The 144,179-nt window shown below is 33.9% G+C and overlaps 1 protein-coding gene across 1 annotated transcript; it reads right to left on the minus strand.

The window, feature by feature from the left end:
• Positions 1–3,871: 3,871 nt before the first annotated feature.
• Positions 3,872–115,385, minus strand: HDX (highly divergent homeobox; the record flags this gene model as incomplete). Its single annotated transcript, XM_080718344.1, has 10 exons — positions 115,350–115,385; positions 92,172–92,318; positions 85,325–86,440; positions 72,590–72,643; positions 38,782–38,928; positions 24,587–24,794; positions 17,608–17,687; positions 14,307–14,390; positions 8,288–8,410; positions 3,872–3,997 (listed from the first exon to the last, which is right to left on the minus strand). The coding sequence occupies exons 2-10, from the start codon at positions 92,316–92,318 to the stop codon at positions 3,872–3,874; spliced, it is 2,085 nt and encodes a 694-aa protein (XP_080574470.1). The 5' UTR covers positions 115,350–115,385.
• Positions 115,386–144,179: the final 28,794 nt, after the last annotated feature.

The following is a 144,179-nucleotide window of genomic DNA, read 5'->3' on the forward strand; positions in this document are numbered from 1 at the left end:
CCTCTACAAAATAGACAACAAAGTCAGTTATAGAGCCTGGCATTCCACCATTTAACATTTTCTCCTACAAACATATAATACTGATACATATTGAAGGCCCTCAAAAATAGATATTTTTGTTTTTGGATGTCTTGGTAGTATGCAAAACACAGGATGTGATCAGACCACAGCCTTTTATTTTCCAACAATCACTTTACAAGAAAACATCCCAGGTTCTATGAAGAGGCCGATTTTCTTTTAAGGTTTTTTTTATGTGTTAATTTTCCTATTGTCCGGGACAACTGCAATTCTCATTTTCTTGTGACTAATTTTAGCTTGGCTGAAATAAGAGGGTGTCTTCTTTATATTTTGTTATTTTGTTTGTTTTGTTTTGTTTGTTTGTTTTCTTTTAGTATACATTTTGGGAGGTAAGTGCCCTTAAACATACATTTCTGGCTTAGAAATTGCTTGGTTAGCCTAAGCTTAAGGAAGACATCCAAACGTAGTTAACAGAAAATAATTTTATTATATTTTAACTTGCTTTTTGGCAGTGGTTGTGGTGGTGGTGGTGGGTTGTGGGGTGTGTGTGTGTGTGTGTGTGTGTGTGTGTATTTAGGAGTGTATATGTGCAACACACATTGCAGTGGTGGGGACTGAATCAAGAGTCTCATGTGTGCTAGGCATGAACTCATGACTGAGTTATATTTTCAGTCCTATGGTCTGTTTTATTATTGCCAAAGTTCTAAAGAAAGGAACACTAGTTGATTTTTATCTTCAGCTGTGAAGATTTTTTTTGCAGTACTGGGGAGTGAGCCCAGGGGCATTTTATCTCTGAGATACTCTCATAGTCCTATTTTTTTACTCTTTTTTCTTTTTTGAAACAAGTTCTAAGTTGTGGAGGGCCTCACTAAGTAGCTGAGGCTGGTCTTGAACCTTCCATACTCCTGTTTCAGCCTCACAAGCACTGGGATTATAAAGATGTTCCACCACACCAGGCTATGAAGATGTTTATAAGAGCAGTCATCAGCAGATATCTTTCCTCCTCTAAAGTATCTCAATACCAAATCCACTCAATATATGTGAAAAAATATGTTTTCTTCAAGATATTTTTGGGCACATGCTGAAGCTAGAATGCAGGGCCTCACATATGCTAGGCAAATGCTCTAGGAATGATCTACACCCCCAGCTCCATAATAATTTTTACTACTTGACCATGCCATCTTTTCAAAATATATGGTAGCTGGGTCTGGTGGCACACGCTTGTAATCCCTGCATTCGGGAGGATGAGACCGGAGGATCGTGGTTCGCGAACAGCCTCAGCTACTTAGTGAGACCTCTCACAACTTGGTGAGACACTGTTTCAAAAATAAAGAATAAGAGATAGGGCAGGGGGTGAATCTTGGAGGTCAAATGCCTCTGGATTCCATCCCCAGCCAGCAAAAACAAAACAAAACAAAACAAAACAAAATATATGGATATATGTTGCATAATTTCAAATGGCCAATTATACATTTTTTTTCTGGATATAGTTACTTTCATGGTTCCCGCTATAGTAGAGCCACATTTTATTTTAGAATTGTTTTAATTCCAAGGATAAGATAAATAATTGTAGTGCAGAAAAACAAATGTCAAGATATAAGTAAGCATAAGTGTACTGTTATGATTTATTTAGTTTCATTTTTAATGGAATTTTATACAGGAGCCAGGAATCATCGACACTTCCTCCCCAAATTTTAAGCTAGCATTCCTTCTAGGAATCACAATTAACATAATCCTTAAATTTATTACAATTTTTACTTAAAGAAGTTTTATTAATTGTTGAAAAAGTTAATAAGAAATAGTGTTTTTTTTTAAAATCTTCAGCTTGCTGAGAAATTCAATGTCTCTTGCAGTGCCTTCCAAATAGCAGGAGCTCAATGAATATTTTTGATTCAGTGACTAATTTCTAACATGTAAAAAATACAATCCTCAGTGTTAAAATATGTAGGAAAGACTAACCTATCCTTACTTTCAATTAGAATCAACTAAGGAGAGGCTTATATTGAAGCCGATGAAATTTGAGTTGGAAGATAAACTCAGTAACTAGAAAGGAGATTACGGGAGAGATTTGAAGGTATGGAATTCATTCATACTACTAAAGAAATGGGTTCTATATTTGCAGCATGTAGTGGGGATTCAATCTCATGGAAATCTGTGGGTTCGATGAATTTAATCCTAATATCTCAGGTTCTGTTACTCAGTGTTCTTTTCTGAGTGGAATTTGACTTGTCATTGTTTACAAAGAACCTTAGGGTTTCAGTTAAAACGAAGCATACCTAAGGATTTGAAATGTTTCTGCTAACAAAGAAACCATAGCACTAGTGTGGCAGCAATATCAAATCAGACAAGTAATTGACAAATGAAGGCCCATCAATTAATCTTAACTACTTATGTAGGGGAGAGATATTTCAAGGTTAAAGATATCCATGATTGCTTTCTGTATTCATAAAATAGTCTTCGTGAATTCTGAAATCTGAATTGGCTTTAATTAAAAGTTTCAAAATATGTGAAATAGAAACTTGATGATCAAAACAGTCATTTATCTACTTCATTAGTCTTTTATGGACAGATAATAATTTGGTCATTCAATACAATTCCACACTGCCCACTCACAAATACATGACACTTTGACTGTAAGGAGAAAATGGCAGTTTCCCTTCTATAGGTCTTGATAATACCATCTGGTACCCTGAAAGGGAAGATAGGCAAAGAGCTGACTACAGTGTGTTACCATCTGGTACCTACTAATAGAACAACTGGGTATAAGCCCATGTTAAGTACGTATTCATAGACTAGTATCCAGGAAATTCCAAGAACTGTGATTTACAATAAAAGTACTATAACACTTTTGGGATATTATCCTTGACTGATGGCTCTGTACAGGCCTCACATGAAAATGAGGTAAACTTTGTGGCAAAGTTGAGTGACTAGATTTTTTAAAAAAATCTCAGTGGCTTACCTTGCCTTCCTGTTTCATACAATGTAGGAACTGAAAAATATTGCAAAGATGGTGATAAACTGAAATATTTGTGCAATATTTAATTTAACCCAGTTACACAAATTTACTAATATAATGTGAGATCTTATCAATTTTTGCCATTTGCAGCAATGTAGAATTCCCATTAAAACTAAATTTTTACAACATTTTGTTTCTGTACACTTAATGATTTATTTGACTTTATGTTGGTGAATTAACTTTCCGTGGTGTCTTCCCCTTTGCCACAAATAATTGAGTTAAATAGGAGAAATACCAATAATTTACAATTACGTATTAGTAATCACTTCAAGTTTTAATAATTAGCTTAAGTCAAATTCTCATAGGGTTTGAAAAATAATTCCAGGACTCATCGAGGTAAAATACATTTTAAAGTTTTGTTTTTAAATTTCAGTCCACTCTCCTGAGCAAAAGTGTATACGGAGGATAGTAAAATGAGAGAGGAAGAAAGATGCAATGGCTACAATAACAAGACTAAAAAACTCTGTCAACTTGCTATGTAAATGAAATGTTTCTATTTGTGTGTCTCTGGTTAAAACTGTTACCAAGATTTCTCTATAAAATCAAGGAAAATATTTCAGAAGTTAGACACAATTAACTTCAAATCTGAATTGCTCAGAATTAGTTTTTTTCCTAGAATCCTATCAGCTGGGGAAAAACTCTCAAACAATGCTTTTAAGTAAGTTTCACATGCATGCATTTGTGCATTGTAGCCATTACATCTTGTCTATCCTTCACATAAGGTTTCAACGAAATATTTTTCAAACTGAAGAATATTGGGCAACAGAATACAGTTATCTTGGAATGCACATCTATTAGGCAGTCAAGAGACTGCATTGTATCCCCCCACCCCTCAAATCACAAACTGTCTGAGGCATTTTTCTCTGATAAAGAAGACACACTGAATGAGGTATCATCAGGCTCCGGCGAGGCATCATTGAAATCCATTTCTTCTAATTCAGGAGGTAAATCAGATAGCAGTGCCTGAGTCAGAAAAAAAATCAAGTTTTTGGATTAGTAGGTGGATAGATTTTTTTGTAATTTTATGTTAATCGTTGCTGCCCTCTTGTTTTGATTTGTTCTTGTAGATTTAAAGAAGAAAACATTTATCTTTCAGGATCTTATACAATACCTTTCCTAAAAGAAAAGTTATTCATAGACTTTTAAGGAGGTAACAAAATACTAGATGTTAAGAGTGTGGATTATGTAGCATATAACCTTGTATAAGTGGAAAACCAGGAGGGCAATGAGCAATTATTTTGAAGCAAGTGCTTTGAAGTGTTTGAGGTAAATGATTTTCATACTAGTTTTGAGTGTTCATTGACCACTGCTAAATGGCTTTAGAATTGTATTCTTTATTAAAATATTCATGCCTAGTTATGCTATCCTTTAGAAAGAACCACATTTAACAAAAAGGAGTATTTTATTCTTCACTGGGAGAGTAAACTTAGCAGTTAAGCAAGAAGTTCAGCTATTCTATTTTAGATTAAACTTTAACAACTTGAAAAGACCAAGTGATGTTTTCCCCTTTCTTTAGATTATGCCCATATCTACAGATGGCCAAGCACCCACTAGGGCCAGTTGAACCATTGAATCTAGCTGTTGTAATGATGTATCTGGAGGGCTGCTCATTTCTCTGCTAGAGTAATTAGGATAAACCAAGCACCATGAACCAAGTTTTGCCATGGCCTAATGGTTTCATCTGGAGTTGTAGAACATGCATCTAAACTAGAGAAATAAATGATTAATCAGTTTTATGTGGCTGACAGTGCTGATGCCCACTTGACCATAAGAAATTGGAACTAAATGATTGATTTGCTGCTCCCAATACTAAAAATAATGTCGCATATCTGGCAATTTTTAGACAGCATTACTTGTATTGTGGGCTTTGGGTGCAGTGGTAAACAAGGACCAAGGGAACAGGAAAAAATAAAAGCTTGCCACTATCCAATTAAGGAACAGAGAGACAGGGCACATTAGAGAACATGAAACTCACTGTTGAAATAAGCTAGTGTTTTCCTCTTCTCTTTATTAAAAGAAGTAGCCGCTACAAATCCAATACTTTTTGCCTTATAGCACAGAGGCAAGATTAAATTTTTCCTTCTGTCAAGCTATTAAAAAGGTGTTATTTGTGTTATATTATCAAATTGCCCGTGAGCTTCTTGATGAAACCAAGCTATTTACAGAGTAAAGTCACCAAATTATAAGGTACTGTGTTCCAGTAATAGGACAGAGAGTCATTATTTTTTTCTAGAGTAGTGGGTTACCGCTAACCTAGTCCAGGTGAAAATAAACTTTGCTGACAGTACCTAATCAGAATATGAATAATGTAACACTGGATTTAGTTCACTATGCAATTTTGAAGATGCCGTATTAAAGAAGGAGAAGTGTTCAAATTAACACTCACTGAACATGTGCTTAGAGTCCTGGAAAGTCAAGTGAATGCGGAGATTTAATGATATTTTAAATTCTAGTGGAGAGACCTGCAAATCAGAGAAGCAGTATTATTTATTCCTTTGTCATTGCATTACATGTAGTTGAATGACTAAAATGAATGTAGTAAGAAATATCAAAAAGCTTAATATCTGAGGCAGTATATGCTACAGTCTACTTACAAATTATTTCAATATCTTACTGATCACAACATTGATACAATGAACAAATGTTTGGATTATGCCAATTGTTGGAGCTGTCATTTCCACAGACACTAAAATAAACACAAACAACTTTATTATAGATTTCTTATCAATGGATCAAGTGTCATTCTTCCCAAGAGGTTATTAAATATTTTCCCAAATATATGATCAATATCTGTTACACTGATTCTGGGCTCTACGATGTGAATGCCAAATTCTATAATGTTAATCATTCTTATTCTCCTGGAAATGCGGAAACATTGAAGTTCAAGAAAGACAATTTATCTGGCTAGGAACACCTAGAGAATTATCAGGGGAAGAAAGACCATTAACTAATGACTTAGAACAACTCTGGCAATATAACTTTGATTTTAAAATTGCTATTGATTAAAATAAAACCTGTGGGTTATCTAATGTTTCAAGAGTACTTCTTAAAACCCTGACCTTCTTCATTAGTTCAAAATATTCTATGGACCACTCATGTCACCCAATTTATCCAAATCAAGAATAATTAGAAAACACTTGGGCCTTTTTAAAAGGAAGAAACCAATAACATGATGGCTCTCTTCTATTATGTAAAATAAAACTCCAGAAATAAGTCTGTAAATATTTCAGTATAATAAAAGATCAGTAACTTAAAAAGATCACCTAGATTATTTTTGTATACTACTAGTAGTGTCTTCCAAATTTTGAAAAAATATTTTAGGATCCATTATACTCAATGTCAACAATGAAAATAAGAAAACATCAATAGTTTCTATTTTGAGTGCTGATAATATAGGCTATAATATTTAGTACAAGATTTTTTTTATTTTTTGTTTTTTTGTTTTTTTGTTTTGTTTTTTGGTGGTACTGGGATCCTGGAAACACTTCTACCTCCAAGCTACACTCCCAGAACCATTTTATACTTTTTATTTGGAAACAGGGTTTCTTAAGCCAGGGAGGCTGACCTCGAACCTGCGCGATCCTCCTGTCTCCACCTCCCAAGCTGGGGATTACAAGTGTGTGCTACCATGCCCTGCTTAGTACAAGTTTTGTATCCTTGTTTCTATAAGTCAACTTTTTGTCCATATCTTAGTTCATTAGTCTTCTACTAGAGGAAATGTAGAAGAGACAGAGAAATATAGAATATACATTGGCTTTTCTTATTTGTTAATGGTCTTGAAGAAGGAACTAATTTAAAAATGAGGTTAGTGTTAGAAAATAAAATGAAATTTTTGTGCTATTCCTAGATGTCGAGACATAGGTAACTACTAGTTACTGAATTCAAAACTATGTTATTATTTTTGAGACTAGGACCACACTTCAAGTTATTTCTATAGTTGGACCTAATTTTGTAGAGGTTATTTTACAGTTATTTAAAATTTATAGTACTCTTGGGACTCTGTTCACGACTACTAGTCTTATTCATTTAAAATCTGTGTTTTAGGTTCCTAAAAAACAAACACATTTTCAATATGTCACAGAACATATATAAATCACTTAATAAAGCAATATGCTCAAATAAAGTTGGCAAAGATAACTGAAGATTACTGTCCAGGGATGCTGGTGAATAGACAAGGCTGAGGGAATAAAATTCATGAAACTGGACACATAATATATATGCTGGTTTGAGCCTCAAGAGTAAATTCTTCTAGTTTAAATTTTGTGGTTCAATACATCAGTTAAATACATAAAGACTTTTTTCTTTAAGAAGGGAGAATTATGGCATGTTAAGACGCTAACCTTTTTCCCTGGAGATGTCTGGGATGGGTTATGCATATGCAGTCTTCCTTGGGCATAAGGGATGAATTTTTGTATTCCTGACATTTTTTGCTGAATACAAATTTCTTATATTTCTTCATGCATAATGGTTACCTGTGTCTCACACTACTCATATAGAAATTCCCTGAGAAGGAATCAGCAAAGTACTATCTAATTCAGAGGCAAAGTTGGTGTCATTTAGTATTAAATGCAACGTTTCATATAATTCTATAATTCTTTTTTCAAGATGAATTAATTATACATATTCCACTTGAAATTATACACAAATTAATTATAAGGATTTCAAATGAAAATATGAGACAGAATATATAATTTGGAAGAAATTATAAATAAAAATCCACAGCAGTGAACAAAAGACATTTCATCTTTAGTGTGGACTGGAACACTATACTTAAATTCTGTCTTGAATGAGTTTTTTAGTATTGAGCAGCACATCACAAAACATAAGTTTTCTAAACATTTGTGAACTTTAGTAAGGAGATAGCAGGTAAATAAAATCCAAAGAAGCAGTAAATAAATGCCTCACCTTTTTCATTTATAAAAATATCCCTGAATTGTATCTCTCTAGTTATGGTAACCCCATCACTTCAAACATTTTGAGGTATTACATTAAAATTAAAATTTAAAACTAGTTTTTCCTATTCAATATACAAAATGTATGTTAATCAGTTATTTTGATTTCCCACTACAGCAGTTAAAAAAAATCTTAACATGTATTTTTAAGAAAACCATGTGTAAAAAGATCATAAAGAATCACATCTTCTATACCAACCAGGAAAGAAGTATATAAATAAAAAGATATGAAGAACTCAAGTCTGACATGACATTTTTCAACATGATGCATTGTAGCTTACTGGTCCCTTCTGGGACCTACCTGCTGTTGTTCCTTGTCTTCAGATTTCATAGCTAATATCAAGCTTCGAACAAAAGTCTGAAGTTTAAAGTATTTTTGCTTTTGAATCTCTAGCTCATTTTCAATGAATCTGACTTCTTCATTCTGAAAGATACAACATCAAACAATAAAATCACCCTATGTAAACTTGAGACCATACATACTTAATGTACAATAAAATTCTAAAAAGCAATCAAATTAGGACAATAAAGAAAATAAAATACTAGAATAAAGAAAATATAAAGCACAGAAGGAAATTATGATGATACTCAAAGGCTGCCTTTAAGCAAATCACCAATAAAAAACACAAGGTTAAAAATCCAATCAAACAAATTTCAGTAAGAGAAAAACCAAGAAATAGTTCTCTTCTTGAAAATATCCCTCTTATATCAAACCTAATTAAGCATTTGGATTAGTATTAAGAATAGATAGAGTCCAATTAACCCCAAGAGCACTAACAGATGCAGCAACGCTGAATGTGTCATTAAGAAAGTCAAATGCTGAGAACTAAAATGGTTATTTTGAACTAAGGAGGGACTGGAATCACTAAAACGAAATAGTTTGCTGAGTAGTCTATTATTCAGAAGATATTTCCAAATGTACCACTGTGTACAAATTATGTGCCACTTAGTTTCTTTTAACTGTTTTTGTTAGTTATATAGAAAAAGACATTAGACTAGTAGTTAGAGATATTTTAGTGCTAGGAACAGTGATGACTGTGTAAACACAGGTAGGCCAATTAACTTCTTTGTGACTATGTTTACTCATCAGGAAAATGGATATTATGTTGTAATCCATAGCTTAAGGATCAAATAAGAGAGTGGCCATGAGAATCTAATTAATGGACTTACTGTTTTAAAACAATGACAATCAAATGATATAATATTTACATAAAGGTATATATAAAGATCAATGAAACAGTAAAGAGCCCAGGAATAGGCCCACACACATATGGTTGATTGATCTGCAACAAACAGTGATTGAATAATGTAAATCTGCATGCAAAAAAATTCAATCTTATAAACCTAAGAATGTAAAATGTCTATAGGAAAATGAAAGAAAATATTTGTGACCTTGGATAAGGCAAATTTTTTCTTAAATAGGTCTCAAAAATTATAAAACATAAGAGAGACTTCATGAACATTTCCCTTCAAAAAACCCAATAAAAAAATAAAACCACAAATCACATCTTGGGAGAAAATGTTTGCAATTCATATATATGAAAATGTATTTGTCTCCAGAATACATAAAGAACTTTTGAAACCCTAGTATAGGACCAGCAATACATTACTGAACAGTAGGCAATATGTTTTAACACATACTTCATCAGAGAAGATGTATGAATGACCAATAGCATGTAAAATATCTAATATAACTTTTCATTAAGGATATGCAAATTAAAACCACAATGAGGTAATACTACTAACATACTACAAAGGCTAAATTTAAAGAGATTGACAATACCAAGTACTGGAGAAAATGTGGAGCAGTTAAAAATCTCACACATTGCTGGTGGGAGTGTAAATTGGTATAGCCGCTTTGGAAAACATGTTTGCAGTTTCATATAAAATTCAACACATTCATTCACACCCAGTATTCCTATGTTTAGGTAGTTATCAAATAGAGATACCAAATGTCTACAAATATTTATAAATGCATATTCATAACTACTTTATTATAATATTCCTAAACTGGAAATAGTCCAAGCTTTCATTATTAGTAAGCAGATAAACAAATTGTGGTGGTGTTTATGCAACTATGTTCACTTGTCAAAACTCATCTAATTGAATACTTGAAAAGGTATTTTTTTCCTGTGTGGAAATCTTGTGTCAGTAAACCTGATTAACAATACAAAATATATAACCAAGAATGGTGGCAGGCACATAGTCTTAGCTACATGGGAACTGAAGCAGGAGAACTGAAAGTCTGAGGACAGTTTGGGCCACATAACGACACCTGTATCTTATAAAATAATAATAGATAGGGGTGTGACTCAGTGGTAGAGAACAGGCTAGAGATTCTGAGTTCTACTGCCAGAACCAAATGCACATACAAATCAAGCAAGCAAACAAACAAACAAAAAACAAATAAAAAAGAAAAAAAACTACAAAATATTTCAAAATGATAACAATAGCCACTATTCCTCCTGTATTAAAACTTAAGGCTCAAATACCCTTCGACTGCCAATCTACTCTCCATCCCCTCCCCTCTCAGTCTCTGATAACCACCATTCTATTTTCTGCTTCTTTGGTTCAATTGTTTTAGATTCTATGTATATGCAAGAGCCTGAGGTACTTTTCTTTCTGCACATGGCTTATTTCACTTCACATAATGCCTTCTATTTCTTCCCATGCTTTTGCAAATAAAAAAGTGTTTTTCAAAACTGAATAGTGTAAGTGATAGATATAGTAAATAACCACATATTGCTCATTTCAAAATCACTAAGAACAAATTTCAGATGTTCTTACCACAAAAAAGAATTCTGAGGTGAAGTGTGCTTGAATTAGCTTGCTGTAATTATTTCACATTGTATTCATAATCATGGCATCACTTTCTACCTTATTAATAACTATAAGACAATTTATAATAAAAATACAAATTATTAAAAAAGAATGATGAGACAGCCTCCTTGCCAAAAACCATGAAGGCAAGCTGTGAATATTCTTTTTAGCTAGAAAACTAGTCACAAGGTGTATAGCAGGACATTTAGCAGCATTTTTACAAAAACTGCATAAAAATACATTAAAGTTATTTGATCCTATGGCTATCTTGTTGTTTCAATTGCGAGGATACCATGGTATTAATCACAGTCCATCTATGAACATGTTTATTGCATCATTTATTTTAAAAGCTCAGTTTAGTATTTATTTTATCTAATAAAACTGCTCCCTTTTCAAACCACTTAATATCAAGTAAAACATCTGGACAAACTAAATTTCTATCCAGAGGCACTATACAACAGCCTAAATTACCAGTAAGCATTATAATAAAATTCAACAGACTCCGGTCACAATACATTTTACTAATTCTGAACGTTTGTTTTATTAGTATCCATTGTCAGAGCAGTTGTATTAGTAAAGTGCTGACCAGGAAGTCTTTCTGAATAACAAGAGATAGCTATCATTTCAGTAGTGTCTGATTTGAATGCACAGTCCTTTGGCACTGTACACATAGTCCATCAGAAAACATTTTTAAAACATTAAATCACATTTGCAAAAGTCACGAAGAATCTTCTGGTATGCAGGTCTCTAATTTCTCATGCAAACACATCTCTGTACTTATGAAATGTTTAAAATGTATAAACAGCTTTAAGATGATTTAATAGTGCAGACACTTTCTTCTTGAAGCTGCTTTTTGCAAGCCTATTAAACACTTCCTAGATTACAGGATGTGATTTATATGTACTTTAGAGATTTTCCTAAGTAAATTGAGTACTTGTGAAAGAAACTAGGAAGATAATATCAGTCATTGAATTTCACAAAACAAGAGCTAGCTTATTTTTCTTGTTGAAATCCTCCCTGCATCCCCAGTTAGCTTTGTCAATACTCTAAGTTGATTGCAGGGCGCACACAAGCTTCCATGTAGACCATAGACTTAATCTCTGGAAAGCCTATTAATGAATGCCAAGCCTGACTTGCTAGTTTATGCCTGTTTCTGCTCCAACTCATCAACGTGTCTCATAAGCATTTTGAATTAGGACTCCTAGGAATATGGATTTCTAGTGATGTATCTCAGTGAGAAATTCCACTGCTCAAACTGAGTATTGATAGTTGTATAGTAGTAATTATATATAGTATAGAAAATGGTCTTTTCATTTCGGTGAACTAAATCCCAAGGATAAAAGATTAATTTTGTAATGCTTCAGCTCCTCTTCATAATTGATTTTACATAAAGGAGCATTTGTAACATAGCATTAAAGTTCTTTCCAAAGATGAATTAAGTCAGCAAGTAGTTACTAAACATCTATGTGCCAGGATCTCCAACTAGGTAACACATAGATGAGTAAAATAAGTCTTTGTTTTCAAGAAGCTTGTGGTGAATGCACTTAAGACATCAACAAAGTGTTCTTCATTCACAAATAAGGAACATTAGTACACATATATAAATAGAGTACAGAAATTTTCTCTCAGAGACATTACATTTCTAAATTGGTATGGGTATTTTAAACTAGCATTCAGCTACTATATGAGGTTTCACTTATTCTTATTTTATAATTCAGGTAACAGAGCTCAGAAGAGTTGAAAAATATTTATAAATAATGATTATACAAAGATATATTTTCTACATAGGTGCTAATTTTTGATATAAAGAAAATAATTTTATATACAATGCTGATGAGCTCGGAATAGCTGAAAAATAATTATAATGATTATACAAAGATTTTTTCTACATAGGTCCCAATTTTTGATATAAAGAAAATAATTTTATATACAATGCTGATGAATTATAAAAGGTATTGCTACTAGGATAGTGAAGGACACCCTGTTCCTACAATATTGATCATAATGGAAAACACTGTGTTACTAAGATGTCCTTTGCAGTTCAGTAAAAATGCTAATATTCCCTAACTCAGTATCTGCTCAGCCTGCCTTGGTTTTCAGCTCCACACCTTCTTATGTAGACTACCACCTTAGAGGGAAGAGGTACTGGAAAGAATCCTCTGTATTTTTTAGCCCAACCCTATCTGACCTGTTTCAGAGTGCTAAGTGGAGCACACTTAACAGCTGTTCAATCCACTCTTCTCGTCTGTAGTTTCCACAGTGTGTGCCAAGTATTGGCCTGCAGAATCATTTTAATCCTGAACTGGGAATTTAGAAATAGTATATGACTATGTAGGAGAAATTAGCCCAATCTTTTGTACTTCAGAACCTACAGCTTTATAATGCTGTTAGCTGGAAATACAGTTTAAATACAAGGTTGTATTGTGCTCTTTGACCACTTAGCAAATACATTTCAAAAGACAATTTCCTTCTGTGTTTACAATGTTCAATATTTTAGAGTTTGACATGTTATGAACATTTGGAAAACAGAATCTGTTGAGTGACATAAATTTCAATTATAGTAAAACTGAAAATATTTTTCAGAAAATGACAGCTGTTGTCTTTTCTGATTAAATGCCATTTTTCTGTTAACATCTTGAAATAACTAGACTGTGCTTTGAACACTGATGATATTCCAAAAGAGGAACCTTTTTATTTGGAAAGTACTCTTTGGCCAAAATTTTAGAAGGGTCCAAAGTTACCTAGTAAGAACGAATACTGAATAATGGAGGGACGGCACTTATGCATCGGTAAGTATATCAAGAAAATATATTGACATACAGATTGAAAGATATGTAAAAATTTAATAAAAACTGTATCATGTATGGTATATATGGTCAAAGGAAGCCTTTAGTAACAAGTGACATTAAGAAAAGTTCATCTCCATTCATTCTGTATTTGCTTTGGAAATCTTTTCAAACTTTTCCAACAGGTATATAATTATATTTTAAAATATGGTCTCCAAGAGAAGTTGCATTTAGCAGGAACCACTGGGGAAAAATCCCCCTTTATCACCTTTTTTTTTTAGAAGGAATCTCGCTATATGACATCCAGTGTATGCACTTATGTGATCCTTCCTCTTCAGCCTCCTGAGTAGCTGGGACTACTGGTATGTATCATCACACTCTCCCCTTTACCACTATTTAAAAATGAGCATTGGCTTTAAAAGGTTTTGCCATAAAGTTCATAATAACTATCACTATTCACTATCTTACTGTACATCATCAATATTTACTCCAGTTTAGCAAACTCTTTGCTCAAAATCTTAACCATTTAAACCAGCCAGCAGTAATAAAAAAAAAAAAACACCCAGCACTCTGACCAATATTCATGTTGCCAGAGAGAATACACGCAGAGTCCCAGAATTCGTAATGTTTTACATGGAAGTAACATAGGTACCATAAAAGTCTGCCTCACTTAATACCTTCTCATATAAATTCAGATTCTGAAATTACTTTTACCTTATAATCCAAAAGAGAATTCACTTGTTCTACTTCTGAATTACTTATCATGTCACTTTCTTCATCATCAATAATTTCTATTTTCTGTAACACAAATAGAGAAATTTGTATAAATATATATATATAGATTTCAGATCTTTATCACTACATTTAACAATATTATATATATATATATATATGGGAAAATATATATATATATATATACATATATATATATATATGGGAAAATATATATATGGGAAAATATATATATGGGAAAATATATATATGGGAAAATATATATGGGAATATATATATATATATATATATATATATATATATATATATATACATACATATATACCTTTAAGTTTAATGCTTAAATTATCCAGTCGGGGTTTTCTGGAATAAACTCTGATAACTGAATGGCTCCTCAGTATGTTTTTGTGCTACCTTCTTTAACTTTCTTTAACTGATGGTTTAGAAAATAGGAAATTACTTTAATATTATATAAAATAGAAAATTCTTTTTCACAATCTTTGAAAAATATGAATTCAAACTCTGCTTAAATAGCGCCCTCCAGTGACATGGAACTCACTTCCTGTAAGGGTAACCTATTTTGATGGTAAACATTACTGATAGGAAGGGCTTCCTTTTCTGACTTCACATGACTCTAGTTTTAATGTAAATTATCAATGCATGGTATGTACTCTAAAGACGAACACAACTTTTAAGAATGCATATATTTACCGGACTCCATTAGATAGGCAATCAAAAGCAGATAGCTATGATATCATAAAAACTGCATGGTGATTTGTTTTCTTCACTGGACATTTTTATTTTAGTTTTTATTTTATTTTTTGGTGGTACTGGGGTTCCTGGAAACCCTTTTACCTCCGGGCTACACTCCCATATCTTATACTTTTTTTAAAATTTGGAAACAGGGTCTCTTAAGCCAGCACGGCTGGCTTCAAACCTGTGCGATCCTCCTGTCTCTGCCTCCCAAGCGTGGGGATTACAAGCGTGCGCCACCACGCCTGGCTTCACTGGACATTAACAGAGAGAGTTAGGAGGTAAGAGAGAAAAAGAGAAATACAAACTACTCCTAGTTTTAGAATTAAGGTGCAGAATCGCTTGTATAGTATCTTGTACATGGTAGGCAGTAATTAAATACCTGTCAAAAGAATGAACAAAACAGCTTAGTGCTGATTAAAAAAAAGATCAATAAGCTCCAAACATGAGGGTAAGGCAAGTGTTTTAATCACTTCACCTTTTATTTTCAAAAACAAAAAACAAAAGACAAATGAATTTAGCTTTAAATTTTTATTTTGCAAGTGAGAAACACTGTTAAGAAAAAACACCTTTAAACATTTTAGCTCCTGCAAACTCAAAGGAAAATTTCCAAAAGACACAAACTAAGCTAGATTTAGTCACTAGACAGTCTACTAAGAACAAACACATTAATAGCAGCAGGTTGTAGGCAGAACTTGAAATTAGGCTTCCTACCCAGTAATATATATGTTGATTAAAAATCACAAGCAAACTTGAGCTGATCATATTTGATATATTGCCTAAAAGGATATGATACCATTACAGGGTTTCTGACCTGCAGGTTTCTGAGTCAGAAGGACAGCTGCAATGAAATTGCTTTCTACTGCTGCCCGGAGATGAATCTAATGTTTTGTTTTCTATTATAATCACTATAAACTTGGGGCTTAATCATGCTCGCTCTTTCTAGACCTCAGATATAGTACTTTCTTGATGTTTTTCAGATTCTCTACCTATTTGAATTGGTTCTGGGAAAATGGAGCTAGGCAATTCAGGAAGGAAAGCACCAAAGGCCACTATATAGATTTGTGCATGTAAATAGGTCTTATATGTCTGTGTGATTTGTCATCTATGAATAATTGGGGGCACTCAAAAGTTACAGGCAGAAGAGATCAACCTTTGAAAGTTTGGAGTTTTGTCTCTGAAAATCAATTGTTCTTGAAAAATTAGGTGCCTAAGTGACTGTGAGTCATCCCATGCCATGACTTCATTCATTATCTTCAAATGTCGGCTGCAGGGGAGATTCAATACAGAGAGGAAATTTCAGGCTAAAAATGAGCATGTCTTTAGGAGAAAATAGGCTTCTATTTGTAAACAATTTTATATAACATGCCCAATATAACTCAAATCTATAGCTGAAGATTAATGGTTGGTTGAATTTAAGGATATTAACAAAATTCATAATCATGAATACTATTATTACTAGCCACTGGATGAAAATGTGACTTTGTCACAGAATCAAAGATAGTTTAGGAAAACAACCCGTTGAATTTAGTGTTAGAGGATCAAGTATAGACTTTAACCAGGACTTAACTATAAAGTGCAATCCTAAGTTATATTCAGTATGTGGAAAACAATGCTATATATTGTTGTTATTTAGCAAATGAGAGCTAAACTGCATACTTTATGTTCTCACTTTTAAAAAATAAATGATGCAATATTATATTATAATGTCAAATAAATAAATTAATGGATGTCAAGGTAAATTTTGATTGTCACAGACACTTTGGAATGGAAAAATCCACTGTAGCTGCAATTAAGCACAAACAACTAATTTAAAATAAAAAATAAAAATAAAAAAGCAGGATGCCATTCTTTCTTAATTATGACATTTAAAATACTATCTTGATTTTTGTATTGCTTTATGGTATAAACAGATGCTGCTAAAACAGCTCTTAAGGGAACATCACTATATGTTTACATTTTAGAAAACTGGTTTAATCACACACAGCCTGCCTCTGTCTGCTATTCAAAAACCTTCAATACTTCTATATTCATTTACTGTGATTTTTATGATGGCTAACAGAGTTCAATTTAAGTATAAAAAAGAAAAGGTTCCAAAGAGTGTAGATAGGTATGGTCTGAACAGAGAACTTAAGTCAGAAATCCTGGGATGCAAGCACCAGAACTAACAAAGGCTTCCTTCATGATCTTGGGCTCAACTTCATTTTAATTCTGCCATCTGTCAAATGAGAAAAAAAATCTGCTCTTGGCAAAGTGTGTTGAGGAAAAATAACTTGTTATGTATAAAGTGTCATACTTGTACTAAGTATTAAGCTTTTATTATTTGCATGTCTCCCAAGTGAAAAACATTTGAGGTATTTTAAATATTATTTATTAAGTACTCTAAGATTTATAAGTTCATTGGGAAAAACTCTGTTTTGGTTTGTAAAGCAGAATAAAACTATTTTTATAGAGTTTATACTGTCATCAACTGGAAACATGTCTTTGAAATCCATCACTTAATGAGAAAAGAATTTCAAACTGTACATACCACATTATCTTCGGATACTGCATGGTGGTCCTCCTCCTTATGAGCCCTGGTCTCATTTGAAACACCATCACTGGGCTCTTCTTTAGAAAAAAAAAGTGATGATGATTTTATTTTTCATAGCCCAAACCTTTGAGATTAAGTAATTATTCTATTATAAAAAGACACAAAATGACAAATTCACTTCACACATGCTTTGATGAGCAATTCTATATCTAACAATGTATCTTAAGGAAACAAATGTGGATGAGTGCACATAAAAGACTGGTCTCCATAGTGATATTTTTAATAGAAAAATATGCAAGCAACCTATATCTTTAACAATGGTTGATTGGAGAAACTATTGGGACCTCTTGTTACAATAAATAATCCAAAGGCATTATAAATGAAAATAAAAGACTAGTTAATAACAAGAAAAATATTCATGATCTACTGGAAAATGAAAAAATGAATATTGCAGAACCTACCATGTAGGAACATATATTGTTAATTTTGTAAAGGAAAAAATGAATACATTTTAATGGAGAAAATAAGAGTGTCATTCTTTACACCAAAACATTGCCATTATTTTATCTGGATAGAATTATATGTTTTTTGAAAATAGACTATTCATTGTAAAGATGCAATGGGATAAAAAGAAAACATTCTCCTGTATATACACAAAGAAAACTGGCAAAATATTCACTCCCACATTTTAAGAAGAGTTATCACTAAAGGGTAGAATCACATTTATTTATATCACAAACATTTTCTACAAAGAAGGCACACTCCTTTTATGATCAAATATAGTATTTTAACATAGAGGAAGAAAAATTAAGACAAGTTATTAATTCAGAAAACCGAGTATACTAAAAAATCTCTGTGCTAAGCTATATGTAGTGGCTGGTTCAAGGCAGTGAGTATCTGCATGTTAGTCCCTTTTTCTTAGATTACTCTCGACCCTACCCCTGGAAAACCAAAATTGTAATGTTTCTATTTTTTTTCTTACAGAGCTATGCCATGGAGACTCTTTGGATAAATACTAGTAGAATTTCTTATTTCCTTAGTAAGTGACTTTTATTTTACCATATAAAACAGAACAAAAATATTTATCAGCCCTCCCAAGATTTTTCTGTGTCTATTACTTCCCATGTAAAGATATAAAAGAGTACTTTGTATCAGCATGGGGAATGATTAGAAGAAAAACAGGGCTTATCTAACAACTCACGTATTCAATTTCTATATGAGAATCAAGTTGAAGATATCCAGGAAAACCTTAGCAAAGTTTCAATGCAATTTTCTGTATAAATACAATTTCTATTTTATCTTTCACTAGATTTTTAAAAATCAATTTTATTTTATATATTTATAGTATGTAATACTAAGTTATATTACACATGAATATAGTAGTTACTATAGTGAAATAAATTAGCATATCTATCATCTGACATCATTAACCTCCCCCATCCCAGGCAATAGCAGCTATAATAATTTAGCAGAAATCCTGAGTACTGTACTCTATCCATTAATCATAGTCCTCATGTTCTCCATTAGATTTTCCCACTGATTTATTCTACATACTTGCTGCTTTTCATCCTTTGACTGAAGCCTTCCTATTTTCTTCTTCCTATTTTTGATAACCACAGTTTTATTCTCTACCTCTGTATATTTGACCTTTTCTCCTGCCACTTGCTACAACACGAATGGACCTGGAGGATGTTATGCTGTGTGAAATCAGCCAGACAGAAAGGAAAAATATTGCAAGATCTCATTTATATGTGGAATAAAAAAAGCCAATTTATTTTTTAAAGGATGGTTTCTAGACAGAGGAACATTTACCTATTCATTATTCAGACATTTCAAATCACAGACCTTTCAAGTCCTACATAATCAGAGACTAAATGAAACGAAGGGAAGGAAAATTGCCATGAGCTTTAGCTGCAGAGTTGGTATTAGCACTGGTGGCCCGAGAAGAGGGGTTATATTGCTCATCAACAAGATCATTTATGGTACTATTCCTTATGGGTTTGCCTTATATTCCCGTTCTCATTTACTCATAATTTTGCTCTTTCCTGGCAACATATTTATGTATGATTTGATTATCTTAGAAGATTTAAATAAAAACTATTCTAAGGATTTAAATAAAATAAAAAAATGGGTGAAGTGATATGTTGAATAAAGAAGGGTTTCCTTTTATACACTGTGTCTCTATTACTGAAAGTTTAAAAGATAAACACCGTGAATGTATCTGGTAATTACTCAAGAAAAACAGCTCTGTTAATTGAAAAATAAGTAAAATTATTAATCATTTAAAACTCTAGAGGGCACTCTATATGATTTCTTATCCTAACACTAAGTAGCTGTATGTAGAATTATATCAGTGTGCATGCCCCCATAATAAATATATGTATAGCTGAAAAAGAGGCTTTGCTGTAAAATTTAATGCTATAGATGTTAATTGTTCCCATACCTTAAGCAACTTGCTTTTCAGGATAGTAAAATTCTTTATAATTGCTCAAATATCAATATATTTTGGTAGACACAGAACTTGAAATTAAGGAAGTCAGCCATCCAATTATTATTTTTTCTGCAGTCTGAAGTTGTGGAAGGGGCAAAAAAATCACCAGCAACCATACCTCCTTTCCCTTCACTCCAATCCTATAGGGACAAGGAAAGGCAATGGAAGAAGAGAAGGTAGGAGGTGAAAAATGCAAGTTAGAAATAAGTCAGAAGCTCTCCTTCAGAGAGGAATCTGCCCTCTCAGAAACAAAGGAATGGATTTGAAACTGCTAAAAGATCAGCAGCACTTTTTTGTGGACTCTGATAAAGACTGCTTTATACAACCTGCAATTAATCCCACACAATGGCACATGCCTGTAATTCTATCACGTGGGCAGCTAGGACAGGAGGATTGCAAAGGGTAACTCAGCGATACCTTGTTTCAAAAAAATTTTTAAAAGTGTTTGGGGTGTATTTCAGTGACAGAACACTCTTGGGTTCAATTCCCAGTAAAACACACACACACACACACACACACACACACACACACACACACATACACACACACACACACACACTGTATTTAGAAAATCCTTATTTTTGCTTATCTAGATGTATGTATAAACTTTTCTGATTTTTAAATAAACTTTTAACATTTAATATGTAAACACTAATTTGAAGATATTTCCTCTTTTGAGACATTGAGAAGATTTTTATATTATTGAATCAACAGCTGTGTTATAAGGACTCTGAATTTCAGTTGCTGGGTTTTTTAAGTAGTATAACCTACTGATTATTCTGTCTTTGTATATTTAAGATATATAATTGAGCTGGGTGTGGTGACACACACTTGTAATCCCAGTGCTTGGGAGGCTTAGACAGGAGGATTGCACAGGTTCAAAGTCAGTCTCAGCTATTTAAGTGAGGCTTTCAGCACCGTACTGATACCCTGTTTCCAAATAAAGTATAAAATAGGACTGGAAGTGTAGCCTGGAGGTAAAAAGCCCCTGGGTTGCACCCCCAGTGCCACAGGAAAAAAAGATACATAATTAATGGAAATCTCAAAGTACACATGCATCTAACCATATATTCATAAAGTAGAGGAGAATATGGTTGACATATTTTAAAGATTTGTTATCAGTATTACAATCAACTTAACCATTATAAAAATGATCACACAATGAAACAAATCAGATTAGTATTCTCCATTAGCAAAATGAGGAAGAGAACAAGATAAAGCTAGTAGGAAACCGCACAAAAAAGGACTCTTTTCAGTATTTGAAAATGCTTTTCTCTTGCAATTTTTGATGAGAATGAGAAGGTTGTTATGCAGCATTGAAAAATAAGCCTCGGAGAGAAATTCTAGGCAATCGTACTTCTCATCAAGCGTTTTTTGATTCGTACATTAAATTCTCTCTTTTTTTTCTCATTAGGTCTTGATTACTATGCCAGCTGTCTAGAGAACATGCTATTATATGACAAAGGACACCAGTGTAGGAGCAGTGGTTTATTAAAACTCGACCATTAAAGCAGACTTTAAAATTAACTTTCACTTTTTTTCCATTGACTACTTATTTTCTAAAATTCTCTTTTAAGTGGAGAAGTGGCAGTTCGGGGATGAAACTCCATTTAGGGGCCCTGCACTTTCCATTATCAGAATATTTCCGCACAGCTCTCTCACCCACTCTCAGAAACACACAAATTCCTACTTACCCCACTCCCTCTCAACTAGCTGCCAGACATCACACTCTAAAGATCCTGTCATGTATTGCTGGGAATTTCCAAGTATCTTCAGGCATGTACAATTTAGTGAGATTGACAGAAGACAAAAATGTGTTTAATGGACCTATCTATATTAGAAATAAGGGAATTGGAAATGATGAAGTGCTTCTTTTTTTCTAGATGACTTTTAAATGTCTCAGTTTTTCTGTATATTAAATTATGTTGTCATCCTCATCAATATCAATAACACTTGGGGGGAAGGCTTGAATATTTATACTGAGAAATTGATAACACTCAAATATCTGTCTGTCTGTCTGTCTGTCTGTCTGTCTGTCTGTCTCTCTCTCTCTCTCTCTCTCTCTCTCTCTCTCTCTCTCTCTCTCTGTGTGTGTGTGTGTGTGTGTGTGTGTGATACTTAGGTTTAAACCCAGGAGTGTTCGGGTATCAGCTACACTCCCAGTTTTATTTTATTTTTTGTTTTGCAACAGGGTTTCTCTACTTTTCTTAGGGTCTCACTAAGTTGCTGAGAATCTTAAACCTGAGATTCTCATGTCTCAGCCTCCCAAGTACTGGAGTTACAGGCATGCACAACCACACCCAACTTAAATATCTGGTCTTAAATAATCCTCTCAATAGGGAAAGTTTTTATTTCTCTTTTATGACTTAACCTACTGCAATCTGCTTTCCTCCTCACCACTCACCATGCACACAATTAAATGGTTTTTCAAAGAACTCGTAAAATATTGGATTCACTAGCCTCTCCTTCTTGCTACTCAACCTCTATAAGATCATTGAGATAATGACCCTTTTTATTTCTAAGATCTTTCTCCTTCCTTGGTCTTAGTAATAGCATGCCATCCTGGTTGCGAATTTTTTTGGTTCATCATGGTTGTTCATCCTGATTGTGAATGGCTTCTATTTTTCCTCCTCTGGTCCCAGAATCTCCATGTTTCTCAATGCACAGCCCTTGTCAATTGTCTGTTTTTTTTTTTTAAACTTTCTCTTAGTTACATTTTCTATTTCTATGGCTAGGTATTTTGGGACTTAGTGTGGGTGTCTCCCACATGTTTTATTTCTTTTCATTTCTTAAGTTCACTTCTGAGTTCCAGATGCATAGTATAAAGCGCCTTCTAGACAGCTCTACATGAATGTTCTGTTATCACCTAAAACTCAATACATGTCAAATTGGATTCATTTTCATAATGTAGCTTATCTATCTAATGCAATGCCAGTAAATACACATTGAGGAAGAAATTAGGAAAATGTATAACTAAACAATTCTAAGTTCATCTAGATGAATCAATGTACTACAAGAGCCAAGAATAACAAGAGTCCTATGACATATTAAGACATTTTATAAAAACAGAAGTATAAACAGTCATATCCATGCAATGTAATAGTAACTCTAGAATTTTACCTTCACACATGTGTATGTATGCATATGTGAGGAAAAGCTACACTTAAACTCACTGGGAAAATGATGTATTGCTTACCAAATAGTATAAAGACAATCAGTTAACTATGTGGAAAATAAATTTAGGCTTTTTCCTCATATACATTAAGGAAAAAGAAATTCTAGTGAAATAAATATCAAAGTGCAAAAAATAAGATCACAAGAATAGCAGAGGCAAATAGGGTTCATAGTTATATAACTGTGATACAAGAAGATACTTTGTCATCATAACACCAAAGTAAAAAAAAATCTATAAAGAAAATATTGGTAAATTAGGCAACATAAAAATTTTAAACAAAAATTAAGACATCATAAGGCATCATAAGCAAAATTAAAAGGCAATCAAAAACTATTAACAATAAAATAATGTGTCAATATCCTGAACAAGGCTCAATGAAATAACAAAAAATGAGCAAATGCATGCTTCTGTTTCTCAATCACATAAACAAAATAATTACATAATGTATGAATTTATTTTTATGAAATATTTAGAAAAGATGCATTTTCATAGTAAAAGAGCTGAGTATTGGTTGACTAGACCTGAGGGTGGGAGGGGTCCCTGACTTAAAATGGGCTATATAAGTTTTTTAGCATGATGAAGATGATGTAAAATCATATTTTAGCAATAGTGATGACTGTACACCTCTATAAAATTTGTTAAAGTAATTGAAGTATGCAATTATAATGGATGAATTTCATATTTAAATTTAGCATTAATGAAAATGTTAGTAAAATGGTATCAGATGTGTTTCTATGCTTGAATTCAAAAGAAATATGCTTCTCATGGAAAAATGGTGCAATTCCATGCTATTATTTGCAATTTTATTTAAAGAATCATTATTAAGATGATCCAGTCTAATTCTTTTTGCAAGTAAGGTAACTAAAGCCCAATAAGTTAAATGATTTGTCTGAAGTCCAATAAAGAGAGGAAAAGCTAAAACTTGCATGCACCCAGTTTGTTGAACTAGAGGCCAGTTTATTACATACCATATTCTCTTTTATTACAGTGTTTATAAAACTCTAACCTAAATTGACAAGAATTCTAATAAAACAATTATTATTGTTTTTCTTAATCATATTGTATAGATTTTTGGTATAAATAACATTTTAAAGTGTGAGAGATTATTTTTGAAGGAGATGACCGTTCCTTATGATGAGTTGGTATGGGGGTATGCTTAGGTACAGCATTAAAAAATAAGTCTGTTTCCTCTCAAGTATTTGGTCAAATGTTTTGAAACCTCTAGATTGGAAGTGCAGTGAGCTGAAAAGCAAGTAAAAATGCATCGAATTCACAGAGGCTGTTATTAGGAAGTGCAGCACATAAAGTACCTTGAGAGCTTCCTTCGGACAAACAGATGGATACTTCATCATTTCTGTCGTTATCCTCTCCTACTTCAGGCCCAGCTTCCTCTCCTGGTGTGAGTGCAGACAAAGAACCAGACTCGGGTTGTTCAGAGAAATCAGCAGGGCCTCCTCTCGGAGGTGGAACTTCAATTCCCATTAAACGGTATTTTCTTCTTCGATTCCCAATCCAAGTCTTTATAAGAGAAATACAAAACAAAGTTTTGTAAATACAGAAAGCTTAACAGTTTTAGCATTTCAAACAATGGATGGATGCTGCATAAAATGAAATTAAAAAGAATAAATAAGTAGAGAGATGAATAGATTTTATGTCAATAAGCTAAAATAAAAATAATTGTGTTTATTTAAAAATAATTTATTGCAGAAAAATAATATTTATATAAATATTACAGATCAATTTGTTTCTGTATTTGCATCATTTCTGAGAAAAACAGTTCAAGTTTCTCAAAGGAAAAACCAGTTGGTTACTTTTCCAAATAAATCAGGCATACAGCTATAACTACAGTTCATATGCCACTTCCAATCTTATTTTCCAGGTGAAAATGTGCCATCTAACTAATTTGTTTGGCTCTATAACTGTTACCTTGGTTTTTAAAGAATTACAAATTTTCATTTTATTGGTTTAAGGACCAACATTTTTTTAAAAGTTTATATTGGAAACTTTTTGTCACAGAAAATTTCAAAAATTGGCCTTGTGAATTTTTAACTCCAATTTCTCCAAGTTATGCCTTATAATATTATAACACAATATCAAAACCAGAAAAATCAATACTATTGAATCTGTATGTATAGTTCTATTTCCTTTCTATTACATCATATCTTTCCCCTATCCCACTATTCTTAATTCCTGTCAACCACTAATCTGTTTTCCACTTCAATATATAGTTCAAGAATATTATACAAATGGAATCATATAGCATGACAGCTTTGGAAATTAGTCTTTTTTTCATTCAGTATAATTCCCTTTATAATCATTACAGTTGTGTGTTTAGGTAGTCTATTCTTTTTCATCAACACATAGTATTTTACGATATGTATGCTCAAGTTTGTTTAATATTTAACCTGTTAAAGGATGCATATTGTTTTTAGTTTGTACCTATTATATATTATGATCAGCTGGGAATAGATTTTTTAAATGCATACATTTTAATTTTTTAAGATAAATGAACAAGAGTGTGATTTCTGAGTAATATGATTACTTGTTAAATTTTATGAGAAAGTGCCAAATTGTTTCCTAGAGGACATCTTATCAGCAGTGTGTGAGAGATCTAGTTTCTCAGCATTCTTGCCAGTATTTAGTATTGTCATTAACTTTTTAATTAGCTGTTTTTATATATGTGCATAGCGATGGCTCAACAAGTCCTTTGTGTATATGTATGTGTAGGTGTGAGGGGTGCTCTGTGTGTGTGTTACTGGAGATTGAAACTAGGAGCATTCTACTTCCAAGCTACTCCTCCAGTCCTATTTTTATTTTGGAACAGGGTCTCACTAAGTTACTGAGGTTGGTCTTGAACCTGTAATTCTCCTGTGTCAACCTCCCAAGTACTGGGATTACTAGGCATGCACCATTATATACAGCTCAGCATGTTCTTTTAAATTTTTTCTTCTTTTGTTTTTGATGTTTAGGATTGAACCCGGGGCCTCATGCATGCTAAACAGGCACTCTACCACTGAGATTCATCGAGTTCTTAATTTGGTTTTCCTAATTGCTAGTGATGTTGAGCATCATTCCATGTGCTTATTTGCCATCTGTATATCCTCTTCAGTGAAATCTCTCTTCACTGTCTAATTGAAGTAGTTAACTGAACAAACAAGATACTGTATTTTAGAGTTATTTATATATTCTACATGTGAGTTTCTTTTTTTGGTCACATATGTGGTGGGAAAATATTTTATTCCAGTCAGTAGTTCAAGTATCTATCCCCTTGGCCTCTCACAACATAAAAACTAAAACTGCTTAAAAATTAAGTATATTAAAAATAGGAAAACATGAACAAATATCTAGCAAGACTAGCAAAACAATAAATAAGACACAAAATATTAATATCAGGAATAAACCAAAGTATATCACTGTAGACTTTGCAAACATAAAAGTGATAAATGACTAATATAAACAACTTTACCAACACAAATTTGATAATTTGGATGAAATGAATCAATTTCTTGAAAATTACAAATTATCACAATATAAAATAGATTGCTTGCATAGCATTCTACCTACTAAGAACACTTATCATTAACCTCACTCCCAAATCTTCAAGTCCCCAAAGCCTACAGCTAAAATTATGCTTAATGGCAAAAAAGTGTTTTCCTTCTAAGAACAGGAGAAAAAAAATCTCTTCTGACAACTCATATTCAACTGGAGATTCTAACCAGTAGCAATTTAAGAAAAGGAAATAAAAGATATACAGATCAGAAAGGAAGACATAAATGGTAGTTAAGGCAGATAATCCCAAGAAATATGTTTATAATTATTAAGTATATTTAGTAAGGTTTTAGGATACAATATGAGCATACAAAAATCAATTGTGTTTCTATGCAGTAAAAACACATTCAAATTGAAATAAAAATATACTATTTTTTTTTTTTTTGGCGGGTCTGGGGATGGAACCCAGGGGCATTTGACCTCTGCGTTATACACCCTGCCCTATTTTTTTATTTTTTAATTTGAAAGAGGGCCTCACTAAATTGTGGAGGGCCTCACTAAGTAGCTGAGGCTGTCCACAAACAGCGATCCTCCTGTCTCAGCCTTCTGAATGCTGGGATTACAAGTGTGTGCCACCACGCCCAACTTACTATTTTCAATCAAGAAAAAAGTAAAGTATAACCTTAGGTGTAAACTTAACAAAACATGTAATGGATTTGTATTCCAAAAATAAATACACTGATGAAAGAAATAAAATATTTTATAAATGCATCTAGAAACATTCTATGTTCACAAGATGCAATAGACTAAAGATTTAAATTTCTCCAGATTTGATTAGTAGAATTAACCAAATTCCTATCAAAATCCAAGATGTGTGCATGTATGTCTCGACCATCTTGTATCCCATTAAGATGTATGATTACAATGCACCAATAAAAAATTAAAATACATATAGAAGATATGAAATTGACATGAAAAAGAATAGATTACTATACTTAAAACAATGTTGAAAAATAAAGTGGAAGTAATTCACATATGTAACACCAAGACTTATTAAATTAGAAATGTTAAAAATCAGCCTAGAAGAGTATGTTCAGCTCAGCTGACTTGTGATAAAGATGCAAAGGCTATTCAATAGGGTATGAGTAATTTGTTCAAGAATAATACTGAAGTGATTGAATATACATAGAAAAAATGGACCTCAGCCAAAATGTCATACATTATACAAAGCTTAATCGAATAAATTGAATTATTATGATACCATTATTTGTATGCCAAGTAGAATTTCTTCTGTACAAATGGGCCTAGATAAATACAAAGTCACAGTAGGTACTTTCTAATGTAAATAAAAATATGAATTAAGTAAATTTTATATTCACCAATATAAAAATAATTGGGAGAAAAAAGAACTATTAAGTCAGTACAAAAAGAGTAATTCTATGTTTTTGTTGGGGAGCATTTAGTCTTCAGATTTAGAAAATTTAGTGTTTTTGATGTACTTAGTACATAAAACTAAATGCTAAGTCTGAAACAAAGATTCACAAATAAAAGCATCCAATACAAAATTAAAATATACTTAACAGCTGGGCATGGTAGCGCACTCTTGTAATCCCTGTGCTTGGGAGGCGGAGACAGGAGGATCGTGCAGGGACAAAGCCAGCCACGCTGGCTTAAGAGACCCTGTTTTCAAACAGAAAAACCTAAAATAGGTCTGGGAGTGTAGCCCAGAGGTAGAAGGGCTTCCAGGAACCCTAGTGCCATATATATATATATATATATATATATATATATATATATATATATATATATATTCCTATCTTTATTAACTACTCATTTAAAAATAGAGTTCCATTATAATTTCCAATTTCATTGCTGCATTGAAAATGGACTAAGTAGACTTCAGAAAGAGCAAAGAACTACAATTTCTTACTAAAGCACATTGAAATTGACATGTGTTTCCCCATTTTATATCTGTGAATACCAACACTTATCGAATTGTAATGAAAAAGATAATTTTTACAATGATCCTAGCCACTGATGTTGTGAACATGATGCTGCATGCAAAAAGAGGAAGATGTCAGTCTCCTAAGGATGCTTCTTGATTAATTTGGGTGATAAAAGCTGTAGAAAAGAGAAGAAAATGAAAAGTGAAAATCAAATTTCTATTTATCTTCAACTTCTTTTGCAATCTCCTTTTTTTGATGGTGGTACTGGGGTTCCTGGAAGCCCTTCTACCTGCAGGCTACACTCCCACACCTATTTTATACTTTTGAAAAACTTTTTGGAAACAGGGTCTCTTGTGCGATCCTCCTGTCTCTGCCTCCCAAGCGCGGGGATTAGAAGTGTGTGCCACCAAGTCCGGCTTTGCAACCTTCTTGAGAGAGAAGGTTGATTATGAAACATACAATGATGAAGGTAAAATATGTAATGCAAATAATGGAACTACGTGAGATTTTATTGCCTACTGAAGCTAAAGTACTTCCTGTTTTGATATTTCTCAAAATTGAAAGGAAACTCTCCAAAGCACATGATGTACTTAAACAAACATATCAAATCAATCACTAAGCCAAGCATGGGAAGGAGGGTTGTGGAGGGAATAGGGTGAGGATCCGGTATGGGCTAATTGGATGATGTGTGCATGTGTGTCTCCACAAGTCTTTTATCTCATTAAGATGTATGACTACAGTGCACCAATAAAAATTAAAAATATAAAAATAAAAATAAAAGGCAGTGGGAAGTTATTCAATATATAAACACATTGTTAATGGGTTTATCACATTTTTATAGAATCATAGAAAATGGAAGTAATCTTACAAACTGCTATTGTCTGAATATTTATATTTCCTTTCCTCAGTTAAAATATTGAATTCCTGACCCCCAAGGTGACAGTATTAGAAGGTAGAGCCTTTGAGAACTAAAAAGTCCATGAAAGCAATCTCTTATGAGTGGCATACATGCATTTTCAAATGAGACCTCAGAGAGGACCCTCAACCCTTCCACCATGTGAAGTAACAGTGAAGGACTAGGGAAGTTGAGAAACTTAGTCCTCACCAGACACTGAGTCTCCCAGTACCTTTTCCTTGGATTTCTGAGCTTCCACGACTGTGAGAAAGAAAATGTATGTTTTTTTATAAGGTATTTAATCTATCATAGCAGTGTGTGATGGTTATTTTATGTGTCTAACTGATTGTGCTAATGAATGCTCAGATAGGTCATAAAACAGTCATGCATGCATGTTTATTAGAGTGTTTCTGGAAGAGATTACCATCTGAATAAGTGGAGTAAGAGGATAACTGTTATCAATGTGGATGGGCATCATCCAATCCTTTAAGGTCTTTAAGTTTTCGTGTAGTATCTTCATGAAAACTTCAAGAATATGGAAAATAAAACTTTTCAAGTTTTCCTGTTCCAGTGTTTGAACAGGTTTCTTTTCCTATTCCAGTGTTTGAACAGGTTGTTCAAATTAAAATTTTACTAACCCATGTCTGTATCCATTGTCCTTTTTCATGTAGGCATTGTTTCTAATTTTATGCTTCAGATGAATTACAGTTAGAATGACAATAATCAATAATACAAACAAAAATAAAGGCTAGAGAGGATGTGAAGAAAAGAAATGCTTATACACTCTCGTGGAGGCTGTAAATTAGAACAGCTATTATGGAGATCAACATGGAGATTCTGCAGATCTAGGGATTTAATCACCATATGACCAGGTATACTACTCCTTAGTAAATTTCCAAAGTAATTCAAGTTAGAATAATATAGTGATATATGCATAACCATGTACAGAGCAGCTCAATTCATAATAGCCAAATTATTGAACCAACCTAGTTGTCCATTAACAGATTAATGGGTAATGAAAATATGGTATATTCACAGTATGAAGTTTTACTCAACTATAATTATATTGTACCAATAAAATTCTAAAACAATAAAAATAGTTGGGCATGGTAGCACATACTTATAATCCCAGTGCTTGGGATGTTGAGATCACAGGTTCATGACCAGCTTCAATAACACGGGACCCTCCACAACTTAGTGAGACTCCGTTTCTGAATAAAGAAAAAAAAATACAGCTAGGGGTATAGCTTGGAAGTAGAATGCCCCTGTGTTAAATCCCCAGTATTATGAATAAATAAATAGACACGGTGGGTTTGCAAATGCAGCTGGTAATTTTTGTTAGCCATTACCAAGTAAGTGGGAGTGGTATGTAGTCTGAGCCCTGTATTTCTTGCTGAACCACTTAAGGCAGAATGTTGACAGTACCAGGAATATAATCATTCTGGAAGATTTTAGTCTATCCAATGACATGGTCAATATCAGAGCCCCAAAGAGCCCTTTCACCCACCAACACTTATAGGAGTGTGGATAATGCAGGGTGTTTATTTGTACTGGAGGTCTTTAGTTTATGTACCTGAAGACATGATGATTGTTAAAACCATGATAGATACTTAGAATGCCTCCAAGGTAGAAGGGAGTAATTGAACCATTGAGTTCTGTGATGGAGGAAGGATGTACAGATTAAGTAATTGTCCTGGTGCTTTTAGAAGTGCCCTCCCCCAATCAAAAAATGGGCATGTGAATTAAATAGACACTTCATAAAGGAAGAAATTCTTCATAAAGGAAGAAATTGGCTATTGCAAATAGCCAATAAATGCATGAAAAAATGCTCAACATCATTGGCAATCAGAGAGATGCAAATCAAAACTACCCTGAGATTTCACCTAACTCCAACTAGAATGGCAATAATTCAAAACACAACAACAACAAATGCTGGCAAGGATGAGGAGAAGTGGGAACTCTAATGCATTGCTGGTGGAACTGCAAATTAGTACAACCACTTTGGAAAACAGTATGGAGGATCCTCAGAAGAATGGGAACAAATCTACCATTTGATCCAGCAATACCACTTCTGAGTATCTACCCAAAAGAATAGAAACCAAACTACCCAATTAATGCATGCGTATCTATGTTCATAGCTGCTCAAGTCACCATAGCCAAACTGGAACCAGCCAAGATGTCCATCAACAGATGAATGGATTACAAAACTGTGGAATATGTACACAATGGAATTTTACTCAGCCATAAAAAGTACAATTGTGGTATTTTCAGGGGAATAGATGGATCTTGAGGACATTATGCTAAATGAGATTAGCCAGTCACAAACAAAGAAGAAATTGGATGCTTTCCCTAATATGCAGAAGCTAGGGAGAAATGGGTAACAGGAGGAACTCTAGATGAAGAAGGAGATCCTGCAGAGGAGTAAATAAGGTGACCTAACTGAGGGGATGGGAGGGGGGAAGAGGGAAACTCTCTAAAGCACATGATGTACTTAAACATATCAAAGTCAATCACTAAGCCAAGCATGGGCAGGAGGGAGGGGGAGGTAATAGGATGGGAAGTGGGTAAGGGCTAATTGGGTGGTGTGTGCATGTATGTCTCCACCATCTTGCATCCCATTAAGATGTATGACTACAATGCATCAATAAAAAATAAAAATAAAATAAAAAAGAAGTGCCCTTCCCCTATGAATCCATGCAGGTACAGGATTGGCAAACTGCTGTGCCTTCCACTCCCCTCCCTGTCACAGCCTGCAGTCCAGGCAGCATAAAACTGTCAGCAGGTTTGTTTCAGAGACACTCCCCCAGGCATGGTTGTCTTTTGTGTGACTACCTGCCTAGTCAATGCAGCTGGGTGCTGGGGACCCTGAAGTGTGATTATGCTGAGTTTTCTTACTCCTTGAGCAGTTTAGTCTCTGATAATAGGATTCTTCTCAAGATGACTCCTGGCTATAACACTCTGAGAGTTTGCTGAAAGACGCAGTAAATTTGTTTTCTAAAGCTGGCTTGTGAAGACTCCATGTCACCTATTTAAGCTGCTGCTCTACAGTGTGCAGCCTTCTGTAACACATCATGTCTCTCCTTTTCATCTTAACTCTCTTAGAGGGAAGAATTCCCTTCTCCTAACATAACTAACAAGTGCCTGGTACTGGGGTATTTTGTTCCCTTGCTTTGCTATTCTTCCTAGTCCTAGTCGGTGCATTTGCCAAGTTTTATTTTGTCAGCTGTGAATTTCTATTGGTTATCCAAAGCCACTTACCTCCACAAGCAGTTACACACCTGTTTCTTTATTTTCATTCTGTGGTGGGGCACACTAGGGCTGGGTATCACTATTCTGCTATCCTGACCCCTGCCTGTGCCTAATTTTAAAATTCAAATTTATCACAGGTATGTATGTGTATGAAAAATATAGCATATATGTGCATACATTGTGCTATCATGTCAAAGATCCCTTTTTAGCACCCTATATGTATACATGTGCATATATATGTAAACATATACATAGATACTTATATAGACACATATATTATACATATTATATATATATATATATATATACATACATACACACATCCATAGTGTTATCATGGCAACAATTCCTTAGTAGCACCTCATATGCATACATACATAGATATACATATGTATATATACACACATATATGTATATATATGAATTTATATGATTTGGTACTATAACATTTTCATACATCCACTGGAGGTCTCATAATGTATTTCCCCTGGATAAGGGGGGACTATAAGACCTAACAAGGAAAAACAGATCTAAAATTTTCTGATTATATGATAAGCAAGCACTAGTAGACTAGACATTCTGAGGCAAAGTTAAAACTGATGATCAGTAACTAGAAGGTGTATTACATTTAAAAACATATAAGTACTTTCCTAAAATTTCAAGGACATATTTTTTGTGGCGAATGTACTTCTTTAGAGTAAGTTACCAAATATTACCAAAGAAATGCTCTTAAAACACATCACCTCTTCAAATGTTCTTTCTATCACAAGCATGCTGCCAAACTGGAAAATTATTAGACAAAAGAAGAGTATAAAGCAAGAGGAAAATGTTATAATTTCTTCCTCCTTTTTTGCATATTAGGACTTTCTATATGAAGAGTAGTCTGCACTTAATAATGAAGGTCTTTATGTACCTGAAGGCATGGTGCTTGTTAAAACCATGGATGATATCTAGAATGCCTCCAAGGGAGAAGGGGGCAATATAGGGACCATATATCAATGGCTTCAGTCATTTTTTATTATAAGTGTGCCTAAAATCCATTGATAAAGAGAACACTAACCAGGAACTCTGTGGATATATCTTTCATTTGGGAAGTACATATTTTTAAATAGACCCTGTTCTTGTCTCTTCTTTCTTGCAATATAAAAGTCCCAAGCCCTAGGGCAAAAAAAGCAGCTATCATGGCACATGTTCCTTTTTAATATCAGTGAACAATTAGATATAAAATTTTGCAAAAATGAAAAAGTCAGAAGGAAAGTTGTCAGATAATTGAAAGATACATTATTGAATATATAGTAAAAGGACAGAGACTCTCAGGTTACCATTTATATTCCAGGTACAGGGAGTAACCAATTCAGATTGAAGCAGATCAGATTTCAAGAAATATATCTTTAACATGATGAAATTGTTTAATTACCCATTGTTTATGAATGAATGGAGAGGAGATATATTCAACTGGGAATGGGCTTGAAGGTACATTAGTATTAAGTTAGATAGAAAAGTAAATGAGGAAATATATAAACATAAAAAATGAAAACTAAGTAAATTATGAACTCCAGAGGAGCAAAATAATATTATACAGAAGAAGGCAAAAATAGCTGGTAAATATCTTCCTCTTTTCTGTAGTCTCATTCTTTAGACTCTTGATTTTCTTTAATGAACATAAACTTTTTTAAATGCGATCCCATTTTAATTTCTGCTTTAATTTCCTGAGGTTTGAGAATGAATCTACCGTATGATACAGCTATTTCACTCCTAGCTATCTTTCCAAAGGGACTGGAATCAAAATGCTTTAGTAATACATACATACCCATGTTCATAGCAGCACAATTTGCAATAGGCAAATTATGGAATCAACCTAGGTGTCCATCAACAGATGAATGGATCAAAAATTATGGGATAAACTCAGTGGAATTCTACTCAGAAATCAAAAAGAACAAAATAATGCCATTTGCAAGAAAAAGATGGACCTGGAGAATATTATGTTAAATGAAATTAGTAGGTCACAGAAAGTGAAGGAAACAATTTGTTATAAGAGGGATTTTAGATAATTCAGTGGAATCAGGGAGATGGTCTAGAGGAGGGTGTTGTGGAGGATAGGGAGGATCAGTTAAGGAAAAACTTCTACTGTATTATGTACATACATGAGCATACCAATGCCAATCTCAATATGTTGTATGGGGAAGAGAGTGAGGGGAGGAAGCTGAGGGAACACTCAGCTATAAGTGGTGTGTGCGTGGACGTCGCTATCACTATGAACTACATTATGATGCGAGACTACAATGCACCAATAAAAGTATTTTTAAGAAAAGCAAAATGGTCAGGAGTGGTGTCACATGCCTGTAATCCCAGTACTTGGGAGGCAAAAACAAGAGGATTGCAGGTTTGAGATAAGCCTCAAAATTTTAGCAACACATTATTTCAAAATGTCAACCACTAAGCCAAGAACAGGAGGGTGGGAAGTAGAGGGAATGGGTTGGGGAGGGGATAGGTTTCAATAGAGTGATGTGTGCATGTAGATCTACACAAACTTTTTATCCCATTAAGATGTGTGAATTCTATGCACCAATAAAAAAATAAATTTCTCAGCATACATTTAAGACAACTCATACTCTGCAGTATATGCAATATAGTTTACATTAAAATGTTCTACTAATCTGAAAAAAGAGTGTTTCAATATCTTTAACATATACACAAACCACTATGGACTCAAAATCAAGAAATTTTATATTAAATAACTGCCTTTTCTCTTTCTGAAATTATTTTATAGACTATTAATAAAATGGACTAGTACTCCATAAGAATGTGTTTAATAACTATATATACTATAATAAAAGAGAAAAAATATTCTGAGATTGTATGTATTAAAATATATGTTGATAATTACAAAAAAAAAAAACAAAAGAAAAAAGGTTGGGGTTGTAGCTTGGAGGTAGAATGCCCCTGAGTTCAATCCCCAGTACCAAAATAAAAAGAAAGAATGAAGAAAATGATATTGTACTACTTAATTCAAGGATGTGGAGTTTTTACATAGTCATAATAATATTTATATTCAATATCAAATTATCCAATATTAAGGGAGGACAAAGAGAAAGGAAGTATCCACGTAAGTGAAATGATCAATGAAACAAACTTAAAAGATTTTTAAAAAGCCTTGCATGTGCCATAGTGAAAATCAATAAACATTATTTAACATTGAAAAAAATCAAGTTTAACATTGAAAAAATCAAGCAACAGCAAGATAAACAGATATGAGAGAGATACCTGGCTATTCTCTGTATTTATTCTCACCTCTCAGTGAGACCCTGTTTCAAAATAACGAATAAAAAATAGGGCTGGGGTTGTAGCTCACAGGTAGAATGCCCCTGGGTTCCATCCCCAGTAACACACACAATAATAATTTTGTTAGAAAGTTTTCCAGTACTTGACCTAAGCTATGCATGTGTATAACTTTGATTTTAAAAATAAAAATGGCAATGACAACACATGCTCTATATTTTGCTATTCTTGGCTTTTGCGTAGTCTCTGCATACTAGGATCTCACATCAATGCGGTCTTTAGTCATTTGTATTCTTGTATCATCCCTCTTGCTGGACTCTAAGCTTCTTAAAAATAGGAAGTTTCTAATGCATTTCTCTCTGCTTGTTAGTGTACACCAACACATAATAGCATGCTCAGTAAATACAGGATTGAAATTGATTTCCCATCCGGATTCTAACAAGAGAGAGCAAGGCTTTGAATAGAACGGTATTTATTTTTGGAACAGTATTCATTTTGACAAGTCTATGCTCCACAACTTATCTCTGTATTGGTTTTTCATGTGTATATGAAAAAAATTATTCCTTCTACAAGAGTGTTGTTTTGTCACTTTTTGTGGTACTGGTGATTGAACCTAGGTACTTTCCACTTATGAAGTGCCCACCTGGTCTTTAATTTATGAATATATCTATTTTTGAAACAGGAGTTCAGGAAGTTGCTGAGGGTCTCACTAATTGCATGAGCCTGGAATTGAACTTGTGTTCCTGTCTCAGCCTCCTAAGTACTAGTATTACAGGTGTGTACCATAGCTCCTGACTGGCTTGCCACTTGTTTTTAATAGTACTTCCCTCTTGATCTTCTGGTATGATCTTCCAGCTTATGCTGAAGGCCACTCATACTTGCTCATAGGAGCTAAGTTAGTATCTCTTCTCATCTCTGAGTTGTACAACACATCTAGTTAGCTATGGCAGATGCTGCTGCTGCTGCTGCTGATGATGATGATGATGATAATGATGATGATTTGCAGTGCTAGGGACTGAACCCAGAGCCTCAAACAATATAGCCAAGTGCTCTATCACTAAACTACAACCCCTGTCCATTTTCTAAATTTCATTTTGAGACAGGGTCTCACTAAGTTGTCCAGACTAGCCTAAAACTTTGAATTCTCCTGCTTCCAGTCTCCTGACTAGCTGAGAATTAAGGTGTGTGTCATCATGCCTTTTCTTTCATGTGGCTCTTTATAGCATGGAAATCAGCAAGTGGTAAAACTAGGGATTTACTTTTCCTAAAAGGCTGATTGATAAATATTTACAAGCACCTCCACTATCTAAACCTTGCATCAATGTCTTTCAGATAGGATAAAAACTATTCCCACAACAAATCAGTGTATTTCTCTCTATCATATATTACATGAATATATGAAATGAATTTTAGATCATATGATTTTTAAACAACATTCATGAGATATATTTGGCATGTTATACAATTCACTCATTTAATGCATAAAATTAAACTGTTTAAATATACTCGAAGATATACAACAAATACAATTAATTCCAGAATTACTTCATGATACCTAAAAAACCCATATCTATCAGCAGTCATTTCTTAATACTCCCTAACCTCATTGCTCAGCAATTACTAATCTACTTTCTGTCTCCGTAGTTTGCCTATTATATACCTTCCACATAGAATCATAAAATATGAAATCTTTATGACTAGCCTTCTTCCTTTCTCTAATGTTTTCAAGGCTTATCTAATTTGTAGTATCATCAATATTTCATTCCTTTATATGCCTCTATAATATTCATCTATATACATATATCACATTTTGTAAATCTATTCACTTGAACATTTGGGCTGTCTCTACTTTGGGGTTACTATGGATAATGCTGTTATGAGTATCTGTGTGTAACTTTATGAGTGAATATCTGTTTCTCATTCTTTTGACTCTATATACAGAAGTAGAATTGTTGAGTCATAAAATGATTCTATGTAAACTTTTTCAGATATGTTTTCCAAAGTGGCTAAAACATTTCACATTCTCACTAGCAGTGTATAGATGTTCCAATTTATCCGGTTGTGGTGGTATATACCTGTAATCCCAGTATTTGGAATGCAGAGATAGAAGGATCGCAGGTTTGAGGCTAGCCTCAGTAACGTAGTGAAGCCCTCGTCAACTAAGTAAGGCCTTGTTTCAAAAGAAAAATAAAATAGGCCTGGAGATGGAGCTTAGAGGTAAAAGGCTTCTTGTTTCAATTCCCAGTATCAAAAAGGGGGAAGGGTCATAATGTTTTTACATCCTCACACTTGTTATTAGGTCCTTTTTTATTACCATCATGTTGAGTATTAGGTGATATCTCATTGTAGTTTTGATTTCCATTTCCATAATGACAATGATGTTAATCATTATTTTCATCTCATTATTGGCCTTTTCTATACTTTTTTTGAGAAATGTCTGCACAGATATTTGGCCTGTCTTCCTACAAAGTTTTCTTTATGTATTTGCAATACAAGATTCTTATTAGATATGTAATTTGAAATAAAAATCCCATTCTAGGGGTTGTCATCTTACTCATGGTATTGCTTGCAGTACTTAATGTAGATTTTAAAGCTTTAATTTATTTCACTCATCAACTATAGCGTGAAAATATTGAAAATGGCTTACCCGAACTATTTCACAGTCAACATTCAATTCAGTTGCAACGGCTTCAATCTTCTCTCTGCAAACAGAGCCCAGGCTAGTCATGCCATTGTCCCAGTATTTCTTAAGGGTGGCTAAGTCTTGGTCACTGAACTGAGTACGGTCCTGTAGCTGAAAAATTTATTTTTAAAAATTAGAGTACTCAAAGGAAGCAATGTTATAGAGAGAATAATCGGCGTGAGATGTGCTAAATGACTTTCATCATACAATAGCAGATAAATACATTTCACAGTTCTTACTCTGTGTTCCCTCATTTTGAAAGTGAGCATTTCCATTATTCTTGTTTCCAAAATACAATAGTGAGTGCTGCAATGAAATGAGTTGAATTTTATAACTGGTAGCAATTTTAAAGTGTTGATTGATTTTAAGTGATTTTAATTATATTAATGATACATGTTTGTTGTAGAAAATATAGATAAATAAATAAGAGAATTTAAAACACTGCAAACTTGGAATGAATATTCAACACTTTAATTCATATTCTTTCAATTTTTTTTAGAATGCACAAATTCACATTCACATATTACACACAATTAAACAAAACAAAGGACACATTACATTATTGTGTTGTATTTTGCTATGTTAATCTATACTTGCCATACAAACCCAGACATTGACTTCCTCCTTAATATGATGATAATTAACTGAAAAGGTAAATATGTGAGCCAGGCATGGTGGTACAGGCTTGTAATCCCAGCATTTGGGAGACTGAGATGGGAGAATCGTGGTTCGCAGACAGCCTCAGCTACTTAGTGAGGCCCTTTGCAACTCAGTGAGATCCTGTTTCAAAAAAAAAAAATAGGGCTAGCAGTTTTGTAGCTAAAATGTAGAATACCCCTGGATTCCACCCCCAGTACAAAATAAAAGGTAAATATATAAATTTGAGGATAATGCAGCTATAAAATTGTATTTATAGCTTCAGAAAGTTTAATAATAAGCCTAACTTTTTAGTTCTTGGGCTTTTATATCCAGTAAACTCTGGGATTTATACATACACTATTTTAAGTCAGTGAATCCTAGAAGCACCTGTAAGAAGTAAATTAGAAACATGGTAGGTTTTGATTTTGCTGATAAGGCTTCTGGAAAAGAAAGGTCAAAGGATTCATTCAATAGATACATGGCAGAGTTACATATATAAATATATACAGTTTTTCCAGAAATCTTATCCCTATGATGTCCCCAATTATCTCAAAAAGTGTCAGAAAAATCTGAAAATGGTCTTTAATTGAAAGTATATATCTTGAAAAGTCCTGTGTGTATGTATATATTTGTAATGAGAGAAAGAGACAGAAAGGGTGACAGGCATGGGGGAAAGAAAGTAGGAGTTGGGGGTGAAGAGAGAGAGGGGATTAAAGAGAGAAGTGAGGGAGAGAGAACTGAGACTATGAATGAGTTAAATATAAATGTTGTGTGAAATATGAAGTTCTGCTTTTGCTTTCTGCCTATGAAGATACAGTCTGGTTCCACACAGAGGATAGTCCTCAAGTATTTTCTAGACTATACACTGCTTTTAACACTTTCTTTCTGATTTAAACTTAAAAAACACCTCCCATCAGATTCAGGTAACAGTGGAGAATAATATATACAATATATAAAACATAACTTTAAAACATAAAAAAGGATTGCCCTAGATAAAATCTAATGTGCTACTAAGCAATGCAAATAAATTTGTTTTAACGCTACAACTTTTTGAAAAGTAATTTTAGCCACTAAGGAGAAAAGCAATATATGGATTCTCAGTTTAGTACCAACAACGTTGTATATATGTTAATAAATTTGATTATTAGCTAAATCTGTATTCTCTACTTTAAAACACCCTCAGTAACGTTCATTATAAGTACAGATATTATATTAAATTACACACTCTCAATAAATGAATCAAAACATGCTATCAAGTTTTTTTTTTAATCAAGAGGAACACCACTTTTTTTACAACAAAAAATTCAAATCAGGGTTTTGTCCTACCTTGACTATACAATAGTTGTGGGGTTAAGTTCTCAAAACAGAGCAAAATAAATTTTATAAGATTTTAGGAAGAATCAAATGATTCATTAAAATATCCAACATAAATATTCCCATAATTTTCCATTGCACCAAATTCTCCAGTGCAAGTAAAGCTACATTACTGTCAGAAAGGAAGAAATAATGAAGAGAACACTAAACACACTCAGCCAATTAATTTGTAATTCATTTAGAGGACATGTAAAGCTGATTCATCCCCTAAATTGAACTAAATAAAACTTGATTTGATTTGCTAAAAATGTGCTGGGGTCTTAGCATTAGCAATGCTAGAAGCAACCTATTATGACAATGTCTATTAAGTGGAAGCTTATGGGGAAAAGCAGTTATTTTTAAAGTTTTAAGAGCATATTTTAACTAAGAAAAATAAGTTAGGTAATAAAAATCAATTAGCACTAAAACTGTGAATACCCATTTAGAAAAGGAAAAAAAAAAACGTGGACATTTAAAGGAGAAGGTGAATTCTTCCCTAAGTCAGCCTAAAGTTGGAAGTCAGTTTTATGCCCTTTTTGGACTCTGAAACCACCTTTACTTTATGAGACCTCCTGGAGTCAAAGCTTCTGGCTTAGCTTAAAGGAGACAGACAGTTATTTTGTTAATTCTGGAAAAAGAGTAGCATCCCAGTAACCCAAGCAATCTAGGTGAAATCTGAGGTTTGGCTCAAGTAACCAGGTAAGAGTGTTGACTTCACTTTGCTTTATTGAAAGGCAATAGACAAAATCTTCTGGCGTTTTTCACTCATCTCAAGTCAACTTCTAGGAATTTGAATCTTTGGTTTTCTTTTAAAAATAGCACTAGGTGATAAAACTCTGATACAGAGGTACAGAGTTTTCTGTTCTAAATATGGATTTTAGTTAAGTATGGAACCAAGCTATATATTTGTATTTAGGTAAAACCCCTGGGAAATGCAGCACTTAAAGTTTTTTTTTTAACTCAACTAACATGTCCCTCAGTTTCTCTGCTCATTTTTCCAGGGGTATTCACAGCCCTGCCCTATCCAGAACCACCATTAGAAAATAGCTTGTGCTTTTGGGATGTTAAAACTGTTTTGTGAAAGTTCCTTCCTCATTCTACTAAATTATAAGCTCCTTGATTATCAGAGATCACATTTTTTTTTTACATTTTATTTATTTACTTATTTGCAGTGCTGGAAATTGAATTCAGGGCTTTGTGCATGCTAGGTAAGCATTCTACCTCATTGCTATACCCTGAGCCCTTGATAGGAAACAAAATAAAATGATCAGAAAGGCATAAAATTGGCTATACTCTTTCTTCCTTACTTGCAAATGTGCAATTCTGACACCAAAGATAACTACTGGCAGTAGTTTCCTTAGTAGGATTTCAAAATAAAAATGCCTATGTCCTTGAAAAAAACAAATGGCATGATACTACAAACTCTACCTATTCCATTTAATAGTGTGCCTCAGATATCTTTCTACATCAACATAGACATATCTCAATTTTGTGTGTATTAAAAATTTTAAATGAGATCAAACTTCTTTACAAAATTTTAAGTCTGTAATATGGTACAACTAATTAACAATCACAATGTTGTACAGAAAATCTCTAGAACTTATTTATTTTGTGTAATCAAAGCTTTATACCCATTGAACATCAGTTTTTTTTTTAATTTCCTCCTCTCCCCTGCTCTTGGCAACCACTTTTCCAGTCTCTGCTTATATTCATTTTACTATTTTAAAAGATAGCTTATGTAAATGAAATCATGTAGTATTTGTCATTCTGTGACTAGCTCACTCTACTTAGCATAATGTCCTCCAGGGTCATCCATGTTGTGCTAAATGGCAAGATTTTCTTCTTTGTAAAGAGTAAAATTATATATAATGCCTTTATAACATGGAATATTATTCACACATACACTTACACACCACATTTTCTTCATGTATTCATACCTCAGGCATTCAGGTTTTCCCATGTTTTGGCTATGTGAATAATGGGAGGGTAGGGAACCCTTGGACCTCTTGCTTCCAAATTTTTGTATATATATACACTGCAATATATATGTATGTATGTATGTATATATATATATATATATATATATATATATATATATATATCTGAACTAGATTCCTGGATCATATGGTATTTCTATTTTTAATGTTTTATATATTTCAGACTTCTTTAGCTATCACAATGTGCTACATTATATGGATATTCCATAAAAGTTATCTACTGGTGATCATTTAGGTAGTTTTCGTGCTAATAGCATTGAAAAACAAAGCTAAATTAGATATCCATACTCATATTTATCTTATTTGTAGTAATATGTGATGAAAATTTTCTACGAGCAATTTTATTTTTCATTTTTGTGGTACTGTGGATTGAACTTAGGGACTTTCTACCTCTGAGCCACTCCCCCAGCCCTACTTTACTTTTCTTTTGAAACAGGGTCTTGCTAGGTAGATGAGAGTCTCACTATTTGCTCAGTATGTCCTCAAACCTGCATTGATCCTCCAGTGTCAGCCTCCTAAGTACTGGAAGTACTTATTACAAGTGTGTTCCACTACGCTTGACGTAAAAGTGTATTTTGGTTGCTAATTCTTCTTCCCATTAAAAAGGAAGGGATTCCTACTACCAGAGTTATAAGGATTTCTGAAATCATACCTTCCAATATAGGACAGATGAGATCAACAGTAGTGTATCAGACGTATGTACTCACAGTCCAAGAATACTATATGCTATGCAGGGCCACGTGAGGTTGTAATCGAGAACAATGTGAAAAAGCAGGGGTAGAGGGAAGCAAACTTTGTAATAAGGCAGTAGTATCACATCTGATTCTTACTGGAGGCTGTAATTGAATTCTTTAAATAATTCTGTGGGTTAGCAAAAACCAGAGCCCTGCTACTCAGGGATACACGGGTATTATGTCACATGCCTGTGATAAAGAAGGTTGTTTGAATTGCTGTATTTTAACTGCAGGAACACAATGTGAAGGTATGTGGAGCTCCCTTGGTTTTCTCAAAATATCAAGACACATAATATATGATCTTAATTTTAGAGTGCATTAGCCAAAGTGAAATTAGTGAACAAAGGATATGTGGATTTATTTATTTATTTATTTATTTATTTATTTATTTATTTATTTATTTTTGCGGTACTGGGGATGGAACCCAGAGGTATTCTACCTCTAAGCTACATACAGCCCCAGCATTATTTTTTATTCTTTTATTTTGAAACAGGGTCTCACTGAGTTGCAAAGGGCCTCACTAAGTAGCTGAGGCTGTCTTCAAACTGTGATCCTCCTGTCTCAGCCTCCCAAATGCTGGGATTACAAGCATGTGCCACCACGCCCGGCTTGCATTTAATGTTTTTAACATGGTGCTGGAGACCAAATCCAAGGCCTTGGACATGCTAAACAAGTACTTTACTACTAAGCAACATTCCCAGTCACATTATTTTTATAAATAAGTATGGGCCTCTGTCTCTGTGGGTTTTGCATGCATGGATATGACCAACTATGGATTGAAAGTATTTGTAAAAAATTTCTGATAATTTAAGAAAAGCAAAACTTTAAATTGTCAGCACTGAGTATTATGTTGAATTCACATGAGTGAAGTAATGTGTAGCCATACTCTGCTGTAATCTCTGGCTATTTCACAGATACTCAGTCTCTCTCCAGAATTTGTTTGGACATTGATCAACTTGCATCTTAGGTACTGTGTAGTTAGGCTTATTGTTATTTTGTCTATACTGAATATGAACACAATTTTTCTTGTAATTATTCCCTGAACAATACAAAATAGTACCTATTTATATAGCACCTATATTTTATTAAGTATTATATATAATTTAGAGGTAAAGCATACAGGAGGATGCTCATAGTTTATATACATAGATTATGCAATTTATTTTTATTTTTTTATTTTTTTGGTGGTACTGGGGTGGAACCCAGGTGCTTTCTACCTCCGGGCTATACTCCCAGACCTATTTTATACTTTATTTGGAAACAGGGTCTCACTAAGTTGCCGAGAGCCTCACTAAGTAGCTGAGGCTGGCTTCGAACCCATGTGATCCTCCTGTCTCAGCCTCCCAAGCACTGGGATTACAAGTGTGCGCCACCACGCCTGGCATTAGATTATGCAATTTATATAAGAGACTTGAGCATCCATGGATTTTGGTATCTATAATATGCCATAGAACCAAAGCCCTGCAGATACCAAGGGACTATATTTTTAATACCTAGGAATGAGGTAAAAAATGCATAATAGTTTCTGTTCTCCCCTATCTTAACAACTCACAGCGTTTGCTATCACCAGAACTACACAGGTCCTCCAAGTCATTCACTGTCACATTGCTGACAAAACTGACTGTGAGTCCCATAGCAGGGGTGGTGTGATTCCTTCTCCCATCTCTCCCTATAAAGTATCATGATTTGCACTATGTCAGATCAGAGGAGAAATGCTTGTAGACCCTCACCACTACTAAAGCAGCAAGGACCAGTGACCCCTTCAAGTAACAAAGCCAATATGGATAGTCTTTTTTAATTCAGTACAGTATACACTGTGCCAATACTCACTGATCATAATCAAAGAAGCTACAGAGTACCTTTAAATAGTACCTCACTGGAAATAAACTCAACATGGAAGTAGAAACAAGTACCCCAAGAAGTATTTTTTAGTAGAAAGCCACTCATTAAGAAGGCCATCTAATGAAAATAGTAGAGATTTCCATTGCACCAGATGCACAAACTTTAATAAGGAAACACAACAAATATGAAAAAGCAATATAATACAACACCTAAACATCCTACCTCTAGAACAACAAATTCTTAAGGTATACAAGTAGATGAAATGCCAAATGAGGAATAAAATGAAAATTTCAAAAAGCACAATAGGATGAAAGATAATATAGATGAACAAATAAATTCAAAATGAGAATGAAAGATATGAATCATAAATTCATTAATATATATAAATTCAGTAATATATTTTTAATTTTAAAATATTTATTTTACATATTAAATTAATTTTTTGTGGTACCAGGGATTGAAACCAGTGGTACTCTATCTCTGAGCTAAACCCCCAGTACTTTTTAGTTTTTGTTTCTAAACAGAGTCTCTTTAAGTTGATGAGAGTCTTGCTAAATTGCAAAGACTGGTCTCAAAACTGTGGTCCTCTTGTCTCCATCTCCCAAGTACCAGGATTTTAGGCCACCTCTTTAATGCCCAGCTTAAAGAGATATTTGGATAAAGTGCCAATCAGAAGTTTAGGAAGTGAATAGTTCAATAAACCATATTAAAACTTAGTTGAAAATCTTAACAACATATTAGACCGAATAGAGTAAATAATATAAGAGCCAGAGGACTTTTGAAAAAGCACAGTCAGAAATAAAGAAAATAAGCCGGGCGTGGTGGCGCATGCTTGTAATCCCCGCGCTTGGGAGGCAGAGACAGGAGGATCGCCCAGGTTCAAAGCCAGCCACGCGCGCTGGCTTAGGAGACCCTGTTTCCAAATAAAAGTGTAAAAATAGGTCTGGGAGTGTAGCCCGGAGGTAGAAGGGCTTCCAGGAACCCCAGTACCACCAAAAAAAAAAAAAAAAGAAATAAAGAAAATAATTAAGAATGAAAAATATACTATATCTTTGAGACACCATTCGAATATCAAACATCTGAATCACAGGCGAAATTAAATTGGAAGAAGTAAAAGTTAAGGGCATACAAGCCTATTCAATCAAATAATAGCAGAAAACCAATTTGGAGAAAGACATGGGCATGTACAACCAGGTACAAGAGACCTACAGAACTCCAAATAAACATGAACAGAGACATGGAGATATATTATAGTTAAACTGCTCAATGTGCCGGACAAAGATTTATAAAATCTGCAATAGAAAAGCGCTAAGACATAAATAAGGGCAGCCCCATTAGACTAACAGCAGATTTCCCAGCAGAAACGTTTAGATGCCAAGAGGTCATGGAACAATGTATTATAAATCCTGAAAGCAAATAATTGTCAACCAAAATTACTATCACCAGTAGGGCTATTCTTCAGAATGAGAGGAAAAATAAAATCCTTCTAAGCTAAGCTAAAACTGAGGAAAATCATGATCACCCAGCCAGCCTTATAAAGTAGGTTCAAAAGAGTCCTGCATCCAGATGTGAAATAGATAGATATCATCATGATGGCATGTGAAAGGATAAATCCCACTAGAATAATAGATACACAAAGCGAAATAATAAAGAAACAAACATTATCAAAACAGTAAACCATAAAACCAGAGAGATAAGAGAGGAAAAAATAATGTTGTAGTTTGATGGTTCACTGTATTGATAATCTTTGAATTTTTATTTGTGTAGTATTTAAAACACAAGCAAATAAAAGGTTCACAAATCATCATAATTCATATTATTAAAATGGACACAAAACCAAAAGTTACCTTCAGATTTCATACACGGTTCATCAAAATATCAATGACGTTCTTTATAGAACAAGACAAAAATCCTGAATTTCATAGGAACACAAATATCCAGAAGAGCCAATGCAATCCTGATCAAAAAGAACAAAGCTAGAGGTATATTTAAGGACATACAATAGAGCCCAATGTCATGATATTGGCAAAAAAGTAGACACATAGATCATTGGGACAAAATAAAGAATCAAAAACTAAAACTACATATCTACCACTGGCTGATGTACAACAAAGGGCTAAAAGCAAACTCTGAACAAAAGAAATAGACTTTAACAAATGGTGCTGGGAAAAGTGGATAGACACATGCAGAAGATAGAAACTTGAGCACATGTATCGTTCTGTATAAAAATAAACTCAAAATGACTTCCAGACCTAACATAAGGCCTGAACCTCTGAAACAAATAGAGTAAAATATAAGCAAAATACTTGAAGATATTGATACAAGCAATGATTTTTGGGGATAATACTCTAATAGACTAGGAAAGCAAATCAAAAATTGATAAATGGAATTAAATCAAGTTAACAAACTCCTGTACAGCAAAGAAAACAGAGTACTTAGAGAACATACAGAATAGGAGAAAATATTTGCTATATACTTACATGACAGAGGTTTAATATTCAGAATATAAATGGATCTCAAAAAGCTTCACAACAGAAAAACAAGTAATCTAATTTAAAAATGGATCAATGATCTGAGTAGACATTATTCAAAAGAAATGCAAATGGCCCATAAATAAATATATATGTAATATATATATATATATATATATATTATTATTAGCTATCAGAAAAATACAAATCAAAATTTCAAGAACATCCTTTCAATTCTTTTGAATGCATACTCAGAAGTAGAACTAATGGATCATATGGTTAATTCTATTTTTAAATTTTTGAAGAACCTTTGTTTTGTTTTTGCATAGGAGCAGACCATTTTATATTTCTGTCAGGAAGTACACAAAGGTTATAATCTCTCCGTTTCCTCACCAACACTCATTATTTTCTGTCTTTTGTGTGTGTTTTATAGTAGATGTCCTCATTGGTGTGAGGTGATATCACACTCTGGTGTTAACTTCCAATTCCCTAGTGCTAGTGCTTTTGAGCATTCTTTCATATACTTATTGGCCATTTGTATATCTTCTTGGGAGAAATGTCTATTTAGATCCTTTGTCCATTGTTCATTTGGGTTGCTTAAGACTTTAATATATATAATATTCTGATATTAATACCTTTTAATAAGAGAATTATTTTTACATTCTGATAATTTCTAGTCCTCAACATTTTGAATTATATTCCTTCAATTATGTATCTGTCGATTTGACTGGGTGTCCTTCAAAATTTTCCTAAGTGTGCCTTATTGGAATGATATTAACATTCAAGTGAGTAGATCAAGTTAAGTAGATTGCCCTCCCCAAATATGGGTGGGCCTCAGTCATTCAGATGAAGATCTGAGTGGAACAAATAGCACGAGCATGACAAAATTTCTCCTATCTGATTGTTGAGGTGAGGATCATCTTGTCTAGCCTTTAAATTCAGACTGAAAAATAAGTTATCATTAGGTCTTTAGCCTGTTGTCTTTGAGTCTGGAACTTATACCATTGACTGTCCTAGCTTTTAGGCCTTTAGGCCCCAACTGAAATTACACATCAGCTTTCATGTGTTTCTGCCTTATAGACTTCAAATCATGGAATTCTTCTGCCTCCATAAATGTGTATGACAATTATTTGTCTTTATTTATCCTACTTGTTCTATTTCTATAGAGAACTCTGGCTAATACTGCTTATCTCTCCATGGAAGATTATAAAGTATTCTTCAGAACTTCTCTCAGTTTACAGCACAGGCCTCTGGGTAAGGGGTATCTGATTTTTTACTCTGAAATACAAATACTTCTTGATTTATCACGGGGTTGCATGCCAATCAACATATCATAAGTTAAAATACTCTAAGATATAAACATATTTGATATCTTAACCTATTAAATACCATATCAATAAGTACACTATAGAGTACTGACAGGTATCCCTTATAATAGCACTGGGAACTGTGGCTTGCTACTATTTCCCAGCATATATACTTTGTATATATGGAGTACTTTGTCATATATGGATATGGGGAAATTTTCAAAATTCAGAATTTCAAGTACATTTTTTTTCTGAATGTGTATTTATTTATTTTTTTGTGAGTGTGGGAATGGAACCCAGGGTCATTTGATCTCTGAGCTATGCCTCCTGCCCTATTTTGCATTTTTATTTTGAAACAGAGTCGCACTAAGTTGCAGGGGGCCTCTCTAAGTAGCTGAGGCTGTACAATAACTGTGATCCTTTGGTCTCAGCCTCCCCAGTGCTGGGATTACAAGCATGCACCACCATACCTGGCTTGAATGTCTATTCTGTACCATCACAAGGTGAAAAAAATCACAAGTTGTACTACCATAAATTAGGGAATATCTGTGCTGTCATTTTATACCCCTGGCCCAAATCCCTTCTTATGGCTCCATACATGAGAACTAGCTATACTTTCTCTCCCTACCCCCCACCCCCAATGTGGGGATCTGAATTCAGGGACCCTGAACATGTAAGGCAATAGCTTAAGCACTGAGCTACATCCCAACCATATATGTGTAATTTTGTTTTAACATTTCTTAAAAAGACCAACAGCGAACTCTAGCTCTTCTACTGATGTTACCTAACTAACATTTTTCTCATCTCAAGAATTTTCAGTCACAATTCCCTGCTAGTAGAATGTAAGAGAAATAGAAAACATATTTCCACTGACAAGCAGAGTGGAGCTAAAATTCCCATTATCAAAACTAAGCTTAAAAGCACTGAATTCAGATAACAAGGCTTCTTAAGAAATTTCCCGGAGAAACTGATTCATCCTCTTTGGACAGAATTGAATAAATATGTTTTTTTCTCTAAACTTAGAAGAGAATGTTAAAAAAAATGAGAAATTGCTGGTAATATTCTGTGTGTAAGAGAAAACTAGAAAATACAAAACAAAACATCCCACAGTGAGGCCAATTGCTTTATCATACAAAATTTGTATTTTCCAGCAAAATAACCCTTGAAAGCCATAGGCTGCTCAGATTATGATTATGATGGGCACATGGTAAGGATTAAGAGTTGATTATGGAAAGTGAGTTTCAATTTTTCCCCTAAGTGTAAAATAATGGATCCAGAAAATCTTAAAATAGATTAGAATATTCCTAGTTATAGGCAAATTACTTAATCTCTGATGCTTAGTTTTTTATTTTAAAATAGCTACTACCTTCCTCTTAGGATTTATAGAAGGATTAAATGAGAAAACTCAAGCAAAATAATCAGACTCAGAGACCTAATAAACATTAGTCACTTCTGATACCTACCCACTACACACACTCACCTCTATCCTAAGTAAGACAAAATTATAAGGTGCTATTAGGGGAAGATTAATAAACAAAGAAAAGTCACACACACACACACACACACACACACACACACACACACACACGAAGGAATATATTATTATCTTAGGGAAAAAAACAGTAGTAGTTGAGCATGCTGGGAATTTTCCCAGCCTCTTTGGGGAAGGCATTTCACCCTACCTATAATTGCATCTTTTAGAAATAATACACTTGCATGTATTCAAAACGGGGGTGTAGATTAGAGTTTCTCCATTTGCATTTAAATAACAGCCTCTGTGGAGCATAGATGTCACTTGGATGATAGATAGCTGTCTGGTTTCCTGCGTTGTCACCATTCATAAGAGTACTGACATAGCTTCATTAGCTTTTATAGAGATACTTAAGTGACGGCATCTACATTCACTTTGGTACTGCCTCTATGTGCCCTATAAAGAACCATATTTGTTGACTAAATTAAATGTTGGGGACCATTTCCTTACAGCAGTTTTTGAGCTGAAGGTGAATCTGTTATCAGCTACTAAAATATGGCATCCAGTCAGGTCTATATTTCTACCACATCTACTGCTAATTCCTTACAGCTCTTAGATACTGGTTATAAGCATCCATTTTCACTCCGTGATGAAAAAAAAATCAGAAAGAGATTAATTAAAATGAATCAATATAGAAAACCAACAGTAAAAAGTAATTTCACTTTAAAAATGTTTTCCAAATAAAAGGACCACATAGTTTCAGTGTAAATGCAACATTATCTCATTGATACAAGGGAATGAACATGTACATGTCTTGGAATGTGCAGATATAATAAGGCAGCAATTGCTGGGATAGAAAATAATAAGGATATCAAAATAGTATAGAACAAGGAGATAAGCCAGACTCAGAAAGATGAGTCTTATACATTTTCTCTCATGTGTGGAAGCCAGAGAGAAAAGGAAAATTTGAGCATTCTCATAAAAATAGAAGGGAGACCACCAGAAAAGAAAAACAGATCAGAAGGATGACAGGATGGCAAGGGGAAGTATTGGAGAATAATACTTAAAAATGTTATGTGCATATGTGAATATGTCATAATGAAACAGACTATTCTGTATAATTAATATGTTACAACAAAGTTTTTATAAGGAGGCAAAAATATAGCTGGATGAGAGAGTGCACACCTGTAATCCTAGTATTTGGGAGGCTGAAACAGGGTAATTGCAGGTTTGAAGCAATTTAGCAAAACACTGTTTCAAAGGAAAAAAAATAAAAGGGGTTTGGTGTATAGTTTGGAGGTAGAAAGAGCCTGGGTTCAATCTCCAGTATAAAAAAAGCATTTTAGAATAGTAGCCAATTAAGTAGTTAAACATTAAGGGACCGTAAATAATTGCACACGTCTTTCACAATTAAACAACATAAAATGTTGTTACATTTTTAAGCATTATGTACATTTTAGGCATAGTGATCAAGTAATTCATATCTAGGTATAATACACAATTATGATATACTTAATGAAATGAACTTTTCCATTGTCTTAAATGAGAGAAATTGATGTTAAATTTTTCACAAGATAACATCTTCTGTTAGCCAGTCAATAACAATTTTGTGTGTATTCTATATATGTGGTACATTCATCAGTACTGGTTATAAGTTTGCACATGTGTTCACTGAAAACTTGTATATAGTGAAGGGTTCTGTAATATAAATTTGAACTTCAGTAGACTTTGCCTTTCAAATTATTCATCGTATTTTATAGATTCTTTTTTATCCTCACATTTAATCACGACTAGGACTCCCTATTATCATCACTTCTATTCAACTTTGTACTAAAAGTTCAAGCCAGTAAAACTAGGGAAGGGAAAGCAATAAAAAGCACCTAAATGAGAAAGAAGTAAAATTACATTTATTGGCAGGTGGCATGGTCCTATGTGTAAATAGTTTCCAAAAAATCAACAAACATGGCCCATAGAGCTAATGAACAAATTCAGATATTGTTATAAAATACAAGATTAATACCCCAGATCCACTCTATTTTTATACCAGCAATAAAACCAGAAGAGAAAATTTTAAAAATGATTCCACTTAAATAGTATCAACAATAATATAACATTTATGAATAAATGTAACTAGGAGGCTCAAAACTCAATTTTTTTCTAAAGCACTGTTAAAATAATTAAACACCTGAAAAAAATCAATAGACACCCCATGTTCACAGATTGGAAAACTTGATATTGTTAAGATGGTAGTTTTGTTTCTGAAGCAACACACAGATTCATTGCAGTTCCTATAAAAATATAAACTACCACTTCTTTTTGCAGAAGTAGAAAAACTAAATCCCAAATTCACATGGAATAGCAATCAACGGTTAATAACCAAGACAATCATAAAGAAGAAAAATAATGTTGGAGAACTCACATTCATTGATTTGAAGATTTATTACAAAGGAATAGTACTGAAGTAGTCCACAGCAGCATTGGTAGAAAGACAGTGAATACATTTGAGAGTCCAGAAATAAATTCACGGATTTATGATTAATTGATTTCTGACAATTATGTTAAGACTGTTGAATACCGAATGTTGGAACAACTAAATAGCCATATTCAAAGAATGACGCTAGGCTCCTATTTCATACCACACACAAAAATTACTTCAAAAGAGATCTAAGAACTAAATACAGCAGCTAAAACTATAAAACTCTCATAACTAAGTACATACGGAACTATTCATGGTATTGCATTTGGCAAAGTAATTCTTAAATATGACATTGAAATAGGGAGGAAATAAAAACAAAATAAATTAAATTTTATTAAAATTTTTATAAGTTATCCTATCAAAAAAGTTGAAGAAATATCATAAAATGGACAAAATCTTCTGCAAATAATTTGATCAGAGTAGAGTATTCAGAACATATAAAGAAAACATAGACAGATGTGGTGGCATGTGCCTGTGATGCTGAGATACGAAGATCAAAGATTTGCTCCATGCAGGGTGTGGTGGCGCACCCTTGTAATCCCCATGCTTGGGAGGCAGAAACAGGAGGATCGCGCAGGTTCGAAGCCAACCTCACTGGCTTAAAAGACCCTGTTTCCAAATAAAATATAAAAATATAGGTCTGGGAGTGTAGCCTGGAGGTAGAATGGTTCCATTCCCCCAGTACCACCCCTGAAAAAAAATTGCTCCAATCTTGCAATCTTGGCAACATAGACTTTTAAGAGCTTAGTGAGACCCTGTTAAAAAAATTATATATATATATATATATATATATATATATATATATATATATATATATATATATATATATCTCAATCAGCTGGGCGTGGTGGCGCATGCTTGTAATCCCAGCATTTGGGAGGCTGAGAACAGAGGATCACGGTTCACGGACAGCCTCAGCTACTTAGTGAGGCTTTCCACAACTCAGTGAGACCTTGTTTCAAAATAAAGAATAAAAAGAATGGGCAGGGGGTGTAGCTCAGAGGTCATTGGAAGTAGTTTCTGGGTTACCATTACAACAAAAATAAACATTACACTTAACACAAATGCAAATATCCCAACTTTTAAAAGTATACTTTAAAGTGGGCAGTGACTTGCTCAGACATTTTTCCAAAGATACACAAATGGTTAGCAAGTGCACAAATGATGCTCGATGTTTTTCTCATTAGGGAAAATAAACCACAATAAGACATGATTTCACACCTACTGAGATGTCTATAATCAAAACTGGAAATTAGCAAAAGTTGATGAGGATGTGGAGAAATTGGATTCTGCCTACACACTGGTAGAAATGTAAATAGTGCAACCTTTGTGGAAATTAGTTTGGAGTTTCCAAACCAGAATGGCACGTAAATGAAATCATACAGCTTGTAGCCTGTAGAACTGGGTTCTTATATTAGAATTATGTATTTATGATTCATTAATACACTTGCATGCATGTTTGCATCACTTGATAGCTTAATCCTTGTTATCAGTGAATAGTATTCCATTATATGGATGTGCCACAATTTGTTCATCTAGTCCTCTACTGAAGAACATCTTGGTTGTTTCCACTTTTTGATAATTATAAATAAAGATGCTATTAGTATTTGTAGGAAGGGTTTCAATATAAATACATTTTCAAGTCTGTTAAGTAAATACCTAAGAATACGATCGCTGGGTCATATGATAATACTGTATTCAATCTTGTAAGAAACTGCCAGCCATCATCTTTTAAAGTGGCTGTAACATTTTGCATTCTCACTAACACTAACTGTGAATTACTACTGCACCTCATCAGTGTTCTCAGTGTTTTAGATTTAACCATTCTAATGGGCATATAGCACTTTATAACATATAAAGCTAGAAGGCACATGGAGTTTTCATACTAAGGACACTATAACATTACCTTCGTATGAAGCTTTCTTTTTCAGAGTAATCTTAAAAAATAGTACTTTTATTTTTAAGCTTAAAATGCATTTATGATGCAATTTATACTTGCAGAGGAATTATTTTTAAAAGTCCAGAGCTATTTGTTCCATTAAGACTTGGGAAATTGGTCACAGTAACATATTCACTTTTATCAATCATCTTAGACTATTGTACATACTAGTAGCATATAGAAAATGCAAGATTCGAGCCAGGCATGGTGGAACACACCTATAATCACAGGATTTTGGAGGCTGAGGCAGAAGAGATCATAGGTTTATATCAAGACCCAGAAGTTTAGATCCTGTTTCAAAATAATAATTAAAAAAAGGCTCGGATATAGCTTGGAAGAAGTAGAATGCCCCTGGTTTAATCCCCAGTATAAAATTAAGAGAGAGAGAGAGAGAGAGAGAGAGAGAGAGAGAGAGAGAGAGAGAGAGAGAGAGAGAGAGAGAGAGAGGACTAAAACAGAAATAAAGGAAAGAAAGAAGGGAAAGAAAGGGAGGAAAAGAAAAAAACATGCTAGATTCTAGATTCTGGTCAAACTTTTAGTAACCTTAGTAACTTCGACTTTGAAGCATCCTGTAATACAGTTGTAAAATAAGGGAATTCTAAAATACAGATACATAAAAATAAGAGTGAAATGGAATGTCCTTTGTACTTTATGTGACACTTTAAGAAAGGTCACAGCTGAGGACATAGCTCAGTTGGTAGAATGGTTAACATGCGCAAGGCCCTTGTTTCAATTCTCAATCCTCAGCATGGGCAAGAAAAAAATGAAGAAAGAAAAAAAAAGCTCAAAAACTTTTTTGAAATGAGGTTTTTCTATATTGCCCATGCTGGTCTCAAATTCAGGGGCTCATGCAATCATCCCACTTTAGCTTGGATAGTTCAGGCTTGACCTAGTAGCTTAGACTAAATGCTCTTACCATTCACTGATCATGGCTGAGACTGTCAATTCTTAAAAAAAAATACAATGTATTAGTCAGGCGTGGTGGCGCACGCTTGTAATCCCCACGCTTGGGAGGCAGAGACAGGAAGATCGCGCAGGTTCGAAGCCAGCCGCACATGCTGGCTTAGGAGACCCTGTTTCCAAATAAAAATGTAAAAATAGGTCTGGGAGTGTAGCCCGGAGGTAGAAGGGCTTCCAGGAACTCCAGTACCACCAAAAACAACAACAACAACAACAACAACAACAACAACAACAACAAAAATACAATGTATTATAACATTATCATTCAGGAGCTATATCACTACAAGAACATCAAGGTCCACATCTCTACTTCATATTTTACAAATTACAAGGAATCAGTACCTAAAAGAAATTTTGAGGTTTTTTTATTGAGATTTTGAGTTTTAAATACAAGAAAATCAATGTAGTGATTCTAGTTTTTACTCATTTAAATATACTGCAATGGAGTGGACACCAAGCACCTTAATACACAAGTTTGAGTTGTTCAATAGCTCAATGTTAAATGATAAAGCAGAGACTTGGTAACCAGCCTAGGCAACATTCTGTTGTAATATACAGCCAGGTACTCAGTCTCCATCAACAGATACACAATGTTATTTAAACCTAGTTCTTAAACTTAATTTAAGCTCCTTTAACCTTAAAACAAAGTATTTGTGTAGGCAAACAGTTCAAAATGTTTATCATGAAAATGTGATTTATGAGACTTTTATAGGAATTTAATATGACACCCAAGCAATTGAAGATGGATGTGTTTTACCAGCTACATAGTTATTAATACTAAGTCAGAAATAAAGCACATTAATTTGGAATGGGAGTGACAGAAGGAAAATGGTGTGCTTCTTTAAAGCACCTCTAAATATACTACAATGGTAATATCATTAACAAATTATAATTCTTAGTTTTTGATTACCCCTTTGAAAAAGAGAGCCTTTATTACTTGACAGTGAATTTTTCTAACCATCTTATTCAGTAAAAAATAAAGAATTGATCATGTTAGCTTCTTAGATTATAAAAATTTATAAATTATAGAAATACTTTTTTGTTTTGTTTTGTTTTGTTTTGGTGGTACCGGGGTCCTGGAAGCCCTTCTGCCTCTGGGCTACACTCCCAGACCTATTTTATATTTATTTATTTGGAAACAGGGTCTCTTAAGCCAGCAAGGCTGACTATGAACCTGCGCGATCCTCCTGTCTCCGCCTCCCAAGCTCAGGGATTACAAGCGTGCGCCACCACGCCCAGCTAGAAATACTTTAAAACATATTATGTTGTTATAATATGTACATCATCGTGATTGCTATATCACTCACCTCCCACTGTTTTCCTGATGACATAACTGCATTATATTTACAGGACATTAAAACAATTGTATGATTAAACAAACTTGGAAAAGTTAGAACAGTTTTTGAAAAATCACCAAATTGTTTTTGTCCAATAATTGATCAAGAAATAAAAAGAGCTAATAGAAGGTTCTAAAACATAAAATACTGTAACATAACAAAGTATTAATTCAATTCAACATGTTTATAGGAAAAGGCTCCAAATTTTATTAAGTATCAGAGGTGACAGGAGAGGCTTGCTGTGGAGACAGGATATACAAACAAAAAATGGATGCTAAATGAAACTAGATGCAACATATGACAAAAACAGTAAATGTTATGGAGTTTCAGAAAGGTAGAGTGCAATGGCAATATTTTGAGCCCAAAGATAATAAGAAAGGAAGTGAGAACAGTGAAAGTGTAGGTGAGAAATCTGGAGAATGTGCTAATGACAAAAGGAAGCACAGCCTCCATGACAAAATTCATTTAAACAAGCAAGAGTAGAACCAGGCAATAGCATGCTCTAATGTCAGAAGAAATTGGATTCGATTTCATAAGCACCAGAAAAGAAACAAGAAAAGAAAAACAGAAATTACATAGATACTAAACACAGTACAGAAATGAAACCGAAGCCCCTATACTGCAGATATTACAGTAGAAGGTTTCTATGGATTTCTATTATGAAAGCACATCCTCGTGTAAAAGGATTAAATATGGACAAATAATTCATATATAAGAAATATTTAACCCTCACGGATTTCCTAAGAGTAAATGCTAAAGGAATTGCATATTACTTTGCCAAAATTGCAAAGGCAAAGTCTTTTGAGTAATGAAATCGTCAACTATCAACATGTACAGTAAATATTCTTTCTCTGCAATGAAGCCTATTTAATACTTCAATCTCCCATCCCTTAGCACTTGTGATCCCTCTTACCCTGTGTTCATTTTCTCTCCGGCACTTATAACTATCTAATACATAATTCATTTGATTATTGTATTTAATTGCTTACTGTTTATTTCCCCTGACTATGAAATGAGTTCCGCAAGGGCAGGGATCTTTGTCTGTGTGCTTCCTAATACATGCCAAGTGCCTAGGGATGAATGTCTGGAACATAGTAGGCACTCCTCATATATATTTTTGAAAGGATAATTGAATGGATGGATATATTTTGAGATTGTCATTAATATGAATTAAAATATTATTCATCTGTTTATAGAAGTGAGGTACAAATGGTACAAATAAGTGAAAAGGAAAAAGCAGGAGTGGTAATGTAAATATTATACTTTTAACTCTGTTACTCTCCAAGTTTCCTTAGTTAAGTACTTTGATTTGAGCAGGAGCTTTAAAATGCTGGGTGAGTGAAGTAGAGAAAATAAAGGGAATTAAGTATTATTTCACGGCAAGGGACACTTATAATATTATTTACCCTCTTATGTAAAATGCATACCATCACTCATTTTCTTTGTATATATGGTTAATTAAATAGCCAGAGAATGAAGATTACATTTATTCCATTGGGTATTCTGATGTAGTCTGATGTTTTCTCAATAAACAAAAAATAGAAATACCATAAAATTCAGCAATCTTCCTACTGGGCATATGCCCAAAGGAAAAAGAAATCAGTATTTTCAAGAGATAGCTACACTCTCATGTTGACTACAGCTCTATTCACAATAGCCAACTTACATAGTAAACCTAGGTGCCCATCAATCCATGAAGAGATAAAGTAAATATGGTAACAATATGATAACATTTTGTTTAGCCATTAAGAGCATGAAATCCTATCATTTGCAGCAGCATAGATAGATGGCCCTGGGTGACATTATGTTAAGTAAAATAAGCTAGTCATAGAAAGATAAATATTGCATTATTCTTACTAATATGTGGAAATTAAAAAAAAGTTGATCTGATAGAAGTAGAGGATAGAACAATGGTTACTAGAAGCTAGGAATAGGAAGGCAAAATAAAGAAATACTGAGAGGTTTATTAACAGTAACAAAATTATATTTAAATGTGAGGAATAATTCCTAGGATTCTCTAATATTTTTCAAAATATTAACAATGGTTAATAATTTACTAAGAGAGAATTTTGAATATTCTCAACACATAAATGACAATGTTTAGGAGGAAAGACCAAAATCATTAGAAATTTTACAGATTTTCAAAATAGAAAATTTTACTCCAGAAATATAAAAATTAAGATGTATCAATTAAAAATAGAAAAACTAATGTAATCTATAAATATCTTTAAACTATAAAATACTATAAATATACTATCTTTACTATTGAATTACAGTAAAATTAATCATATACAAACATAAAATAGTGTAATAAAAAACAATCACATCCTGTACCTCATAATGTGTGATAACAATGCACCAATAAATAAATAAATAGGGTGATTTCGTTCGAAGTACCCCCTCGTGTTACCCTAACATGAGGCTGTAACTGTCTTCTGTATTTCTACCTTTTAATAAACTTCTTTAAATGTTCAAAATAAATATTAAAAAGAGTCAGAAAAACTACTATTCTGTGGTCAGAATTTTAGGCAACATCAAGACTCAATAAATTCTATTGGAGTCTTTACTAGATCCATTCAACGGATGACACCGTCTTTTCATGCTTCTTGATTAATACAAGAAATTAAGCCAAGCGTGGTGGCGCACACTTGTAATCCCAGCATTCGGGAGGCAGAGATGGGATTGCAGTTCGTGGACAGCCTCAGCTAATTAGCAAAGCCCTTCACGACTCAGTGAGATCCTGTTTCAAAAAATAAAAGACTAAAAAACAGGGCTGGGGATGTACCTTGGAGGTACAATGCCCCTGGCTTCCATCCCCAGTACCGAAAAAAAAAAAAAAAAAAAAAGAAAAGAAGCAAAAGAAAAATCCTACATTTATTGTGTATCGATGGCTAAAGCTATTTCATAAGTTGCAAACAGTCTTCATCTTTCTGAAGCTCAGTTTGGAGACTCCACAAACCACATTTCTACTTTTACTAACTGCATTTGCATGATAGTCTTCCAAAGGTAAATCATAGGGAGGACTGGAAGGCTGGAAGGTGGAAAAGACAGTTGTTTCTTTCTGTTTGGCATCTACTTCTCATCATTTTTTTCTCAAGGGATTGCCATTTATCTGGACACTCGTCATTGGTAATGCTACAAATGGGTTCCTGTTTTTCAACAACCCCAGAACCAGCTTACTTCTGGTCCCAAAGTTACCAGCATTATCTGGTAGTAGATCCAAAGTTATGAGTTCGCTATATCCCATTCTATAAGTTTGAAGGTTCTGAAAATACAAATTTCTTCTTTTTATATCCCTAAGCAACAGCTTTCTGAATTTGTATTTTTTCTGCTACTGTTTATTTTCTTTGCTAAAACCTGTCTAAACAATTTATTATAGTAAATTATCTCTAGTGCCTTTTCTGTTTTCCTACATGGACCCTTACTATTATGGACCATCATTTTAACTGTCAATCAATTTCACAAAGATGATCTTTCAACATGATCAATAAGGATAGTAACATTTATGTAAATAGAATGTTAAGTACAGCGTTCATAATGAAGTCATGATATATAATGGTGAGAAAGAATAAAGCAGTCACTGATGACCCAAACAGATATGATGTTCATGGCTTATTACAAGCTTGCCTGACACTCGTAGGCTAGTAATTATTCATATATATATATATATATATATATATATATATATATATATATCCCACAAGAGTAAAAACACACTCTGTGTTCATGAGTTGGAAGAATCAACATTGTTAAAATGTCTATGCTACCTAAAGTGGCATATAGATTCATTGCAGTACCTACCAATGTTCCAAAGATATTCTTAAGAGACCTAGAAAAAATCCTAAAATTTATATAAAATCACAAAAATTTCTGGATAGCCAAAGCTCTGCTGAGCGACAGAAGACTACCTAATTTCAAAGTATATTACAAAGAAAATATCATGATGCTGGCATAAATACAGACACATAGGCCAATTTAAAAGAATAGGATATCTAGAAGTAAGCCCATGCATCTAGAGGCAAGTAATTAAAAAAATGGTGCACTGTAATTGTACCAGAGTTGGATTCATAATGATAGTTTCTTAGTGAGAATAACATTATTTGGTCTGATTCCTCCCCTATATGTCCCTTTCTCCCTTTCACTACTCCCTTGGTGTCTCCCCTCATTTTCATGAGGTCCCTTTTCTTTCTTATTTTATCTCTAGCTTCTGCATATGTGAGAAAATATGTGGCCCTTGTTTTCTGGAGTGTGATTGATTTACTTTGCATGATATTCTCCAGTTCTGTCCATTTTCTTGCAAAATACATGTTTTTATTCTTTGTGACTGAATAAAATTCCATTATGTGTATTATTTCACATTTTATTTTTCAATTCAATTGCTGATGGACACCTAGGTTGCTTCTATCACTTGAACCAACTGATTTCTTGCCAGATGTGCTAAGAACATTTAGTGGAGAAAGGGAAATCTTTTCAATAAATGGTGATGGCAAAATTGGATTCCCATACGAAGAAGGACCCCTATCTGTCACCAGTTACAAAAGTCAATTAGATATAGATTAAATACTTAAATGTGATACCTGTAACTGACTTTACTAGAAGAAAACATAGGGAAATGTTTAACAATATTGGAACGGGCAAGAACATTTGGACAAGACTCCAAAAACACAGGAAGCAAAAGTAAAAAATGATTAAATGGTATTCCATCAAACTAAACGTTTCTTCACAGGAAAGGAAATAACTTTTCTCATGAATTTTCCCAGTAGATTTCAGAGACAACCTACAGAAGTGAACATGATATTTGTAACTATCTATCTGACAAGAAGTTATTGTCCAGAACATATAAGAAACTTGAAATTCTCAATAGAAAACATCTAATTTAAAATGTATAATATTCCTAACCAAATATTTTCAAAAGAAAATACACAAATTAATGGCAGAAATATAAAAAATGTTTGGTATATTTAGTTATTAGAAAAATATAATTAAAAACTGCAATGAGATATTGCCTCACCCCATTGAATGATTATCATCAAACAGCCTGAAATATCAGGGTCTGGTGAGAATGTAGAGAAAAGAGAAACTTTGTACACTGTTGATGAGAATTGAAATTGATAGTCATTGTGCAAAACTATAAATAGAGCTACCGTGTGATCCAGTAAACCCATTTCTGACTATGTATCATAATAAAATCAAATATGTCAAAGAGATATCTACACTCCCTGCTCATTTGCAGCACCATTCCAATAGCAAGGAAACGGAAACAACCTAAATGTTAATCAGTAATTGAATAGATAAAGAAAATGTAGTTCATATATACAATGGAATACATTTCAGTGCAAAAAGAATGAAATCCTGTAATTTGTGCCTACAAAGATGAAACTGGAGATCATTATTTTAACTGAAATAAGCCAGACAAAGGAAAACAAATACTACCTGATCTTACTTATATATGAAATATAAAACAATTGTTTTCTTAATAGTTGAAAATTGTATGGTAGTTACCACATGCTAGGGAGTATAAGGGGGAAGGTGAGATGGGGCACAGTTGCTCATTGGATATTAGGTTACAATTAGATAGAAGGAAGAAGTTATAGTACCAATGGTGATTACAGATGACAAAAATGAACTTTATATTCATTATTAGAATATAAAGTTCCATTCTAATAAGGAAGCTCAAAAAAAGTATATGGAAAGCACTTTGAAATTTCTTAACCATAATTAAATGATAAATATTTGAGGAAATACATATGTTTAATTTATTTAAACATAATAAAATATTTACATGTATTAAAATATGCTGCTGCTCTACACTCATGAACACTTTTTTATATACTAATTACAGTACATTTAATTTAAATATAAATAAAACCATATTACTCTGAGACTCTGTAAAACAGGCTACTTCTTAATTTTTTTCTAATCACTGATGAAGCTAAGATTGCAATGCTACCCACAAAATGCCCGGTGATTAAATAAGAAATAAACTCCAACTTCATGGTACCCTCCTCCAAATAACCCAAACAATACCCAAATCCTCTAAAATGTTATTTCTACCATCCTCTTACAGCGAAATGTCATGGTTTTCCATAATTGTTCTTTTCTGTTGCTATGATAGGTGATTAAGTTGAACTTGCTTAACCAATCTTGGGTGTTCTTGGTAGGATTCAGCTGAGGGATGTTGACATTAGTAAGATTTATTTTTTGGGATGTAGATGTGGAGGAATTTTTCGGGTTAGTGATTCTATTTTATTGTGTAGCTAAAGTGTGCTTTTAGAAGAACCTAGAAACTGAGCCACACACTCATTTGTCATAATTGCCATGTATATTTAATTATATGATTATTTCATTACTAATTATCTTCCTATTAGATCTAGATCATTAATTCCATGAAAGTAGGTAATATATCTGGTTTTTCTAATTATGCATCCATAAGATCAAGGACAATGCCTGGTACATTGAGTCCCAGTGTAGTACAACAGAAACACAATATAAAATATATACATAGATTAATTTTTCTGGTAGCAAACTTAAAAAGTAAAAAAAACTATAGATAAAATTAATTTAATAATATATATTTTAAATTTGCCCACATTTTTATTTTATCATACAATTAACATTCAAATTAATAATAAATCCCTTTCAGATGTCAGTATGATTACAGAATAGGAAGTCCCTTCTCTTATTTCCCCATGTAAACAGATTTAACAATGATACAAGTAAAAAATATATATCCTTATGAGAGGCCTAAAATTCAGTTAAAAATTTACAGTGCTGCCGGGCATGGTGGTGCACGCTTGTAATCCCAGCATTCGGGAGGCTGAGACCGGAGGATCGAGGTTCGCGGACAGCCTCAGCTACTTAGTGAGGCCCTCTGCAACTCAGTGAGACCCGGTTTCAAAATAAAGAATAAAAAATAGGACAGGAGGTATAGCTCGGATGGCGAATGTCCCTGGGTTCCATCCCCAGCCCCCCCCCACACAAAAAAATTTACAATGCTCCCAGAGAACAAAACCACTACCAGCTACACCAAACTGGATAAGAAGAACAATTACATTTTTGCCTGCATTGACCCCTCCCTCAAATTCACACAGCTCTGTGTCAAAATAAATTGTGATTGTTCCTTGGCAGAGGGCAAACATCTAATGTCCTTGACCTTTCAGTACACACCAATGGGTCAGATTCTATTTTGTCTCAAAGAAAAGGCTAAAAGAACTAACAGAACTCAGATTCCTGAGACAGATAGAGAGGGAACAGGCATTTTCCCAAAGCTAGTACAGCTCTTCAAGGTTTAGAGAAGGTGTAGAATTGAGGTCTCTGTTGTAAAATTGAGAGGAGCGGAGCTTGGCTCCATTGTTCCTGTCATGTTAGTGTGCTTCCTGATGAGCCGAATTAAGCTCTGCCTCAATAGAACATTAAAAAAAAAAGAGATAGTCTCTATATTTGGGGCAACTGTGCCCAGTAAGGCTATGCAAGGTTTAGAGAAAGTACAGAATTAACTCCCTTCTCTGATTGGGAGGGAGAAGTGGGCATTCTAAATATCCAGGTCTTTCAACATACTATCTAAGTTCTAGTCTGTATCTTGTCTAAAATGAGATATTGATGAAACTGAAAGTCAAACAGAAGATGAAGAAAGAGATTATGAGCCTCTGAAGGAAAAATAAAACAGTACTAGATAAATGGGGCACTTAGGAAAACAAACCATCTGTCCCTAGCCAGAGTGAAAAGTGAAGGATTTCCTCATTCAAAATAAGTGAGTAAAGGGGAGAAAGGGCCTTTTTAAAACAAAGAGCAGACACTAAGTGAATGTTATAAGGAATATTAAGAAACAGGAAGGAAAATGCAATAAAATTGATAAAAAATAAATCTCTACTAACTAACCCTAAAGATATTGATACCTATGGAATTGTCTAACAAAATCTGAAATATTTTAAAGAAGCTCAGTAAGTTACAGAGGAACACAGAAATACTATTAAAATAAACCATGAAAAATGATGCATGAGCGAAAGGAGGATAGTAATAATGAGATAGAAATGACAAGAAAGAACCAAGTTGAAATTATATAGCTAAATAATATAATAATAGAACTAAAATGAACCACAGCATTTTGGCGGTACACTTGATCAAGCAGAAGAATCAGCGAACTCAAAGACATGTCACTTATAATTGTGAGGTCAGAGGATCAAAAAAAAGTAATAATGGCAAAGAGTGAAGAATGCGAAGAGAAGTATGGCATACCATCCAGTGAACCAAAATACATATGGTAAGAGTCTCAAAAGAGGAAGAGTGAGATAAGACAAATATTACCCAAATAAAGATGTAAACTACCAGCCAGGCATGGTGGTGCATGCCTGCAATTCCAGCACTTGGGAAGCTGAGCCAGGAGGATCACAGGTTTGTGGCCAGCCTCAGCTACCTATTGAGGGCCTTCGCAACTTAGTGAGGCCTTGTTTCAAAATAGAGAATAAAAACAAGGACTGGGGGTGTAGCTTGGAGTTAAAAATGCACCTTAGTTAAATCTCCAGTACTGCAATAAATAAGTAAGTAAATAAACTCCTGAAGTCTAAGGAGACAGATGAACATTCAAATTAATAAAGCTCAAGAAATACTAAATAGGATGAACCCTAAGAAGTCAATACCAAGAGACATTAAAATTAACTTCCTAAAAGTCAAGGATAAAGACAATTTTGAAAGCAGCAGTAGAAAATCCATGTGCCATATACAAGAGAGCTCCTATAGATAATCAGTACATTCCACACCATAAACTTTGAAGACCAAAATGGAATGGGATGATCTATTTGAAGTGCTAAAATTTAAGTGAAATGTTAACCTTGAATACCCAGAAAATGTCTTTTTTAAAGAAGAACAAATAAGTTCTTTCCAATATAAATAAGAACTGAGAAAGTTCATAACCATTAGCTCCGCTTTAGAAGAAATAATGAAAAGTGTCCTTCAATTTAAAATTGATAGGCATTAAACAACAAATGAAAACATATGAAAACATAAAACCTATTGGTAAAGTTATATATCTAGGCAAATGTAGATACCGTAATAATTTAGCTCTCATATAAAAGTTCAAAGTATTGTAAATAACTACAAACAATTCATTAATATATACACAAAATATAAAAAGGTATAAAGCATAATATTGATAAGATAAAGAGGGAAGGTATAAGTGTAAATTTTTTGCACATTATTAAAGTTGAGTTGCTATCAGCTTCAAATTAACTATTAAAATTGTAAGATGTGATCTGGGTGTGGTGGTGCACGCTTTGTAATCCCCGCGCTTGGGAGACAGAGACAGGAGGATTGCGCAGGGTTGAAGCCAGCCGCACTGGCTTAAGAGACCCTATTTCCAAATAAAAATAGGTCTGGGAGTGTAGCCCGGAGGTAGAAGGGTTTACAGGAACCCCAGTACCATCAAAAGAAAGAATGAAAAAAAATTATAAGATGTAAGCTGGGTGTGGTGGCACACACCTGTAATCTCAGTACTTGGGAGGCTAAGACAGAAGGATCACAGGTTTAAGGCCAGCCTTAGAAATTTAAGGAGATCCTCAGAAACTTTGTGAGACTGTTTCAAAACAAACAATAAAATAGGGCTAAATGTATGGCTCAGATGTTTCATGCTCCTGTGTTTAAATCCCTGTACACACACACACACACACACACACACACACACACACACACACACATTTTGTGAAATCTTATGGTAACCATAAAAAATACCTATGGATACACAAAGAAAAAATAAAAAAGAATGAAGACATAACACAATAAGAATGTAATGAATCTCAAGAGAAGGCAAAGAAAACAGGGATGAATGAAGTACAAAACAGAAAATAGTGGAACATATGACATTAGTAAGCTCTCACCTATTAATTACTTTAGACATAAATGGATTACACTGTCCAATGAAAAGTTTAAGTGTCCCTGGGCGTGGTGGCACGTGCCTGTAAACCCAGTACTTTGGAGGATGAGACAGGAGAATCACAGGTTAGAAGCCAGCCTCAGCAACTTAGCAAGGCTTCCAGTAACTTATCAAGACCCTGTTTACAAAACAAAACAAAATGTGTCTGGGGGTAGAGCTTGGAGGTAGAATGCCCCTGAATTCAATCCCAAGCACCAGATACACACACACACACACACACACACACACACACACACACACACACACCCTCACAGAGTCTAAGGGTACCTGAATGGATTAAAAACATGACTATATCTACAGGGCGACTCACTTTAGCATCAAAGACACATGAACTGAAGGTAAATAGATGGAAAATTATATTCCATGCAAATTAGAATATTAAGATATAGATAAGCCAGGCTTGGTGGCACACTTTTGTAATCTGAGCATTTGGGAGGCTGACAGAAGGATCGCAGTTGGCAGCCAGCCTTAGCTACTTAATGACACCCTTTGCAACTCAGTGAGACTCTGATTCAAAATAAAGAATAAAAAATAGGGCTGGGGTATAGCTTGGAGGTAGAATGCCCCTGAGTTCTATCCCCAGTACCACAAAAATGATTATATATATAATATTCTAAGATATATATATATATATATACACACACACACACACACACACACACACACACACACACACATTTTGTGAAATCTTATGGTAACCACAAAAAATACCTATGGATACACAAAGAAAAAAAAAAGAATGAAGACATAACACAATAAGAATGTAATGAATCTCAAGAGAAGGCAAAGAAAACAGGGATGAATGAAGTACAAAAAATTGTACATATTATAAAACCAAATATGAAATAAAAACTGTATAAATACATAAGATATAATGATAAAAAAGACACTTTACCATTAAAGAGTTAACAATTAGGCCTCTTTGTCGAAGATCAATTAACTTTTTTTCCATTGGTCTGTATCCCTGTTGTTATGCAATATCATGCTGTATTAGTTACTTATTGTAACTAAAGCTCTGTAGTATAATTTGAAGTTAGGAATTGCGATGCCTCCTTATTGCTGAGAATTACTTTAGGTATTTTGGGTCTTTTGTTTCTTCATATGAAATTTATGACTGATTTTTTCTAGATCTATGAAGTATGACGTTGATGTTTTGATAGGAATTGCATTGATTCTATAGATCACTTTTGGTAGAATGGCCAGATCTTTCTATCTTCCAAGGTCTTCTTCAATTTATTTAATGTTTAATATTTTTCACTGTAGATATTTTTTACTTCTTTGGTTAGGTTTATTCCTAGGTATTTTATTGGTTTTGAGGTTATTGTAAATGACATTGTTTTCTGTATTTCTTTCTCCATGGATTCATGGTTGACAAATAGGAAAGCTACTAATTTTTACAGGTTTATATCGTATCCTACTACTTTGCAGAATTAATCAGCTCTAGTAGTCTTTTGGTTGAGTTTTGTAGTTCTTCTAGATATAGGATCATGCCATCTGCAAAGATAATTTTGATTCTTCTTTTCCTATTTGAATTTCTTTGATATTCTTCATTATGTTAAGTGAAATTAGCCAAACACAGAAAGTGAAGGGTCATAGGTTTTCTCTAATATGTGCAGAATAGGGAGTAATTTTAATACAAGAGGGATTCCAGATAATGGAGGAAAAACCTCAGTGGCGCCAGGGAGAAGATCTACGGGTAGAGGAGGAGCAAGACTGAGGTTTATTAATGGAAATACTACCATCAACTGTGTGTATACATGTGAATATACTCTATATTGGGAGATAGGGAATTGAGAGGCCAGCAGGGGGCCCACCAAGTGCTGTGTGCATATATGTCATTGTCAACGTGATTTACACTATGATGTGACTCTATAATGCAACAATAAAAGCACAAAAAGATAACAATTATATATGTATGTAAAAATCACATTAAAATTTAAAATATATGCAATTTTCATTTTTAAAACAAAAATATAACATTGAGAATGTAGAATGTTCTATAGGTGTACTGAACAATATTGTATCTATAATTAACAATATTTGATTGTTTAACTTTTAAGACAGTAGATATTGTGTTAAGCATTCTTACCATAATTTATAAAAATATTAACATATTTATTTATTTATTTATTTATTTATTTATTTATTGGTGGTACTGGGGTTCCTGGAAGCCCTTCTACCTCCGGGCTACACTCCCAGACCCATTTTTTTATATTTCTTTTATTTGGAAACAGGGACTCTTAAGCGCTGGCCCCGAACCAGCATGATCCTCCTGTCTCCGCCTCCCAAGTGCGGGATTACAAGCCTGCGCCACCACACCCGGCATTAACATATTTTATATCATCCTGTTTAGCATACGATCTTTGAAATCCTGTGTGCAACATACACTTACAGCACAGGTTGTTTTGGGCTTTAAATTTTCATCCCACACAATACATCTAAATTTAAATTCTCTAAGATTTACCGCATAAAAAGCATATTCAAATACCTAGATTTTCCAATGGTTAAATTGAGTATTTGTTTTTCAAGCCTTCTTGAGGTATAATTACCATACAACATATTGAACCCACTATTTTTACTCCAAATCGACTGAAAATACTCTTATTATATTTGTTTAAATTTTATTAATCTCTCCTCAAGTTTACACATTCTGTCCTCTTTTATTTCCAGTCTAACTTTGAGCCATATAGAAAGTTTTTTTATATTAGCTGTTTGTCAGTTCTAAATTTGTAATTGGTCCTTTTCGATAATTTCTGCTTTTGTGATGTTTTCTATTTTTCTATGTTTCACATAATTTGTAATTGCTTGTTGAAATATTTTTGCAATTGATGATCTAAAATATGTCAGACCATTACCTTATTTGATTCAACTCAGGGTTTGTGTCAGTTGATTTGCTTTTATCATTCATGCTATTATTTTCCTATTTTTGTATGATATATGATTTTCAGTTATTTTCTAGACATTTTGGTCATTACCTTAGGGAAATTTTTAGTCTTATTTAACCCTTTTATTTTAGCAGGACATCACCCCATAATGTTTTGCACACAGGTCCTGGGCTACTTTTATGGATTATGGTTTCAATTATATTTAAATTTTCCAAATCTCTGCAGTATTATTTAATACCATATATGTATCTGATGTTGTTGTCTCTTCCATTGATCTTGCTATAGTGCCACCTAATGCAACAGAAGGGCCTTAAACTTTGCACTTGAAATGAGACTCTCCTGCTCTTGCTACTCAACAAACCATTGTCCCAAAGTCAGAAAATGGATTCATCATTTTTTAGGGTTGCATAGAGCACTTCTAGGGCTTGGCTGGTTTTTGTTGTGGCTTTCTTTACCCATCTTGCTGGCACTGACCAGCCACCACATTTCCACTTTGTGAAGGAAAAAAATTATCTAGCTTCTAGGGACAAAGAGGAGCCCATATCAGTTTGCTCTTTGTTGCTGCAGCCCCCTTGGCATTGAGCCTGATGTGTCCTCCAGGTGAGGCACGAGAAGTCTAGGCCATTGGGAAGAAAAGTACTTTCCCTGCCTACTCGATAAGATGGGGACTTTAAACTGTTCTCCCTTGCCAAAATTACCAGTCTTACTTCATATTGTTTATGGAACTCCTGCTCCATCTTGAGGAAGAATGAACTTAACTAAGATAGTTTCTGCTGATTGGTAGTCATGAGTTGCCTTGCTTAGATAGTTGATCTGCTATCAACTGGGAGGACAAAATAACATGATTATTTCAAATCTGGGAGTCCCTAACCAGTCTCCTTTTTCTTTCCACCTTTCAGAGTTCTCTATTTTTGGTCTCTTGTATTATTTCTAGAGTTATCCAGTTCTACTTTGGGGACAAGAGAAGAGGGAGAGGAATATAAACAATATTGTTAAATATAAAAGTCCTCGCTACAAATTTATCTCAATTCCATCCATCATATGGTAACCAGAATTATCTTTTAAAAATCCTATATGTCTCTTTTATAGCTAAACCCTTTTAATAGTTTCCTATCTATGTACCAGTTACATCAAAATATCTGGTGAAGGCCGGGCATGGTGGCACATGCTTGTAATCCCTGAGTTTGGGAGGCTGAGACAGGAGGATTGCACGGGTTCATCTAATAAGAGAGGCTTTCAGCAACTGAGACCCTGTTTCCAAATAAAATATATATTAAAAAAAGGTCTGGGAGTATAGCCCAGAGGTAGAAAGCCTCTGGGTTTCACCCCTAGTACCACCAAAAAAAAAAAAAAAAAAAAAAAAAAATATATATATATATATATATATATATATATATATATATATATATATGTGTGTGTGTGTGTGTGTGTGTGTGTGTGTGTGTGTGTGTGTATCTGGCAAAGCCAGGCATGGTTGTGCATACTTGTAGTCCCAGTATTTGGAAGGCTAAGGCATGAAGATCACAGGTTCAAGGACAGCCTCAGCAACTTGTGTGAGGCACCCTACAACTTACTGAGACGCTGTTTCAAAACAAAGACTAAAATATACTGGGAGTGTAGCTCGGAAGCTGAAAGACCCTGGGTTCAATCTCCATCATCACTTACACACACAAAAAAATTCCCAAGATATTTGTTAAAATGTATATCTATGAGTCCTAAGCAGACTAACTGAATTAGATTCTTTAAAAAAACAGAATTTTACTGAAGTTCTGTTATATGCACATTATAAACAGTAGAACAGTTGCAGCAGAATGCCAAAGAAAAAAAATAAGACTGTTAAAATATCACCTAGCACTTTTTTGCTGTACTGGGGATGGAACCCAGGGGCATTCTACATCTGAGTTTCACCCCTAGCCCTAATTTTTCATTCTTTATTTTGAAACAAAGTCTCACCAAATTACAAAGGGCCTCACTAAGTAGTAGCTGAGGCTGTTCTCAAACCACGATCCTCCTATTTTAGCCTCCCAAATGCTGGTATTACAAGTGTGCACCACCACGTCCAGCTTACTTATCACTTCTAAATACTAAATTGCACTAAAACTGGTATGGTAAATTATTTAATATTGATTTATATGTTCTGTATTAATCATGATTCAATTATATAATCAAATTAACTGGACTAATTAAATGTGAGATTCGTTTTGAATGTTTTTAAATACAGAAAAATGTAAATAGATTATTTAGTGTTCATTACTATATTTAAGGTTATCCTTGTAGGATACATAAATATGAACTCAAAATATGTCCTTTGGGACAATTCAGTCTTGCCAAGGTTTTCTGCCAATTTTAGAAAAATCATGACAATTTCCTCAATGGCATTTCTACTAAAAGCATGAAAGGAAATCCATATGTTGTTTTAAATAAAAGATTACTTACTGCTCTTTTTCTAGAACACCCTGTAATCCAAGGCACAGTAAGGTTTCCTGAAATCTGTGAAAACAACAAATGGAATCTCAGTAACATATATACTGACACTACTTGGCATGTTGATCAACACCGAAAACTTCATACATACAGTCAAGATGAATCTGCATTAAGAGCATATTTCTCAAGTAGACAATGTCATTTTTTTATTTAACTCAGATTTAAAGGGCCTTGATTTATGGAAAAAATGTATAAATGTTGCAACATTCTAAAAATTCTATAAAAGTTCTAGAATATTGTGGAACTCTAGAATTGTTGGTACTCTGTTGGGAATTTAGAAAACTACAGACAATACAATTATTAAAATAAAAATGCAATGCTCAGTAGAATAAGTGAAACTGTTGCAACACTATAAAGTTGTAGAATTCTTCTGGAACATTCTGTAATTTTTTTAAATCAGGCATCATCAAAGAGATCTTTTGAATGAAAGGTGTATGCTATAAAACTAAACACTTTACCTGTATTAACTTTGCAAAATCTACACTGGCTAATATGATTATTACTTTATGTGCTTTCTTAATACAAACCTTAGGTGTATAATGTGAATGAATATTGTTTCTCCATTCTGTGGTCTCATTAGAATCTATTCACATTGCATTCCACCTTTCCTTAGGAAGTGGTGAATTGTGAATTTTTGAATTTTTTATTGGTGCATTGTAGTCACACTTCTTAATGGGGCACACGATGGTAGAGGCATACACGCACACATCTCTCATTTAGCCCTTCCCCAATTCCCTTCCTATTCCCTCTCCCCCTCTCTCCTTCCCATGTTTGGCTTCGTAATCGATTGACTTTGATATGTTTGTAAATGTACATTATGTATATTAGGGAATTTACCTAATCTCCTCTCCCATCCACCTCAGTTACATTGCCTTATTTATTCATCTATGAATTGTAGATTATAACAGATCATTGATTTAAGGAAATATTCTTTTGTATGAATAATGCATAATTGCAAATATAAGAAAATGTGAAGCTTTAGGCATTATCATCTATACATCAACTCTCTCTTGATAAAAAATGTGTTCAATAAATTCTGTTATTTTTGAGTTATAGCCAAGCATTTTTTTTTTTTGGCGGGTCTGGGAATGGAACCCAGAGTCATTTGACCTCCCAGCTACATCCCCTGCCCTATTTGTTCTTTATTTTGAAACAGGGTCTCACTAAGTTGTGGAGGGCTTCACTAAGTAGCAGAGGCTGTCCTCGAACCATGATCCTCTGATCTCAGCTTCCCAAATGCTGGGATTACAAGCATGTGCCACCACGCCCGGTTTTAGGGCTTACTTTGAGATTTAACTTTTATCATTTATTTTTCAGTACTGGGAATGGAACCCAGGATAGCCAAGCATTTAATGCTGGTAGTGAAGTTTAGCAATGTTGCAACCTCAAGCAGGTATTGCAGTAAAACACATGCATTGCATATTTGAGCAAGTACTATTTAGTAATTTTTCAGAAATGTTGGAACATTTTGACCTTAATAAATGGAGCAAAATATTATGCTAGCCAAGGATACATTCATTCCAATACTCTATTGTCTACCTATTCACTTACCCCCAAACTGGAAACAATGCTTTTACAAAATTCTATTTAACCATATTATTGTGCCTTTTAAAATAAAATATACCGCCGGGTGTGGTGGCGTACGCTTGTAATCCCCGCACTTGGGAGGCAGAGACAGGAGGATCGCACTGGTTTGGAGCCGGCCTTGCTGGCTTAAGAGACCCTGTTTCCAAATGTAAAATAGGTCTGGGAGTGTAGCCCGGAGGTAGAAGGGCTTCCACGAACCCCAGTACCACCAAAATAAAATAAAATAAGGCAAATAATCAGAAACATCTTATTACCTAAGCATTGCCATGAAAAGAGATTGATGCTACTCCACTGGAATTCTAGGGAGTCTTTACAAAGACCAATGTGGTCTTGTGAACTGTGGCTTGGGATGTCATGGACTTAACCATGCTTTTCCATGGGACACACATGTATTGGATAGTATGCCATACTCTGAACTTGCTCTCTTTTCCCCTCTCAAACACGTATCTCCTGAGAAAATGACAAGTCAAATCACCCTTCATAGCTGGTAGTGTTAGTAATATGTTATTCAATCAAACATCGATGTCTTTGGTAACCTGAATTCAGTGATAGGTATATAGCATTATGCCTACAGGCAAGGAGTAATAAGTTTATGTAAATATTTAAGTATTCAGGTAAATTATCACTATCCTTGGCCACTAAACTTATCATTTTACTTTAAGCTCCAAACATATGCAAGGAATAGGATAAAATGATATAAACTCCAAATAATATTTAAGAATAGTATTTTACTTTTATTTTTACTCAGGGAGAAAAATCTGATTACATCAAAATAACAAATGCTGGGGTCATGGCAAGGAACAAATAACTGATCTTTTTAAATGATGAATTGAGGGTGCTAAAGAGACTTCTGAAAAAAAATTTAAAATGTATATATCCTTTTCTTACTACCAATACTTACATGGGTTTGTAAAGTCAATTGATTGCTAGCATCAATGAGAAATGTAAAACTGCTAAACTAATTCACGTAATATACTCTAGAAAAATAGAGATATCCAATTTGCTTTGGATTATCTGTTCATACAGTCTGGTCCCTTAACAAGGATAATTTCAAAACTGGTTACATGGACCTTCTGGAAAAAAATATGTTGATCCCTGTGAATTCCAAATAAAACAGAACCTCAAAACATTAACTGCTAAAAAGTTAAATGATAGCCAAATATTTTATTTAACTAACCTCTACTATATAAGTCTATTTTCTCCAGTACCTTACATTTCTATCAAAACTTAGGGAGAGTTAGGCAGAGTAGTTTAATTTATATGCTTTTCTGAACTAGAGTACAGATAAATGTACTGGTGTAATATCGATGACACATTTCTCACTTACTCAAAGCTACAAAATATAGTATTCAACTGGAAAGGGCAATATACTTCTTGTTTAAATGATATTTCAATTCTAAAGTACCTTCAACAGCCTGGTTTTGAAAAATGCAAAATGAATCTACAAAGAGACAAGGCTGATTTAACAAATATTTTAGCACTTTCACATAGAAATAAATGCTCAAGGTTTCAAAGTAGAGAATTTAGTATATTATAAACTTATGATAATGATGTTGCCATTGCTTAAAGCATTTTGGGAACTTTTAGAATTGTCAGTTCATGACTCACCAGAAAGATTGCCTCATTACTTCACACTTCTTTTATTTTAACTGAAAATATACAGCCCAGATTGAACATTCATACTATTCACAAATGCAGCTCAGAATGAATTCTATTTTCCAAAATCAAATTTTTTCCTCAAATGATGATGATTTGTCACCACTGAGAGCATTTAGAAGAATCCCACAGGCTCTTAAAGCAATTGTAAAAGAACTTTTAAAAAGTTTCTGGCAAAATTGAACATTATTAAAATAAGTATATATAGGAAACTTTCCAAGGTAACACTAATTTGAATTCTGTTCAAATGTCTATCAGATATCTCTTCTGTACATGGTGCTACTTTTGTGCTACAGGAAATGAAAAAGATGAAACAAAATTTCGTGGAGGGCAAGAACAATGATTTGATATTAAGAGATAAGACAAGTATAAGGATGACTTTAATACAAGGAAAACTAAGAAAGTCAGGTGTGGTGGCACACACCTGTAGTCCCGGCTATTTAGAAAGCTGAGGCAGGAGGATTGCTCATTGGAGCCCAGCCGGGGCAACACAGTGAGACCCCTGCTCAAACAATGAACAACAAAAAGAAAGCTATGATAAATGGCATAATGAGGTATAAAAATGAAATGTAAAAGTTCAAAATATGATAAAATTATACCTACTTGTGGGTGGGAAACTTAAAAGATGGGAAGGATTTTGATGGAAAAATAAAAAGACTGCATTATAAGAGAAAAATATGAGGACACTGGAATAAAAGGATACGGTGTGTTTGGTAAACAGTCAGTTCAACTAGAACTGTAAAGGGAGATGGGGATAACTTCGTGGAGGTCATGAATATCAGGTACCTTTATAACTAATTTGATCAAAGTTGGGGTGACATTGATGGTTCTCAAGCAGATGTCTGATATTGTCAGAATTGTATTTTTATATACTAGTGAACTCAGTTTATCTATGTGTACCTAGAGTGAATTGAGGAATTACAGCAACTCTTATAATAGTTTGGGCACAAGGTAATCCATGCCTGAAACTAGGTTAGTGGAGGTAGGTATTGAGAAAATAAATATATAAAACATACTTCTAAAGAAAGGTTTTATGCATGAGATAGAAAAGAACTAGATGGTGCAGAGATAATGGCGATATTCATTTTATGGCCGTCATAAAACTACCTTTCAAAGTGGTTGACCTCCTCAACCTAATGGAGGATCACAACTTTAAATGCAAATGCAAGTGCTTGCTGTTGGAAATCTGTGTCTTAATGCTAAGAATGGAAACACTAAAAGAAGTAACACACTTATTTGGATGTAAATTAGAGTCACAATGTATGCATAGTTAAGGTTTCTGAATCCAACTGTAGCCCACTTATGTAAAACCATGCACTGTATATCAGAATATTAATTATACATTACATACACTCATTAGCTTATATGATGGCAAATACACAAGAAGGCACACATATAGTTAACTATCACAAATCATTTAGACCTTGCGTATGACTATTAATAGTCATACAGGAATTATATATAAAAAAGCATTCACTTGATGTAAAAAATCTTGTTTATAAGGACAATTATGCAGATATGCTGAGTAACCTATTTTTAAAATTTCAGATCAATCTATGTATTGCTACTAATGGAAACATACTGCAATTTATGTGAGCTAGGAAAATCGAGAATTTTATTAATTAGCATCTTATTAAATGGAATTCAATTAACTGAAACCAGGCAATAACTGGGTATCTCAGCAAAGATCATCTGTAAAAGATTCATAAATCAATGTTTTAGCTCTCCATCAGTTGTTTTGATGTTAGCTGAGCATCACAAGCTATCAATCATTCCACTTAATTGGCAGGGTTTCCTAGGTGCTTTTCAATTATGAACTGTACAGCACAGAGCACACTGCTGGGCATGTGATAGCCACCCGATAAATATTTGCTGATTGATTGAATTAATTTGGCCTTCATTATTCACGAGGTATGACTCTGAAATTCAACAAAAGGCCAAATGCGGCAATATCCAAGAGATGGTTACATGGGGTAAGTAAGAAGCTGGAGGGAGGGGATAAACTGCTTCTTGTTGAGAACAATGTTTTGTGGAACAAAGAAAAAACAATGACCCCGCATATATAAAGAATCATTTCCCCTCTTCTCTCCACTAATTCTCTGGCAAAGCTTTAAGAAATTATATTATTTATACAAAGTACTTTGAATACTACCACTTTGGAATAAGCAAGTAACATTTTTAAGTACATTTTCTTTTCTTTCTTTCTTTTTTTTTTTTGCAGTAATGGGGAACCCAGGGGCATTCTACTTCTGAACTACACCCCTAGTCCTATTTTTAGTCTTTTTTATTTTTGAAACAGGGTCTCTCTGGGTTGCGAAGGACCTCGCTAAGTAGCTGAGGCTGTCCTTGAACCACGATCCATTCTGTTCCTCCAGAATGCTGGGATTACAAGCGTGTGCCACCATGCCAGGCTTTTTTTTTTTTTTTCTTCTATTAAGCAATAGGCAACAAAGTGTTTAGAAATTTTTTTTTTAGCCTAAACAATTCTTGGAATTGACAACCAAAATATTTGGGGGATTATTTTCTACATATTCCTAGTAGTTAAATTTTACAAACCAGTAGAATTTAAGATCAAGGAAGCTGCTAGATATGGTAGCTCATGCCCATAATCCTAGTGATTCTGGAACCTGAGGCAGAAGACTCACAGGTCTGAGGCCAGCGTAGGGAATTTAGTGAAGTCCTTCCTCAAAATAAATAAAAAAAACCAAAGTTTGGAGGCTGTAGCTCAGTGGTAGAGTACCCCAATATTCAACGCCCAGTTTAAAAAAAAACAGGGAAACTGAATATTCAAGATTTTTACCATGAAATTATAAAATAATCAAACCTGGTGTGGTGGTTCAGGCCTGTAATCTCAGTACTTGGGAGGCTGAGACAGGGAGATAGAAGATTTGACTAGCCTCAGCAACTTTGTGAGACTCTCAGAAACCTAGAGAGATACTGATTCAAAAAAAATTGAGAAGGGCTGGGGGTGTAGTTTGGAAATAGATTACATCTGGGTTCAATCCCCAGGACTACACACACACAAAAGGAATCAGCAAAATTGTGAGATTCCTGACTCCTGAAATACTGGCTGTTAAAAGTGGTGGTATAAGTAAAATAAAATAATAAGTGTAATGATTATCTTCTGATTGAAAAGCACTGGGGGTGTACAACTTTAAATTTGAATTTTATGAAATTATACTTATACTCTAGAATATTTCAAAACATGATCTAATTTGATTCATGTAAAAAGATAGACATTTGAAAAACTATGGGAGTTCTTTATTAATTTCAGAAGACAAATTGTCAGTTGTTAGCTTTAGGTTCTAAATATAATTTTATAACTGAAATGAAGTAGTTTTTTTTTTTACATGTATAGAGATCACCTCTCCAAACCATAGCAAAAGATTTATTGCTCTTATCGAGCTACCATCTTTGCTGGACTGAACTACTGTTCTTACCATGAATAAGTCTACTTTGCAGACAGCTCCCTGTTGAACCTAAAGATATGCTTTTAAAAGAAATCAAACACCCTGGCCATTTATTACACTAATTCTATTTTTCAGTTCACTCCATAATTTAAAAAACAAGCTACAGAAAGAAGTCAGTAAGATGAATGAAAAGAAATTCTAGACCCTTGTCTCCACATAGAGACATTAAGTAAATAACTAGTGACTGAATAAAATAATTTTATGGTAGTTAGAAAAATCATTTAAGACTTAGATCAATTAAGCAAGTACCCAATCAATAAAATACCATATTCATAATTGTAGGGAATTTGTTTAGGTAGTTAACATTTTATTAGGAAGCTAAAATGATAGTTATTTCCAAGAAAAATTAATAGTAAGGTAGTGAGAATAAAACTGTTTAATTTGGCACTGGGTATTGAACCAAAAGGCAATGATTGTCACCTGATATATATTTGCTGATTGAATTAATCTTTTTATATTTTCTATTGGTGCACTGTAGTCATACATATTAATGGGGGCACAGGATGGTGGAGGCATACTTGCACACATCACTCATTTAGCCCTTCCCCAATTCCTACCCCATTCCCTCCCCCTCCCTCCTCATGTTTGGCTCAGTGATTGATATGTTCATGAATGTACATCATGGACATTAGGAAATTTCATGGTATTTTTACTTGCCTCTGTCACACATCCTTGTATGGCATAACAAATTTTTTTTTAGAAAATATTGGCCTAATCCCCAGTCTCTTTTGTGAACAAGAACCAGACGGAATTTCACTTATTTGCAATGTTCTAACTTGTCTGGAAGGACTGACCTCCATCCTTAATTTGGAGTTCAGATAGCAAAAGTGGCACAGCTCAGATTTCAGGTTATGGGAAGGTATGAGAAGCCATGGGTAAGGTATATAATTTTCTTAAGGATGCAGCCAACCAACAGAAACATGGACAAAGAAGATCCTTATTGAGAAATAGAATGTAACAGGGAAGACATAAAAATCCAAGAGACCTTTTAACTTTATGCCAAGCTAATTAGTGAATGTCTCAAATTGTATGGCACCTGAATACAAAGACTGGGAGTGTTTATTTTGTTCCAAATAGCCAATATAAAAATTCACAATGTATGCAGCAAAATAGATAAATGGAAAATATTACCTATTCAAAGAAACAAACAAATCTCAAGAAAATACCCCTGAAGAAGTGCATGTTATTAGGCTCACTAGAAAAATGCTCTAAGACAACGTTTTATATTTTATGCAAGCCTCATGCTAAACAAAGGAGAAAACTAGTATATAAAGAAAAGATGAACAAAAAGGAATCAAAGCATACTGCAACAAAACCATCAAGTCACAAAGGAAGACAGCAAGAGAAGAAATAAACTCCAAAATAATCAGTTAGAAAAAAGCCTAAGAAATTGTAATATTATAAATTAATTGAATTCTGTATTCAAAAGACACAGTGTTTGAATGGATTTAGAAAACTGCAAGATCCAACAGTAGGTCGCCTGGAAGAGATTCACTTGGACATACATAGGCTGGATTTAAGGGATGTAAACTCATATTACATATAACCAAAAGAAAAGAGGGGTGGCTTTAATTTTATCAGTCTTTCATTAAAAATCTGCCCAAAGCCATAACAAGTTCACCATATAATGATATATAGATCAATTCATCAACAAGTTGTAATGGCCAGACACAATGGTACATGTCTATAATCCAAGCTACTAGGAACGTTAAGGCCAGAGGGTCACAAATTTGAGATCAGCCTGGGCAAGACCTGTCTCAGAATAAAATAGGTGCTGAGGGTGTAGCTCAGAGGTAGAGGAGGTAGAGCACTTGCCTAGCATTTGTGAAGCCTGAGGTTTACTCCTCAGTATTACATATATACATATATATGTGTGAATCATAGTATACATTATAAGTGTATATATTATTATAAAACTAATATATAAATAAATGTACCATTAATATATAATTAATACATTGATATATAATTATATAATATACTAATTAATGTATCATTTTATATACCATTAATATATATATGTGATTATAAATATGCAAGTATAAATGTATACTTTCCAAAGTGCAATGTAAAGCAAATATTAAAAGACATGAAGGGAAAAATAAATAGCAGTATAAAAATAGATCATCTTTCCACTGAAAGATAATCAAAGTACAAAATCATTAAGAAAAGTACATACTTGAAGAGCATCATAGACCTAATGAACCAAACAGGCATATACAGAACATTCCTTCCAACAGTAGACAGAATGTACTATTTTCATGCATGTGTGATGCTGGAAATTGAACCCAGGGTCATTCCACCTCAAAGCTCCAACTTGTTTTGTTTTGAAACAGGGTCTGTCTACATTACTGAGAATCTCAACATTGCTGAGACTGTCCTTGAATCTGCGATCTTTCTGTATCCTCCTCCCAAGTACTGATATTTCAGGCGTATGCTATCACCCTCAGCTCTCTTTTCAAGAAAACACAGGTTATGCTTTAATATAGATCATATATTAGGCCACAAAACCAGTCAATATAAGAAGATTGAAATGATATCATGTGTGCATGCATGCCTATACCATTTTGTTCTCCACTAAGATGTTTGACTACAATGCACCACTAAAAATAAAAAAAGAAATGGTATCAAGTATCTGTTCCAACTATAATGGTATGAAATTAGAAAAATTCACAATTATGCAAAATTTAAAATAACATGCTCCTGATAAAACAATGGATCCAAGAAAAATCAAGGAAATAAAATATACAGATAATAAATGAAACTATAGTATAATAAAACTTACGGAGTATAGTAGTAGCAGTTCTGCTTTGTTTTGAAAGTGTCCACCCCAAAGCTTACATGTTGAAAACTTAATCTTCTAATTTATGTGTTAGTAATATTTAATAGTATTTGGAGGTGGGGCATTTGGGAGGTAACTAGTATTAAGTGGGATCTTGAAGGTGAGACCTTCATGACATGTATTGTCTCAGTTCAAGTGTGTTTGAGGTATAATAAAAATAGGAATACATTGGTTTTTAATAGTTATGGTAAGGATAATAGCTGATCTCCAGTTTTAGCCATTGTTTAATGCTGTTTCTTCAATTACCCTATGATAATTGTGGGGTCTGCAATATTTATTTATTTTTTAACAATTTTTTATTGAACATAAATAGCATACATTTAAACTATATTTGGTGCCCTCTGCCCCCGCCCCCGTTTTCCCTTCCCCCTCCCACCAATGGTTGTCCAGGTTAACCATGTCTTATTCATAATTTTACACATGTCCAGATGTAGACCCTCAAGATGACATGGAATGTAAAGGAGACCTGGAGTGATAGAGTTTCATTACTTTTCCATGTACCAGGGAAGGTGTGGAGAGACTTTCACAGATTGTATCATTTCATGCTACAGAATTCTTGTGAAGCAGGCTTTGTGAATTACACCATAGGAATGAAGAAACCGTAAAACACTGGGTTAAGTCATTTTCATAAAGTCACCCAGGTAGAAAGTGGCGGTACCTGGATTTGAAACTAGGTTTATTCAAGGTCGTATGATTATGCTCATATGATCATATTATAATCATATTATGAGCATATGATTATGTTAAGCATCCCTCCAATGAGCTACATCCCTCAGATATTTTTTTTAATTAGGATCTCTCCTATGTTTGGGACTCAAACCTGCAATCTTCCTGCCTCAATCTCCTAAGTACTGGGATTACAGGACTGGACCGCAGCACCCAGCAGGCAACTTTTCTTTTAAAAAGATTACTACTCAAAAAGTGGTTGCTAAATTTTATTGCCCTAAAATATAAATAAAATACGCATAACTATAATTCTAGCCCTTGGGAGGCTGAGACAGGAAGATTGCAGGTTGAGGCCAGCCTCAACATCTTACCAAACCCTTTGCAACTTATTGAGAGCCTATTTCACAATAAAAAGGAAGGGCTGGGGATGTGACTGGAAGGTAGAATGTCCCTGAGTTCAATCCCTATACATATACACTTATTAGAAACATGTGGCTTCTTAAAAGTTCTGCCAGAAAAAAAAAAAAAAAGCAAGGAGACTAAAACGGTAAAACCAGAGGTGAAATTATCTGTAAGGTACTGGTAGGCCTATGGAAAAAATAAAAATTGAACTCTGCATTCTCAGGCTTTCTGTGAATTCAAACACGGTTGAAATAGTTTTGCTGTATGGTAAAGCAGACACAACAATATACGAATAATGTATTCTTGAATTGGAATCCTGGTTCTGTCCTTTACTAGCTGTGTAATTCTGAGGAAGTAGTTAAGGAATAACTGATTATTTGTGTATATCATCATGAAGATAAAATGAGATGGGGTATATCAAATAATACTGAAGCCTAGCATTTGATAGGCCCTCAACAAATGGTAAATATTATTATTATTATTATTATTATTATTATTATTTTGCAGTACTTGGGATGGAACCCAGAGACATTCTACCTCTGAGCCACACCCCAGCCCTATTTTTTATTTTTTATTTTGAAACAGGGTCTCACAGAGTTGCAAAGGGCCTCATTAAGTAGCTGAGGCTGTCCGCGAACCACGATCCTCCCATTTCAGCCTCCCAAATGCTGAGATAGATTACAAGCATGTTGCCACCATGCCTGGCTATTACTGTTATGATTAAGAATAACATTAAAGACATTAATGAGGTGCAAGAAAGTGTGAACTTAGTGAGGGCTTCAGAAACCTAGTGAGACTCTGTTTCAAAATAAAGAAAAATAAAGTAGGGCTGGGAGTGTAGCTCAGATGAGTTTAACCTGTAGTCACACACACACACACACACACACACACACACACACACACACACACACACAGCACAAATGAAAGCAGGACCATTGGAGAGGATATTCATGGTATGATTAACTTTAAACATGATTTAGTAAAGAGTATACACAGAAAAATGAGTCAATTCTCAATAAGAAATGACTATTAATCACAATGATCAAATTCTTCTGTTAGAGCCAGGTGCCTGAAGGGTACTTCTTATAGTATGTTATTGCTTTTCATTTTGAATCAGGAAGCTGTAAAATGGAGGGAATTAAGAGAAGATGGTTCTTTAAATTAGTTGAGAATAGCCTGGAAGCACCTTAAATCCTGATAAACCTTAAGTATTGTGGTTGAACAGATAAGGTCTAGCCAGGAGCAAGGAAAAATGGCAAACATCCATGCCCTGTTATTCAAATCCTCTAAAACAGATTTTTTCAGAGGGAAGATCTGTGGTCTTAAGAGATATTCTGAGGAAGGCTTATACCTTACTGTGAAAGGATTATTCAGAGCCTATCTAAACAATTGGATATGTGAAATAGTAAAGAAATAACTCCTATTTTGTTCACACGTGTAAAATCCTTTAATACGTATTCTCAATATGTCATTTCTCTATAAACATTTTTATAAATGGCTATTTGATTAATGCTGCACTTAAAATTTATTGAAGCATTTATTTTCAGGGGAAAAGAAACCCAATTGTGTGAGTTACCACAGGCTCTGACTTCTCAGCCATTAGCACCTAGGGAAATGATTGACTTGCCTGGCTATGGACCCAGGGAAGGAACCACTCGTTTAGAGACATATCCCCAGACTGCAAGTAAAAACCATTACAAGAATAATCTATATTCAAGAGGATGAGCCTAGCCAATTTAATCCTATTTTAGATATGGGAAATGCCATGCTTCCCATAAAGCTACCATTTCCTGAACAAAATCATTTTAAATGTCAGGGAAAAGCTGCCATGTTATAAAAATGACTACATTCCATTTTAAAGAAAAAAACCTCATCATTTTTAAACATGACAAAGAAAGCACAAAACTCTTCAAGGAGTTGACCCCAAACCATCACTGTGAGGAGAAAAAAACTCAAATTATTTCAAAATATGAGTTAATTGACACAGGCCCCAAGTGTACAAAAACAGTCCTTAAAACCAAACACAGCTTTCAATAACCTCTATTAAATAAGTTCATACATTACCTGGTAATTGTTTTGGTTCTGTGATAATCTCAATTGGTTTGATGATGGAAAATGTGGAGAAAAGTTGCTCCGTGACGGATTTGTGTTACTGTACATTGTACTAGGGGCTGTATGTAATGAGGTCCGTGGTGTCAAGTGGAAATCTCTGTTTTGATACAGTACATTGTCTGACAAATCTCTCATGTTCACCATCTGTGAATTTGGCAAATTTTTTCCTGGTCCAGGCATAGTTGCACTTTGGTTCTCAGCTCGAAGGGAACTGCCACTCTCATAAAATCTTGAGTAGCTTGGAATCTGTGCTCCCATCGAAGCCAACTCTTCCTCTCTGGCATACTCATCTTCAGCATCTCCAGTTTCCATTGCAATGGACAAACAAGATCCTTCTGCTAAGCTAGACTTTTGTGTGGCATTTCCTCCCAGAATTCTCTGGGGATAATCACTGACTGCCAGTGAAAACACTTCACGGATTTCCAAGTTTTGCGTTCTACAGTAAGGGTCTCTAATAGTTGGCTTTTGTCCACATAAGTTATGTGTTGCCAGGCCTGTATGTTCAGGTTTATATGACCTTTGAATCCCAACAGGTTCAATTTTGCAAGGTCTGTGGCACACAGATGGCTTTTGAGGTACTGTCATTTCAGAGGCTTGCACTGAAGAGCTTCCGTGGTTTTTCTTTGTGTGATTGTATACTGAGTTTCCAGCATTTAGCACACTTGTCTGTCTTGACAAAATAATTGTTTTTTCACCTAAGAGCAGAGAAGCATTTTTACAGTGTGCTACTTGTCTTTGAACAGGAATGTGCAACTGAAACTCGGTATCATTTTTACTGGCTGTTTTCTGAATAGGAATTTTATGGGCTTCTGTAATTTGTGTACTTGTATGTTTGGTCATCGTCCCTTGCCTACTTGATGAACTGGCTGGACTGTATATACCAGTTACAATGACATCATTATTGGCAGAGGTCCAAGAAGACTGTTGACTTGAGGGTCGAGGAATATTAACCACATTTCTGACTGTAATGTCTGGAGAAACCAAAGAGGTACCAGAAACAGTTCCTGTAGTTGTTCCTGACTCAGAATTCTTACTACTCATTTTTCTTCGCTTATTGCCAACCCACGTCTGAAAAGATAAAAAAAAGGGTATTACCAAAAAAAAAAAAAGAAAGAAAAAAAAGAAAAACCAATTTCTAAAATAAGTGTCAAAATAGTTTTAGGCAGAAAAGTCCTGAAATTTTTCTATATTTTATATTGCATTAAAGATTATAAAATCTCAGAAAATTTTAAAATTTTACTTAGAAATATAAGTAACTAATAAAATCCTTTATTAATGTATCTATATCTTAAAATGTAATAAATATTTAATAAGAATATATGATAAATTGTAGTCTTATCTTTCCTAAAATCAAGGCCTATCCAAAGGTAAAAGGAAAAGTAACAATAAATGAAAAGTAACTGAAGTATATAAGCAAAGTTGATTAAGGTTTCATCCAATAAATATCTAGAAACTTTGAAAATAAAATGTAAATGTATTACAAAACATATGATTAGTATGTATCAAAAATTCTAAAAATTCTTCTGTGCTTTGACTTAGTAAATAATTTTCTAGGAATTTATCCTAAAAGTAATCACAGATATAGACTAATCATATGTAATGATGTTCATCACATATTTACTTATAAAAGCAAAATATTGGAAGAATATAAAAGATAGGCTCTTTAATGTCATTAGAAAATTGTCATTGCTTTACTAAACAAATATACATTTGCAACCTTCAGGCTTCAAAACTTAGCGTGTGTGGCTATATCATAACTTGTTTAATTACATACTTCTATCTATAGAAATATTATTATAAACCATATTGCAGTATACCTCACTGTACATGCCTTATGCTGTGGGTTCATTAGAATGCAATCATAAGATCTCATATTTTCCAAATGCCCTCCAACATATGAGAGTTCTGTTTTTCTCACACACTCACCAATAGTTTGCATATTTTGTAGTCTCCACTAATCTGGGAGTTAATAAAAGGTTATTAATTGCTGTTTTGATTCGAATTTCTATGGTTACCATATTTCCTTGATAGAATTTCTCATCCATTACCTTTACCTATTTTTATATTGGGGTGTTTGTCTTTTTAAACTGATTTGTAAGAGCAATTTTCTACTGAAGCTAATAACACTTTGTCATACATTGCAGTTTTTTGTTTGTCATTAATTTATGGTAGTTATTTTCTCTCTTATACTTTTCTGTACTTACCAAATTTTGTATAATGAATATGTATTACTTTCTTTAAGCACAAAAATGTTATTAATAAAAAAACAATACCAGTGGTTGGCACTTAGGATTTGATTACAAAATATATACTTTTATATAAGTAATGTATTATAATTATCTTAGTATTATTGTGCTGAATCATGGTTCCTCTTAAAATATGCAATAAGAAATAATACAGTGTATGATGTAATTACCAAACTTTGTAATTATTCCAAAATGCTCACACTATGATAAACTTCCAAAACACATTAATCTACAAAGTATTAAAATAAATGAATGAATAGAAACATTAAATAAACTAGTATTGCACAAATGAGGTGAAGAATGTATTTGTCTAACATTTTTTGGATATATCTTTGATAGCCCCATAAATTATCAACTTTTCAATGTTTATTTTGACAATGTTTATGTATACATAATAATGTCATTCTAATACTTTATATAATGGCTAACATATATTGAATCTTCTTGTATGTGTTTTATGCAACACATGTATATGTATGTAAATAGGCATGTATAAATTAATAAACTGAGGTTCATAAATAATGTGTAAATGGTAGAAGGAGATACTGTTAGAAAGTAGTAAAGATTCAAAGTCATTTTTACTTGACTTCAGAGCATATTCTTCTTCCTTTACCCCAGATATCATGGCTAGAAACTCCAGAAACTCATGTCTGTTGGACATTTTACTTTTGTAATCATTTCTTCCACAAAGAAAAATTTCTCCCACAAATAAACTGTGATGCTCCCTTTTACTTCACATGAGGTAGTGATCACTTTATACTTACTCTGATTTACAATCATGAAAACGCAGGAGATAAAATTCAGGCCACAGAACATATAATTGTTACAGGAGACAAAAGAGAAAAATAAATTTCTAAAGTATATACTCAAAAGAGATATTTTTCAAAAAAGGTCTGTAAATAAAATGTCCATAAGGGTGAATTTTATAAATATTCAAACTAAGTTTCCATGCTATGGCTTTTCAAGTAAAAACAAAAATATGTGAAGGAAGCATGATGTGCTTGTACAGAACTTTTTCAAAAATATGTGAGCATTATAGCAAAACACTTCAATAGGAAAGCAATAATAAATTGGTAGAATGTTAATTCCAGAATTGTTATATCTGGAGGACAGTTTCTGGGCCACCTTGCAATAAAATCCACTACCTACTGTGTTCTCATTACATATTACCTCCTGCCTTAACTCAGGAAGTTTGTGATCTGACTACATTGCTAAGTCATGGCTTACATATATAGTTCTATATAGTTTGGATTATGTTTTTATAGTTTATATCAGTAGATGTATATTATGGATAGTTGCTTATATTGATTATGAGCTATTTATATTCCATACTCATCAAAAAGTAAAGTGCACTAGAATAATATCATCCTCCTAGCAACTCAGCTACCTGGCAGCATAAGGACCTCACTTTGCAGAATACACACCACACGGATGTGACAGGATCCATGTACTTCACTAATAGGACAACCCCTAACCTTAAAACCCACTTTCTCCAATATTATAAATAATTTAACCAAATTCAGTATGCTACAATAAATTACAAACAACAAATAAAAGGGGCATTGGCAATAGAGGTTGCAGATGGCAGGCACCCTGACAGTGCTGAAACTAGAAATGTTCACTAAACATTGCTCATTAAATAGGAAAAATAAAAAAATAAATGAAACATAAATCAATGCAAAAAATCACTAAATAGATATTTGAGGTTCTTTAATGAAGTTGGAAAATCCGACGTGCCTTATCAAGTTGTGAGAATTATTTTATAACACAGTATAATAATTGCCATAATGAAAACCCTGAGTCAAAATTTAGGATTCAATTATTTTCCATATTCTCTATAGAAGAAAAATATAAAATCACATACTAAGAAACATTCCCAACTTAAAATGATGAAAAAGAAAATTCATTGTCTGAGGGTTTGAATAATTCAATTATATTTTACAAAAAGTTGTTCAGTTATAAGATCCAAAATTTATCAATACTTATTAGATGTAAATGATTCCCATTGTAAATTCCTCATTGGTGAGAAGAGAAAAAAAACAATTCAAATAAATCAATATGATAAGAATTGGAGGTGAGAAATTAGCAAAATAACACCACATAGGAAAAAAGAAAAGGTATTTGAGTTATCAACACTTGGTGTCCTCTTTAAGTTCTCTCTTAGAAATACACTCTTTCTAAATCTCTTTTCCTTTTTTGTTGGTTTATATTCTTATTTGTTTTAAAATTAATTTTTGATATATTGTAATTGTACATGACTGTAAGTTTTGTGGTTATACATTCCTACAGGCACACAACATCACTTGGTCTGTTTTCCTCCCCACCCCCTTTACACAATAAATGAATGTATACTAAGAATGTTTTTATTTTGCTATGCCTCATTCTTTGTTATTCTGCTTCTTTATCCTATTACTCTTACTTTTACTTGAATGTTTTAATATTTTAAGTTATGTTTATATTTTAATTCATTCTTTTTGTGTGTGTGGGCTTGGGGATGGAACCCAGGGGCATTCGACCTCCGAGCTACACCCCCTGCCCTGTTTTTTATCCTTTATTTTGATACTGGGTCTCACTGAGTTGCAAAGGGCCTCACTAAGTAGCTGAGGCTGTCTGTGAACCGTGATCCTCCTGTCTCAGCCTCCCAAGTACTGGGATTACAAGTGTGTGCCACCAACGCCCGGCTGGATTAATTCTTTTTTTTTTTTTTTTTGGAGGCACTGGGGTGGAACCCAGAGGCTTTCTACCTCCGGGCTATACTCCCAGACCTATTTTATATTTTATTAGGAAACAAGGTCTCACTAAGTTGCTGAGAGCCTCACTAAGTAGCTGAGGCTGGCTTCGAACCTATGCGATCCTCCTGTCTCAGCCTCCCAAGCGTGGGGATTACAAGCGTGAGCCACCAGGCCTGGTTGGATTAATTCTTAATACAGTGGAAATGGAATTCTTTCTAAAAAATACAACAACTAATAATAATAATAATAATAATAATAATAATAATAAAGAAAGGTGTCTGTCAAGTTAAACATAGAAGCCTAGCAAAATATGGTTGTGCAATTGTGAGTCTACAAATAACTCTCTTTTCTTCAGAATGGAAAATCCATCAAAACTGTGTTGAGATTTACATTAGGAAGACTGAATTCTGTACAATTTATACTGTCCTGGAATAAAGATAATGAATCTATTTTATACAGTTTCTTATTTAATAGTATACTTATAATTGTACTTCTAAGAATTTACATATTTCATTATCATTGTTTTAGATTTCCACATCATTTGGAATACAAATTAAATACTTGTGTTTTAACAAACTCAATATTCATGCACAATCTTGTAGTTTATGAGGGCAACACTGTAATCATACATTGTAAATATGAAAACCCAAAATACAGCTACATGGGAATACTTTTCACTTTAAAGTAATGGTAAGATAAAAGGGAAAAAAACAAGATAATTACTTGAAGGAAAAGTTTTACTTCAATGCAATCTCATTAACTTGAAATATTTTATATTGATTTTCTAAGGCAAGTAAACATTTTTCTCTGATATTTAGTAAAGGTAATCCAAAACATTGCCTTTGGAGCTACCAATAGGAGACATTTCTAGTTCTTACACAATTCTATATATAATGGTGATCTCAAAAAAAAAGAAACAGATAACCTGGATATTTTCTCTTAGAATTGGTGGCAAAATTTCCTATATGAAGATGAATAAAACTCTTAGTTTTCAGAAATATTTCCTAAATAATTCTGTTTATCAAAAGTTTTTCTTTAATATCCAGTGCCTTGGAAAGTACGTGAAACAGTAAAATAAACTTCAGAACAGAAATCCTTTCTCTTTACCAAATTGCCCTAATGAATGCCAAGGATGGGGAAGTTGCTCATGTTTGAATCAGTAAGTTTTCAAGCTATGATGATTTGTAGCATGTGTAAACAAACATGAAAAGCCTATGCATTCAAAAACATTAGTGACTAGCTCTGTTCGATTTATTTCTTGCCTCCTATCACCTTCTCATTGCCTTTCACGAATGTATAGCAGCTCTGATTTTTTACATCTGAACAAGTACAGTTATGATAATTTCTACCCTTGGGATTTCCTGTCTCTTACTTACTAACCATTAAAATGCACGCATTTTACTTAGAAGGAGAAGGTATTCATAAAACAGACTAGGTTTTCCTGAAAAGACAAAAATACTACAGTCATAAATGCCTGAGGCAAAATTCAACTATAACAAAAACAAAAAAGCGAAATACACAGAATTCCCTAAGAAAATGGCTATTTTGCTATCATTTAGGATATTGAATCTTGATTCGTTTGGGATTTAAAGAAAACAGAGGATCAACAAGCAATCTTAAAAATATTTATTAATTCAAAGAATTGGGATACTTAAAAGATATGTTTCAACTGCAAAGCTTATTAAAATTATTGTTGTTATAACAGGGAGATGAAGGTGTTTATAAAACTAGTACTTCATAAGCTGAATAGTTTTCTCATATTAAGCAAATATCACTTGCAATAAAAGGCTATAAATTCGAGTGCAAGACCTCAGTACTTACCCTGACTACACTGAAGTCCAGCTTAGTCTCCTGTGCACACTGTAATATGAGCTGAAAGCAATTTTTACTTTGATTTGTCATTCCATTTTCATAATAACGCTGTAAAATCCTTTGTTGTTCTACAGTAAATACAGAACGTAGATTCATCTAAAAATAAAAGAAGATACTCTGAAAATTGGAATAAAAATTGGTATGTGTATAATTTGTACACTTTGTTTTTAGATACAATTGATCTGCTTCCAAGCTGCAAATTTCTTTAAATGAATTAATTGCCAATAATGGGCAAAAATTTGTGTGCTAAAGGGAGACAGCTTCTCACTAGAAATATATATATGTGATGTAAACACTTATTGAATTTGTTCAGAAAAAGTACAAACTTTGAAGACCAAAAAAGATAGGAAACAAAAAAATTTAAAAAAATAAAGTCTTTATCTGGTTAGTCTCAGTGTATGGACAAAAAGGTTCTTTCACTGAAATAAATATTTATGGCTAGTAAAAGCAGAGATGGTGGTAGCCATACGTGGTCAATTATCAACAGGGACACCCACTGTTCTTTGTCAAGCAAGGCATCTGGCATATGTCTTACAGTCAGAAGCTGTGCCCTGGAACAAAAGGGTGCTTATATTTTTCCTCTTTCCAGGATAAAGGGGTTCTTTTATATATTAAAACAACACTTCTCTTTAAAATTTAAAAATAAACAGGAAGGGATACTGACTGTGAAAGTTTCTTTGCTGTGGTAATACTAAACAAAATAATTATTTTAATAACTACAGTATATAAATGCAAATTCAAAATCATATACACTTCACAAAATATGAGCCTTTTAGTTTAAATTGACAGCATCGTAATTAGACAAGATTAATAAGAATATATTTTTTTCCTGCCAGTACATGAGGTATTTAATATCAAGGCAAGAAACTCTGTGAATCTAATAAAGGCAAGTCAAACTCTATTTTAGAAAGTTGAACAATAGCGCAATTTTACACAGAACTCTTGGAATTCATTAAAGGAATTTAAGCTTGTTTAAAACTGTTATTTTGAAAATGTTATTCCTAAAAGTTGATAAACAGAAAACCTTTCCCAAAAATGTCTCTACAAAATTAAGAAAATAACAACGAAAACACTGTAAGACAAACCAGATTTTTTCTAATACACTGTGTATGCAAACAAACAATACATTGGTATGGAAATAAAATAATTTTCATTACCCTAAATGCTTTGAACAATGAAGCCATCTAATAAGGAAATCAGAGTCATACAGCCATACATTGTAATTTGTACACCTGACTTTCTATCTTGCTCACATTAGCACTTTGCTGACTAATGTTCAGATGGATTAGAGTAGTCAGGCGTGAGAGAGGACAAAGAAAAGATGCATATAGAGTATCTCCCTGAAATATTCATAAACAAAGTACTCAACTAAGTTTATTAAGAGAATGGTTCAATGCCGTACAGTAATGTGGAAATATAAGCCTTTTACCTGCGATCTGAAAAAATATTCAAGGAAGTTTAGACCAGTGAGTAGGGACAGTATCCAACAAAGAATCTTTTTACTATCATGGCTGCTAGCTTTCAGAGCAATTTGGTGTTCCTTTGTCCAAATGGTTCAGCTACTATCAGAAGAAAATTAAACGTCTGAAATACCTCCTCTAATGTAGATTTAGAAACAAGATTTTTTGGAATAGATTCTTTGGAATCCTCTGAGGAGGATGACAAACTTCAATTTACGAATTGGGGTAATGGCTCTGATCTTCCTCTGCAGGGGTATACCTACTTCAAAAATCCTGGAGTGCAGAAAACATGGTTGATCCAAAAGTGTGATGATACTTGTCCTAATAATGCAGACATTTTTTTCTGTTGCTGTCTGTGACTGTTATACTTACTCAAGTATGATATAAACTTTAAAAAACAAAATGTGTTCTTCCCCACGGATAACCAATAGCAAAATATAGGTGACTGAGTACTAAACAGATTTCTGGAGTCTACAATTCTCACAGTAGGCAATGCTTTAACCTTGTGAGTTTTCCCTTTAAAATTGGTAGCAACAGCAACATGAAACTTTGCTCAGGAGAGCTATTGTTTTTATTTCAAATTATATGAAATCCATCCTTTTTACAAAAATCATTATTTTTTCTTGAGGCACTGGGGATGGAACCCAGGGGCATTCTACTTCCGTGTTACACCCCCAGCCCTATTTTTGTATTCTTTATTTTGAAACAAGTTCTCGCTGAGTTGCAGAAGGCATCATTAAGTAGCTGAGGCTGTCTGTGAATCGATCCTCCTGTCTCAGCCTCCCAAATGCTGGGATTACAAGCATGTGTCACCATGCCCAGCTGAAGTTCATTCTTTAACACAACTACATAACCCCATTTGAGCAAGATAGCTTTGTCCTTATCTCCATCCACCCTAGTTAACTTAGTCTATGAAGTGACAAGATATTAAATGCCTGCACATATGCACATCCAAAGTTCTTAATAATTTGCAAAAATTAATCATAAAACAGTTTTTAAAATATTCACTTTTAAAGTTGGGTTCTTAACTATATAGAAGATACAATGACAAGCCATTGGTACCATGAAAATTGAGGCTATTGAGTTGGAGTGGGAGGAGGGCTGAATTAGGTGATTAGATGCTAAAGAAACGAGCCATTTAGTCTTATGCCAAGATTTTCTAGTCTAACATTCAATACATCATACCACCCACTTGGCACATGCCAGCCCATAGAAATAGGTCAACCTTTTTGCTATGCTTGGCTCCACTGCTATTTGTTAAATATCTTAATTTTCTTAAGCATGCATTTTCTGGTCTTTAAAATGCTGTGCTATTCAATTTGTGTTGCCTACCAATCTGAATTGCTACCAATAAGAATATGTACACTCATTTTTTTTAACTTGTAAAGCATGTGACACCACGCCCGGCTTATACTCTCCTTTTATCCATTATTATTTACTCACTTTTAAGTTTATATACACTTGAAACACATGCTTTTTGCTGTCTATTTTTGTTGCTGTTGTACTGCAGATTAAACCCAGAGGAATTCTACCTTCAAGCCACACCCCATTCCATTATTATTATTATTATTATTTTGAAAAATGTCTCTCTAAGTTGCTGACAGATTTGCTAAATTGCTGAAGCTGAGCTTGAACCTGCAATCCTCCTATCTCAGCTTCTTCAAGTACTGGTATGACAGGTATGCACCACCACACCAATTTGGTGTACAGTTTTACGATTAAGACAAATAATGTTATGTGAGATTACCATTTTTAATTTTGGATAAATTGCTATAATACTAGATGCTAACCACTAAGCCAAGCATGGGAAGGAGGGATGGGGAGAGAATGGGGTGGGGATCGAGTGGGGGCTGACTGGGCGATGTGTGCATGTATGTCTACAAAAGTTTGTATCCCACTATGATGTATGAATACAGTGCATCAATAAAAAATTAAAAAAGACAAATATGTATAACTATAATCCTACCACCAAAATCAAAATACAGAATAATTTTGTTACTCCAGAAAATTTTTCTATATTGTTTCTTTGTAATCAACCCCTCCAGCCTTCTCAAGTCCTGGCAATTCCTGGTCTATTCCTATAATTATGACTTTTATAGGATAACATCTAAGTGGAATCCTACATTAGGTAGACACCTGAGCCTACCTTCTTTTACTCAACAGAATGCATCAGAGATCCAGATATGTTGTTATGTGTTATCAATATTTTGTGTTTTTTTCCCCTATAGGGTAGTATTTCATTATATGACTGTTCCTCATTAATCTGTCTGTCCACTGAGGGACATTTGGACTCTTTCAAGTTTTTGACAATCATAGCTTATGGTTCACAGAATGTTTGTATACAGTTTTCTGTGTATAAGTAAGGGTTGATTTCTCTTGAATAAATACCCAGGGAAAGTACTGCCAAGTAACATGATAAGTTCATATTGAACTTTATGAGAAGGTGATAAATGTTTCCAAAAGTTACTGTGTATATCAGTCTGAATGTATGCTAATTTCCATATGATCCACATAAAAATAAATAAATAAACAAACAAAAGTGACTATGCATATTAACCTACTCACCTATATTTGATGAAAATTTCAGTTTCTTTATTCCCTCATCAGCAATTGTTACTTTCAGATTTTTTAAAATGTCATTATAATAGAAGTATACTTGTATATCATTATTGTGGTTTTTATTTCCATTTTCCTAGTGACTAATGATGTTAAGCATCTTTTAATATACTTGTGTGCATTACATATGTCTTTTTTGGAAGAAGTCAAATGTTTCTCTTTTTTTACTGAGTTGTTTGCTTATTGAGTTTTGAGGGTTCATTATATCTTATAGATACAGATTTAAAAAGGGGGTTCCTTCTAGAGTTTATGCTCTTATTAACAATGTATTTCACAGAACAGATGTTTTTAATTTTTACAAAATACCTTTATCTTTTTATGCATTGTTTTATTTTATGGATTGTGTTCAAATTTGACTATCTGATGTTTTCTTATTCTCATATAAATTTGTAGGTAGAAAACTACAAAAAAACCCTGCTGCTTTAGATTGAGATTATATGGACTCTATGGACCAGATTATGGAGAACTGGCATATTAACAATATTAAGTATTATAATTTTAATACAACTGTATAATTATTTATATGTTTGATTTTTTCTAGAAATTTATAGCTATTAAGCACAGAGATCCAATGCATTTTCTGCTACACTTATGCATATATATTTTTCGTCTTTTAGGAGCACTGTTTCAGTCAGAATTGGTAATATTGTGACCCAAAATACCCAAAATTCTGGAGATTTCAGAGGTTACATTCCATGTTAGGATGGGTGACATCTTTGGAGCTCAGGGCATGTTGGCGAGAACACACAGGTGGAGGGACCTTCCTGTTACATGATGGAAACAGAAGGAGAGAAAAAGAGAGTGCTCAGGAGGGAGAGACTCTGCTCCCCTGTCATGGAGGATGAAAACAGAGAACACAATAAGAGGAACTCAGCCCTCACATTATGGAGAGCATTAACAAGCAGGGAAAGAACAAGGGAGGTGGGACTATATATATACTTTCCAAGGCCACACCCCCAGGGGCCACTTCTTAGGAACCAAAACCAACCTCCAACATGGCAGGTTGCCATGACGACAGCATGAGGTCTAGAGGACATTCTAAATCCAAACCATCACAGGTACTAGTCATTGCGCTATTTTTAACTTTATAGTTGTTCATTTCTAACTTATTGATATACAATTTATTTTGGTATAATGACCTTTTAGTCTGCAACTTTTCAAAACTTATATTGTTTTCAGAGGCCTTTTGGTTACTTGTTTGGTATTCTTCTACACGATCATGTTATTCATACACATAGGCTTATTTTTTCTTTTCCAATACCCATGACTTTATCCATCTGGCCTCAATACACTATGATCTAGAACATAAACATTTTTTTGGTTTGTGGTACTGGGGTTGAAACCCAGGGGCTTTTCTACCTTTGGGCTACACTCCCAGACCTATTTTTTATGTTTTGTTTGGAAACAGGGTCTCACTAAGTTGCTGAGAGCCTCATTAAGTAGCTGAGGCTGGCTTCGAACCTGCACAATCTTCCTGTCTCAGCCTCCCAAGTGCTGCAATTACAGAATATGTTTTAATAAAGTGACATTCTTATTTTCTCTTGTTTTTGAAAGGAAGGATTTAGTCTCTCACTATTAATTATGATGTTACCTATAGGTCATTTAGAACTTCCCTTTACCAGGTTAAATACCCTTTTATTCTTATTCGTCCAAAAGTGTTTTATTACTAATATTATAGTCATTAGTACAAATTGATGTTAAATTTTGTTAAATCATTTTTACTATTTCTATGGAGAAAATTGTAGAGTTTTTTTTTAACATTTTTGAGGTACTGGAGATGGAACCCAGGGGCATTCTACCTCTGAGCAACACCCCAAGCCCTATTTTTTATTCTTTATTTTGAAACAGGGTCTCACTGAGTTGCAAAGGGCCTCACTAAATAGCTGAGGCTGTCCACGAACCGTGTTCCTCCTGTCTCAGCTGTGATTACAAGTGTGTGCCACCACACCTGGCTTTTTTTTAAACATTTTTATATGGTATATTATGCTGATAGATTTTTAGATGTTGAAACAATCTTCCATTTTTGCAATAAACCTCACATGGTGTTGCTTCATTTACATATATATTAAGTTGATTTGTAAATATTTTGTTCTGCATTTGAGTCAATATTTATTAGAGTGTTTGTGACTTTCATTTCTTGTACTACATTTGGTTTTGGTACTGGGATAATGAACTGGGAAATAGATACTCTATATGTTCTGGAAGAGACTACACAGGATTTCTGCAATGTTTTCCTTAATTTTTGTTAGAAACCATTAATAAAGCCATCTGGGCATGAGTATTTCTTTGTTCAAAAATTATACACTACACATCACATTTCTACATTTTTCATATTTTTTCATCTTGTGTGAATTTTGTTAGTTTGCATCTTTCAACGAATTGGCCAATTTTATCTAAACTGCCTTATTCAAAAATGTGAAACTGCTTACTATCCTTTTGTAATTCTTTTAATGTTTGTAGGGTCTGTGGTGACATGTATATTTCCCTTTTGATATTGGTAACTAATTTCTTTTTGTTTGTCAACTTAGGGAGACATTCATCACTCGCATTGACTTTCTGAAAGAACTAGATCTAATCAGCATCATTAGTTTTTGTCTCAATATTTTTGTCTTTTCATTTTCATTATCTCTTGCTCCAATATTCCCTTCATTCAACTTTGTTTGGATTTAAGTTTCTTTTCCATTTTCATAAGAAGGAAGCTTATTCTGATGATCTAAAACCCGTATACTATTTCAAAAGGAATTAATTTTATAACCTTATTTCTAAGAAGTGCTTTGGCTTCACTCTATGAATTTTGATAGATTACTTGGTTATCATTCAGCTAAAACATTTGCTAATTTCCATTATATATTGTTTAATTAAAATAGTCAGGGTCTTTTTCAGATATCTCATTGATTTTTAGTTTGGTTATGGTCAGAGAATGTACTTGGTGTGGTTTTAATATTTTAAATTTTTAAAGGTTTTATAGCCCAGCCCAGAATATGTTTGTTATTGGTGTATGTTTCATGCAAATTTTAAAGGATTGAAAACTCTGGTGGTTGGCTGGGCAGTTCTAAAAAATGTCAATTAAGTTATGTTGGCTCATAGTGTTGTTTGGATCTCCTACATCCTTATTGATTTCTATGAACTGCTGAAAGAGCAATGTTGAAGTGTCCAAGTATAACTGTGAATTTGTTATTTATATTAATTCATCATAAAGTTCACTGAGGCTTCACAGTCATCACCATTATGTTATTCTGCCCATACCAAAGTTTTAAAAATTTCAGATATTGAATTGTTTAGCTCTATAATTTTCATATTGTGCTATGTTATAGTTTCTATTACTCTTTTGATAACCTCTAATATTTTAGTGTTTTCCAGAGTGGTTTATTTTCATGTAAGGGTGCATAGTTATGATATCAGCTTCAATATAATTTGAATATCTGAGTTATATTGGTGTGGGCACTTCTTATTGTTAAATTTAGATTGTATCTTGGTACTTTGGTATATTATTTTTTAGAATCTTTTGAATAAAGTTGAATTGGGGAGATACAGTTAGCAGAATGTCAGCTCAGGTTCAGGTTGTTATTTCTGTTTGGCCTTCTGTGGGGAGCACGGTTCAGTTTTTAAATCCTTTGCTATGTTGCTTTAATTTTTACCCATACTACTGCCACTAGAGTGATTATTTCAATGTCATTTCCATCTCCAAAGCCTTTGCTATGCTGCTTTAGATGTATTCAACTGATGGGCATCTTAAGTGCAATCTTGAGCTTTATACATGCTTATATCAAGTATTTAAAGATTTGTTCTATAGCTCTCTCCTCCATGGCATTCCTCACATATTTTCTAATATTAGGGCTCACATTTTCTGGTAATCTAGCAAAAACATAGGGGTTTCTGTTAATTTATTTAGTAGTTCCACTGTCAATGAAGCACAGATCTGCAAATGGAACAATTGATGAGGTGAAAGTGGAAGAATAAAAAGAGAGGGACAGAAAGACAGAAATTAATTTCCTATATCCCCACACTGTTGTTATACATGCATACTATTGTAGTTTTAGTCAACAATGTACCACTCCAGAGTTCCATGATTAGGATCCAACCTTGGTTAAAGGTAGGAGGAAAACACAGGAGAGCTCCCCTATGTAATGTCACTTTTCTAAATTCTGACACCCATTATGCTTCCTTTTGTTTAGTTTTCAGGTTCCCCATGCAGTTACTTTTACATTTTCCTGTAAAGATCTATGCTTTAGTCACCAGGAGAGAAGGTTGTATTGGGTTTACTCTATCCTAGTCAAAATTAGAAATCTACCACTGTATTTAAAAAGTTTAAATCATACGCCAGACGTGGTGGCGCACGCTTGTAATCCCCGCGCTTGGGAGGTGGAGACAGGAGGATCGTGCTGGTTCGGAGCCAGCCTCGCTGGCTTACGAGACCTTGTTTCCAAATAGAAATAGAAAATAGGACTGGAAGTGTAGCCTATAGGTAGAATGGCTTCCAGGAACCCCAGTACCACCAAAAATAAAAAATAAGAAATAAAATGTTTAAATCATATAAAATCTAAGGAACTTTATTTCTTGTCACATTCAACCTATACATATCAAGCTTTCACTAAAAACTAATACTTTGGGGCTGATATTATGGTTAAGAATCTCAATAACAGACAGACATGGTTGTGGTTGCCTATAATCCCAGTACTTGGGGCTTAGACAGAAGGAGTGCAGGTTTGAGGCCAGCCTCAGCAACTTAGCAAGTTGATCCTATTTTAAAATAAAAAGTAGGGCTACATGTGTATCTCAGAAGTAGAATGCTCCCGGGTTTAATCCCTTGTACCACATACAAAAAAATGAAATCTAAATAAAAATACAAAACATGCACAGAACCACTTTTATTTCTCAGGTTTTTATAAATAAAAATATGAACAATTATGCTTTTGTGTAGATTGTTAAAATTTGGCACAAATGAAATATATTAATAATAATAATATATTTTCAGGCATTTTCTTTTGGCATATACATTTTCTTGACCATGAAAATGCATGTGTCATGTGTAATTATGTACTGTTTAGTCCTGAATAATTTGGTTTGAAGATCATTGAAGTTTCTCAAGTTACCACTACATTACTATTTCTAAGATATCTTGGGCAATGTGTCACCCTGGGAATCTAAAGTATCTATCTCTTCAAGCAATAGTAAATATTTATTTTCATAACTATTTTATGAAACTATATTTATTTGACACTTCATAACTATATCCAATAGAAATATTTCAGTGCTACATACAGTATACACTATATTTTTTAAATGCAAGAATGCTAAACCATTTTTTATAAAATTGGGACATTATTATAAACATGATTCATTAAATTATGTTCTAATAATCATGCAAAGGTATTTGTCCCCTCCTTAAGAGTTTTCATTCTTGCATCTGCTTTTTGCAGTTTATCTCTCTCTTCAAATCTTATAAAGACAAGAGATTTCAGGAAATACTTAATTTTTATTTTTTATTTTTATTTATTTCTCTTTTTGTGGTACTGGAGATAGAACCCAGGGATATTCTACCTCTGAGCTACACTCCAGCCCTATTTTTTATTCTTTATTTTGAAACAGGGTCTCAATGAGTTGCAAAAGGCCTCACTAAGTAGTAGCTGAGGCTGTCCTCAAACCGCGATCCTCATGTCTCAGCCTCCCAAATGCTGGGATTACAAGAATGTGCCACCACGGCCAGCTTGGGAAGACTTAAGAATCTCACCTATATCTCTATCATTTTGACCTCAACTTATAGAATTTGTGACACTTATTTTCTGATTATGCTGGAGGAATTCCATAAAAGTTGGGAATCAATACCATGTTCCTTTACTCTAGTGAAAGTCTATAGTAACTAAATTACTATATTATTTTCTTCAGTATTGGGGATTGAATTGAGTGGAGTTTAACTACTGAGCAACACACTCAGCCATTTCTATTTTTATTTTATTTTATATTTTGAAACAGGGTCAACGAAATGGGAGAATATATTTTCCAGCTGTTCCTCTGATAGAGGACTAACATCTAGAATATACAAAGAACTTAAGAAACTCACAAACAAAAAAACAAATAACCCAATAAAAATGTGGAAGTGAACTAAATAGACATTTCACAAAAGGACAAATACATGAAAAAATGCACAACAGCATTAGCAGTGAGATAGATGCAAATCAAAACTTTCCTGAGATTCTACTTAACCACCATTAGAATGGCAACTATTAAAATCACAAACAACAATAAATGCTGGTGAGGATGTGGAGAAGTAAAAACTCTGATACACTTTTGGTGGGATTCCAAATTAGTACAACCACATTGGAAATTAGTGTGGAGGATCCTCAGAAAAATCAGAAAGATCTTACCATATGACCAGCTATACCACTTCTGGGTATCTACCCAAAATAATCAAATCAGATTACCATAGTAATGCATGAAGTAATGCATGAGAATTTTATCTCTAAAGCACATGATATACTTAAACATATCAAAGTCAATCACTAAGCAAAGCATGGGAAGGAGGAAGGGGGAGGGATGGGGCAGGAATTGGTAAGGGCTAATTGGGACATATGTGCATGTATATCTCCACCATCTTTTATCCCATTAAGATGTATGACTACAATGCACCAATAAAAAATTAAAAAGTAAAAGCTTAAGAATGCAAAAATTAAGCCGGGCGTGGTGGCACATGCTTGTAATCCCAGCATTTGGGAGGCTGAGACCTGGAGGATCGCAGTTTGTGGACAGCCTCAGCTACTTAGTGAGGCCCTCTGCAACTCAGTGAGACCCGGTTTCAAAATAAAGAATAAAAAATAGGGCAGGGGGTATAGCCCGGAGGTCAAAAGCCCCTGGGTTCCACCCCCAGATCCGCAAAAAAAAAAAAAGAATGCAAAAATTAAGCACAAATCTAATGGTAATGGTGTTCACATATGTGAATAAATGCCTCTGCAGAATTTGCTGTCAACTTATATTGAAAAACAAAAGGATATTATATTAAACTAGGTGAATTCTTATATTAAAATCAAGCTATTAAATGATGTTTTATGTTGTGAAAGATTTATTCAATATACAGTTATAAACAGATACTTCAATCTTAATGAAATTTGAAGATGTACAAAATAATTTCTTTTGTAAATCTGTGCTCAGAAACTTTCACTTTAATCTATCATTTACATCAAATAATTCTTACCTTTATGAAAGTGGTTCTATTTACCTTATTTTACAATTAACTTGCCTGATGTTGCACAAAAAAATTCCAGCATCTAAGCATAATGTCTATTAGCAGACATTCTGTCCATTCCAGTGCTATTACAGGTTATTTATTATCTGCTTATTGAGCTATACTTTACTGAAGTACATTCCATACATCTCATCTTTTTTCTCAGAGACTCAATTGCCATCTATCATTTACATAAAAATATGAAACAACAGATATTTATATGACTTTGTCAGGTCACAAAGAAATTGTTCATTGACTTTATTTTTATAAACACAAATATTCTGTGTAATTAGTATTCATGGTTGCTGGCTACATGAAAGATAAATATATATTCATAGTTACATGTTCATAAATTATAAGACAATATTATGTGCAAGATCTACACATAAATATATACAAATATATACATTTACAGAGATATGACATAGAAATACACACTTTTATCCTGTATCACTAGTGTATAAATTTTAAGGAAGGTTAATGTTTTTCTTAAAAGAAGGAAATATATTAGTAAGTGAATATCCTAAATCTTAGGGTGTTTCATCAATGATGAGTTCATTATCTTTTAATGACACTTACTTTTATCCCATGTTAATGTTAAAATTAAGAATACCCATAGACTCTAAGAACCTAGTCATACCCTTGGGTATCATAATTTATATTATTATAAAAGAAGAAGATTAATCTCAAAACAGATAATCAGAAACATAAATGGGGCCTCAACAGGATAGCTGATTTATGTCTTTAGCTCTATTTTCATACAATGCTATACAAAATACATATGAGCACCACTGACCAGTGAAATATAGCGTCTTCTGATGAACTAAATAAATACCTCAATTCATATGATTTATTGATTAAATTGTGTATTTTTTACATGCACAAAGTGTGCAATTCAATCACTTCTACATTTCACTAGTCAAAGTACACTGCTACAAGCATTGACTCCTAGTATTTCACAATTTGAAACTCACAGTCTAAGTTAATGCCTTTAAAATGTAGGCTGAATTTTATTTACTGTTGAAGGAAGATCTATATAATTTGCCATAGTCACACATTGGAAAGATGATTATAAAGTATTCATTATGTCAAAATAATCACTTGTATTTCACCATATTGAGAATTTATCCTTATTAGCATCCTTTCAAACTTTTTGCATCATTCACATAATTTTATTTTATCACTCTCTCACTACACTTCCAAAGGAATTTTTATTGGTGGTTATATTTGTTTCAAAAGGTTAAAGTTATATTTCTTCACCTACATTCTACATTCTCTTAGTATTTCTGGAATCAGATTTTGCACAGTATATATGAAGAAGAATTTAGGGTAGCTTTGCTTATAAGCAAAGAGATAAGCAATTCAGATTGTAATATTTCTTATTTCTGATTTTATATCTGCCTACAAAACTCTTAACCAAAAAATGATTAAGTACACATCATACTCTTCAGGGGTTAGAGGTAGATTCCCTCAAACACACCATCTAGTGGTAAGTAGGTAACATTATAGTGTAGAACAATATACAACCAGGCACATGTATTTAATTAATCAAATAGGGGAAGCATAAATTTAATCCTACAAAATAAAGAGAATTTATGTAAACTATTGGTAGGAATGTAACTCATATGGCCATTATATAAAACAGTATGAAAGTTCCTTGAAAAATTAAAAATACAATTACACTACTGGTTATATACTCAAAATAAATGAAATTAGTATGTTGAGGAGATATCTGTAATTATGTGTTCACTGAAGCATTATTCACACTAGCCAATATATTAGGGAATCAACCTAAGTGTCCACTGAGAGTGGATATTTATCATTGGAATATTTAGCTTTAACATAGACAAAAATCTTCTCATTTGCAACAATATGGATGAAACTGGAGGGCATTATGCTAAGTGAAATAAGCCAAACACAGGAAGAGAAATAAAAAATCTGAACTCATTGAACTAGAAAGTAGAATGGTGGTTACCAGGAGCTGGGATTGAGTAGGTATGAAGTGTTGGTTAGAAAGAAGAAATAAATTCAAGGGATATATCGTGCAAAGAAGTGACTATAGTTAACAATGTATTACATACTTGAAAAGAGTGGAATTTATATGTTAATTAATATACACATATTAGCCAGGCGTGGTGGTGCACGCTTATAATCCCCGCGCTTGGGAGGCAGAGACAGGAGGATCGCGCAGGTTGGAAGCCAGCCGTCCTGGCTTAAGAGACCCTATTTCCAAGTAAAAAAGTATAAAAATAGGTCTGGGAGTGTAGCCCGGAGGTAGAAGGGTTTCCAAGAACCCCAGTACCACCAAATATATATATTTAATAAAGTTAATTGGTTAATTATCAGCAATTCCACATTGTTTACATTTAATACAACATGTTGCCAATTAAAAATAAAAATAATACTTTTAATAGAATAAGAAACTGCTAAGTTACTTAAATTCCTTGTAGAATAAAACCCTAAATCTGATAATCATCAGGAAATTCCCTTCTTTATTCTTCCCTTGGAAAAGGTACACAAACACAAAAACTTTAATATATTCGATTCTTATTCAGATGTCTTTCAATTGTTATGACTAAAACTGAAAAATTTCTACCTAGTGAAAAGGCTCTGTCTGTGCTGCGTGTGAGTGTCTATCTGGATATTGTAGGGAATTTTTTAAGATTAGCAGTTAAGTAAAATTAAAAATTAAAAAATTGTCATAAAAGTTGCAGAACTCTGAATACATGTCCTTGGACTCCTAAATATGTACAGACCTCATTCATGATATACTTCCCTATGTGAGGCATGCATTAAGATAGAAAACTTATGTGTAGTACACGTCTGTAATCCCAGTACTTAGGGGTCTGAGACGGGAATATCGCAGGTTTGAAGGCCAGTGTGCACTTCAGTACTTCAGTGATACCATGCTTCAAGATGAAAAATAGCCAGGCATGGTAGTGCATGCTTGTAATCTCAGCATTCAGGAGGCTGAGACAGGAGAATCACAGTTCAAGGACAGCCTCAGCTACTTAGTGAGGCCCTTTGCAACTCAGTGATACCCTGTTTCAAACTAAAGAATAAAAAATAGGGCTGGGGTGTCACTCAGAGTTAGAATGCCCCTGAGTTCCATCCCAGTACCACAAAAAGTAAAAAATAAATAAAAAATAAAATAGGGCTAGGATATAGCTCAGAGGTAGAATGCTTCTAGGTTAAATCCCCAGCACAACAAAATAGATAGTTTATGTTATTGTCAAATCATAGGCAGATATGTGTTTGAAGAATAGAACTAGAATTAGTTCCTAATGGTTTCAACTGGCTAGACCTGAGACAGAGAGGGAGAGATTGTTGTAAAATTAACATATTTCTGGGTCTTTCATTACCATTTATTCCTTGGTGATAACTAGGCCAAATCTGAATGTATAGAATATATTATACATTGTCTGATGTTAACCATATTCAGCAGTTGTTATTTTACCAGTGTTATTTAATTCAGATAATGCAATAACCATTTTCAAAAGGATAATTAGAGCTATTTATAAACCACAGCTCCACCTCTTGTAATGGTTCAAATTTAAAATGTCACCCTAGCCCTAACAAAAATAAAGTAGCAATGTTGGAAACAGGCCTTAGTTGCTAAAGAGGGGTTCCTGGGAGACTTGGAAACTATACATAGTTCTCTCTTCCACTTACTCTCCTGCTTCTGCTCCCCATGATGATGTGAGAGCAGAGGCTTGTGCTCTCCCTCTTTCTGCTTCCTGCCACCATACCCTGAGCTCTGCCCACCCTCCTGACATGGAATGAACTTCTAAATCTCCAAAAAACTGTAGGCAAATAAATCTTCCTTCCTTTAAGTTGTGCGAGCAGTTGTCTTGTATTATATCAATGAGAATTTTGACTGAGGCATCTGTGAATTGTGAAGACATGCATTACTTCAATATACTTTGTATATTTGTAGTACTGAAAAAGCAGGACAGATCTTCTTTAAAAGAACACTTTCCGGCTGGGCGTGGTGGCACATGCTTATAATCCCAGAGCTTGGGAGGCTGAGACAGGAGAATCGCACAGGTTCAAAGCCAGCCTCAGCTACTTAGTGAGTCTCTAAGCAACTTAGTGAGACCCTGTTTCTAAATAAAATATAAATTAGGTCTTGGAGTATAGCCTGGAGGTAGAAAAGCCCCTGGGTTCCATGCACAGTGCCACAAAAAAAAAAAGAAAAAGAAAACACTTTTCTCTTCAAGTCACTGCTCTTAAAAGTAGTTGATACATAAGCATGTCATCATCACAGATATTTAACACTTGACTCACTTATTTATTGTGCATTTTATACATAGCACCATTAATGTACCATGTTTTGAACATAAGTCTTAAACCAATTTTAAAGGGGTCAATAGAGTCAGAAGAACATGGTCTCTCTATAATGATTTTACTTCTATTTAAAGTAAAAGGTCAAAAAGTGGGAAATAAATATCTGATATGGTAGTAGTTCAGAGAGTTTCCTGAAGAAATACTTAACACAATTTCAAGGACTTAACCTGCACTTAAAACTTTTTCTTAGCCAGGCGTGGTGGTGCACGCTTGTAATCCCTGTGCTTGGGAGGCTGAGACAGGAGGATCGCACGGGTTCGAGGCCTGCCTTAGCTACTTAGTGAGACCCTGTTTCCAAATAAAATATATTTTAAAAAAGGTCTGGAAGTATATCCAGGAGGTAGAAAGCCTCTGGGTTCCAGCCCCAGTACCACCCCCCAAAGAAAACTTTTTCTTAATGTATAGAGTTAATAACTCATTAAATAACAGAGGCATAAACTTTAAAGTTAGGAATATCCTCAGATATAATAAAGGTAATACTATCATTTTACCATTGAAAAAAACCAAGGGCCAGAGAAATGAAATACTGTATATATTAACTTGTTTTTTTACTAAACAAATGTATATCATAAAGTTCTTTAATGTCTAAGTCACTTTGTTTGATACCTAGCATACTATAGAACACATGTTTATTAAATAGGTGCTTTTGAGGATTATGAAACTTAAGTATCTTAAGGAACAATCCTGGCTATGCTAATTTTCTAGGAGTGCCAAAATAACAATATCAAGAACGGGAGGCTTGCTTTAACAGCAGAAGTGCATTGCCTCACAATTATGAAAGCTAAGTTTGAACTCACTATGCTTACAAGGTTGACTCCTTTTGAGAGCTGTCAGGATCTATTTCATGCCTCTCTTCTGGCTTTGTAGATGGTTATCCAAATGTTCATATGACATTCCCCCAGTATGTGTGTTTATATTCAATTGTCCCCCTTTTATAAAATACTACCTACATGGATAAGGGACCCACTTTTGACCAGTATGACGTCATCTTAATTTTTAGCTAATTACATCTACAATGACCTTTTCACAAGTAAGATACATTGTCAGATGCTTAGGGTTAGGATTATAGCATGAATGAGGATGGCTATAATTCAACACATAATACTAACTAATGAACTCTTTTAATACCCCGATAACAAGATTAGATATTGTCTTTCTTTATCAGCCAAAAGAATCAATTTTTTATAATAGGTAGAACAATGTTCCCCCAAAATATTTATATCCCAATTCATGTAAACTGAATATGTAGTTTACATGGAAAAAGTGAATTAAAATGGAGGATGAGATTATGTTTATTAATCAGATGACCACAAAATAAGGAGAGTATCTTAGATTATCTGTGTGATCAATGCAATCACAAGTGCTTTTAAATGCAGAAGATGGAAGCAGAATTGTTAGAATAGGTGAGGCAATATGAGAGACTTTATCAGCTATTGCCACCTTTGTACATGGAAGGCAGCCATGAGCCAAGGAATGTGGGTAGCCACTAAAAGTTGGAAAAGGCAAGGAAATGGATTCTTCCCTAGAGCTACCAGAAAGAAAATCCCTGTTGACACTGATTTTTAACACATTGATCTCCTTATTTTACTTTTGACTTCTAAAAGCATAGGATAATAAACACATATTGTTTTCATCCACTAATTGTGTGGTAATTGGTTATAGCAACAAAGAAAATAAACAGTTCCCCTAAAAGATATTGGTGACGGTACTCCCAACATGTCTATATTCTCCTGTGATGCTCTTTAATAGGTCAAGTAATTAAGATAAATATCATTTCAGTGATGAGGTCATTGTTATCACCAAAATCAGTGGATTTACCAAAAATGTAATAATTTTCCCTACCACATAGGTAAAGCTATTCTCACAATGAGATAGTATTAAGTCCAGAATGAAGCAAAGCTGATCTATATAGTTAGATAATATACAATGGAAAAACATTTGATTACATATTTATTTACACGTGCTAAAATGGACGAAATAAAATTCAGTTTGTTTTTTATGACCACCAGCTTTTTAAAGTTGAGGTCGTGCAGCAAGTTAGATTACACGTTGCATCAGTTCCTCTCACACATCAATAGGCATATTAACCACCTAGCAGATTCTAATTCAGTTGTCTTGAGTAGGACCACGGAGTTTTCAGCTTATAATAAACAATTTCAAAGTGATGCCCATATTGCTACTCTATGGAACACATTTTGAATAGCGAGGATTTAAAAGATACAGATGTGCCAAACCCAACCCAAAATTAAATTGGTTCCATATCATAGTCAATACTAAAATTTTATAAAATTTCCTTTTGAGTTAACTATTACTATCTTAAGGGAGAAACTTCAAACTAATAATCAATATTTTTACCATTTATTGATGACAAAAGTAAGCCCAGTGTTTCTAAATAAAATGCCTGAGAGATTACTTTAATAAATAGCATGTATCTTCAAAAATAACTGTGTGGGTATATTATTATCTTAGAAGAGTGGAAATGAGTCAAGGCTGAGAATGCTAATACCTAATGTAACACTTCCTACTAATGGAGAATATATTTCTTCTTCCACATTTTACAATGCCCCAGGTCTCTTCCAATTGTTGGTCTGTCAAAGAGATTTCAACACAACAAATTGTTGGTCTATGAAAGGGCAAAGCTATTTAGAAAATGGGTCTCAGATAATTACTTTCTCAAATGGCATAGCTATTCTATCCATAAAACACACAATAGGTAGATCAAGCTAACCAAATAAGCAAGTATTAAAGCAATAAATTAGTGCAGTATAAAACACATAATCTTATAATCTGTTTCATAAAACTCAGTGAAGAAATGCTTTCACCATCAGTTGGTTTGACAATAGGAGAAAATATGGGTATATGTATCTTAAGCGCTGAAGCTGTTGAAGGCTGACATGATGATCTCTTTTTCTAAATATCATCCATGCATATACATATGAAAATGTCAAAGAACGAGAGGTTATGGAGCAGATACACATGAACACATTTTAAAAAAAAATACAGTAGAGATATGCCCCATTCTAACTCGCTGTCTCCCAGTCAGTTGCATAGCCTCTAGAATGACACTTGCGTTTAGGTTCTGGTTCTGCCCCTTGCTAATTATAAGATCTTTCACAAGCACCATGCACAGATGTTTGCATCCATGAGAAGAATGTCTGTGGAGGGAATGTAAGTCGCATGTTTTCATAGCTGTTTTAAGGACTTTTAAAATGTCCCTGATTCCATAGGAAGAGAAGCTAAGAAGGTAGTTTTTTGAATCTTTGAAACTCTTGATTAAAAAATAGGTTAATGATTCTAAGCATTAATCCAATTAAACATTAAGTCTAGCTGTAGAAAAAAAGCAGACCAAAAACGTAAACAGTTTATTGCTATAGATGTTGTTATAAATCACAGATATAAAATATAGTGTTTAATTGAGTGGCATGGCACAATCTCATGTATCCAGTTAAAGTGTACCTAGATTTCATGTTTAATCCAGGCAATTTTGCTACTAGTTGGCACAGGATGACTTTTATTGCACAGACAAGTTTCAACTTATTTTCTTGAAATGTTTGCTACTGGAATGGCTTCAGAGTGTCAATGACAGTTTCTGAATATACTAGACTCTTCAGTTCCTTTTACTTGTGTGGTGCTAGGTATTGAACCCAGGTACTGGCCTTCCTAGGCAAGTGGTCTACCACTGAGTGACATTCCCAGCCCTTCTAGTTCCTTTCTTATACAGAATTTATATCACTTTTCTCTTCCAAACCAGTATATCTAGATATAGTGCATGCAATGCAAGTATATGACACCACCAATTTCAGTTTTAGCTAACTCCACAATTAAAACAGAATCAATAATTCAAAAACTTTATTGTATTGTGGATTATTCTGTATAAAAACAAAATATCCTCTGTACAGTTTTTAAGAATGTATTTTATACAAAATACATATTTGAAGACTTAACATACTTCAATAAAATACTTAAAATATACATAAGTATATACCATTTGGTCTAGCTATGAAATCACTGACTTCTTAAAAGTGTCAGAAGTCGTACTGTGCTCATGAAAAACATAGCACACACAACACAGCCCCTTGAGCTTGGACTCTAGTGACTTAGTTCCTAGCTAAATATCTGACAAAAATAATTATTTTAATTTACTCAACCATAGCTTGTTCATCATGAGTCAAACACACCTCTATCTGATTCTTGGGTGTGACATTTTAAAGCTGTATGGTTCTAGGTAAGTCAATTGCTTTGAGAATTTGAATTATCATTTGTCAAATGGGAAATAATACTAGAAACCATGTGACAGTGATGTTTTGAAGTTTAAATGCAATAACACTTATAAAGTTGTTAACAAAATGTCCAGGAGTAATGCTGGTAAGGTACTTCATACTTTTCTGAATTTCTGAATCCTAATATGTAAAATGAAAAGACTGGCTTATTGTGAGAACATCTCTTCCAACTCAGTCTCTACCACTTAAATGAAAAAATTAAATGCCATCCTCACATTCCAGAGGGAATTGTAATATAAAATTTCAAACACAAACAGCACACTCTCATTTTTATTTTAGTTTTATTTTAAGCTCTCTAAAATCAACAGCATATTCTTAAGCATAATTTTTATACATAGTTACCTAACTGAACAATATTGTCTACTTGTCTATAGGTAAATGGCTAGCAAAGTCTTATTAATTATTATATAATCTGGCTACAAGGTAAAACAGTTTTGAGGGAATTAACATAATGTACATTATGTGAGAAAAGGTCAAGGAGAGAGGATTTTCCCATCATAAAAATTAACATTTATAGTTCACATACCATAATCTATGAGAATGATTTTCAAATTTATATATTACAACACCCTTCTGGTCTGCATTTTATTCTTATACCTAAAGCACAAAACTTTATGTGATATGGGGATGATGCCTCAAAGTGAAACAGCAGCTGAAATAAAATCTGCAAAACGCCTCTCTATAAAAACCATGATTACACTATCATTCAAGTAAAACTGGAGTTTTTTCAAACAATAAAGTTTGAAGCCCAAAGGATAGGAAAGTTACAGTCAACATATTTTATAATAGCAATTGTGGTAACCATCACAGTGATCAGCTATAATTCAAGGGATGTAAAAATGAGAATTATCAGGTATAATTAAGGTTAAACAAAAACTGAAGGTTATCATGAAATACAATTGAGTAAATAGTACATTTCAAGAGAATATACATGACACAATACCATAAATGAGAAGTATGGAGAAATGAAATGTTTCTAAAATTATATTTTTCAAACTGAAAAAATTACAGACAAAACTATTTCTGGGGTAACATTTCCTTGGTCTGCTTTATGAGAGCATGATATATGTGAAGGCCACTCACTATACAGAGATCTCTATAATGCCTTTTCCCTGACTTATATTTAGGGTTATTTAGTCACTGGAGAATCCCTCGCCTGACCAATGATGGATATGTTTCCACATTTATACAGCTCTTTATAACAATATTACTTTGCTAGAAATTGTTTTCTAGGGGGAAAAATAACTCAGATGGCTATAGATCTTGTGATTAGTCATCCAGAAGCTGTGGGCAGATGATAAAGAAGTAGATGGAATGGTTCCAATTGTTAGGGAACAGTATAAAATTCAGTTGAGGAGTCCAGTCTAATACACACACACAACTCCAAACAAATATGAAGACAATAAAAAGGGTTATAAGAAACAGGTTATACAATAATTAATGTAGGAATGCTAGGAAAAGTGATCTCACTCAACTTTCAAAGAAATCAATCTCAAATGAAAGGTTGGGCTAGACTTGTAGGTACTCATGGAGAGGTCTCATGGAGAGGTAAAACTTGAGCTTCCAATGGGGGCAAGACTGGAATTATGTAAATTTAAGAGAAGGCATCACAAGTGAAGGGGATGATAGTGGCATAATTATCAATATCATGGAGGTAGATGGTTTGGGAAACATTAAGGAGAGCTGGGCACTGAAGTATAAAATAAAATAATGTTCCTGTGATTCAGTGAGGCTAAATTATGAGGGTCTTTGAAATTCAGGTGGAATTTGGATTGGAACAATAAAAAACAGAGAGCCAAGAATATATTGATTGGAAAAAATCATGATGAAGTGGTCACAGACTATTAATCTGGTGGAATGAGTTAAGAATTCGGGGCCTAGTTGATGACTTGAGGGGTAATGATGAGTGCTTATATTGTAATGTCAGGGCATAATGATGCAAGAAGATTTTCAAAGGGAAGTTTGTCCAGATTTGATAATGTCTTAACTATGAGAAGTGAAGAAAAACCCAGATTCCTTTGAAAAGGAATCCATGATCAGATCTTGGAAGGGAATCTATAAATCTACTGCACAATTTCTCCACCAAGAACAGATGAGCAGGCTGTTCCTCATAATGGCTGAGCAGCATACCCCTCTCAGTGAAGGTGGGTTGGACGAGATCCTTCAAAATAGGGTTTGACTTCTTGATTCTACAAGAGTCAGAGAAAGAAGAAAGAAGAACAATATGAAACCTGAGAGAGGACCTAATGATTTATGAGAGGAATCAAGAAGAAGAAAAGACAAGAGAGTAAAATATTTCTTTCTCTGGGTCTCCACAATATCACTTTGAGTTTTTCTAAAGAGTTTTAAATTTAAACCCATGGATGTCACCCCAAACCCGAGCTCCTTGAAGACTCAAAGTTGGATTCATTTGAATAATTAGTGGCTTTAATTTTTTTCTGCAAACACGTTTTTCATTTCAGAACTTTCTATTCCTCAAATTCTTATCCGAGGTCTTTTCATTATTTCAATCCTAATATCTGTAGATTAAGAATGTGCCTTAAGTTTATGAGATTCATTTCAGGACTGAGTATACTCAGTAGGCCAGCTTCAAAGTAAATGACAAATCCCTCCACAAAAACTGGCACTTGAAACTTTTATCTCAAGGCCTATCTCCTAACCCTTCCCACTCTCAGCCAAGACAGGGCTCAGCCCCACCCCCTTCGGCGAAACGGAAAAAGCGCCTGCGCAAACTCCTAGCCCATTCTCCTCGCTGTAAACTCCCCCCACCCCATTAACACACAGACACACACACACCAAAAAGCGCACGCGCAATGCCCTCAGTACATCAGAGTAGGGCTGTGAGAAATCTGCTGTCCAGTGAAATCTAGAAGTGGTGGAGTCCAAACCCCTCCTTTCTTCAGAGCAGAAGCGCCACTTCCTCCTTCTACTGGGCCAGCTGTGCATCCCAAACGTTGCTCTTTCTCAGAGTCCTTTGCTCTCTGGCAATGACCACTGTATCCCTAGCCTCAGCTCCTTGTTAACCTCACGCTGCTGCCAGCCTTTGATCTGAGGATAGAAGCATTTGGCTCCCCAGAAGCCGCACCAGTTTGTTGGCTGCCTCTTTAGGCCACAGTACCTACGGGCCCCCCACTGGGCACAGCATTATCCCAGTGTCTTGCCCGCCCGCTTTCGCCCTTCACACTCACCCAGGTTAGGTGCTTACCTCGGGCGTGGTGCTGTCACGAAAGGGATCAGAGGATCCCAGATCAGGTCAGTGCTGGGACAGGCGGATTCAGCGGGACTTTTCCTGGGTCTCCACTGCCGCCTCAGACAATGAAATCAGCGTGTCCGATCATCAATTCTCATCATGATCGTGACGTCACAAAAGACAGCGGCCAATGGGAGCCCGAGATCAGCTCCGGACAGTCCCTGGCCTCAGCCCAGAACCCAAGAATGGGGAGGGGGAAGAGAGATGGCTCCCTGCAGTGGGGCTGCCTCTTCCCAGCAAGTATCAGCTAGATTTATGGCCAGGCCTCTCGGTACCTCTCTCTCCCTGAATAGCTGTGAACATCCAGCATCCCTGTGACTAGTACTAACATGACAGCCATTTATACAGGTGCTGCCTGGTCTGCAACTTGAGATTCCCCCTCAACAAAACTGTTTGACATTGCCAAAAGCAAGGGCTACCAAAAAGAAAAACAGTCAACATTCAACGGACAGGTATAAATTCAATTTTATTAAAATCAAGAAGGTGCCCATGGAGTCTTTGGAATTTTCCAATAAGTGAGTGTCCTATTGTATGTGACTAGCTCACTGTGGTGACTGAGGCAAGAAAGTATATGTTCCCTTCACCTAACCTCAATCACTGTTTTGCCAGAAGTTACTTTTTGCATGAAGTCACCATTACAGAAAAAAAGTCAAGCCACATCGGTCAACAGTTGATACACTCCCCAAATTTGCTGGATGCCAAGAAAGAAGTAGAATTTATTTGTTCTCTGCTATTATAAAAGTCAACATCATTTGGAATGTAATATTAAGCACAAAATAAACATCAACACAAAAAAGGGCATGATTCTATGCTTGGTAATGAACTACAAACAAGGGCTATCTTGTTTTATGACTAGAGATATCAGTAAGATGGGAAAGTTGGGAAACATTCTATATTTGAAATGTGACTATTGAATGAGAGGACAGAAGCCACTCTCTTAAAGATAGGCAATAGATGAAGGGAGAGAATATAAATATATATGATGTGAGTAAGTCCATAATGAAAACAGCTTGACAAATAGAGGGCATATGGTGTAGGTTAGTGGGAGATGAGATATGCTGATAATAAAAGCCTTTGAGAATAAACAGAAAACTTTAATTGGATTAGAAACCACCAAAGGCCCCAGGGAAAGGGACCTCAATCATCTACATTCAAGGATCAGCAAAGCAACTTAAGTGATTTTTTTTCCAAACAAACTCAAATCAGTCTCGGTTTGATTGTCCAATTTTTTCATATTGATGTACTCTGAAATGCAAATTTCGAACCAAATCTACAAGGTCCTGAAAGATCTGGCCCTGCCATCTGTCTGATCTCACCTCCTGCCACTAACTAACCAATTACTATAGCCTTCTTTCCAATTTTCAAAGTAAAGTTCTTGTCCATATCAGAGAACTCGTACTATAGTGTCCTTTGATATCTGTATAATTTAACCTTTCATTTGATTTAAATATTTGTTCAAATGTAATGTTTTAGAAGAGATGTTGCCTATCTAAATTAAAATTTAGATATTATTAATATTCCCAATACCAGGTTGTGTTGTTTTCTCTTTTCTTAATCACAGCGATTATCAAGTATACTACGTATTTTTAGTTATTACAAATTTAAGCTCCTTGAAGATAGGGTGTGTTTTTTTTATCCCTTTTGTTTATTATCTGGCATCTAGAAAAGTCCTGGGTACAATGTAGACAAGCCAGTAAGTACTTCTTGAATGAATCACTGAAAGCAAACTTTTGAGTCATTAATTTATATTTTGAATCAGATTGGGATAGGCTGTAGTTAGAATTATCAACAGTTACAGACCTAATCCCACTTCTACATGATTTCAGTCTTGAGCAGTCTGTTAAGGGCGGGAATGAATAGAAATGATAGAATCTGAGTCATTTCAAAGAAGAAACGATGAAACTGGAGGATTAGAAGTTGACCTACTGATGCTGAATTACCACATTTATTAAGTATCTACGGTGTACTTGTAACTAAGGTGATATGAGAGAAAAAGAAGAGCAGTCCCTATCCTCGAAGAGCACAGTCCCAAGTGACAGGAGAAGACCTATACGAAGTCAGATTACAAAAATTAGAATTTAAGTTCCTGAATTTATTCATTAATTTTTTGCACTTGCATCCTATATCCAAGCCCTCATTAAATTTGAAAGCTGTGCCTTTAAAACACATCCCAAATCTGAGACCTCTTTCTCCTTATTATGTCAAAGTCACTATCATTACTAGTTTGAATTACTGTAAAAGTATATTATATGCTTTCCTACTTTCCACTCTTGTCCTTCAAAGCTTTGTCTTACCATCAGTCAAAATACTCTTTGTAAAGTTTGAATCAGATTAAATCGCTCCCAGGTTGAAACTTCTCCAAATGCTCCCAATTAGGTTTACAAAAGACTTGCAGAAGTACAAGATGAAAAATAAATATATAAGCTGGAAAATTTTATTTTTTATTGAAAACAGGGGGAAATTATGAAAATAGAAGATATATCCATAAAGTAGAGGATGAGATTAGGGAAAAGAGAAGAGGAAAGGAATATGTGAGATACCGAGGAATGAAATTGACCAAATTATTTTATGTGCATGTACAAATACACGTACAGAAAAAAATCATGCATGAAAAATTGATGAAAAAATTAAAATCGGTTATTGTCCTTTTCAATTAACGTCCTCAATCAAAGGATGAAAGAAAAAATTTAAAAATAAAAATACAATGTCAAGTTTACAGGTTTGTAATGATCTTCAATTTTCCATGATAGTAACTATTTTCTTAGTATTTTAGTACTTAAAGAGATGCCTTTTCTGGTATTTGGTATATTCTTTATTTTTCTTTTCATTAAGCAGGGAAAAGAGATGCCTTTTGAAGGAATTTTACTCATTTTACCGTGTCCAGGTCAAAGTAAACCTGTCACAGAAAAATTCCCCTGAATAATTAGTACTTCCTGTCCTACACTAATAAATCTGTAAATAGCCTCTGCAAAACACTAATTTTTTATTTTACATTTGACAAATAAAAGTAACTCATTTACAGAAAATATAGTAATGAAATTTGTCAACTAGAACATTTCTAAAATGAAACTTATTTCTGAGCTTCACTGTGGTTTTTGAGATGTGTTATTACCATTTCTGTTTGTTTCTGCTTAACCTAAGACAATGCTTCTTAGCATATTTTCCCCTGGCCAGCAGTATCAATATAACCTGAGAAACTGTTGGAAACACACAATTGTGAGTTCCACCTAGAGACTCAGAAACTCTGAGGAAGAGGCCCAACAATTTCTTTTTTGGCAAACCTCCCAAGGAATTATTATTTAAGATAAATGTTGAGAATTATATTATTAAGCTGAAATTATAAGAGGGGAATAATGAAGGTAATTTCATCCCAGAAATATTTTGCTCTTCATGTGCCTTCCACATAGAGTTTATTAGAACATGATTTTTTGCCTTAAAATCTTCATAATCTAGTAGAGCAAAGACTTCAAGAAAAATGCAGAATTGTACAATAGTCCTTGGATGAGGTGGGGGTGGCAACTGAGTAGGTGTAGAAAAAATGACAGCTATAAATGTGATCAGTTTTTGAAGAGAAGGGTTTTATTTTTGACATGTCAATAGTTATATTCCTGATATGGCTCTTAATGTTTTCTTCTCTTGTTATGCTATTGTTACCAGTATAAAGTAAAATACTGAATCTTCAGTTATTCTCAGTTAATTATGCAATAGCAAATACCCACCTCAACATGTTTGTATACATCCAGGAAGATGTCTATTTATATGTGTCACTCGAGTTAATTATAAAGATTAGTCTTGTTTCTCAATTTCCATATTAAATTTATTTGTAACATTTTACCAAATATCTAGGGAACCTGTATATTTATATTGACTGACTTCTGAAAGCATCTGGAATCCTATTGCTATTGGAAAGGAAGTTTTCTATTTGGTAAGGTTTAATTGCCTTCTTTAAATTCTAATGTGGTTTTCAACCAGATGGGAGATTGTGGATAGGGAAATTGTTGAAAACACAAATAACCTCTGCAGAACACTGTAGATTAATTCCCAGTGTTCTGGGGATTGCATGAAATATGGATCATATAAAATATGGATAAAGAAAATGTACAAATGCATATTTTAATAATATGACAAAGCCTTGGATAATTTCTTGTATAAATGAATATTACTTATGAATATATATAAATATTATATGGCTTATATATTTCTCATATATATGAATATATTGAATATATATTAATATATAGTGTTTTTTGGTGTGTGTGTGTGTGTGTGTGTGTGTGTTACTGAGGAATGAACCCAGGGGCATTCATTCTGAGAGCTATACTCTCAGCTCTTTTTAATTTTTGTTTGAAACAGGTTCTTTCTAGGTTTCTGGAGTTTTGCTACATTCCTGAGTCTATCCTCAAAACTGTGATCTTTTTCTCAGCCTCCCAAGAACTGGGATTACAGGCACACATCATTACACTTAGTTTGAATCTTATTTCTTACAGTTGGGAGTACTTATGGAGTTTCTGAAGATCTGTGGACTCGCTGGAGTCTGTAGATTCTAGGTTAATAACTCTCCTGTTCAATGATTGGAGATGACATGCACCATGAATTATTTGGTTGTAAGAATGGTAGCAGTCCAGAGAAGTTGTCTACAAAGGCCTTAGTTAGTTTTTAGCACTATGAAGTTTGCGCCATTCCAGAATCTCTTAAGTCAAGATTGTCTTTAATTCACACACATATATCACATGGGTACTAATAATTTAAAAGCATATTTATCCCTAAAAGAACTAGAATATCTGAGGAGTTGAGAGAGGACAAGTTATCCTCAATTAAAATTAAGGGATATGTCGAGACTATCTTTGACCAAAAAATCAGATGTTTTTTAAGCATTCAAATACATACTTTGTTCTCCATGTAATTACCAAAGAAGATAGAAAAGAAGTAAGTATGCTAAAACCAAAATTTTGGGTTCAGGCACAGTTGTGGAAAAAAGGCAAAGAAAGTACAACTCTTAAAAGTTCAGAGTCAGCTGTGTGTGGTGTGATGGAGCATGCCTGTAATCCCAGTACTTAGGAGGCTGAACCAGGAGGATTGCATGTTTGAGACCCTTCTCAGCATTTTAGGGAGACTCTCAGCAGTGTAAGGAGATCTGTTTCAAAATAAACTATAAACAAACTAGGCCATAGCTTGGGGTTAGAATACTCCTGGGTTAAATCCCCAGTGCAAAAAAAAAAAAAAAAAAAAAAAGTTCAGAGTCATTAGATAAGTTTAAAAATCACTCATTTAGTTGGTAAAGATCTCCCATTCTGTGGGTTTTCTCTTTAGATTCATGATGGTTTCCTTTGATGAGCAGAAACTTTTGAGTTTGATGTCATCCCACTTGTTAATTCTTGTTTAATTTCCTTCCCTTTGGAGGTCTTGTTGAGAAAGTTACTACCTGTGCTAGTAACTAGCACAGTTGGAGTGCTGAACCTCTGCCCTTCTCTAATAGCTTCACAGTCTCTGGTTTGATTTCCAGGTCTTTGATCCATCTCGAGTCGATTCCTGTGCACGGTGAGAGGTAAGGATTTAGTTCCATCTTTCTACAAATGGATAGCCAGTTCTCCCAGCACCATTTGTTGAAAAGTCTGTCTTTTCTCCAGCATATGAATATGGCCCCTTTTTCAACGACCAATTGACTATAAGTGTGTGGGTTTGTTTCTGTACCTTCTATTCGGTTCCATTGGTTTGTGCCTGTTATTGTACCAATACCATGCTGTTTCAATTACTATTGTAATTTGAAGTCAGGGATTGTGTCGCCTCCTGTATATTTCTTATTGCTGAGAATTGCTTTGGCTATTCTGGATCTTTTCTTTCTCCATGTGAAATTCATTCCTGATAGAGGGCTAATATCCAGAATATACAAAGAGCTCAAAAGACTCGACACTAGCAAAAACAAATAATCCAATTAATAAATGGGCGGCTGAATTGAACAGACACTTCACGAAAGAAGAGATAAAAATGGCCAATAGATACATGAAAAACTGTTCAACATCATTAGCCATCAGGGAGATGCAAATCAAAACTACACTGAGATTCCATCTAACACCAATCAGAGAAGTAAACATAAAGAAGTCAAATAACAACAAATGCTGGCGAAGATGTAGGGAAATAGGAACTCTTTTACACTGTTGGTGGGAGGGCAAACTACTTATGCCACTATGGAGATCAGTGTGAAGATTCTTTAGAAAACTAGGAATGGATCCACCATATGATCTGGTTATACCACTACTGGATATCTTTCCAAAGGGGTTGAAATCAGAACTACAGTAACATATGCATACCCATGTTCATAGCAGCACAATTCACAATAGCCAAAATAGGAGTTCATCAACAGATGAATAAAGTGCAATATTATGGGAAATACAATGGAATTCTACTCAACAAAAAAGAAGAACAAAATCATGTTATTCACAAAAACATGGGCAGACCTGGAGAACACTATGTTAAGTGAGATTAGTCAAGCACAGAAAGAGAAGGGACATATGTTTTTCTAATATGCTCAAGGTATGGAGTATTAGGGATACTAGAGAGACTCCAGATAATGGATGGGAAACCTCAGCAAAGCCAGAAAGGAAGGATTAGGGGAGGAAGAAGGCTGAGATTAATCAATGAAAAAGCTACATTCAAATATGTGTATTCATATGAATATAACATTCTTAACCTGGACATTCAGTATTGGGAGGGAGGGAAAAGGGGAAGCAGGGGGGAACCAAGTACTGTGTGAATGTATGCCATTTTCAACATGGTCCACGTTATGATGTGAGAATATAGTGCACCCACAGAATAAAATTTAAAAAAATCATATAAAAAGATAACATTGTTATCTCAAGCCTAAATGTGAATCATTGTTTCTATTAAGGTAAATTTTCTAAGTGACATATAGCTAATGTTCTTGGTAATGAAATTTTCATGAATCCTTTTCACAACTTTATACTATATTATACTGTAGCTTAAAACTTTTCTATCATCATTTATAATAATTTTGTACAAAAGTTTAAGTCTTGTTATTTTTCCTTCAATAAAAGTCTCCAAGCTTGACATAATGGTGCATGCCTATAATTCCCATTATTTGGGAGGCTGAGACAGGATAACCACAGTAGTAGCTGGGAGGCTAGATTTACCAACTTAATTAGACCTTCAGTAGTTTGAGACCAGTCTCAGATACTTAGTGAAACTTTCACCAACATATCAAGACCCGAATAGGGCTGGGGTTATAGTGTAGAGGTAGAATGCCCCTATGGATTCGATCACCAATACCCAAAACAACAACAATAACAACAACAAAATCTCAGTTTCAGAATAAGAATCGATGTAGTGTTATCTTGATATATATCCCTTTGTTGAGCACTATAATTGAGTTCCATCTCATCATCCCAAATGTATTTGGTGTTACCAATGAGAAGAAATAAAAAAACAAAACTTTAATGATCTGGTTCGAGCTGTGAGGCAATATAACTTATTCTAAAAATCTAAATATACAGTGTTACCCTATTACCCATTTAGATTTCTAATTAGGATTCGGCAATTATCATGTCAAGAGCCATTTATTTAACATTTAACATATTCATCTGACAATTTGGCCTATGCACAGCTGTTGCTTATGGTAACCTGCTACTGATTTTGTCCTTTACATAATGTTTTAATTTTAAAATTCTGTGAAGAAATTTCAAAAGCAGTTTTTACATCTTTAAAACCTAGAAAATCTGATACACTGAATAAATTGACCTGCCATTTTAATTGCTTTAAGTTTTAAGTACTAATGTAGTCTTTTATCTCCCTTACTAACTATAGCACTTCTTTTATTCCTAAAAACACTATATCCAAAGAGATCTGACAATTTTAAGCGCTTTAAATATCATTTTTCCTTGCCTTCCTTGCAATAATGATTTGGGGATAGAAATAGGTGAATAGTGGCAGTGATGTGATGGAGCATGCAAGTACTTGCTCAAGAAGGTTGATTATATGTTCATCTTTATGTTGAACTTTCTTTATGTTCAACTTTATGTTCATCAACCTTACAGCAGTAATTTAAAGTCAACTATGGTTGGGATAGTAGCATGATAATCAGCAAATAGTACAAATCATGATTTTTCTTCACCAGAGAGCTAGTTGTAAAACATTTACCAGAACAACACTGAGATTATGAGAAAATTATATGAGGACAGAGTATAAAGGACTACTTTGCAATTAACTGGGAAAAATTGGTTAAATTTTAGTTACTATTAAAATATGAGGTATATATGAAAAAATAAGTTTGTATTTGGAAGCAGTAAAAAATTTCACTGTATTTGTACCTTACAAATTCACTTTTAAAGTTGAAAATATAGCCCACTGTGGTGGTAAATACCTTTCTTCCCAGTATTTGGGAGGCTGAGATTGGAAAATCACAGGTTTGAGAACAGCCTCAGAAACTTAGAGAAGCCACCAGCAACTTAGCAATACCCTATTCCAAATAAAAAAACAAAAAGCCTTAATAAAGTGCTGGATGTGTAGCTCAGAGATATAATGCCCCCGAGTTCAATACCCAGAACACAAACAAAATAAAATAAAATAATATAAAATAGGGCTTGGTATTAGCTCAGTGGTAGACCCAACCTGAGTTCAATCCCCAGTACCACAATAATATTTTAAGTAGAATCAATTACTTAGCAAGTATATTGAATACAATGTACTCTTACATAATGAGAAGCTGGGACTAGCTGGTATATCTTCAAAAAAATCAATTTGAGGTATGTAACGTGAAAGGATATTGGGAAAGAGAGTTTTTAGTCCAAGCTGGGCCTGGCAGGGACAGCATAAAATGAGTCAGAGTTCTGATTGAAAGTTTAAAGTAATACTTGGAACTTGGTTATCAGATATAGAGGCAGGATCTGCAGAAATGAAAGTGCATGAAAAAAATGTGTGAAATATTATAGAACTGAAATTAATGATTGGCCAAAATGGGCATTAAGTTGGACATGGTGATACATGCCTATAATTCTAGTACTTAGGATGCTGTGACAGGAGAATATCAGGTTTAAAACTAGTCTCAGTAGTGTTGTGAGGCTCTCAGCAACCTAGCGAGGTCCTGTTTCAAAACAAAAAATCAAAGGTCTGGGATATAGTCCATGGCAGCTCAGAGGTAGAATCTCCCTGGGTTCAATTCTTAGTACCACAATAACGAAGAAGCAAAAAGGGGGTATTAAATCTATAAAAGACCATGGGAGCTGGACATGGTGGCCCACACTTGTAATCCCAGGATTCAGGAGACTGAGACAGGAGGTTCATGGTTTGAGGACAGCCTCAGCTACTTAGTGAGGCCCTTTGCAACTCAGTGAGACCCTGTTTCAAATAAAGAATAAAAATAGGACTAGGTTTATAACTCACAAATTAAATGCCACTCGGTTCCATCCCCAGTACCGCAAGAAAAAAGAAGAGCACAGGATCTTTCTTTTAGAGTTCCATGAATTAGACCTGCTTGTAGATCAGTGCCTTTTATTTTTTTATTATTTTTGGTGGTACTGGGGTTCCTGGAAGCCCGTATACCTCCGGGCTACACTCCCAGACCTATTTTATTTTTGGAAAGAGGGTCTCTTAAGCCAGTGGAGGCTGGCTTCGAACCTGGGAGATACTCCTTCTCCACCTCCCAAGCGCGGGGATTACAAGAGTGTGCCACCACACCCGGACAGCACCTTTTTTTAGTGAGGCTACTTTGGGATTTTTGCACAAACTCATCTGAAAACAATGACCAATGCCTTTAATGTTTTTTAAAAAATCACTGTCTCGGGAAAGGTTGAACTTGTTATTCTGAAATTGGGGAAGATTTACAATATAACCTTGAAAGTAATAAATACTTATGATTACAGTAATTTATAATATGCTCATTCTACCTTACCCATCCTACCAAACAAAAGAACATACTTTCTTTTCACAATCTTAGTACTATATTTGCTCACACAACTATGACTATATGATACTGAATTGTAGTGTTTATTTGATAATTATCTTTGATTGCACCCAGTAGATCATATGCTCTGTGTGGGAAAGTGTATTGTCTGTCTTATTTATAGCTCTAGTCCAAGAAGCTGGAACAGTACCTGATATATAAAAGGCACTAAATATTTGTTTAATGAATGAACAAATTAATAAAAAGGCGAGTTGTAATCATATGTGGGTTTCTTTAACCAGACAAAGAAAAAATTTAACTTTTTTTTATACCCAAGAAAGAAATGTTGAGAGCTCAGGAAAAGATAGCCTTCCTCCACTAGTCTGGTGGTAGTGGTACAAATGTATCTGTATGTCAGAGGCCCGTAGATCATTTGAATAAATACATTTTTCATATTCTGAGAAATGGTCAAGGTAATGAAAATTTTTAATTGTCTTCCTTCTTGCATAGTGGGCTGTAGGGATCAAGGTTCAGGACATTGTTTCAGACCATTATAGGGTTTAGAATCTCAGAAGGCTTGGAGTCTCCAGAATTTATTGAGGTCACTGGAAGGTTGGTAAGAGGGTCCCAGGTTCCTTGCTCCTCAGAAAAAAATAAAGTTCTTTACTCAGTGTTTATTGCTGTGTATTTGTTACCTGTGTCTGGGGCTGTGACTGACACCTCTCTTCAGCGCCATTTATCTTGCACTACAGAAAGGAGAATAAAAAGGAAACAATTTGTCACATTACTACTCAATGTTCTACAAAAATTAACACTAAATTGTACTTTACCAGTAGCATATCAGCCCGTTTATTGAATTAAAAGTAGACTTAGAAACCTGGTAGGCACAGAGACCATGAAAGGTGTAGAAGATGAATGGAGGTGGATGTTAAAATAGAAGCAAAAACAATTTTGTTGAGTTTTCAGTTTGGGATTATATGTATGTATGTGTGTGTGTGTGTGTGTGTGTGTGTGTGTATATATATAATTTTATCATATATATGATGAAATCCTAAGTGATCACACTCTTAAGTGCCTCTCTAAAATGGTACACTTTTCTTCTCTATGGTGAATGTCAAATATGAAGAAAGAATTGAACATTTTTGTTATTTGTGGTACTGGGAATGAAACCCAGGGGCATTGTATCTTCTAGCTAACCCCCAGCCCTATTTTATTTTTTAGTTTTTTTTTATTTTTATTTTTTTTTGGAAACAGGTCTCACTGAGTTGTGAAGGGCCTCACCTAAGTAGCTGAGGCTGTCCGTGAACGTTGATCCTCTGGTCTCTGCCTCCCCAATGCTGGGATTACAAGTGTGCAACACCATGCTTGGCTTAAGAATTGAACTTTTAATAAAAGACCAAAAGAAAGGCTAAGACATCAGAAAGACTGAAAGAACTGATAGAGTACGCAACTCGTTTTACATAGATTGAATGAGCATATTATAGCACAACATGTGTGAAATTCTCACTAAGTATGGGAAAATTCAGTTTCTTCTGCAACTAGCACTAAGTGTACTTCTTTTAAAGAAACTATATGCACAAGTTTAGGGAGTTATAAAAGTATTAAAATTTTGTAAATTATTCAATTTTAAAGTCTATATTGTATGTATGAAGACATTTTCATCTGAATTGTAACACCTTCCAAATAATACCATGTATTAGATGATTATTCTACCTTAAAAATGACAAATTTCTACTAAGTAATACCATATCTTGACAAAAGAAGAAAGGTGAGAGTATTTGGGGCACTGCAAGCATATGTAAGGAAATTTCTAGAAATAAGCATGACTATCTGAAGTAATGACTAAAGGTAAATTCCAGATCCAGAAAAGCACTACAAAGGAAAAAAAAAACTACTAGGAGGAAATATAAACTTCTATCAGGCATGCCATCACTGAAATACTACAAATGATCCGAGGGCAATAAATTCTGCTATTTCTTAACAATATTTAAACCCAGTAAGGCACATTTTTCAAGGAATAAGACAAGGATAATTTCGGTTAAGTTTAAACTCTACTACCATTACACCACCACCCACTCACTTTCTGCATTATACTCCCCAAGAAGAGAAATAATGATGATGATTAAGACAAAATGGAATGCTCAAAGACATATTGTTAAGCATACAAATAATTTCATGCAGAAACTTTTATAAAGTTAAGAAGATATTGCACTCTGCCTAACTTTACAGATGATTGATGTGGTAAGATAGGAATAGAAAATATTGGAATAGGATAAACCCCGAGAAATCACATATGAGCAGCTTTACAAAATTCTGTTGTGGCTGGTTTATAGCTCAGTGCTAGAGTTCTTACCTAACGTGGGATCCTCTGGGTTCAATCCCTAGCAACACACACACACACACACACACACACACACACACACACACACACGCACAATTCTGGTACCAAAAGAACTTAGATGAAGGAGGCACATTGGTACATTTCAGGTATCCGAGTCTTTCCTTAACAGCTATATATACTGGGCTGGATGAGCAAGAATGGATCCCAGACTCATAGAAAGTTTCGCCTTACTCATTGGAAAGTTCTTTTTGCATATAAAACTGGGAGATTATTTAAATATAAGTCTGGAAGACTTTTATTTCTGGTATTATGATTATAAAATAAAATGGTCTCACCATAGCACACCCAGAAATGCCGGAAACATTACAATATACATCTACACATCCACCAGTTACATCCTCAGTCCAAGAATATGTGAAAAACACCTGACTTGTATTGATCTAATAGCACGGATTTAATATGAATAAAGCACGACAAATTATATCAATTCGTACACGTAGAAGTAAATCAATAAATATATAGAAGATTTGAATAAAATGATCTTCTCAACTCAATATACGTTCCGAAAAAATATCTGATATTGCATCTATAGAGTACATTAATATATTCTACATTCATATTTATTTTAAATAATGGAAGAGATATTCCTTTAATTTAGTTCTGATAATGTAGAAATCTGTATCTTGAAGTGGGATGATGACATAATAAAATATAAAATATCTATCTTTGCTGCTAAGAGAAGGGATATTGGATGGTAAGAAAATTGATCCCCCCAATTTTTTACTCTATTAATTTCCAAACCTTTGGCAAAACAATTTCCTAAGGTAATGTAGGAGGCAAATGGTATTATGTTCGTAAATTCCAAAATATTGAAATCATATATGACATGTTCTCTGAAAATATTTATTCAGATAGTTGAGTAAGGGAGATAAGAAGGATGACATAAGGTAGAAAGGGAGAAAAGGATATAGGAAGAGAAGAGTCAATTAATATAAGTAATTTGAACTGAAATTATCTCTTATTTGCAGAAGATATAACCCTATACTTAGAAGACCTATAAAAAGTAACCCAAAAAATTCCTAGCGCGGATTATCAAATTCAACAATGTAGCAGGGTACAATATCAATAGGTTTATTATATGCCAACCATTAATCCACTAAAACATATCTGGAAATAATTACATTACTAACATCAAAAGCAATAAAATACTTAGGAATAAATATAACTGAAGAGGTAAAAGACTTCTAATCTACAATTAAAATGATTAAATGCTAAAAATTGAAGACAATCTTAGAAGATGAGAAATTCTCCAGTGCTCTCGGATATGGAGAATAAATATGATCAAAATGGCCATTCTACCAAAAGTGATCTACAGATTTCTATGTGGGAAAAATATATATATACACATATATATGTGAGTGTCTGTTAGTGTGTGTTACTATATTATCGATATTAGAAGAAGAAGCTATAATTAGTACTTTTAGTGACAGTAATTTTGAAAATGTGGAAGAAATATGCAAATTCCCCACAGATAAAAATTTTTTAAATTGACTCAAAAGCAAGGTGCCCTGAATAAGTACTATGACCATTATAAGACCGAATAAGTTGTGAAACACGTTTCCATCAATAAAACCCCAGGTTTTTGGAACTTAGATGGTGATTTTGACCAAATATTTTAAAAAGACACATTTTTTGTTGTAGAACTTTATGAGAGAATAAAAAAATGGAAAACAAGACTCAACTCATGAAAACAGAATATGCATGATACCCAAATCTGATAATATGAGAAAACAAAATTAAAAGCAATTTCATTCATAATTTTAGGAATTTTTCAAAACAAATTTACTACCTATGAATCATTATATTTCAGATGCTATTTATCTAATTTCTTATTCATTATTTAGAGTTATTATGATAACCATGCTCTTCAAAGATCTGACACATTCTTCTTCTGGCTGATGCTCAAATGGGACTGAGACCATAGAATTACATCATGTAATTTGAGTCTTAGTTTCTAGATGTCTTTAAAATTGACATCTTGTGTGTCCTTGGAGTATAGTAGATTTTCAGTGTCACAAGACCTATTAAGTAATTAGGGTTATGTGGTGTTTTAAGATATCATTCAATGAGATTTAGAACAGTGTCATTCCAGCTAGGAATATTAGTATACACCTTTTTCTCCCAGTGCTTCGGAGGTTGAGACAAGGGATCCTAGGTTTGAGGCTAGCCTTGGTAACTTAGTGAGACCCTGTTTTACAATAAAAATTAAAATTGACTGGGATTGAACAATGCCCTTGAGTTCAATTCACAGTAACACACACACACACACACACACACACACACACACACACACACAAAACAATATCATCACAGAATATAATGCTGCAAAGCACAGCTCACATATAAAATGAGTGGGTAGAATATACTATCTCTTGTTTTACTGTGTTACTACAGAATATTGAACTATGCCTTTTTCTCAATCCTTTTATTTATGCTACCATTTTCTTTTTCTTTTATTTATTTATTTTTTGCAGTACTGGAGATTAAACCCAGGTATATTCTATATTTTAGCTACACCCCCAGCCCTATTTATTATTCCTTATTTGGAAACAGGGTCTCACTGAGTTGCAAAGGGCCTCACTAAGTAGCTGAGGCTGTCTGCGAACCACGATCCTCCTGTCTCAGCCTCCCAAATGCTGGGATTATAAGTGTGTTACTACACCGGCTATGCTACCAGTTTTCTATAGGTGTTCATTAAATCATTCAGAAAACATATTTTCATGAAGGCTATATATTATCACAAGCATAGGTACCAGCTACAGTTCAATAAATCCACAAACATGTGTTAGAAGAGCAATTAATTTTTGCTGAGAGACTTCACAGGACAAGTAACATTTGAGCCAGCCTCCTTGACTCTGAATTACATCTGGGTATCAAGATATCTCAGGCATGGTTAATTATTTGAGCCAGAAATACACCAGTTAATATTAATGACATATAAATATGCCAACCTTGGTAAAATTCTTTACATTAAAATTAAATGAGTAAAGAAGTCCGGGCGTGGTGGTGCAAGCTTGTAATCCCTGCGCCTGGGAGGCTGAGACAGGAGGATCGCACAGGTTCAAAGCCAGCCTCAGCTACTTAGTGAGGCTCTCAGCAACTTAGTGAGACCCTGTTTCAAAATAAAATAGAAAATAGATCTGGGAGTATAGCCCAGAGGTAGAAAGCCTCTGGGTTCCACCCCCAGTACCAAAAAAAAAAAAATGAGTAAAGAATTCCCCTTAATAAAGTATGTCTGTGGTACTGGCATTAAAACATTGAGGTCATCATGAAAGTTTCTCATTGCAGTTATTTTTTGGCTCTCCAGCTGTTGTGATGACACCAACACAACTGAAATAGTCTGAGGGGAAGAAATATGGGAAAAGGGTACTAATTGTACTGTTTCTTTTTACTGAATGTAGTTCCATCTTGGATCTAGTTAAGTCAGTAGTAGGCTTTTTGTTTTGTTTTGTTTTGTTTTGTTTTGTTTTGTTTTGTTTTGTTTTGCAGTACTGGGAATGGAACCTAGGAGCATTCTACCTCCGAGCTACAACCCCTGCCCTACTTTTTATTTTTTATTTTCAAACATATTCTCACTAAGTTTCAGAGAGCCTCGCTAAGTAGCTGAGACTGGCCGCAAATGGTGATTCCCCTGTCTTGGTCTCCCAAATGCTGGGATTACAAGCGTGTGCCACCACGCCCGGTTAGTCAGTTGTATTTTCTTAAATTCCTAGGTAGTATAACTGTAGTCAGGAGCAACATAAAAATGACAAGGCTAGTCCTTATCTTGATTTCCTTCACAGGGATGGGTACAATAATACTCTTATTGTCCCAGGTACTGAGGGGTATAGCTTCAAACACAGACCCACCTGGTCCCTGCCTTCTGGACAGATAAGACACATGTATGAGCTATCTTAAGAATGCTGGTTAAGCAAGAATACTTTAAGTTAGAAGTACAAAAATGAACATTTTAAACTGCTGAATACCAATGAAGATGATAATAACAGCAATATTATACAATACTATAGGTTAAATATTTTGTGTGAATTAGTTTTTGGGTTTTTTTTTTCTTATGTGGTACTGGGGATTTGACCCAGGAGCATTCTACCTGTGAATTACACCTCCGGCCCTATTTTATTTCTTATATTGAAACAGGTTTTCACTAAGTTGCAGAGGGCTTTGCTAAATTGCTAAGAATAACTTCCAACCTCAGATCCTCCTGTCTCAGTCTTCCAAGTGCCTGGATTACAAGTGTGGGTAACCATACTTGGCTAGGAGTTGTTTTGCTTTTTAATATTTGTATTTTTATACAAATTATAGGTTTTTAAAAATTAAATATATGGCTTTTCTGATTAACATATTTCAATTTAGAAAACTTGAAATGAAAAAGAACAGCCAAGCACTGAAAGAGAAGAGACATATGATTTCTCTAATATGCCCAAACTAGGGAGTATTTGTGATACCAGAGGGAATCCAGATAATGGAGGGGAAACCTCCATTATCTAGCAAAGCTAGAAAGGAAGGGTAGGAGAGGAAGAAGCCTGAGGTTAATAAAGGAGTTACATTCAAATATATGTAAAAGTATGAATTGTAGCCTGAACAACCTGGACACTCATTGTTGGGGGGTAAGGGAAAGCAGGGGCCAGGCACTGTGTGAATGTATGTCATTTTCAATATTATCCAAATAAAAATTTTAAAAATGATTGATATATAGCAGAAGTATTGAAACTATTGATGATTAAAAAGGAAAACTTGAAAAATAAATACTGAAAACAAAAGTCGGTAATTTGTGGCATACAATTTTCAAGCATATATGTGTGTGTGTGTGTGTGTGTGTGTATTTCTATTTGCACATAGATAATTTTTAATTATATTTTAATAATAAGTTGCAAACTTTCATTCAATGTAAAATGAACTTTCCCTTACAATATGGCGCTTTTTTTTTACCATTCAACAGGTATGTTTATTTCAAAACATGTTATATATGACATATACCTACAATTTTATCAATATGGCTTTTAATTACTGTTTATTATTCAATTGTGTAGTCTACTATAATTTAAACAATCCTCAGTTGCTAGACATGTTGGTTGTCTTAAATTCTGTAACATTTTAATTCTGATATTAGTACCTTTGTTCATAATGTATGTTCAAATATTTGATTGTTTTAAAAGTTAAAATTGCATTTGTGGGTCAAAGATATGCATATTTTAAGGCTTTGAACTTAAGATGCTCCTGTCTCACCTTCCCAGGTACTGTAATTACAGCTATGTACCCTCCTTTCCCAGCTAGAATTCTCAATTTTAAAGACATTCTTTTCATTTTAGAACTTTTTTTTTTTGCGAACTCTAACTCTGTTGAACAGTGATGCTTTTACTGCATATGTAATAACATGATATGCTCAAACTTCCTGATGGTGGATTAGGATCACACAGCCCTAGCTTGTTCTACGCAAATTAGAATTAAATCAGTAGGAGTGCTTCTGACCATGGGAAGGTGTTGGGATAAATATTGAGGAGACAGAGATTTGAGATACCTTCACATCTGTATTTTTTGCAACACTATTCACAGTAAACAAGATATGGTTCAACCTAGATGTCTGTCTTAGATGAATAGATAAAGAAAATATAGTATACATACACAATAGAATATTATTTCGGCCATGAAGTTGAAAGAAATTCTGTCATTTTCAGGGAAATAGATGGAACTGGAGGGCATTGTGTTAAGTAAACTAAGCCAAATATAGAAAGATATCACATTTTTTCTCTCCTGTGTGGACAGTTAAAAAAAAACAACACTGCCTGTCACGATGGCACGTGTCTGTGATACCAATACTCAGGATACTGAAATAAGGTTGTGTAGACTGCAAGTTCTAGGCCAGTTTGGACAACTTAGAAAAACCATGCTTCAATTTAAGACATAAAAAATGATTGATTTAAATTCCCCCAAAATCTGGGCATGGTGACTCATGCTTGTACTGCCAAAAATAAATAAATAAATAAATAAATAAATAAATAAATTCCTCCCCACACACCTAAGATCAAAGAGGGACTATTAGAAGAGGGACTATTAGAGAATGAAATTGGAACTAGGGGGAGGGAAAAAAGAAAGAAGAGAAAGAGAATATAAAAAGGATGATGGATATAATCAGTGCACAATATACACATGTATGAAAATGTCACAGTGAAATCCATTAATCTGTATAATTAATACATGATAACAATAATAAAAACATTAAAAAACACTCCTAAGTCAGCTTTGTAGCTGATGGACTTTAAAGAAGAATCTTCCATATTTTCATCTAGCTGCTTCTTTTTAAAAAAAATAGAGTTACATTCCTTGTCTAGAAAAAAGAAAAGAAATGATATGCTGTATACTTTCAAGATTTCCAGTCTTATACGTACATATTTAAATGGTCTTTGGTTTTAAAAAGAGAATTCTAGAGGTAGACATTGTCCTGGTATACATTACATAGGTCAATGCCAGCTGAAATTACTCTTAGCTATTTTGTTGTTTTGAGTTTTGATACATAATGCATATATCATAACAAATTGAATTTTCTATATTTTATATTTTTATTGGCGCATTTAGTCTCACTTTATAATGTAGTTTACAGTGATAGTGACATACACTCACATAAATTGGGTTTACAAACAAGATATTTTCATTCTAGGGAGTAACACTTTTTCCCCCTAAGATATCTAGAGCTGGGGTCTGAGAATCAAGTAGTCATAATGATTTTTTCCTGGCTCGCTCACAATAAGACTGCTATCATCACAGAACTTATTGCGGTGGTCACTGCAGAGCAAAGGTCTGCTGAAGAAAATTCAATTTCCAGTTCCTTCCTGCTTTCATAGCAGCATGACACTTTTTCTTATGTTCTCACTTAAACATGAAGGCAACAAATTCAGACTTAACCTCTATATAAAAGACAATGAGGTTTTTCTCTGTTAGTAGCACCTTTCTGTACTAATTCCTCCCGCCACTCCCTCAGAAGCCAAGAAAGCATTTCATTACACCCACCACAAGCAGCATAATTCTTGCCAGCTATTTTATTTAACCTAAGCTCTCTCTAGGGGTTTACACTTCAGCCCTGTACACTTCTGAAATTTAAACTCGGAAGATGGCCTCAAAAGTTAGAGGAAAAGTAACTAAAAAGTAAGTAAAAAGGAATCTCACATGTTAAAACTGTTTGGGGTTAAATGTTCCACTGTACAGTTCAGATGAGATCAAATAAAAGGCCTTGTGATTAGCTAGATCTTAGAAGGATTTTTCTTGAAGTATTTACATTGCTACTGTTCTTTATTATATACAAAATGCTGTTAAATTTTTAATCTAGTATATTAGTTGAGTACTAAGACATTTGATTTAGAAAAACCCTCAGATTTCTTTCTCTCAGTAAGAAATTATGGTCCAAATATAAATGAATACTTGTTTGAGATGGCAGCTGAGTTTCCTATAATTCATGTGTCAACAGGATATTAATTATAGCATAAATAGATATTCTTACTATTCCTTCTGCCTCAAATAATACACAACTGATTAAGTCTAGAAAGAGATAATTGTTCATATATTTTAAAATACCTTTTGCTTTTTAAATTATTAATGTCTAGTTGAAAAAGATAATACTCTTCAGATATTCTGTAAATAAAATAATTTATAATGTTGGTAGCATAGAGATAATTGTTACTAAATAAAATTATATGTTCTTTCTCCCAGTGTCCTAAAAATTTCCAAATAAAAGTGTCTTCTGAGTAAAGCATAATTTTAAAAGCTTCTTATTACCATTAATTTTGGTAATAATAATGGTGTTTTTTCTATCACCCTGAGGCTTCCTAGTTTGATCGACTAATACATATTTCCAAGTGATTTCTGAATGTTTATTGTTATATCAAACTCACATAAAAATGGAAGTCATCTCCTTTGCATTTATATCTCTTTCTCTATCCCAACTCTGTTAATGACTGCCATATTGACAGTCATACATTTACATGGTTAGCAAGTTCATTTGCTCTTGCCTTTGCAATCTTTCTTATCTGGTCCCTTTCCTTAAATGTGTTGTGCCCAGTTCCTTTGTCCCAGAGAGACCACCAAGGAGCCAATCCTTATGTAAAAAGCAAAGAGCCTTTATTCAAGTTTAAGCTTGGGTGCCTGACATAAACCGACACAGCGGTTCAGTACAGGAACCCAGAGAACATTTTGGTTTTTATTTTTATCCCCTTTTAGACAAAGAGCCTCTATTGATTGGACAGTTCTTAGGACCTTTACCCTGATTGGCTTAGAAAATCTATAGCATTATCTATAAGTTCAAGAGGGATTGGTTACTATGTTTCTGGGCAACTATCTCAAGGTTGGGGGTCTATATTTTGACATACTTTCCGTAACTTCCCAGAATATTACCACAATTGCTAGAGCCCATAGAATGTCCTCTTGACCTGGTCAGGGAGGGACCACTAGACCACCAAGGACATCTTGTTTTTAGTCCTTGGGCAAGAGAATCGAAAATAGCCCTTAGGTCAGGCCTTTTAGTAATTTTCTTCAGCAACTTTTACTTAACTATTTAACTACCATTTCAAAGGCATATTATTATATTCTAGGTGCTCATTATTTTTCACCTGGACTACTGAATGTACACAATGGTTTTCCATGCCATTCATTTATTTCCACTTTAACAGTGTCCATGTTAGAAAATAAAATGTACCAGGAAATGTAGCTCCATTCTTATTACTCTGATACTCAAGTTTCTTTATTACATATAGCATAAAACTCAAACTCATTATTAGAGTATTAATGCCTTATATTTGTTCCTAGTCTACCATTTAGTTTCCTCCGTATTTTTTGAACACCTACATATCTTATACTCTAACCATATACCACATAAAATTAAATAATAGGACATTGTCTGTGAAGCTATAGCCAAATCCTTCACTCAAAAAGTTCTTTCTCATATTGTGTTTTCTCTTATTATGTTCTCATAGTATTTTGTACTTGGTAGTTTAAATATTTATTTTGGTATTCAACACAGTAAACTCATTCACAATGTATTTTCTGTGAAATTCTATTGGAGACCTTTGATATTTGAGACAGTCTTAGGAACACACTAAAGCTTATGTACCTTAGGATTTATAAGCAATATACTATTCTAATTAGGATCTTCCCAAAGCAAGAGTAGTTAAATTCCTCACAGAAGTCTTTACAGAGCTACATTTAAATATTTCATTGTAGTTTCTGTATAAGAAAGTCATATGAGCCAGGCGTGTTGGTGCACGCTTGTAATCCCAGGACTTAGGAAGCTGAGACAGGAGGATCACGGCTCATGGACAGCCTCAGCTACTTAGTGAGGCCATCTGGAACTTAGTGAGAACTTGTTTCAAAATAAATAACAAAAAATAAGGCTGGGGTGTAGCTAGGAGCTAGAATGTCTCTCAGTTCCATTACTAATAGCACAGAATATAAAAGTTATAAGAAGAAAATTATTTTGCATTTTCAGATATAACACTCATCACCATCTCTTTTTGTGATAGTTTTTTATATGTGCACTTCTCTTTGACTTATTAAAGAGATTGTTTTAATTTTAAAATAATGTATTTCATAATTATCTATCTCTAATTATGTGAGATATGATTTCTCAAATATGTATATGCATATATTTACATCAAAATATCAAGGAACATGTCTACTCAGTAAAGAAATGTACACATGAAATATGAAATACAGGATTAGTCTAAATTGGAATGATGGCTGGATTACTTGGTGCTTCGGATTGCCCAGTCATCCATTCCCTTCCATTAACCAAGTTAATATAAAACGAAGGATTTAGAACCGTTATCTTTTGCATCCTGGTATTGCCCTACAAAACATTTCAGGGACATTTCATATCCTATTCCTGAAGAATAATTAATAAGTGTTTCACAAATAGAATACTAGATTTCTATATGCCATGATCATTTTTCTAAATGTGCCAATCTTTTCTTATCTGTTCTAGAATCATCTACATTTTGGGAGTTTATTTTTGTTCCTTTTGTATTATTGATAACCCCTTACCACAGACACTTAACATATAACATGGGAAAAGATGAAACACATTTGTAGCCTCACAGGATATATTTATAGGAAGTAATAAACTTGCTTCTGCCAAATATGAGAGCAGTGAAACTCTAAGCTTACCTAAATCTTGTACACATGAATTCATATATACCCAGTCATACACTGGGATTACAAGTTTTCTAAAATTTGTTTATCTTTAAACCAACTCATTAATTCTGGTGAAAAACAAAGTATCAAATTAATAAACAGAAAAGTGACAAGATATCAGAAATTTAAAATAATAATTTGATTTAAAATGAAATCCAAGGGTTGGGCATGTAGCTCAGTGGTAGAGCACTTAACTAGCATGTGCAAGGGTCTGGACTTGATCCCTAGCACTGAATAAAATAGAGGAAAAAAGTCAATTATTTGTTTTTTAAAATAAAACCTGAAACACGGTAGTAAAATTTAATACTTTAAAAGTAAAATCATTTTAATAGAAATAGTTCTATTATTGGATTTGGTTTCTACAGTACTCAAACATTTACATAGCTGTTAGGTTTTCAAATTTGCAACTCATATCAAACTCCATCATATGATGAATTTGTGAAGCACTTAATGATGATTATTTTATTATATATAGTACATAATACTGCTCTCTTTTTACCTTATGAATTACAAATTCTTTATAACAGGCTTCATGTGAGGAAGCATTTTGTGTCAACTATAAAAGACAACATTTAAGTTGAAGTGTGTGAAGTGTAAGTTAATATCTTTTTTTCAAGTATGGAATTGGAAAGCAAAGAACAATGGCATAATGAAAGTCTTATAATCTCTCTTTTTCTGCATTTGTCTTTCTAGGCCTGAAAAATCGCCTTTTCATTTGAAGCCTTAACTTAATAGCCTTTCCTGACATTCTGCAGCTCACACTGATTTCTCCCTTTCCCGGACTCCCACTGCACTGAGAACCAGCACCACACAATTTTGCACTTAATTGTTATAATAGTTTCATGAGTCAGTCGTCTCAACTAGATTGTAAGCTCCTTAACTGCAGAAATCATGTCTTATATTTCTCTTGCTTGGCACAAAATTGGATAATTGTTGATTAATAAAGGCAGCCAGTAATTTTCCCCTTTTTGAATGTTCCACTCCTCTCATTTGGGGCTGCTGAAGAAAGGTCAGCTTCTTACAAGAAATTTACCTATGCATTCAACAATATCTTGTAGTTAAAAGTGTTAGTCAGCAGCTGAAGCACATAAAGATGTATTGCATACACAATCCGAATCTTACAGAATGTATTAGTATATGCCTTCAGAAATACTTTCTGTCTAAAAGTTGGGCCATTCGATATTGAAAATTTATTTAGTAATATGAATCAGGCAGCTATGATGGATTAGGCACTGTTTAAGGAACAAAAAATGTATGCAAAAGGCCTCTAACCAATGAGGAAGAGAATTCTTTCCCATAACTGTGCTAGATGCTTTACACAATTATGTAATATGATTTAATACTTATCCACACACTGAGAAAGTTTCCATCATCCTCATTTTACAGGTGAGAAAACTGCAGTTCAGAGAGGTTATTTGACCAGGGACATAGCAGCTAAATCCTAGAAACAATATTTAAATCCACGTTTGCCGATCTCCAAAGACTGAACTCACAGTTTTCTAAGATGATAATCACATGGTAAAATCCATATAATATGATGAGTAATATAAAGGAAATATGTATCCATCCCATCATTATACATTGCATACATGCAATAATGCATCATAATAATAAACTTGTACAATTAGTGTGTCAATTAAAAATGAGTATGTATTAAAATAAATAAAACGACAGTAAAACAAAGATATAAAAATTAACAAAAGTAAAATTTACACCAAATGGTATAAGAGCACAGGGAAGTGAATAGTACACAAAGAGAAGGTAGTGACAAGCTCTGCCTAGCACTGAAAGAAAATTTCCCAGAATCAACTCAATTTGAAGCTCTCAGAGTACCATGTTACTTTTTTATTGTGGTACTGGGGATTGAGCACAGGGACATTTTATCACTGATCATCACCATTTCTTTTTTTATTTTAAATCAATATCTCACTAAATTGTTGAGGCTGGCCTTGAGACTGCAATTCTACTGTTTCAGCCTTCCAAATACTGGGATTACAGGCATGTGCCACCATGCCTGGCCCATATTACTTTTTATTTTTGCAGTACTAGGGATGGAACCCAGGGGCACTCTACCTTTAAGCTACACCCCATCCCTATTTTTTAATTCTTTATTTTGAAACAAGATCTCACTAAATTGCAGAAGGTCTCATTAAGTAGCTGAGACTGTGTCCGAACTGCGATCCTCCTGTCTCAACCTCCCAAATGCTAGGCCCATGTTACTTTCTTAAAGAGCAACCATTACAGTTTTATTTTATAGTTTATTGGAAGTTTTTTACTGCCTCCCCATGATTACTTCAGATATTGTTTCTTATTTGAGTCAACCACATACCTAAGACAGAAATTCTATTGAATAAATGAAGAAAGGATACTGTGAGATTTGAGATATGCTTGTATGATTAATAAAAGAGTGCAAGGTGGAAAAAGGAGAAATTGCTCTTAAAGAAGACCCAGGCTGGAAGAAAAAATACTTTAATGACTGGATACTTGCAAGTAACTATTTTAAAATTTGCTAAGTCTGTATCCCAAGAGCAGAGTGCTGTATTTACATCTCACTTAATAGTGACCAGTAGCCATTCAAGAATACATTTCATATGGTGTTAAATTCATTTCACATTAGTTGACTCCCAAAAGAAATTTGAAGTTTCAAGTTCATGGAATAGTTAAATGATAACGAAGATAATGAACAAACTCCACAAACTTATTTTTTAAATATTTTAATAAAATTTTGGAAGAATATTATTGTGTCAGAACCACATTACATATTCTCTTTTACAGACTAGAGATACTTTAAATGCTGACGTGTGCAAGATTCTCTTTCATTTTTTGAAAGAAATGTCATATATCTAGTGGGATTCTCCCTAAGTCTCCCTGTAACTTGCATAAGCATTGTTATTTGTCATATATAACTTTGGCTTATCAGTGATTTGTTAGAATTATGTATAAGACCATTAAATCAATATGGACCTGTAATTACACTCCAATTGATCAGATAACTTTCAAAGTGAATCTTGACAGGTTTTTATCAGTACAATACCTGTATATACATTCAATATGTGACCCAGCAGGTGGTCTAGAAGATGTAACTAATTCTAGCCAGCAATATATATTGTTGCTGGAATTAAATTCACAAACATCCTAGCTTTAAACTACATCCCAGCACTTTTTATGCTTTTTTTTGAAAAGGGGTCTCACAGAATTTCTAAGGGCCTTGCTAATTTGCTGAGGCTGGCCTTGCACCTCAATCCTCCTTTCTTAGCCACTCAAGATCACAGGCATATGCCATCATGTCTGGCTTAGCAAACAGTATATTTTGAGGTCCCATATTGCTTTTTTAAACTTGGAGATTTTATATAATTATTACATATATTTCAAAGCTTTATGTTATAAGGCAGAGTTTAATAGGACACTCCTAAATTTAATTCATGTTAGAATTCCTTATGGGAGTTGCCATTATTTTTCTTCTTTCAAAAGTTTGTTAATCTTCAACTGAAAAGACCCAGCAAAAGAGATAAAATTTTACTCAATTACTTACAAAAACCAAACTCATTATTTACTGTGACATATGGGGCAGAGAGAATGTAAATGAAATCTATAGTATTGAGAAACTTCATGTAAGTAGGTATTGATGAATTCTAAAAATATCCAATAGCTTTTTTGTGCATCACCTCACTGAGGCAATGTATTAAAGATGGTGAGAAATAGAGCTGATTTAAATTCATGAGGAAAACCTGTCTCTTGATTACTAATAAGTGAACACTAGTATGTAAAGCATGTATATTCTTCCAACAAAGCCCTAATATTGTATTTGTGTGTAGAAACATATATTTATATAAACTATCTAAAATAGCACATTATTAGTTGGATATCATAAATACAAATGGGAACATAATAAAAATATGATCAGCAAGTTGAATATGTATCTTCCAAATAGTTTCACCAAACAAAAATATTTCCAAAGACAATATCTGAATTTAAGTTGCTTACTTGTTAATTTCTCATGAGTTTTGCCATTACTCTCTCCCATATCTATATAGTTAATATTGGCTTCAGTTCAATAAACATTTATTGAGTGGTCACCACGCTAAATGCGTATAACAGGGAAGGGATTACACAAACATGAATTAAACATGGTCCCAGTTCTCAAAGAGATTACAATATACTGGAACAGGACATGCATGCAATTAACTTATATTCAAATATGAATAACAATCACACTAATTCATATTTAGGTTTTTTAAGTTTTCTTAGGTATTAAGTGGAAGGTGAAGAAAAGAACAACAGACATTGTGGGAAATCTTAGCCACTAAAAGCTTCAAACACTTAGTTCAGGGTAACAGTGGGTCTGAGTAGCAACCATGTACATGAAAAATGACAATATATTGAAGCAAAAATTTAAGCAATATATGGAAAGTAGAAAATAATATAATATTGCATGCATAAATACTAAGGATTCACAGTTAGAAAAGGATATACAAACCTGGCTGAGACAGGAGGAACATGATTTGAGGCCAGCCTCAGCTACTTAGTTAGGCCCTTTGCAACTCAGTGAGACCTGGTTTTAAAATAAAGAATAAAAAATAGGGCTGAGGGTGTAGCTTGTAGGTAGAATGCCCCTGGGTTCCAACCCCAGTGCCACAAAGAAAAATAGCATATACAAAAAAAGGATATATAAGGTTTATAAAAAGCAAATATTTATTTCACTTTTAAAAGCAGCTGAGCAAAATAACATAGTAATTCTAAAATCAGAATTAATATTCACAATATTGTCTAAAATTGATGAAAAATAAGTCCTATTGATCATCTGTTGGTCAGTGCTAGACCTACTTGCCCTCCAAAAGTCTTGTTTGACTTCAAATTACAGTGATTACTTCCTCCATTGAGCTGTTATAGCTATTACTGCGTGTATCACCCATTTAGTAGCTAATGATATCTTTTGCATAATTATTCTGTTTTTAAAAATATTTCAATGGTCTGTCTCTGTATAGAGTGTGATCTCTTTAAGAACAAGCGTTGTTTTTTAAATACTATATATCTCCTAGTGTAGTGTCAATCACATTTTGAATAAAATTTTAATACACATTACAAGAACAAAGATTTTTCTCATCCATTTATTAAGGACCCATATAAACAAGTAATCAATATGTGTAGTGTTTGGTAGAATGGTAGTAGCTATTGGTATACTCAGATACTTTAACTATACAAAAGATGTGAACTGCCTAGTTTAGGCTCCCTAAGTATAAAATCAATGCAAATACCTTTTTTGCAAACTTGCGGGGAATTTCAATGACACCAGAATAATCAAATTTTGTAGTGCAATCCCAAGAACACAAGGGGAGGTGGGAGGGAAAATAAAAACTTTAATATTGATGGCACAAAATGGGTGTAAGTACAATTAGCCCTAACCTCTGCATTAGCTGGTTATGCATTTATAGGGAAGCATAGCATGATAAATGTGTCTGCAGTTCTCATTACTAATGAGAAAATCATTCTTATCAAGAAGGCTGCATGTACATTGAAAACAACTTGAGGGAGACTGTACTTTGAAATTTAGGAATATCCATTTTTTTCTCCTTTTACTCTAATAAGCTCCATACAACAATTTGGTTTTAGGGGATGATATTCTGGTATTTTGCATATTTAGATGGATATATTAGAAGAGCAACAACATAAGCACTTTTAGCTGCTGCACTACAGCTATGTCTGTTCTAAACATAGCTCTTTTTAAATAAGTGGATTGTGTAAAGTGTGCTGATTCAGAATTCCCCAAAGGTAAAATAATGAAAATGATTTATTCGAGACTTTATTTTCCTTTTCAAAGTTTTAACTTCCTCACAGGGTTAGGGCACTAATGGATTGTATCATAATGGACTTTGTTAATAATGAAGTAAACATTATAATCATTTTTAAAGAGAAAAGCACATGTATTTCTTATTTCCCTCAGTACCACAAGAAATAGTTATCTTAAGGCACCATGAAAAAAGAAAAAGAAATTGTGGAGGTAGTTCTTAACTAATAAAATAAATCAGAGGTGATATTGCTGTCATTCTGTTTCTTGCAATAAAAATGTTAATCAATTACTGAGAAAAATTGGCCACAATAAAAGGATATTTCAGAATATTCAATAAATTTTTCTTATGTCTTAGCCAGACTTTCAGATTAACCAGCATCCCCCAATCTCAAGAACTTCCAAATAGCTATACCTTTTGATTGCCCACTGTTCTTTTGCTAATATAAGAGAAAGCAAGAAGTCATAAATCCATACTGGTACTTTGGAAGAGGTTGAAGCAATCACACTGAGATGCCAATGGTAGTCACTTGG

Source organism: Muscardinus avellanarius (genome assembly GCF_963383645.1).
Source record: "Muscardinus avellanarius genome assembly, chromosome: X".
Classification (NCBI taxonomy): Eukaryota; Metazoa; Chordata; class Mammalia; order Rodentia; family Gliridae; genus Muscardinus; species Muscardinus avellanarius.